This window comes from Numenius arquata, chromosome 10 (genome assembly GCF_964106895.1).
Source record: "Numenius arquata chromosome 10, bNumArq3.hap1.1, whole genome shotgun sequence".
In the NCBI taxonomy this organism is placed as follows: domain Eukaryota; kingdom Metazoa; phylum Chordata; class Aves; order Charadriiformes; family Scolopacidae; genus Numenius; species Numenius arquata.
Genome location: NC_133585.1, coordinates 14,097,700 through 14,241,878, shown reverse-complemented (window position 1 = coordinate 14,241,878; position 144,179 = coordinate 14,097,700). Strand labels below are relative to the sequence as shown.

At 39.0% G+C, this 144,179-nt stretch overlaps 1 protein-coding gene across 3 annotated transcripts; it reads left to right on the top strand.

Annotated features, from left to right (window-relative positions):
- Nucleotides 1–60,276: 60,276 nt before the first annotated feature.
- On the top strand, nt 60,277–129,099 carry CCSER2 (coiled-coil serine rich protein 2). Of its 3 annotated transcripts, XM_074154307.1 has the most exons (12): nt 60,326–60,362; nt 73,331–74,807; nt 75,713–75,912; nt 96,731–96,821; nt 100,020–100,182; nt 100,833–101,028; nt 107,454–107,537; nt 109,345–109,431; nt 111,016–111,114; nt 118,237–118,321; nt 122,926–122,965; nt 127,069–128,899. In XM_074154307.1, the coding sequence occupies exons 2-12, from the start codon at nt 73,370–73,372 to the stop codon at nt 127,130–127,132; spliced, it is 2,547 nt and encodes an 848-aa protein (XP_074010408.1). In that variant the 5' UTR covers nt 60,326–60,362; nt 73,331–73,369; the 3' UTR covers nt 127,133–128,899. The 3 variants fall into 3 exon arrangements, with proteins under 3 accessions (XP_074010409.1, XP_074010408.1, XP_074010410.1); XM_074154308.1 differs by lacking the exon at nt 122,926–122,965 and having other exon boundaries at nt 60,277–60,362; nt 127,069–129,099; XM_074154309.1 differs by lacking the exons at nt 60,326–60,362; nt 73,331–74,807; nt 75,713–75,912; nt 96,731–96,821; nt 122,926–122,965 and adding an exon at nt 99,127–99,269 and having other exon boundaries at nt 127,069–129,099.
- The last annotated feature ends 15,080 nt before the right edge of the window (nt 129,100–144,179 follow it).

Below are 144,179 nucleotides of genomic sequence, written 5' to 3'. Positions count from 1 at the left end.
TCCTCTTCCAGCACCCCTGGGTGAGCACAGGCCAGCACACAGCAATTTGTTTTGATATGGAGTTCTTGTGTAGGAACATCTTTGGTTTTGAATAGGCTTCACGGGCACTTATTTGTGTGTTGAGCAAAGTCCCCAGAGATGGTAGAAGAGAATGGAGGTAGGCAGGGGCAGGTCTTCAAGCACATGGAAGGCGGCCTTCACACCCCCATGGGCACCTCCAGACCAGTCCATTGCCCATTCTCTGCACTCCTCTGTCGTGGTCCTTCAGAATTCCAACACCTGGAGCACTGTGCCTGCCCCAGTCCGTTCCTCAGCCTACCTGTCTCTTGCTGCCCTCTGATTGTCTTCTACTCCTCTCTGTTCTTCACAGGGGATTTGTAAATGCGCACACCAGTGGGCAGGAATACAGGTCCTTGCAAAGTTGCAGAGGGCAAAATGACCAACACAGCTTTTTATCCCGAGGCAAGCCCAAGACGTCACAAAATAGTGAAAAAGTCCCTTAGGGAATCCTCTTAGCCAAAATACAGAGCTAGCTCGTTTTCCTTCCCACAGACCAAAAGTTTAGACTGGGGTGAATTTTCCACTTAGAAAATTTGATTATAAAAATTGTCTTGCTAAGTCTTCTCCTGATGTCTTGGCTAAGATGTTACATCCTCAAGAACCCACTGAAGGAAGCAGTCTGCCAGGCTGCTGAAAGCAGGGATTGCTGTACTAGAACAGCCTAATAACCACAGTGCTTTATCTTGTCTCTGGCACTGGTCTGCAGCAGGAATCTTAGCGGGAGGTGGAAAACCTTTGCTATAGCAGAGCAGCACACCTAAGACCAGTGATTAACAGCAGTGGCAGGAGCCAGCTAATGCTTCAGGGTCTCTAGGAAAATCACACTGTTGATTTTTTAAAAAAACATGACTGCTCTAAATTTACAAGTTATTTTATAGACTCATTAATTTTTCATGGGGGAAGGATAAATGGGCGGCTGCAGAGGAGCTCAGAATATGGGCTATTTACACTTAATTTATAAATTATGAAGTTGAAAGCTGACACTCTATGGTGCTTGGTATCATTTCATAATGAAATGGAACGAATCTCTCTGCCTCTACACAGGGTCTGACATAACATTAACATCTACGCTTCCAGGCAGTTCCTAACAGCGGTGGTTTCCTTTGCAATACTCTCAGCTCATTTTCCTTGTGCTCCGTCTTTCCTGTGGCAGATGTTTGAACCCCACATTTTGCAGATCACAGGTTATCCATTAAGTCCTGGCATGGTTTGGGGTAGAAACTGTGACCCTGTCCTGACTCCAGAACCATGTGGCTTCATCTCTTTCCCCAGGGAAAGGCTCTACCAAAATCACCCTACAAAGCTGCTGCAGCACAAGGGGGAACTAAGGAAAACTAAGACAGCTCCAATGGCACATTCATTCTGGAGGATTAAATGAGATATCTGGGGCAGGGATGACAGATATTGTCTTTTCAGTGTGCTTCTGCTGTATTAAAGTGACTCCTAGTCTTCATGGGCAAGTTCCTGGACTTACGAATGGCCCTCTGGAGAGCCCTATGACAAGAGAAGCGATTATGGCACTGCATAGGCAGGACTGCAGAGGATTTGGGGAAATTCCACCCTATATATGATGCTTACTGGGACTGGGTTTGCACTGAATCAGAGGCAAATATGTGCAAAGAAAGCACAGCCACAAGCTCACATAGGACTAGTTCAGTACTCGCCCTTCGCTGACACAGCTACTCACATGTTAGACTTGCTCTGTGTTAAAATACTGTTTCTGACATAAGATCAGCTCTGGTGTTGTCTGGCTTTTCAGATTTATTCCTGACACTGGCCTCATTTATTTTACTACTTGGCCAGTGGCCATTTCTTACTAAGTCTTGCCTGTAGATTTCAGATGAAATGAAATTTCACCACCTTGTTAGCACTCCCTATCACTGCAGAGCTTTCCAGGGAGCTACTCAGAGTAGGACTGCTTCAGCACAGAGTGCTCTGGGAAGCCTGTCCCATAAGTGATGACCTGCAATGGCAGCCCCTCAGTTTCTTACTTCCACGTCCAATTTTCTTTTGGGGGTTCTGGTAATGTAACGCCAAACCATTTCAGGCTGAAGTTTCCTCAAAGGTCTGAAGAACAGGTTGTCAAAGAGGAGCTGATCATCAGAAACCCTTGAGCTCTCCTTCTACACCTGTGAGTTCCTGTGAACTTAATTTAATGCCTTGTTCTTTACCTACATGGAATAGTTCTTGGCTTGGGTCAAACTTGATTCTAATTTGTGTCTGTCTATTATTAGGACTGATACTAAGAATAAGTAACCTAATGCTGTGATGTTGCCAGAGCCTTGGCATCTGTAAGTTCATCTGGATTGCACGTCAATTTATGTTTTTCATACTTTCCTTAAGCGATGATTAGAAATCGCTTGTTGCTGGATTTCACTAGCCCTAAACCAGGTTATCCATCAGCACGGCCTGCCTTGTGCAATAGGAAGCAAACCAGTTGGTTTTGACATTCCCTGCCCCAAACCTGTCACGCAGAGGGCTGTTCATGTTTGGGTGCTCTCTGTCCCCCAGGCTGCTGAGAACACATTTTTCTGGCTGTTGTTTTACACACAACTCGGAGAGTGAGAGGGGAGCAGGGGGCCGTGTCTGACCCTTCCACATAGGAAAAAAACACATTTTATTGCTCCGAAGACATGGGATTGGGACTGGGCCAAGGGTGGGACGTTCCTGTCACAGAAGGGGCCACACTAGAAGGAAGTCACGGTGCAAGTCAGCTGTAGGAGAAAGGCATCATTTCAAGCTATGGTGGGCCACAGGGTAAATAGCAGGCAACTGTTGAATTTGTGGAAGCAAAGAGGAGCAGAGCTTCAGGAGATGTTTAATCCTCCCAACAGACACCGTGTTTGGAGGAGTCATAAGGCAGGGTCAGGAAATGTCGCTTCCCAAAACTGACTCTGTGCTTCTCTTCAAATTCAATCAGGGGCAGAGCAATAGGGATGCTGCTCCAGCTGGTGGGGGCAGCGCGGGAGCGGTATCATTCCCTGCGGCATAGAGAGGAGCAGCGGGGAGGAGAGGAGCTGCCGTCTGAGGAGCAAAGGGAATGAGTTGGTGAACAGGGAGCCAGGAGATCAGGCAGAGGAGGGAGACGGAACAGTCACACCATTTTAGCTCCAGGTCATTGTCTCTAAAGGCTGGGCACTGACAGGTGGGGAATGCTGCTCTTCTATTTCCATTCTTACAGTGCAGGTTTATCAGATTTTCTTGTCTGGAGCAACATGCGTGAACGTGTGATCTGTTTTATTCATTTCCACAACCTGGCACTATGTAGGCCAAAGAATAAAAATGTGTCCCCCCTCACCTGGATCCTGGGGTGAGCTTGTCTGACATATAGTATCCCAGATTTGTATTTCTGATTTATGCTAATAAATTCCCTTGTCACAGGGGAATAGGAGAAGAATCAGAGAAGTGGAACTTTTAACGAAGAACAAGCTATTGCTGGGAAACCAAGTGTTGATAAATATCTACTCTGGGAGAATACCTTTCTAAGCAAAACTGCTCCCAGCACTATTGTCAGGGCAGATACGGTCAATTTCTAAAGGAATTAATCTCTTCATAATCCCCTCTGATGAACATCTTTATCATACTAGCTAAGTGATTGCACTGCAGGGGACTTCTGTTAATTGACTAAAAATGTTTCTTCACTGCAGTATGCACCTGACTTATTTATCTGATAGGGGGAAAAAAATCTGATAAAGCATCTTGGCTCAGAGAAAGATGCTAAAAGAGAGTTGGGGGAGAAAGGTGGGGAAAGAAAGTAGATTTTTTTCAAAGGATCTACTCAGAAATACAAAGAAGGTTGTCAGAAAAAAGCATTCAAAGGAATAATGTCTCTCTGCCATCATATTTCAACTACGAGACCGCAAGGAAATGAAATTCACCTTCGCACTCCAACTTGCCAATCTGATCCAGCCATAGAAGGAAGTTAAACTAGGGAATGCACATTGCACTCGTATGAAGATGTGAAATCTATCAGGCAACTAAGGAAAGTCACCGGTCTAAATGGTCAAGACAAATGAGACATTGTTTGGGCCAAGTTGGCTTTATTCCTGGGTTTCAGAAGCCCACACATGAGCTCTCTGAACTTTAGAGCAGATGACTAAGTTAGCTCCATTGTGGTCTTATGAACAGGCTGACAAAGTCTTTTCAAAGTTTTGTTGGTATTTTTTAAATATAAATGTCACACCTTTGCAGAGTAAACCCTTTTTTCCTTTCTTCACAACAACAGTAAAAGTGCTTGAGGGCCTCAATCTGCAAGCACTACTCATGAATTATTAACAAGGCTTCTCCTGCCAGTGAAGTTATGCACGGGGTGAGCGGTTACGAAGCTGAGCCTTTGGCCCAGAGAACCCATTCTGGCTTGGAAAGGTGCTAAGAATGTGCTTGTAATTGCACAGTTAAAAAAGCCCATTAAAAAATGATTAATGCCACAAACAGCATAGCTTAACCAGAGGTGGGCCCCTCATCTTTGAGATAGAAACCCCCCACAATTTCGTCATCTCTATATAGCTGCTTAATGCACACAAGAGGCTGACAAATCTGGCAGTCTGACCACATATTTTCCACTTATTAAAATGAAATGTGTGTGACCATTTCTCCAAGCTGCTTCGAGAGTATCTACCTACTAACTTTCCACATAAGAGATTTCCCTGAGATTTTCCACTTCCCAAAAAAACCCTTTTCCACGTTGGCAGCTCCCGCAGAGGGATCTGAGGCTGCAGCTACCTTCATTATTTGGAAAGCCTGAGGGACGTAAGTCCACGCTGCGTACCAGGGTGCAGTGGAGGGGTGCCAGGCCCGCGTGCTGGGTGATCACCGTGCTGCTCAGGGCGGCCCCACAGCAGAGGAGCAGGCTGAGCTTTTTCACAGAGGCTGAGCTCGACACCGGGGAGCGGCTTTGTTCTTGGCCAGAGATGCCTAAAAGCTACGCGGAGAGAGCACAGGTGCAGATTATATTAGTGCTCATAGAAAGAGATTGCTATGATACCTTGGTGAAAAACCTGCTCCCTCTGAGCTCCCCCACCGTAACCCATACTGCAAAGAGGGTTTTGGTGGCAATGTGTGGGCTCAGTTGTCTTAACTTACCTCCCTGACCGCCCCTGCTAGCTAATGGCCTCCATTCTGCTGACGCGTCCACACTCCTTCCAGCTAAACAGGGAGGAAAAACAGTGGAAGTTGGTAGGAAACAGTGTCAGAAGCGGCTCTTTCCTTGGAGGATAGGTTTTGCAAGACGTGTGGTTTGCAAGACATGCTAAGTGCTTTCTCCGAAAGTAGAGGATAAAACTCTTCTTCGTCCTGGAGGTACTCTGTAAAATCACCAACTCTGGCCAAGCTGCTGCGGATCCAGAGCTCAGCTCTTGTCAGGGTTTTTATCTGACGTAGTCCAAGCACTTGTAAGGGATGTGCCCCCTTTTTATTACACAAGCAACAAGATATATTAGCATTTAAATATGCAGATGCAAAGACTTCAAACTGTACATGCTTTAAGATCCTCCTCTAGAGGTCCTCTGTCTAATTAAAATTGTTTGGGCTTATTTTTTGTTGATGGTGTTTTATTGGATAAAAAGAGAAGTCTACTTTCTCCTAGATGCCCTTCCCAGGCTTTTCCTTCCACAAGCAACTGGGTATGAAAACTGGGATGGCATAAGATTAGCTGGTCAAAATGGAGGAAGACAAGTCACATCTGGCAGTATGTTGTTTACATTTCCTTTGAGACTTGTCTCTTACTCTTCCACTTTCTTATTCTCTCTCTGTGTTCCCACCCCAATTAATTTAATCTCATACCCATCACTGGGTGACTTTGCACTGAGCTGAGAGTGCTTTGGGCCACAGGAACACGCAGCCTTGGTCAGTCCTGACCATGACTCCCTGCAATGCCAGTTGTGAAGACGACACTTCCCCATGAAGAGTGGGGGTGCTGGGGTTTCCAGTTTTCTCCCTGTTTTTGATTTTGTTTCCACTATTAACTCAGTCTGTCATTCTGGGCAGGTGTGTGTCTTTGGTCTGCTCTTTCCATTGAGTGGGAAATAAGAGACTTTTGCCTTCTTACTAAACCCAGCGTTGAAAGATTAAAGAAAGTTTGAGAAATATTTGAGAACCCTGGCAAAACCACAAACTTTTCTAGGTGCCAGAAATTAAGAACAGCTAAATAACCATCTGGAAATAATAGCAATAGGTTCAGAGCAACATAAAAGCATAGCTTATAATATTCATAGCACGGTTGAAACTGCTTATATTTCCCCCATATTAAAATATCAATTTCTGAACCATACGTAGAGAAGTTAGGCTGCAATTTGACAGCTTGTGCTGTCCCTGAAAATTTTGCCATCAAACGTATCTTAAAAAGCCAATTGATGACTCCTGTGTGGCGACCTTACCTCTGTTTCTCTCTGTCAGTAATGGACAGCAGGCACCTGTGAGAGGTGGTAAATCTGCTTCTTAATTGTATTGTAATGTATATAGTTTCTGCAGCACAGATTAGGCCTCTGTCTTTGACCTTCAGAGTCCTGAGACAGCATGTTTCCCTGCTACTTCTGGCAGGAGGTAATACAATCAGACTCAGCTTTAACACTTTATATCAGCCCGTGACGGGACTTTTAAGACAGCCAGGCAATGATGAGGCCTTCACTGACAAGCCTTGGATGTAACACTGGCCTGAAGCAAGGAGAATTTTTTCTGGGGAGAAGACCCAAGCTCTGGTGGTTCTGGGTGCTCAGTAGGGTGAGCCCATATATATGATCCTCTGTATTTTACTGTGGGAACTGTCTTTGTATTTAGCATGCACTTAAAGAACTGTAACAGTAAGTAAAGACCGTGATCAGATCTATTCCCTTTGTCAGCTTGAATGATTTTTTTTTATTTTAAAAGCAAAATCAGTCTGCAACACACACGTTTCTTCAGTGACAACCCTTTTGCTTCTCCCATACCAATGGACAGAGCCGTTCCCAGCCCTGCGGTGTGGAATCTTTTAGTGAGGTTATTTGCGCCTAGGTCCTTCTCTGAGGTCCCAGCACAGCTCTACAAGCATTTTCTGTTTGGAGGAGTGGGACATACAGTGTGGTGATGGGAACACGAGTGGTGGGGGGCAATGTCAGATATGACACTTATCTCAAGCAGGTATTGCACCAGACATGGAGGTACTCCTTCTGGGGAAAAGTCCCTGTGAGACAGAGAGAGGTGTCCAGAGGGAAACCCTTTCTACGTGGGAAATCTTTAAACTGAAGCAGCTCTTTAAACTAAAGAGCTTAAAATAGAAGAACATATAGGCTCTATAGTAATAGAAAGCATATAGGCTTTTTGGACACTAGCAGTACTACTTGGTGACAAATTTGGTACTTGCTCCTCTAGCCTGTCATTCAAAAGATTTTAGTCTAGATTCTTGCCTCATCTGCTGTGTCTTTGTATTTTAGGATGAAGAGATTACCTCCTTGCAGAGCTGCCACTAACCAAAGGACAAAATACCAGACAGGATGACTCTTGTGCCTCTCTGTCACAGGTATGAGGAAAGAGGGAATCTTTACTACTGGAAATTTAATTTGTAATATGTGATCTACCCATCCAGCACCTTGCGGATTGAAGAACAGGTGTATTTATAATGCTGGAAAAGAGCCATGCGAGGGATGATAGATACATTATCATAATTGGAAATAAGAATAAATTTAGTAGAGAGAAATAATAATACTTCTAGGGATATCAGCTCCATCCAGGCATCCTTGAGAAAATACATAGTATGCAACATATAATTCAGCACTAAGGAGTTCAGGGAGGAATTCCTCATACTTGTGTCTCCAACCCCGGAGCCTTTGGGAAGCATGTTCTTTTCTCCACTGAGGGAAAAAATTCCTCTCTTTAGACAGGAATGAGAACTTGCACACTTAGTGACGCCACTTGTTTCACAGAGTGGACATAAATGAGAGCACAGGTTGCCTGTCTCCCTCATGAAATAGTCTTGAGAATTCAAATATGTGAGTATGCAGCTCCTCCTACACTTAAGTCAACTGTTTTCTGTTTGCAGATCATGACCCTCTTGTCCTTTCTGCATTGCTAAATGGAGCGGGGTGGGGTGAGGATCTAGCTGCGACCCGGAGCACCATGAGCGGTGCACTTTTGTGGGGAGTAACTACTGGGAAAAGTTCAGTTACTGATCTGATTTTCAGGAGAGAGCAGATTAAGTAGGAGGCAAGACTGTTTCCTTAAGACTGACATTTACAAGTAGATGGATGCATTCTGAACTGAATGATAATTAGTTAATCTACTGCTAGCTACAGTTTGTCTCAGGGCAGTATCAGTGTTATCTGAGATGGACTGGTAGACGGATCTGTACAGCACAGCTTGAAGTTGAGAGTCCATTTAGGCTTTCGTCATTTATTCTTGTTATTGATTCACTGTTACACCACGCTGCTGCCATTCAAAAGTCAGATGGTGCAAAAAAAAAAAAAAAAGTTCCTCAATTTCCTGACCTCTATTGGAGTCCTAAATTTCTTTGCTGTGTTTCCAAATAGGTCCTTGGCTCTTATGTCCTTTTTTCTGACCTCAGATAAGCAATCTGATCACAAGTAAGATCTCTGTTTTGGGCATGCTTGAGTGCACATTGCACTGTAAGTCTTAAATTCAGGCCTTGGGTTCCCAGTACTTTGTTCTCCCCCCTGCTTCTGAAGTGAGCAAGAGAGGAATGGCTGAGTGCTTCCTGGGGTTCATAGAGCTCCTGGTAAGGAGCGGAAAGGCATTCCTTTAGCTCAGGACAAGCTGATAGGCCTCTGGGCAGTTCTGGTAATAGATGGAGGTGCAGACAGTCAGATGGGTACTTGTCCTCAGTAGTAATAGCTGACAATAATGGCTGGGTGTGGTTTTTTTTAACACCATTCCATTTATTTTTTTATAATACCATGAAGAACTATGACAAAATAATCTCTCTAAAAGAATGCAAGTTAATAAAAGTATAAATCTGCAAGTGGAAGCATTGATCTACAAGGTGAATTACAGTATCATTAAAAAAATCAATATGTATTTGAAACTGCAAAATGCCAGTATTTTAGCAGCACTCCAACAAGCTAATAGCACTTTTCAAAGCTATTCGAATAGTATCCAGAGTATTCAAGTAGGAGAAAAAATGCCACTGTGTGAGGGGTTGAATTACTGGGCTCTGGTAATGGAATATGGAGCTTTTCAACTCTAGGTAACTTTGGGATCCACTAATGCGATTGAGAGTTATGACTGTCCTCTGTGCAATGGTGTAAGTCCTATTCTCCAGGTATACCTCTCATTATAATCAGGTTTGGGTACTTTTGACCAGGAGAGCATACAAAAGCCTCACCAGCAGAGTCAGAGGTTGTGCAGAACCTGCTGCCGCAGCAGGAATGGGAAAAGGCGCAGGAAGGTTATGCAAACTGGATGGAAACCTTTCTTACCCTGAGAGATCTGAAAGGATCACCTTGTATAAACAATTCAAACAGTTTCGAAAGTGATTTTTAAATACTGTGGCTAATGCAGTCTCATTGCATTGACTGACTAAAACCTAAGCAACCACACTGCTTACACTCTGCGTGGAGACGAAACCACTCTACAGAGCAGGTTCTTCCTGACACCACGGGAGAAGAATTGTCATTGTCTTGCTGCATCTGTTGACATTATATTTGTCACATCTTTATTTGCAGTGACTACTCTGTGGATGGACGCAGCACATCTATCTGCAGAGCTGTCAATCAATAACTTTCATCAATATTCACTTAAGTTTTAGAGAACAATCACACTGCACCAGGAGATAAGGACAACTCAGTGACAGCTTGGCGTGTTTTGCTATTATCTCTCTATCGGTGCTGTTCTGAGACACTCCAATGAGCTTCAGCCAGTACCATCTATATTGTAGGAAAACACACAAAGTGTCTGGATAGTTTACTTGTCTTTCTGCTGGATACCAAACCGTTACCTTCTGTAGAGAAACTAGTCCTTACCAGTCCCACCAATAGACCTTAATGTCCCTGACCGGCCTCACCTGGGGCTCCCTCCACCCACAGCCCCTGCCCATGGGGCCAGCACCTCTATTTAAACTCAGCCCTGGGCCTTCAGCTCTGGTCAGAGCTGTGTTGCAGAAGTGCTGGTCTCCAGCTCAGCTGTTCCTGTGCCTGGCTGTGGACCATGCTGCTCTAGACCTGTGGGCTGGCTTAGTCAAGGATCTTGCTTGCCACCATGAAGTTGTCTGATCTAGGCTGCTGTCTCCAGCTTTCCTTGCTCAGGTACTGTGGGATGGGGCTGGTAAAGCACCTGCCCTGCCAGCCCAGGTACTGTGCTTGCCTGCCTTCCTGGCCCTTGCTTCCTTGCCAGCTTCCTTGGTGCAGCTGGCCCTTGCTGCTTCCTGATCATAGCAGAAGTGCTAAAGGGACATCTGGGGCAACCTTTAGTGCTGAGAGTTATGTTTTTACAAACGAAAGCTCTGGAAATAAATTCTTCTCTATTAATAGAGTACAAATGTGAAGAAGGCATTAAATACTCAGATAACTCCCCCTGCTCTCAAACCTCTGCAAGCTGAGGATGTATGTAGCTGTTGGAACAACATGGATTCTGTCACCCGAGCAGTAACTGCTCTGTGATCTGTTAAGCAGTGCAAGTCCCTCATGCATTGGTGGACGAGGTGCTCGTGTTTGAAGAGGCAGCTTATGGGTGCTGCTTTCCCAGGAGACTGCCTGGAATTGAGATCCCCATGTCCCCATCTAGATACTAAGGTGAGCACATGCTGTTTGGGTTCCTGCACTCTGCAAGGCCGTTGCTGCAATGCCTCCAGGAAGTCTTGTGGAGCAGAACAAGGTTTGCAAATGCAGCATCCTTTGCACTTGCAGTCAACCAGGCATTATCCAGGAGAACGGCACACAACTTTAGATGTGTCACATCACAACTCTTGATGTGAAGAAGAGAAAGATGAGGCTCTGTAATGTATTCTGTGGCTGGGAGCTGCAACCCCATCTATTTCAGCAGTCGTGGTCAGCTTTTGATTTGACTTCTCTGAATGCTAAAGAGGAAACGGACTGTGCTTCTGTGGATTCATAGTTTCTTGCTGCTGGCTGCCTGTTATCTGGCAGGCTGCTGGATCCCAGTTTGATAGCTGAGGACAAATAGAGGAATTTAACAATTCTTTAGCTAAAGGAAGAAAACAAAAATCAAATATGTAGTTCAACCATCAGGACTACAGCTGTGCTGGGCTCTCTTCCAGCTCAGGCACAGAAAAGATGTCCACCTTTGAGTGCGTGTGGGTAGCTAGAGGCACCCATTTTGGATCTGCCTTTATAGCTAATTCCTGAAAGTCTTTCTGTTCAGCAGCATCCCTGTATGCGCTTCATGAGCCAGCCCGGCAGGTGTGTGCATGCTGCTTGTTTCCTCTGTCACCTAAAACTTGGCACAGATGCACAGTGAGTAGCGCGGCGAGAACTAATCTGGAGTCTGCTGCTTGGTCTTTGTGTGTTAGAGTTTCTTGTTGGGGCGGCAGGGGACATAAATAACAGGCAGAAGGGATGCAGACAAGGGCAATGACCTTGGCAGGCTGTTTTCCCAAAAGGCGCGGAGCCAGCCTCTGCTCTCAGAAACTCACCATTTCCAGGAGGATTGACAGTGAAAATCTAACAGCAAGGAAGAGTCCCACGTAGCAGATGCACTGCCTTGGTCATAGCAAAATAGCAGTTATTTTATACTCAACTTGCCAAATCACCTCAGCTGAAAGTAATTTTGCAGCAACTGTGCACAAACTCAGCAAGCAGTGGTCCTGCAGGTGAATTTGAATTACTTGATAAGCGCTCAACAAATCTCAGTCTGTTTTTTATTTTTTGGGAATCTTATTCCTAAATTGCTTTACTGTGTTGGTTATATGCTTCTTATTTTGGGTGTGTACTTTGTAATTGGGAGTGAAGGGCCAGAGTCCTGGCTCTTAAGTGAAGGCAGATGCCCTTTTTGGTTGGTGCCTTTGGAATTTTCTTGAAGTGGGATAGTGTTTCTGCAGGGAGCTATTCAGTGGTGTTTGGTGGAAGGGAGGAAAATACTGCCACATATCAGCTGTGGGTGTAATAACACCTCTGAATAGGGACTAGAACTCTTTAAGTTCATTTCTCCTCCCTTTTCCCCTCCAGGCTTGTTCAGACTGCTCCAGGATTTCTTCTATAAACTTATAGCTGGTTTTCTACAAAAGCCTTTTGAACAAGTGAATGTCATAGTCGCACATGAATATTTGCAATTCAAATGCCATGGGATGGTTATTCATATCAAAAGGGCTCGTGCATTCATCCCTCGTGAGAACTGACATCATGTGGCCTATTTGAATCATCCCAAACAATCAAATTGGCTTAATCAGTAAAAATTGCATAATTATCCAGCGTGGTTTGTAATTAAAGGATAACTGTTTGAAAGAAGCTCCTATGAAGACACTGGTGAGGAGTGTTGCAGAGGAAGGGCAATACAGGGTGGAAGTTCTGGGTCTTCTCTGCTGGGTGGAGGGCACAGTCTCCCCGACACTACCTGAGCCGCTGTGTGGAGGTAGGAGCATGCACCTAAAATCACAAATGTTTTATATGGTGTGCATCAGAGTTGGAATTCTGCTTCTTTTTAATCGCCTTATGCAACGTCACACATGCTAAAAATGATTAATTAGCTTCAACTGTTGTTACTTGTACTGGGTTTGTCCTGGATGGCTCGGGCTGGTTCCGTACACGCAGCTGTGCCATGGTGCTTCCCGAGGGAGCTTTCACTTCAAAACAAAGTACAGGCAGGAGGCATAAAGATGCCAAAAGAAGTATAACTTGGGATGGAGTAAGGAAAACAATCAGATGTTTTTTAGGTAATTATGCCAAAAAGCAGCTATGCTGCAGCCTTCCAACCCTGATGAATTTGAAATGTGGATGTGCAGTCAGGGTGCCCTGACTGCAGCCCTTCCCCTTCAGCCCTCCTGCCTGTGCAGGAGGGAAACATGCTGAGGAAGCTTAGAAACTGAAGTTGAAAGAGTCTCTCTGCCTTTTTTTTTTTTTTTTTTTTCCTTTTAAAGCAGTGAGTCCTCTTTTCAGTTAAGGATGAGCAAAAGGCTGCCAGAGCAGTTTAGCTTTTACAATCCTATTGACAGCACTTTGTTCAGTATCTGTTTTGGTCCTTCTGTGGCTCTTCTGGTATGTCTTGTCCTTTGGACAACCTTCCCTTCACTCAGTGTCTGACAGCACTGGCCAGTAATTTTTCTAGAACCAGCCTTTTGAAAGGTGAAGGGGAATAAAAGGAAAGACCTGTAGTTTTCCCCCTTCAGAGCCCGGTGGCCACCTAGCTCACCGCTGCTGAAAGCAATTAAATTGTGCATTACGTCTGTGCTTAGCTCTGAGCACTAATTCCCTTTCCCCACTGACATCATTACGCTCATTTACCAAAATCTTCTTAGGGCCCAGAGGTACCGGAGGGTGCAGAAGGGTGCCTGCTCCCTGCCAGCCCTCCTGAGCCCTGTGCAGGCAGTTATGCTGCTGGGGCTGATGCCAGGGGGTTAAAGAGCAGCATGTTGCTGATACAGGGAACCAGGGTCTGGGCTTGCTTTAATTATTGAGGCTGTAAGGGCAGGGATCGCTGGAGGGCACTTCAGGCTGGGAAGGCTGCTCTCGGACAGGGAGATGGGGGATTTTGGGAGGGAGCAGGGAGAGATCCATTTTGCTGGGTCAGTCCTGCCTGTGTTAGCCCTTCCTGTAGGATGGACAACAAAGCATTTCAAAGTGTCTCCTTCTGACTTCCCAGGGCAGCAGTGCTGCTGCTTTGGGGGGATGGGATACCCAAAGTCTGCCCAGCAGTGCACAGAAATGAGTATTGGCATGTCCTGCTTCATGGGAGTCTCCAGTCTCGCTTCTGTGAAGCTCCCTCTTAACTCTAGTTGGATGATGAGGACTAAGAGGTTGCAGGCACGGATAATGGGCAGAGGTTATTGTTAACGGTCACAGGGAAACAGCAAAGAATTTTCTTAGATGTTCCACTGGTAATGTCCTGTTTCTTTACCAAACACAAAGCTTCCCTGCTGTCCCAATTTTTTTATTTCACTTTATCAGCTTGGTTGCAGGCAGGGTACAGAGGGAGCAGTCTGAACCTTTTTGAATTACTTAGTCCTTCTAGTTAGAGATACACTGAAGAAATTCACAGAGCCCCTGGAATTGTCTTTTACCTGCTATTCCACCTTCCCTTCACTGGCAACTTACCACACAGACTGATTCTTGTGGGGCCTTTTCCTCCCTGTTTGGGGCTCATTGCAGCCCAAGGGCTGTTTCCATCTGTCTGCTCTGAGCAGGTCTCCAGGCTGGTTTTGGCTCCACCAAGACAAGCCAAAGTACAAGTGAGAGATGGGTTTCAGCAACCGATTTGATGAAATTCTCTCTCATTTGGGCCAGGCAAGGATCTGTGCCCTGTGCGATGCTGTGTCCCCAAGCCCATGTGCTAACTGGCAATTGCACTCCACCTGCCAGCCCTGTGCTCCTTGTTCTGTGCTCACGAATGAATCCGAGAAATACAGTATTCTCGTGGCAATCTGTGAGCTCAAAGGGATGTTCTGTGTCAGATGATCCCTTATGAATTATTTGGCTGGCACTAATGGGAACATAGCAGCCATGAATGGATAAATATGCCCTTTCCAGGAAAAATTTGGCTCCTTAATGGAGATGCAAGGGAAGTCATCCATCCTTCTTAATGTTTAAAATAAAAATTGCCTGCTTGTTAGCTGTGATTTATTGTTTTTGCTTGGGTCCTACAAATGGAATGGATTCAGGAGGTTAAGCCCAGATGAGCTCATGCTGTTCAGCTGGATGATATTAGGAGTTAATCCCCTTGCGTGGTTCTATGTTCTGTAATACCTCTCAAGCCTGATGATTGCAGCTGTATTTTAAAAGCTTTTTTTTTAAAGATAATCTGCTGGAAATGTGAAGCTGGTAGAAATAAATATTCTCTTATTTCCATAGAAAAGATACAGTATTTGTTTCCATATTTAAACTTTTCTTTGAACTGGCTTGCAAAACAAATTCAGGATTGATTACAGCCTTCCAGTGATGACTTGTAAATTCAAATCTATTCTAGAGATGGAACTGGTAATGTTTCCCACAACTGCTGCAAGTAATTAAAAGTCTCCTAAACAATTTTAATAACCTGCTTGTTTCCTGGCTACTAAATAGCTCTTTTGTTCCATGTGGTTTTTCTTTGCTTTGTGTTGCTGGCATTTAAAATGACTGGTTTGTGGGAGCCCATGGATTTAGGTGGTTTAACTGTAGCTTATCAACCAGGCAATTGTAGAGCCTTCTGGCTATAAGATAATTAAATATATGTATAACAAATCTATCCTGTAGACTGAAACTCCAAGTGTGTGCTTGGGTGACCTAAGGGTCCCAGCAGGGGTTATTTATTTGATTCTCATGCTAACAGAATGTTTTAGGGATTTGCTACTTATCTGAAATCCCTGTACCAGGTTTCTGAGCCATCTACCAAACAGCTGATCCACTCATCCAGGTTAACCTTCTTGTTTCCATCTGTGTCACAGGACGGAAAGTGGATCGCAAATAACAGACTTGCTCTCTTTGAAGAATTGTGGGAACACTGCAATGCCCTGAGTGTTTGCAACACGCCTCTGAGCTAAATATCAATTAAAGTAAGCTTACTCTTGAAAGAAAGCCAGAGTATTGCTAACTCCAGCTTTCTTTATTAAAAAGAAACTCTCACAAGTTTCGTTTAGAGCTTCTGTGTAAAAACAAAAAAAAAGAGAAAAAAGTCTATATGATGGCAGAGAAACACGATCTGAGTAAATAATAATAATTTGAAAATCAGAAAGCAGAGTAAAGGGTTCAGCATAGGTAAGCATGCCGGTCCTTTTAAGGTCTGAGTTTAAATGCAAAACTCTCTAGAACATTATGGTTTACATAGCTGGCCTCAGTCTGGTCCACCAGGGCCAACGGGAGCTAGTAAGAAGCTCTTACTCTTCTCTAATAGTATTTAGAGTATCAGCTGTTACTCTAAGCTCCTTGTGGGCATACACTCTGTGTGAAGAAATGAACTCTGCAGGCACACCGCAGGGGTGCTGTTTTCAAGATCTGTGTGATCTGTACGTCAATCCTGTAATTCTAAGGGCCTCACTTTTGCTTTAGGAATGCTTAGGCCAGAGCCAGGAATGAAGCAGAAAGTAACAGAATTGGTGTTTGGAAAGCAACTAAGTGATGAAGGAGAAATAGATGGCAGGAAGAAAAAGCACAGTATTCTTATGCCATTCATACTTTTCAACTGGTATATCTTTTTCATATGTTTCCTTGATTCCTTTCCCACTCTTCTTCTGCTCTCCTTTTCTGCTTCTCACCTGCTTAGGCTCAAATAATACATAGTGCTAGAAAACATTGGTCCTGCTTTTAATCTGCAGAAAAGTGTAGAAGAGATTAGAGTTTAAGCAACATCAGTTCTGGACTGGATTTTGTGTGACTAAAATAAACTAACAGTACACAGGTTTGGCCAAGAATATAATATTGGCTCTTCCACTGCTAGAGAAAAGTTGGTCTTAAAAGTTCATGAATCTCGCTCAACAGGGCCAAAAGGGCTAAACATGATACTTTGCCATGTTGTTTGATTGGAATAGTTCTCAAGGTCTAATCTTTCAGTTTGTCCTCTCTGGTGTAGGCTAAGAAGCTTCCTAGTTGAGGCTGAACTAAGACTTGAAAAATATTTTAGTTTTCCACTGTCCCTCTGAGTGACCTTGGTCAAATCTAATCTCAGTGCATCTGTTCAAGAGAAACAGTATGCCTCTCCCAGGAGTGGGAGAGGTAAGTTATTAATGTTTACAGTGTCTGAGTGTTTCAGAGGAATGAGAAGCTTACGAATACCTACAGAGATAGGCAAACTTCTAGAGCTGTAAATTGGAAATACCATCCTTATTGGTAGTGAATAGTGTGATAGTGAATAACTTGTGAATTGCTTTAAATAAGCATGGCTAAAGTCTGCTTAGATTTCATATAAAGCAACAGTAATATGAACTGTGAGCCTAAATTAGGCTGTGTGAAATGTTTGCTAGTAATGTTATCCATGCTAGCACCAGCCAGGCTTTTTCAGCAGACTCTTCTGTGGAGGACCTGCATGTCACCACTCTAGCAAGCAACTCACCAACTTGTTCTTCATATCTCATGCTATAGCTTACGTTGCCTCAAAGGTACCGTAAAAACTGGCTCAGTGAGATGAGGATCCAATCCACAAGCTTTAGGTTGCTATTCTGTGCTGGCAGGAGGGTTAACCGGAGTCTAGTTCACCAGCATTGTGCACCTAACTAACTAGCTGGCTGTATAAAAGCATCTAGGAAGTATGAAATGTGTAGCTGAAGGGTCCCTGCTGTTAAACTTGGAGCTCCAGGAGGTACTGCTGCCTGCTGAGCACTCAGCACATCAGCTCTTTATTTCAGGCTGTGACCATACTTAGAGAAGGATGGGGGAGTTCTCCAGAGATGCAACCTTCTGGAGGTATCTTCCCAATCCCTGGGCCTCAGGTAACATGCCTGCAAACATGCATTTAAGCATTGCAGTTAAGAGGAGTGAAAACGGAGAAGCACATCTGGAAAAGGAAGCAGAACCCTCTGTCTGCCCCATTCGTAGAAATGATGTCCTGTTATTTAACAGGAGAAGATTTTTCACTTTAAGATTTAGTGGAAAAATGCTTCCGCACACTGTGCCAGGGGAAGGTGCACATAATGAAGCTTTTTCAGCTCTTGCTGGCCACATCTGTGGTTTGTTATGTTCTGTGGTGTGGACTCTCCACTGCAATATTCCCAAGAGGGAAGGAATATATTTAGACAATGAAAGCGTTTTTGTAATACTGGAAACTTAGGTATATTTTTTGTATTTTTAAAAATGTGAGGAAGGAAGAGTAACTTCTTCACAGTGAGGGTGACAGAGCACTGGAACAGGCTGCCAAGGGAGGTTGTGGAGTCCCCTTCTTTGGAGATTTTCAAGACCCGCCTGGATGCAATCCTGAGTAACATGCTCTAACATGCTCTGGGCAATCCTGCTTCAGCAGGGGAGTTGGACTAGATGATCTTTATGGTCCCTTCCAACTCCAAAAATTCAGTGAAATTCAGTGAAGAGTGATACAAAGGTTCCAAGCTCTAAGTCTTATTTCAACCATCATGCATTTTTGGCTGCAGTAGTAGTTAAACAGTTTTTCAAAAGTCCTTCTATAAACTTGGGAGGATAATGGCTTCTTCAAAGGAAATCATGTTCCTCTAATTTGCTGAGCTTCAAGTACACCAGCAAAACAGTGGACAAAGGCATACTTTGCTTGTGATCTCAGAAAAAGCCCTGTTGCCAACATGACTCTTAAGAGCTTATTAAAGTACTAAGCTATTATGGATTAAAGCGATGTTGTGGTTTACACACAGGTTAAAAGACAAAGTGATGAAATGCTTCTTAGTTAAACTTCAGCACAAAGCTACATTAATTATGACGTACCTCAAGATTTTAAGACCCAGGTTAAATTACACAATATTCAAGGAACAGCGTTTTTGGGGACTAAGTGAGATGGAGATGGTGGGAACTCCAAAGAGCTTTTAGGTTTCAGTGCTTTCCAGTGGCAAATTAAATAGAGAATCAATAAATGCTATATAATGCCACTGGGAAGAATGAATGAATTAAAACCATCCAAGAGTACAGAAGAGTTGTTAACTGATGAATGAATGACTTGGGGAAAAGGCTTGGATGTTGCTGTGCATTGTTCGGCAAACTTTGTGTGACAGGTCAAAAAAAAGACCAAGTGACTAGCACATACAGGACAGAGGACAGGACGGAATGCATGCCAGACCATGTGAGTGCTCTTACCTGATGCCACGTTTGGTTCTCAACAGCCTGGGAGGTGCATTAGAAACCAAGGACTTAAGCTGGAAAGGAACTCCAGAAGCTCTCACAATGAACCTGTTATTGAAACAATTTTGGTCAAGAAGATGAACTATTGATAGGAAGAATATTTTTCTACCTCTCTCCTGCTTTTACTTTATTATAATCTGGTTTCTTGCCTGGCTACCCTGGAGTGCAGCACAGATGTGACTTGGGGCTGGCAATTGACCTGGGAAGTTTAAGTGACTGTGTCGCTACTAAACAGAGCTCTAGTAGCCCAGAGAAGGATGAGCACAGCTTCCCTGACAGAGCCCTGGCTGTATTTCGGCTGGACTCATGCGGGCCTGGCCTGTGGTGCTTGTTTGCTCCCCTGGTCCCCATTACCTGCCTGGGACAGAGCCACCCCAGAGGAGAGCCGGTGCGTGCCCCTGCTGAGCCAGGCTTCGTCGGGAGGTGCTCACCCCCTCGCATACACAGCAGCAGCAGAAAGATTGGGAACTGCTTGTCTGGGTGGACACTTCTCAAGCTGCCTTAACCTTATTCCTGCTGGCAGCCTTTCTAGGCACTTCCAGGTAGGTGATGCCCAGTATCTGCTTTCTGATTTTCCTTCTTTCCCGCTTTCTGATTTTCCTTCTTTCCCTGCCACTCTTGAAGATAAAATAGGAAAGATGAGGTACTTTTCACTGAGAGGTCCTTACCCTTCCAAATCCTGGCATAGACGTGCTGGGAGGGAAAACCAGAATCCTTCTGGTGGAAGATCATAAAAGATGCGGAAAGCTAACAATTACCTGTGGAGTTCAGAAAGTTTTCCATTGTCCAGGGACAAAGGGTTAAAAAAAAAATAGACCTCTGTAGCTGGCAAAGGCTGTGACGAGACCTCCACCTTGCTGCTCGCTGGAGCTTCTCCCCTGCTGCCAGAGACTTGTTTCAGGCATGTTGCTGGCTCTGGCAGCGCAGCTCAGGGGTCCCTGTGGGTCCTGGCAAAGGCATTGCCTTTTAAAGGTGCCACCTAAGAGTCCAGTTCACCAGTGGTTGCTTTGGACCTCGGCAATTGCTATGGTCAGGGCTTTGTTACAAAATGCCACTCTCGTGACTGTTTACAGCGGGGTTCACAAGATTACACATGGAACCAAAGCCAGATCTTTGGGGTTTTACCCTAATCATGAGGACATAATTAAAAACCCCTGTCTGACAGGGCTAGGCCATGGTGTAACACACTTGCCAGCAGCGCGCTTCTCTGATGTGGTTATGAAGATGCAGTAAGGAAGGCTGGTCTTTTTTTGTGTTAAAGCTCCCGATGACACTTTAGTCTTCTTTAGCTATCCCTGTGCCGATGTTTAACTCTTGGTGAAGGGTTTTGGCTTTGCTTTAATAAGCTGTAGACAAAAATGAACTGCACGTCACATCACCGAGCAGGCAGAGGTTTTTGGTGTCGTTCCACAGTGACAGTTTTCCCTGGGGTGTTTGGATTGCCCGCTGCACCCTGACCTGGGGCAGCCCAGTGAACGCACACACTTCAGACTTCTGCTTGGCTTTCACTATTTGACATGAGTGTCCAACAGCTTTGCTGCTTTTTGTGAGCCCGCAGAGCTTTTCCCTTGAAACGGGAAAGGAATGCAAGAGGAGAGCTCTGCCTTTACCTTCGCCCGTTTGTGCCGAGGATGGTATTTGAAGAGGAAAGCAGACACTCTTGCAGTGTGGGCTGCCAAGGCCAGCAGTGAGGTTGCACTGGAGCCCTGGATCAGGAGCTGAGCCTGATCAATGTGTTCCTCTGCTTGGTTTGTGACCCTCTCATGAATCAAGCCAGTCATCCTAGCAGTTTGTAGGGAGAAGTAAAGCCTAGGGTAGATGGATTAATACAAGCTGCAGGAAGGCTTTTTCCTGGGCTTGAAAAGCAGCAGTGAACTTTGAGCAGAGCACAGGCTAAGAGCAATTGCTCAGAGTTTACCTTGATTGAGTTTTTTTGATATGTTAAAAAGCCTGCAGGATTAGGGATAACGATTCGGTCTGCTCATAGGCAGCTACGTCACAGAGGTGACGGCTCCTGTCATCTGATGGCAAAACCTGGAGCAGGCGTGTACCTTGTTGAGCCTCTCTGTGTGCCAGCCAGGTGTGTCCCAAACCTGAGCATAGCCAAGGCACAGCCCCCTTCCCCGGGAAGGCAGTGTGCCTCCAAGAGAGCAGCCTGGGTTGCAAAGCCCTGTGCAAATCTGGGCAGAGCTCAGAGGTGCCCCCGTGCCCGAGAGCTAGCTCCAAAGGAAAGCCCTTCACAGGTCCCAGGGAGAGCCTGCAGGAGTGGTGAGGTGCTCCCTGCCTGCCTGCTCAGTGATTGCCCGTGTCTCCAGCTGTAGACAGCATGGTTCATGGCAGGAAACCTTCATCCGCAATAGCTACTGAAAAATTTCTCGCTTAAAGGTTTCACTGTAGATAGGGAGAAGAAGGGAAAAGATTAGGTTATGATGTGATTCACATACGTTCCTCCTTGAGTAGGAGGAAGAAGGAGCAGACAAATACCTAAGGCTTTCACCATGCCTTCCAGGTGACTAAGCAGCAGTTTTATTTTTAACAAAAGCTAATGCCAGGAAAGCGAATAGAGCTGATGATACATCTGAAAGCGGTTGTGTCACTTCCTGCATTGTGAAAATCCGCTTAGTCTTTGAGAGATGCATTGCATTGCATTATATTGATTTTTCTACTTCGGGTTGAGTGTGCTTGTTAGCTTTCTCCCCTGTGACAGATTAGGTCATCTCTGCTGAAGGTCACTGATGGTTTTTCAGCATCTTTTTCATTACGGGAGGTTGGGGTTTTGGCTTCCCTGTCTGTGCTTGATTTGGCCAGCAGATGGTACTAAATGAAAGGTTAATACTGAAAAAAAGCTTTCTTTTGCTGTCAGGCTTAGCTCAAAGTTGAGGATAAAAGCTACACCTCTGATAATCCAGAGGCCTATAACAGACAAAAAACCAATTAGAAATGCTTATATCCTCAAATTGCCTTTCTATGCAAAATTATTTTGTTTTAGGATTAAAACATTGGAATTTAAAACTTGTCAGTCATATAAATGACTGCCATTTTTATTCACTATGCAGTTAGCAGTATGTGTTCTTTCACATCCTTGATGGCATCTTTTGTAGAAATGAATAAATGCTAATAATTAAGCTTTTAGTAAAAAAAAAAAAGGCATAAAAGCAGTCATGAAGTGATTTCATTATTTAAAAAAAAAAAATTGCTTTAAAGAATGTATATCTAAAGATAGTGCTTGAAAGCATCAATATAAAGTGTTTATCCTCTAAGATTAACATGGAATTTTCACCCACTATTTTTATCCTCTTGCCACTTCACTTTCTCTTATGTCACAGCTAGTGTAATCCATCTCTCGTTGCCAGATGTTGTCTGTCCTGCACTGGGAGGAGCGTTAGACCACCTTACTCCACCTCTTTTCAGACAGGCTTGGATAAAGATCATGTTCTGCATCTGCTTGCTTATTGCTGCCTATTTCTGTAAGCCCTTGGCATGGCCTCACTGTGTTAGTCACTCTTTCAACATGCAGACACGCCAGAGGTCCCTGTCCTGGAGGAGATGCAGACTAATGCTGCTGAACTCCTGGAGCTGCAGAGAGGCTCTCCCCGCTCCCGTTACATGGAGCGTATCATACATTTGGGTCACTTGCTGGAGCAGGATGCAGTCCTTGCCAGCTTCTTCTAGCAGGGAAATCCCTCCCTATTCTGCTGGCCCAGATCTGAGGATAGCAGTATTGGCCAGTTGAGGTGATATTTATGAAGTTTGTTACAGTGGTTATGCACAGTGTCACTACTGGTGAACTTGTGTGGCTCCTGAGTTGTCATTGGAGTCCATGGGCTGCCCCTGAGAAGGGCCGGTGTGCTTCTGTGCCACCAGTACTGCGTCCCCTCTGAGCACCCTTGCTGGGCACGGCTGTTGCAGCTTGGATGGCGTCTGGAGCACTGATCGTGGGGGCTGAACACAAGGCTGCAGGCAACAAATCTGCCCATTTTGGCTCATTCTGTGACATCTCCGTGGATTTTAGTTTTTTCCCCCTCTGCAAAACAAGGATAATACTTTAATATTTCACTGCAAAGTTGTGACCTGGATTCATATTTTCAAGAAAATGTTATTGCTATTTTGTTAACTTCTCCAGTCCAACCTTGTGTTCCCATCTGGGAGGAACTACATGTGGAAAAGTGAAATACAGCTGCTAGCAGCAAAAACTACAGGACTTTCAGAATACATTGTTAGAAAAAATAGGTTAGGAAGAAATAACGGTGGCATTTTTCAGCTTGAATTCTAAAAAAATTTTACATTACATCTGGGAAATACTTTCTTCCATCCAGTGTTAGAATGATATTTTGTAGGTATATTTCATATATAAATGTATTTATCCTTTTTGTCTTCAAGTTTTGTACATATAATGCTATTATGAATAGTAAAACTGATAATCAAGCATTTATCAGGAAATGCAATTTAGGATTGAAATCAAATGTGACTGAAATGCGGAACTGAGGTTCAAAGCCCAGGTGGACTCTGTCACCTCTCCTATGACTTGCAATACCACTTCTCTATTGCATGTTATTTGTCAAACAGTATACTATCGATAGCGTATGGGGCATGTTAAATTATGAATGTGTGTATGCATCTGCAGAAATGTAGTACAGGGTGGGGGGAGGAACTACAAGCGTTGCATTTGCTGAGCCTCAAGTGCTCTGCACCTTTCGCCCTCTCAGCTGCAACTAAACGTGGAAAATTACAGTCCTTAAGGAATTTGTTTCAGAAAGTGATGCGGGAGTGAAAGAGGTGTTATAACGGAAGCTGGAACTCAACCTTGACAATGTGAAATGTGCATCTGCTAGCTGGTAACATAAAATGTGAAAGAATGCTCTTTAGAAACCTACACATGATCTCCACTTGCTTCTCCAATTTCTGCCTGCTTTCCCCTTTACTGCTGTGATGTGACTGCCGTCTGTCCTTGCTGTCTGGAGTCCCTTTCCTCCCAGCCTGGCCCTGGGGCTCTGTTGTTTTTTTTCTTTAGTAATTTTCCCCATGCTGCTAAAGCCTCTCAGACCCCACAGAGCTCATAACAAGCATACTCTCTTCATCCTTCTGGGCCACCCAGCTGCATTCTGCATCCATCCCTATGCTTTTCCTCCCCAAACCTGTCCTTTGCTTTCTGTGACACTGTCATGGTCCAGCCCTTTGTCTGCCCTTCAGCAGTGCCTGCTGGAAGATCTTTCTCTAATGGTCTGAGAGGCTGCTGGAAAGATCACAGGAGTTATGATCCCATTTTCTTCCTCCTCTACAGCTTGGCTGCAGGAAATCTTGCCTGCAAAGCCCCAGGTAACCACTGTCTTTATGTGCCCACTTCAGCATCCTTCCCCTTCTGTTATCCCCTCCCACCAAATGAAAGTCCTGGCCAGCTTTGATGGCACCATGTCAGCATCCACCTTAGCGCAGCTTTTGAGCTCTTTCTTTCTGACTGCTACAGGCATCACCACTGTCCTGCTGTGACTCACAGTGATATCCACTGTGTGGGTATCATCTAGACCTCTGCAAATGTCCGTATGTCCAAAAGGGGTCTATATTTCAAAAGCTGACCTTGAATGAAAGCTGTAAAGGATACAGTCCTTTCTTTCCATTCATGCTAAACCTCCTGCTCAGACTGTAACCCTTTCAAATCTCTTACTGTAGTATGGTCCTCTCCATCCTTAGGAAACCCTCCTGCATCCTCATGGCATAGCGAGCAAGGACTTTGTCTGGTTTTAAGTCTGTTTTGAGTTTCCCATCTTTCACCCCTCTCTGCTCCAGCACATGAGATGTTATTGATCTCTCCTTTGACTGCTTTCATGGTCTAGTGCCTCTGACCCCTTTGCAGTGAGATGTCAAACCTTGCTTCTGACTGGTCCACAACAACAACTTTCACCATCCCTTTGGCTGCAAAGGTCTCCTTATGGTTTTTGTTCAGTACAACAGATTTCTTAAATTCCTCTGGGCTTTCCATAACAAAGATTAGTAAAAATACTACTAAAAATGCCCATGGGAATCTCTTCCAAACTGTCCTCTGTCTCAACAACAAATGAAGAGGCTTAAGGGTTAGATGCTGCTGCTGGTGTGCTGAGATCGCTGCCTGTCACAATGAGCAATGGTGTTTTACTGGTTTTGTACTCCCGTGCTTACCTCTGTCACTTATGTCTTGTTTTGTACTAGATTTAAGCCTCTGGCAGATAGAAAGGCTTAATGTTTTTTGGCTGCATTATGCCTCCTTCTAGCTGATGGCTAGAAAACACAAGAGTAATGGACAAAATAAACCCCACTACTATTTATAAAATGAGCATCTGAACAAGAATAGAGCAGTTTAGCATATAAGCCTCTATAGCCATAACTGCCTTTGCTTGTTTGCAGCATAACCTCCCTGGAGTTACTGCATCGAGGTACCAAGAGGGAAGATGATCCACACCGCCTTGCATCACTGCCAGGGATAGAACAGCCCTGTGTTTGAGAGGTGGGTTAGCAAAGTGAAAAGTAAAAATGGAGTGCTTGCTTTAGAAAACAGCACCATTACGCTGCTTTCTGACTTTGAAAACAGAGATGTTTAGCTTGTGTATAAATCTGCTTACAGAGTTTGGGCCTTGAGCGACTGAGTGATATTTTTAACAGTACTGCTGTTGCGACATACCTCCTTAAGGACTTGTACTGTTTTCTAGAGTAACTCTTGAATTTCTTACTTTTATTTCCCTCTTTCAGAGGTTCCTCCAGAAATCTCTATACAACTCAAATCCTTACAAACCTGTTTTCCCTTGGTTATTTGTGCTAAGTGTTCACTACTGCTCTTGAATACTCAGCATGCTGAGCAGGTCAGATGGATTCTTCTAATTCCTAGATTTTTCAAAGCCTTACATAGCATTTAAGGCACATGATTCTCTCTAAAATCAGTAAGAGCTGTATGACTGAAATTCTGTGTAATGCTCTGACAGTGTAATGGTAGCTATCTTTTAATACTTCAATAATATTTTTCTGCCTTTGATTCTTGGGAGCAGATGCAGGTTAATTAAACTATAAATTGAGCTTGCAGTAGGTGACTATCATCATTATTTATTCAGAATTAATAAAGCTAGTGAAAATGACCACTTTCTCTATTGCGACAGAAATCGTGTGTGTATCTGTACATTCAGGGAAACAGCAATATAAACCCATCCACACAGTCTGCCATAAATCTTAACAGCTGTGCCATTTATTCTCACGTGCAGTATAATATGGCTACATAGGAAATAAAGATTCATTGTAAAACACTCTGAGGGCTGTGGTGTACGCCTGGTATGCCAGCAAAGTTCAGCTCGCAACACTAGAAGCTTTCATGTGCCAGGAGCACAGGACAAGAAGGGGATAATGGTATCTAGTCTAGTGCCACATAATCACAGACAGCCCCGTAACTGATCCTGCTACTCCAATCTCTTTTTTTCAGTTTGGACTAGACTTTACAGCTAGTCTGCTGTCTGAGGAGGTGGAGCTGAAGCATGAAGCAGTCTTGTCCTGCTCCCTTTTGAATCAATCAAAATAGTGGCAGAGACAGCAGTTAGTGAGTTTTGCCTCAGTTGTGATTTAAAAATCCTGAGCTAATGTGAAAAAAAAAAAAAGCAAATGGAGCTGCTTAGTGTGGTGAGGTCCATAGAGCAGCTATTCCATGCACTGCAAAACACTACGCTGTATCTTAAAGGGCTTTGTACTGGTAATTAGAGATCGTGACTGCAGTGCGTAAAGGCAGAGCACCAGCTCTACAGAGGTGCTCACGAGTGCCTGAAGGAGAGACTTCATCCATTAAAACTGGTTTGAGAATACAAACCCATTTAGCCAGCTGCCAAGGCCTCTAGTTACTTTCATTTCCCATCTGGAGAGGATTTGAAGCAGTGACATAAGGGTAAAAAGCTTGCTATCCTGTTACAAATCCCCTGAAACTTCTGTTTCACCAGCTCTCCTTACTGGTAAAGCTTTCTCTTTAACAGCTACCTCTCACATCCCATCTGGATGGGGAGCTCTTATAACCCTGGCCTTAAAATTCATGCGATTTTACAATTAAGCTACACTTCCAGACTATCAGTAACATTTGTAAAAATGCCTGGCTGTCTTCAACAACCAGGCAAGGATTAGCCTAGAGGCATCTTTTAGTCTAATTGGATAATTGCCCAAAACTGTAAAGGCGGCTAAGAATGTCCCCCTCCCACTATTTTTCATATTATTTGCATGTATTTGGGTAACATAATTAGCATAATGTACTAAGTAGCTGTTGATGCTAATTACAAGGCTGCATCTGGAAATACTTGCAACATCTATTTTTGCTATGATTTTTCAATTTGAGAAACACAATCAGTTTTTAGAGCAATAGATAATTCACCATTTTTCAGCTCTGAGAGGAGAATGTATGAACAAGCCCCTTAGGATTCTTCTATTAAAGGAAGCTTTCGCAGTTCACGCCTCAACTTTTGATTGCAAGACGTTGTTATATACTCCAAAATATCATTAATTCAGCAGAAAGTGGAAAGAAAGCCCCCCAAAACCGTATTTTCATTATTCTCACATAAAATTCCTCATCTTTGAATATATCTTTTGTATAATTAGAGTAACTTATTCCTACATTGAAGATGTGGTGTCAGGTGCACTGCAGACCCTGTCTTCTTAAAGTACTACTTGACACCCCTGTTCAAACACGCCATCAAATTCTATTACAGCATGCTGTTAAACAGCTCACTTCATTAGGAAGAAACAGCAATTACTCCACAATAATCGCTTCTACATTTTAGCTCTATCCTTTTCTGTACACCTCACTAGGAAACTCTCAAAAGCAATTCATACTATTGGGTATCCAATAAACTGTTTGAGTCTTATTTAACAAAGCCTGAAAAGCAATTTATGGAGACATAGGAGAGGACAGTGTAAATTATATTTAGGAAATGTTTTTCTTATGTCTAAAAGATTTTCTTTAATATAAATTAAAGGCAGGCAAACAATTCTAGACACTATCTATTTGTTTTGCAGCTGGAATATTTTTAGTAAGCAAGTATTAGCAGTAATGTTTTGCTCTTTACTTTGTTAGTGTAATGCTAAATGTTCTGTAAAACAATTTATGCTGGAGTTTTAGTTGCTTCCGAAATATCAAGGTTCCTTTCTGTCAAACCCTAAATCTGGCACTAACAGTTTATATGAGGCAGCAGTTGGGGGGGAATTCGGCTTCTGTAGAGAAAGCACCACTTTCTGTTGCAGGGATTCTTCAACCTACAGTTCACAGTTCCCTGCCTGGGGATCACATAGTGCTTAAATGTATATCAAATACAGTGTTTAGCAAGGGTCAGACAGTGGGTTGCTGACCTGCACTGTGGTTTTTGTGATACAGTCCTTTCGATGTACTGCCTCTGCTGATGGTTAGCAACATAAACCAGTTTTTGTTTGGTGCTTGGTATAACAGGGCTCTGTGCTAGGGAAGGCTGTGCCCTCTGTGCTGTTACAGTATGAACCTGGGGTGGGAGGGAGCTGGCTACACTTCCCTTACAGTGAGCATCGTTGCTGTGAAGCTGTCATGTTGGCCTGGATGCATTGAGAGACAGTGGAATTGCTTGTTTCGCCAGAGGCAGAAGACTCGCAAACTGCAGAAACGTGCCAGCCCACTGTGGAACACAAGTGGCTACTGGAGTAGAAGCCTGCCGCAGAGTGTGTATGGGAGACTTGGATATGCTCTTAAAACAACAAGAAAGCGTAAATATGGGAAAGTCTTGGCTGTAACAGTATCTTGTTGAAATATTTTTCTGGATGCTTAGGAAACAAGCGAAGTGTTCAGTTAAATAACTGTAATTTAAAAAAAGAAAAAATTACAGTCTGGACAACGTCCATACTGGGATAAGTTAGCAGGTCAGATCCCCTTAGCTCAGACCCCAGCAGAGACCTCAGGGACTCTCAGTGTATACACAAGAGGAAGATATAGCAGGTCTCCTGGTGATTTAACTTGTTGGTTTTGTGGTTAGAGGCGTTTCAATTAGGAAACAATTGCTTTTCCCTACAGGAACAGTTCGGGATTTTTACAGGGGTTAAAGCCCATAGGCCTGTATTTAGCTGAGAGATAAGAGTGAGCAGCTTCTATTTATGCCATGCAGCTGTTGAAATGAGCACATTGCTGGCTGGAGGCATCAGCACAGCTGCTTTAAGTAGCTTATTGAATCTGAAGCTTTGCTGTTTACTGCTGCCCTTTTATTCCTTTTCAAAACACAGACAGAAAAATCATGTTTGTTCTCACAGAGTAAATACCTGTTCCACTCCTTCTCTAGGAAAAAACTTGCTTGCTTCTGAAAAGCAATGCAGGAAGTCAAATAAAAACCATGTAGACTTATCTCAGTTTTCCAGAGCAACCACCATGCGTGCGGGGAGAGGTCAAGCCCTATTCTCAGCCTGCATCGCATCATTTTATACAGTACCCCATACCACGCTATATTTCTTCCCCAACACCAACCAGAACTGCTCACAGAAGACCCCTGGGCTCTGAGGGCCCCCGGTAAGAGCCAGAGCTGAGAGCAGACTGAGATGGTGCTGCAGCTGCGGTCAGTCTTCACACCGCCCAGCAGTGCCATTAGGAAGGGGTGCTTTTTCTCCTCTCAGGGGCAGTTAGCTTCCTTGCTGTCGACCACTCCATACGTTAGGGTTGCTTTTTTGTTTGTTTCTGTGGCTCGCTCTCATTGATCTAGCAGCGACTGGAGGATTTGGAAATAGCACAGAAACCACCCTGTGGGGGGAGGTATGCTGGAGCTGCAACTCAAGCACCGCAGTGCCTTGGCGAGGCAGGGTGGGAGATACAGGAGGGAGGGTGGAGGTCTGTATACATTGAACTACTGCTGTTCTTCACCCCCTCAGTGGATATAAGGAGCAGAGTAGATACTGAGATGCCCCAAGCAGGTTCCAGTTTGTACTGGCTGTGCAGAATCTGGATTACAACCAGGTTTGTGAAAACAACTTCAAAGCACACAAGTTTTACATGGCAACCTCTTCTCCCTGCTGCTTTTCCCATGTGGAGCCTGGAGAACTATGATCTTGCATGCTGTTTTCCTACAGTCTTTGATACATGTGCATAAAATGCTGTAGTGCTGGTTGGTGGCTCATAGGCACGTAAGAAAAAGGGAACAAAAGAGATTTCAATTGTATATAAAACTCAACAGAATAATTAAATCTCATGCTGCTGAGGCAATCTATAAATAAAATATGTAGGCTGTCACCTGTATTTTACATTTATTTTAAAATGTGAAATTATTAAGTAGAGCATATCAGTTTGTTAAATTATTTCATTATAGATATCTATGTACAATGTGAATTCCAATCAAAACATCTGGCTACTAAGGAGCCAGAAACAATGCAGTTCCTGTACGAGCTTGTGAAAAAAGTTAGCCTCTTAATTTTAGGTACAGGCCTGGAAACATTATAAAACTTAAATTGAATAGTATATAATGAGTAATTTTAATCACACTGTAACTTTATCTAAAATTAAGGAGCTATTTAAATAACTTTCCAGAGAAGAACACCCCATTCTTTTGTGAAAATAGGGTTTCTACAATAGCAATACTTTAATGAAAGCCCTTATTGAGAATGGAAATTAATTACTCAACTGCATAAAAGGACTTATGATGAAATTAATACAGTAGAAAATTTGTAATGTTAATTCAAATCTAAATTGACTATGGAAAAAAAAACTTCAAAGGAACTACTCCAATGGGAATCTTCCACTGACTTCAGGAGGCACGGGTAGGGCTTGTAATTATACCAAAGCTGTAAGAAATGACTGAAAAAAGACAAGCAATAAAGGAGTACATCAGTGTGTATGTCTCAATGAGTAGGTTCCCTGAAAGCAATGTGGAAATGGGCTCCAGATGTTGTTCTCTTTGTGCAGTGGTTGCATGGCCACCTTTACAAGTTTCCCAGCACAAGGGCTATGTGAGGCTGATGTGTTCGGCTCTCCACTCTGCCCCACAGCAGCTTCTGGCACAAGAAAGTGCTGTTAGTCATCCAGGGCGGGAAAAAGATTGACTGGAGGTCTGTACGCCAGCAGGTAGAGCTTCTATAAATTACAGACCTTAATAATGTCAGGGTAGTGTCAGATAAACCAGGAACCTGGCAAGCTGTTATGGGGCCACCTTGGCCTGACCCCGGGGCTTCCCCAGCTCCTGCAGGGCAAAATTGTCCATGCACCAGCCGTGAGTCCCGTGTGCCCATGGTGTAAAGTGTCTATGAAATGTAGCCCAGGTTCTGCCCCTGCTGTTGCAGGTGCAGTCTCTGTCTTGGGATATGCAGATTGTAACACTGCTTTGGCACTCTAATGTCATCCGTGTGCCGAGGATTTACACATCCTAGCATCCCTCTGCAGGTGAAGCCTGTGAGAGCGCCAGGTTATTGAAGCAATGTATCCGTTGTTGCTCAAGGCAAAAATCCTTGTCACTGAGGCGCTTGCAACTGGAATAGAAAGAAGTTACTCATCCAGAAGTCTCCAAAACCTGACACATCCCATCAGTACCCCAGCAAATACAGTAGAAAACCAACAGGAGTAGAACACTTCAACAGCTCCACAGGCTTCCCGTCTTTGTAAGGCAGCCTATAAAAATGCCCTACATCGGCTCCTGCTGTTTGAGATCCAGATGGTCATTTAAGACTGCACTAAAGACTGCCTGTGCGCAAGGAGAAAGGGCTTGGATGCAGTGGGAAGTGTTAATCTCCCATCTCTAGGTACTGCTGTGAATAGGCTTATGAGCTGGGAAGAAGCAGAGCTGGCTTAGGTAGATGTACACACCAACAGCAGTCGGTGGCATGGGGTACTTTAAAACTTTTTTACTCACCTAATTAAAATGATTATCCTGTTCATCTAGTATATCTGGGCTAGAACTTACATGATCTACTTCAGGCTGTTACACAACTTGAGATAGTTATAAAAGGAAGAAAATGGCTATTGTGAATAGAAAAAGCTCCTAAACTATAATTACAGCATCACTACTTAGATATGGCAATTTAGCTACAAATGTCATCGCAGCAATTGATAGCAGATGCACAGCATACTCTGTTGAACGTGCTGACTGCTGAAACTTGTTTTTCCTTTTCTCCTGGAATTTTTTCTCCCCTTCTATATAGGTTGGTTTTGGGTATTTACAAGCAGCTCCCATAAACTGTCATACAGCTGGGCAGAATCGACCCCAAAATGTATTCACCGTACTGTGTGCAGCCAGGCTTAAACTAATAAACAGTGCTATGAAGAAATAGGTTAGCTGCAGCATTAATCTGCTTTGTAGCCGAGGTTGGAGCAACACTAATGCTGTGAGCTCCACTAGCCCTTGAGAGCTGCACAGTGCCCTTGGGAAGCGATGTTTGAGAGGCTGAGTACCTTCCCAGGGTAACAGTATATTCAATATGCACCCAGCTCTCGGGGCTGCTAGGCAAGAACTGCCCTCCTCCCTCTTTCTTTGCATGGCCAGGAGGAAACTTCGGCAGCAACCCTGTGCTCTCCCTGAATGCGGTACCTCAGAAAGGACCCCCTCCCTGCCCCATAGTGTGATGAAGAAAGTAATACGTATAATATGCTGAAGTGGTGAGGATTAGGCTTCTAGCACAAGACAACTGTTTCTGTGCTGGCTTGGAAGCTGCCTGACTGCTTACAAATGGCTAAGACAAAAAAATAAACAACCCTTGCTGTTTGGCTGTGACATGCACGTTCAGCGCAGCTGGCCAGGTCCCTGGAGGATGGCTGTGTCCTTGCCCTTCTGCAGCCTGCCGTGTGAGTGCTCTATTTGAGGCCAAGGAGATTTTTAGATGACAGAGGAGAAAGGCTTTGAAGAAATGACTGTTATTACTGTTCTGATTGTTCTTATTACTGTCATAATTAGGATGACGGTAAGAGCTGAAAGCCTGAAAGATTAATCCATTGATAGAAGTTTAGGTAGCTGCTTGAATTTTCAAGCTATTTATATACAACAGGCAAAAGTCAGAGTGAAAAAGAGAAGCTGGTTTATGAATCTGATCGGGCAGGACTTGAGCTGAATGTACTCCAGCCGGCAGCTGGGAAAGCTGCCCTAGACTGAAAGGTGGCTGGGGAGGAAGGTTTGATTAATTTTCCAACAAGGTCCTGTAACTGTTGGCCCTTGCATTAAACATGAGGAAAATTCTGTAGAATTTGCAAGTTAAACTTGTATCTCACTCGCGTGGTAGATATTTTGGTTATTGCTGCAGAATTTGCTGGACGCCCTTACACAGGTCCATTGCAGTCTCATGAGCACATTAAAATATATTTTAGGCACCTATCTATGGTGCTCAGATACCAGGAAAATTCCTCTTGGATCCCTCTAGGTATGACTCCTCTTTTTGCAGTGTCATCCTGCGATGCATCATTCTGCTAAATCACTGCGGACGAATCAATTCCCTGGCCCATTCAATTAACCCATGTGGGTCTGATACCTAGCTCTTCTTTAGCACATGGAGGATTTTTTCCCCTGCGTGAAGGTAGAAGAGGAGTTTTCTGCTAGAGAGAAGATGTAATGCTTGCTTGTTAGAGCAAGCAGGTAACACCGCAGAGTTGGGTGGTGGGACTTGGCACATGGGACCAATCTTTCCAACAGCACATATGCAAATGCTGTTGTCTCATGAGAGTAAAAAGCACATCACTTCAGAAATGGGACCGATGAGATGTCGGCTGCTGCATCACCTGTGTTGACACCGTGTAAGCCCGCTGCTAAGTTGAGTGGTGTGTACTAGGCGTGCTCTAACAACCAGGATAAGAGAGATCAGGTCCTGGCCCAGTATCACTCGGTGTAAATTTTTCGCTGTTTGCCATCTTTTCACCCACGCTTCTCTGCCCCTGAGGGTGGGAGAACACTTTTGAACTCAGGTGTTCTGCAAAGAAAGGGTCTGCCCATCAGAGATTGTGTTGACACAGAAGAGAGCTATGTTTCCTACCAGTTGAGAATTTGGCTTTGTATACTTAAACTGTATTTTCACACACATAAGCAAACACTACCATAAATAATAGTTTAGCCCTTCAGTAAACAATCATTGCTGTGGCCCAGAAAGAAAAGTTTGTGCTCTGTTTGCACTGTAACGGGCAGCTATGTTAATTGAAAAGTGTGAAAAGACAGTCTTACTAGAGTTGACATTATGGGAAAGGTCAGGAATATTCCTGGAGCTGATGGGAGGGAAAAGCCTTTGCAGCAGAAGTGTGCTTGTCCCTGTTTGTCCCTGCTTATGCTGGAAGTGATTGCTAACACTGGCAGCTCCGTAGTATGGTAATAGTGCTTCCTTTCTCAGGCTATATATAGAACTCTCTGGAAATTAGTGGGGGAGGAACTGGGACAGGATTTCTTACTTTTGCAGGAAACTTTTCCTGATCTCATTTGTTACCTAAAACTTTGGTTTTGCGAGGAATTTCAGCAAGTGTTCGCAGGCCTATTCTACCACGTTTTAGTTTCACAGGTGCCTTTTGAAATTGTAGCTCAGTGGCTGTTTTAGATAGAACACTAGAGCAACTCCTGTTCCTGCCGTTCTAACACAGTGAGGACGACCCCGAAAGCTATTTCCCTTCTGCTTTGGCAGCTTCAAACAGTGTATCATGCAAATCCCTACCTCAAGACTGAATTGTAATCAGCCTGTTCAGATCCTGGTGGCAGAATATTTGTCGAAAGCAACCTGAAGCTTTTTCTCAAGAGTGACTAACTGAATTGGATTTACTCCATGCTGGCATTGCTGTCAAGCGTCCCACTGACGGAAAAGTGTTCAGTGATTAAAAGCTCCAAATCAGTAAAGGAATGCAAAGAATTTAATTAAATTATTACATCTACGTGTCTGCCAAAATGAAGCAAAAATATAACATAAGCATAGGTGCATTGCTATTGATAAACAAGACTAAATAATATGTGTAATAATTACTACAACAATGAAGGTGAAATAACTCATTAATATTTTTCCAAACTAAAATCTAGAGAAACCACACATTGCTGCAAAGCATTTATTTTAATTCTTGTTAAAGAAAAGTTATTCAAGACTTTACATATTTTGCTTAGTCCCAGGGAAAAAGAAACCAAATTAGAAGAAAATCAAGACATTCTAGAAAAATGTCTACTTAAGTACATTTTCTTTTCTAATATTATTTCTGTTACTGTAGCTATTGATATGAAGTTAAGATCTTGATTTTATTATTTTTTAAGAAGGTATTGATACCATGTGGTGTATCACTGCTCTCTGCTTGAATTTGTCCTAATTATGGTATCAAATAGTCAATATGAAAAAGATTTATGCCCTACACAAAGGTTTGACTTTATGTAGAAATATGAGAAGTAGAAACACATGGATGTACATTAAAATGAGATTTCCATTATATGTTTAACTGAGTTTAGGTCAAATTTTATTTTAAATCATACGACAATTTTTCTATGAACATGAATGTACTTCCTTAAAGCACATTTAATAGAACTGGGTTTTAATGTAGCTAATACTTAAACACAGATTCTTGTTATTAAAATCTCAGCGAACCCTATAAAAGAAAAAAAGCCAAAACATAACATTCAAGTCCCAGGCTAATCTGGCTGTTCAGTCATGTAAGAAGCAAACAGACATCACCAAGCCCTGGCCTGAAGTTGTATCATGGGATGTAATGTCATAATTAGATGTCACACGGTATTTTTCCATTTAACAGGCTCATCCTGGAGATGAGCACTGGCTCTGGGGATCAGTCAGTTCAGGTGATGGAGTAAGGTTGTCCCAAATACCATCTTTTGTATCCTAATACAGCTGCTGTGGGCCTGATCCAAATTCCACAGACACCGGTTCTGTCAGGAGTACTTTCGATAGCCTTTCCTGCTAACCCCCCCAAAACTGCTGAATGACCTCTAAAATCCTTTCTAGACCAGTTTTCTGTGAAGCTATAGATCCTTGCTTATGTTGCACAGACATGACTGCTTATGCTCGTTCATAAGGTCTGCACTCTTATGCCTCCTACATGCAGATGGAATGATGAAATACTTGCATTAAGGGACAATTACACCCATTTAATCCTTTCTTTAATCTATCAAAAACTTGCTAACAGAGTATGATATTTCAGGCCAAAAATCAGGCTAGCCTCTGATATGAGACCATGAAGCGAGAACTGATCTTTTTGGCCATTCTGTCTCCTTCTTTGGTACTGCCGGCAACCACCTTGTATAATCCTTCTCCTGAACCGACAAAGCTCCACAGATACACAGCACATAATCTTGCTTTACTGTCCAAGCTGGCAGTTATCTATTCTTTGTGCTAATTCCAGACTAGAAAGAAAATAGTATACCAAGCTGTTAGAAAGCAATCTGTTATTTTGATAATTAATACTAATGGGACACTTTGTGTTCCTGGTGCCATTTGGCTTGGGGGACCCAGGAGACCCTCCAGGCCAGCTGACAGTGGGTAGCTGGACAATACTGATCTAACATCCCTCCCTATAGAAATTCAACCCTGGTGCATCCCTTCTTTGAGAAGTTGGTGTGGAATCTGTCATTACAGGTTTCTAGTTGTTCTGCATCCATTTTATGATGACAAAATCCCTGGGGTTTGTTGCTGCGTATGTATTTTATTGGCAGATCACTGACTGGCGGTGGAGAAATCCAGAAACAAGCCTTTTGTTCTTCATGCTTCAGAAGCAAATTTCTAAATCTGGAAATTAAATTTGAGTTTCTTGCCAAAATCTAGCATTAAAAATTTGATCGGAAGATGTCTTGTGTGTCAGGCCAAATTTTCCTAAGCCTTTCCTTTGGGAAACAGTAGAGATACCTACAGTGGATCATGATGGACTTGAAAAGCTAGAAACATCTCTTTCCACTTTTAAACTGTACATAATATACACAAATGCATTTCAGCCAAAATAATGTAACAATCAATCTTCTCTCTCCACCACTGGTACCATTGCAGGCCAACTCAGAGCAGCCAATCTTGAGAGATCAAATCTTTCTGCCAGCATCACAGGCTGTGTGTCAAAGAACATCCTCGTGAGGAAAGAGAATATTCCCACAAAGGTCTTGCGGGGCTGATCAAAGCAGATTTTTTCTGCCACTGTTGATATGCACAACTAAGCAACTTCTGTGCAGCTCTGCTGCTCTGTTGTAACTCATCCGGACACCTGGGATCTGTTGTGAGTTAATGGATAAGGATTAGTATTTGCCAGCCTAACTTTTTCCAATCTATGATTCTTTTCCCCAGTTCAGGTTGCTTTTCTGCTGAACTATGGCTGCTGCACAGTTTAACAGTAAAATACTACTTATGGGCAAAAATTAAAAAGTGTCTGAAGGATGCGTACGCTTCCTTTGTCATCCTTTAGGCAGGCAAATGCAGGGCCAGTGGCTTGGGTAGAAGAAACATAACCATGGTCTCTGTATGTCCTAAAACTCTGCCATTGCTGCCTGCTGATAATCCTCAAGTTCAAAATACCGGGGGCAAGGAGACCTCCTCTGCACAGGGAGACTTACCTCCCAGCTGAATTCAGCCTCTTGCGCTGTAGTCAGCTCATGTATCACACACAATTGTTTCTAGCAATTTTGAATTGATTTTGTTAGTTCCTGAGCACTTTTTCCACACCTTGTCTTTACTAAAGTAACAGTCAGCTGGGCATGAAAGCAAGAAGAAAAGCATGAAGAGGAAAAAATGTAAGGCAATAAAGTATATTGAATGTGCACAATTATGGGGAAAAAAATAGCAAATCTATTCTCCTCCACAATGTAGACCTGTGAAAGCTGTGTTTAAACCTGATTTCATGTTAGTAATCTAACTGCTGTTGTCCTCTTTTTCTTGTGAAATGTTCCTGTCTATGGCAGAATGAGCTGGAATGAGCAGTTAAACCCTCTTTAAATAAGCAGCGGTTTCCAAATTGTTTTTGAGCTTAACACGTGGCACGTGGGCCTTCCACGGCTCTCCTGCATGGAAGGCATCTTTGGTAGGATAAAATGAACTATTGCACCGGTGTTCCAGGACATCAACAGATCTGTGAGGGCCCCGAATACCACTTTGTAGTAGCTGCCAGGATCACATCTGTTACCTGTTGAGGTGATGCTCAAATGCCTCTGATCTAAACCAGGTGTCAAAGTCAGCAGAATTCAATCTATAATGTATGAACTCCAACCGGAGCTTAAAATTTGGTGTTTAGATGGAATGTGTCTGTTCAGTGCCCTTTATCTCTGTCCTTCACAAAAGACCATCAATTCTCAGCTGAAAAACAGAGCCCGTGCTTTTGTATTTTGTGTTTGGCTCTGCAGACCGTCAAAGGTTCTCATGGGAATGACCTTACACACTCTTTGGTAATAAAATTCTGCAGAAAATGACAGTGCAACCCAGAATAACTGCTCAATTTGCATTGCAATACATGGAGCAGCACTTCCGATTCCTACCTTGTGTGCCATGCTGAATTCTTTTGATTCTGAGTGGTGAAATGGCTGAGTGTACGCACAGCAAGGCAGATGGGATTGATTCATTAGAGTTCAGTAGGTTATCATCACTGTAGGAATAGGTAATGACATATATTCTAATTAGAAAAAATACTCAGTGGTTAGGGTGAATTAAAGGCTAGAGCTGATTTGACCCCAATCAGTAAAAATGAGGATACAGTGCTTCATCATGCAGACAGCATCAACAGCATCAGGGTTCAAAAGCCATCTGTTCCTTCCACCCTTTGAAAGAGATGTCCTCAAGGGTGTTTCTAGGACTGTTGTGTTTCAAACTTTGGTCTTTGCATGGAAATAGGAGTGAGCTGGGCTTCTGGAGGGCAATCACTTTAATTCTTATTTAAGTCATTGTAACGTTTGGGAAAATTTTTAGCATGCTGGCAGAATTGGTGTCAAGATGTCACCTACCTACCGTCTGTGTCTGGCCTGAGACTTGTAGATTATACATTAAATATGAACTCCATCTCCTGGTCAGCCTTACTTTAGGGACATCCATGGGTTTGCAAATCATAGTACAAAGAGCTAACAAGCAATTGGGTTACCAGATGTTGTTTTTACTGTTTCTGAGATTCTTACATAGCTCAAATGAAACTAAAATTGAATTTTTCTCACTGAATGAAACATTAATAATAAAAGGTAGCCGAGCGTATTTCCCAGCACTATGATGGAATTCGGGTTGCTATCTAATAATTGTTACCTATGAGCTACATATTTTTATACTAAACCCACTCAAACATAGTGAAATTATCTGAGTAGGACACAGAATTTTGGATGTCTGCAAACATGGGGCAAGAAGCTCAAAATGGTCATGAATGTGCTAGCAGGAAACTTTAGCTAAGCGTTATTTTATATTCACTTGCAAGTAATAGAACTAACAGTTAATTCAGATGAATGCAGTAGTTTTCATTTCTCGAACTAATTGATTGTTTTGGGTGGGGTACAGACTTGAACAGGTATCAACATATCAGCTTTCCCTTCGATCTCGTACTTCTTGTCATTTTTGCAAGTTGATGGACTGGAAAAGTGTGTTTAAGCCACTTAAAAGGAGATGCTTAGGCTTTGGAGCATAATCTCAAGGCAATCAAAAAGCGAATGGAGGCTTTTCACGTCAACTACAGCTGATGCAGAGCAGGACAAGGCATGTCTAAAACAGCTGGAAAATAAGAGAAAGGGTTCACAACAGACCGGAGAAAACAGGGTATTTAAAGTTTTACTCATCTCTGTATTTAGTTCCTTCACAGCTTTCAGGGGAGAGTGTACTATTGACCCTCTAGTTCTACTAATCTTTTAGCAAAAAATAAAACAGCCTGGGGATTTTTCTGTCTCGCTGTGAGAGGACGTAAGATCAGGTACGTGATGATGAACTCTCACTAGGTATTCACAGCTTGAGTCCCGTAGGGGCCTGAAAAAATGAAAGTGAGTATTAAAGTGCATTACAGCTTTGCAGTAGCTTTTGCCAAGTTGAGCTTAGAGTATTTAACTTTCTTTTATTAAAATATGCAATTAGTAGTCAAGGTCTTAGAGATAATCATAGCCTTGGTGTTTAAAATATTTCACTTAGGGATGAAGTCCTTAATTTCTAATGGTAGCTATTTCAGGAAGAATATATATACAGAAGCCTGACTTAAGCTTACTGTAAATTATTTGATAAAGAAACCCTGCTTTCATATAAGCTGAAATAAGATTTTTTTTTAGGAATTTCTATGCTAGGCTGGAATATCAGGAAGCTCAAAAAAAAAAAAAAAATCAATCCTGCACCTACTTAGCTCAAAAAATGATGTTAATTCAATTAGTAAAAAGATGATTTTACCCGAGTAAATATAGCAGCCTAATTACCACCTATCCTGAAACCCCCCCACTTTCTCCCTCCCTTAATTATTTTAGCTCTTGTCATTCTTCCAGAGTCTTGGCATTCCAAGTAGCAGAAAACAAATCCCCTGCGACAGACTGCAGGAACTTTGTTCCCAGCAGCGATCCTTTTGCATAAACATATCTTTCCTCATGTGACTTGAGCCACCGAGGAAGCGAGACACACCTCCGGAAAGCTGCGTTGGTGCAGGAGGTTTGTCAGAACACGAGCGTTGCTTTGAAACAGAGCTCCAGCAGTGGGGGATTCCTAGCTTCTTACAGTGGTTGTGAACTGTAAAACTTTTAATTTAGAAATTCAGATCTTTTTGCTTTCAGCATAGCTTTGGATTTCTGGGTACCATGTTCGCATTGCAATTGTGCAGTGAGGGCTTATGCAAAATATAAGCACTGTATTCCAAATAAAATTAAAATTTCTAGTTACCTCTCTCCTGAAAGCTAATTTAAAAGGAGGTATATATTATTATCCATATCCCACTTGTGTTTGAATGGAAAAAATAAATCAGATAAGGAAGACTTTGTCATAAAGTCTAAATGGGGAAGAGAATTTCTTAAGTAATGTATCGTATGACTTTCCAAAATATTAAATATTACTAATAGACTTACTAATATTACTAATAGAATATGAATCTTTAGACTTTGTATGTTAGTAAAAGAATATAATATTTAAATTTGTTAAATATGACAACTTTGTAATTTTTGCTTTTTTATAGTTCAAGAAACATAACAGAAATACAAATAAGTAAAAATACAACCAAACCTCCATTAAAGAAGTGACAAGGTCCAAAATGCAAACTGAACAATATTTGCTTATTCTGTGCAAGAGAAACCTCCACTGGTACAACACTTGTGTGGCTTCGATGCCAAAAATAGGTGAATGACCTTGGAAAAAGCTTTCCATATGAAAACAGCTTTCTTTAGTTGATAAATATTGGCAAAAAAGTCTTATGACAACCACAGTTTTAAAATTTAATAGCATGTAACAATGCGTGATGTATCCAACTTCAAAGTACACTGTAAACACATTTTGGAAAGACACAGAGTTCTCCTTTCTTGGGATATTTTTTTCTTATTTAATTTTACACTGCAAAAATTTACTCCTAAAAGGATTAGCTAAAATGGAGTTTAGATTCCGTACCTCTTAGTTTTGTTCTCTAAATGAATGGACTGCTGATGCTTACCTCTTTTTGGAAGAGAGAGATCTCTCTTCCTCAGCCAATTATTTTTCACACCCTTGGGCCCTGCCCTGCCCAGGCAGCTCTACAGAAACTCTTAAGAACTTACAAACAGTTGCTAAAGTTGAATCTGGATCTCTTCCATTGCAGAAAAAAACATTAAATTGTACTGGTTCTATTTACTACAGCTGTACCCAAGGTCAAAATGCTCAAGAGAATGGATGTTTCAGTCACAGATGCAGTTTAAAAAAGATTTGAAATAATTAATACAATCTTATGTTTGGTAACTGTTTAAATTCCATTGGCTTACAATGATGTGGAGGACCGAAAGTCTGATGGGGCAACAGCAGGTTTCCCCTTGGCTTCCTTACTTCACTCCTGACTTCTAATGTGTTGAGTGTTTTAATGAAATAAAATTAAAAAGTCACTGCCTGCTCTGGCCTTCAAATGTTAAAATAAAAATGTCACAGTTTTGTATCTTTTTGTCTTGTCTGAAAGCAACTCAGACGATGCACTATTCATACGTGTCTAATATTCAGTACCAACAGAAGATGGGAATCAGGATTTTGGTGGTTTAGGGTTTACATCACATTTTACTTGTTATTGATTGGCACCTGAGTAATACTAATAAATAGGGCCTAAACACTGGGGAATTACTGTATGAACCACAAAACCTCGGTGAAATGGGACAAGAGATCTGTATTTCCAAGAGACGCTTTTAATGCTAAATGCTTCCATTTCTGGGCGAGCAGTTCGGTGGAGCTTGGTCTACGGCTTCTTGGGCGCAAAACACTTGCATGTTCCCGTCACTTCCATTAGTGCTATGGGTGTACTGGGGACTTCTGCAAGAGAAATCTGGTGGCTGAAGGTGATAATCCAGAACTGTAGAATGCTTCTGAAGATTTGACTGTGGCTTACTCAAGTTCATACAGCAACTTTATAGCAGAAACAGGATGCAAAATTCCAGACTCCAACTCTGTGGCCTGAACTCCAATGCACCACAGAGCGGGCCATTAAGTTTAATGTAAAAAAAATTTTTTTTTTCAGAGAAGAAATGCAACTAAACAGCAGTATTCTGTGTACTGCTTGACCATATCTTGTTAAAGGGGTATTACGTTGACACACCACCACCTTGTACCCAGGATAGTAATCACTGATAACTAGCGGTGAGTTTAATTCTGAATTCTGCTGTCTCTGCTCTGAGCTGAAGAATCAGACTTTTAGCCCTTCTTGAACTGCTTGGATTAGGGACTTGACAGGAGCCTGGTTGGTCTTTCTGTTCTGTTCTCGGGAGCATTAAAGTCACACATGAAACGGAACCACAGATTAATTAATGAGAGTAATCTTTACTGTCCTCTTTTCTGCTAGTCCTCCTTAAATGCTATTGTGAGAGCACAGAAACATTAATTTACAAAGTTTCGGGATCATTTTACGCAGAGCCTTTTGTCGTGGTTGGTTTTTGATCGTAAACTCCCGGTATAAACTCTTGGTATTCCAGCAAGATGGATTTGAATAAAGCCATTGGGAATGGGCTTTATTGGCAGTTAAATATGTGCTCATGCAATTTCTATGTATAAGAATTGGAAGGGAGGGCAGGAGCAAGACAGAGACAAAATTTCTGTTGATGTAAAAAAACAAGAGTGATTTAACAGCTTGTTGGATTAACAGAACAACAAAAGAGCTCAGTCTTGGAGGTTTTCTGATCAGATTAAAGTGTTTCCATGGTGGCAGGGAACTTTACAAACAGAATTCAATATCAGAAATTCTGTGGAAGAAGAATTCACTTACAGGAAATATCTGTTAAATCACAACTAATTAATCAAATAGGCCTTCAACAGCAGATGTCACTGAAGCCTTAAAATTTAAGAGAGGATTTCAGAAGGCAGAGGAACTGAAACAAGTGAGCCTTGGTGTTACTTTAACCTTGAATGTATTTAGTATCTACATTCCTTTTATTACTCTGAGAGTCTCTTCTCTACAAGATGCAACAAATTGATATTCTTTATTGCACTAATTATTGTTGTTACTGTTATACTTGATTCCAGCTTCACTAATTTATGTCTGTGTTTAATTTTTTTTTCCTTAAAATTGCCTTTCACATTGATAGCTCAACTTTATCAGCAATAATATGTGTAGGAGGTATTAGGATAAAGATTATTCACATTAGCCTTCAATCTTCAGCCGCTGATTAGACTTAGCCTATTCCACACAACCCTCAGAAAAGAATCTGTTGTTGTGGCCTTTTTAATATATTCACTTAACTACCACTATGGTGTTTTTCTCTTCAGAGATCCTAGTGACAAATGATGCTTAAAATGCTCTCAAAGAGATCAGGGAGAAATACTGCTTGTTTGGGGGCCTTGGGCCATCCCTATCGATGGCTGGCTCAGCTGTGAGTCTGTCTGGGTCTCCTCCCTCCCCCAGTGGGGGTCAGCCAGCGGCTGGGACTTTATTCCGCTGCTGTAGGCTGAAAGGCCTGTGGTTTGCAGTCCTGTGAGTGTATCACTGGGGCGGGCTGCCCCACTGACCTCAATCACTCCGGGACCTACATCTTCCCTTGTGAGACAGGGCTGAGGGAAAGGCTGTTGGCAGAGAACCCGGAGAAGGAGCGTCCTGAATAAAGATATTAGAGATTAGTCTTCACGTTGTGTTCGAGTGATATTAAGCCGCTAAGTTGTCCCACTTTTCATGTCTTTTTAATAATGCTGCTTAAAATTGAAGGAAGCTTAATATCTGTATTTGTATCAGCCCTGACTGGTACATCCCAAGGCAAGGGAGGCGTGCATAAGCCGAGGCAGATTGATTTTTCTGTGCTGGATTTTAACCTTTCCTTATATTCAGCCTGTTTCTTCACACTGTATTAACATAATACAAATACAATTCAATTTTGTAATGAGAAATTGACCCAGGCTCTCTGACTGCTCTAAAATAAAGTGAGCGGACAGTCGCAATCAATTATGGCCAGAATGGATAGGCCCAAAACATCCATATGGATGCAGTTATATCTGTTTATGTATCTTAGAAGCTTGCATTTTTAAACACCTTTTGCTTAGGGTGTCAGACACGGGGTTATCCAAGCTGAAACTTCATGGAGGAAGCTTAGGAGAATGAATCTATGACTTTTCATTTCATATCCTGTTGAGATGATTTGCATAAGAGAAATTAGATGATGGTACAAATGTCACACGCTTTCCTGTTAAAATGTGTAATGTGAAAAAGGCTAAATTTTCTCCATTGGTTTCATCTGCTTGTATTAAGCTGCTGAAAAGAAATCAGTAATGTTTCCCATGCTCTTCTGTATAGTTTGCTAATCCAAAATGTCTGAAAGCAGCATTATTCGTAACAGTAGTTCATTCCTGGCATCTAAATATAATCTGGAGCAAGGTCAGGCAAATACCTTACATTAAACCCCTAATCTTAAAGTGTCAGAATCGCAGTCTGTCCAATGAGATAGCAGTTCTAATCTGAGCCGATAGGTAAATATCTTGGATTTAGGTGGCGTGAAGAGGAAAGAAAAAAAAAAAAAAAGGGAGGCATATACCTCCATGGTTGGATGTGGCACAAAAAATCCCACGTCCTGTGACGCGTTTGCCATCATGTGGTTGAGCAGATCTTTCCTCCTCTCTCCCTCCTCTCATCGCCCCACATGGCAGGGTTGGCTCTGCCTTGGCTGATAATCACAGACACGTTGCTTTCTTGCCCAGTGCAACACAGGGAAGGCTGGGCTATGCTTGACTTGCACGGATGAATAATGGATACTGTGCTGAAGATGTTCAGGCTCAATCCCTATAAACTTTGTGAATCATTGAAAGCGTTAGTAACGCTCCTGCTTTATAATAAACATTCACAAAAGGACACTGTGATTCACCTTAGAAATTTCAGAGCTGTTCTGCCTTAGAGAGAAAATCTCGCTGCATTGAGTTGACAAGATTTGCTGGCACGCACACAGGCTGCATCTCAAACCTTTGGTTTTGGCTAAATGATTCCAAATAATGAAATCTGTAGCTCTGATTGCTTGGTGCTTGTAAACAACCTCAAGTTGAGAAGACTTCTAGTTCTTAGCTGTGCTCTCCAGGGACCACTGGGAATACTCCTAGACAGACTCCATAAAAACAAACAAGCAAAAAAATGTTTAGGATTATACTCTAATATTACAGTCACAGGTTCTATAAGGAGAGTGTCACCATCTCAATTTGTAGCTATTTGCTTAATTGCTTCAGCTCTAAATTGCTCCAAAGGAAGGAGCAGTCTTAGGCACAGAAATAAATGGGATGGTATACAGATCCTGAAAAACTGAAAAACTATTTAAATGCATCTGTGGAGTAAAAAACAAGTTATATAAAGAAGTCAGAGTCAATAAAGAGGCAGTAGGTCATAGTGACAATAGAATTACTGAGGGGAATAAAGACACATCACGAGCTATACTGTAGTCATTGTATAGGACAGCAATAGAAAAATAATACTATTTGAGTAACAGTACACAATGATAAGTAAAGATGGGAGCACAACGTATGTACCCACAGGAAGGGATGTGCAATCATATGTTTGGAGCTTTGTGACTAATGAATGCCTAGCCATTTAACTAGATAATTTTTCAAAGCCATTTTCATACGCGATGTATGTTAACTGGTGATAATGGTGACAGCTACTGAGGAAGGAGCACCTGAATACATTCTTTTGCCTTTGCTGGCATTCTGCATCTGTTTCAGGCAAGAGGCAATTTCAAGAAACTGTTGATGTTTTCCAAACCAACAAAACAAAACAGAGTATCAAATAAAATGCATACATTAAAATATATATTGATTACCGACCAAGTACATTTCAGAACTGAGTGGTGGTGTGTCCAGCTGCGACAGTTGTGCTATAAAGAAGGGTTGTACCAAATTGCTAATTGGCCAAGAGGAGAAGCTGCGGTGGCCAGGACAGCCAACAGGGTCTTTTATGTTTGTTTTGAGACTCGCCTCAGTTCCCAGCACTGCTGAGCACTTCTCCAGAGTGAGGATGCTTCGCCTGTCCTAAATTTAATCTAGTGGAAAAAATCTTTTAGATTATTGTGTCCTTTACTGACCCTCAGCTCTTACCAGTGGGTCTTGGTGCCAGTATCTTAATTTTTCATTTTATGCTGCTTGCTTTAACAATGTGTTCTTTGGCAGTCAGCCATGTCTACAGCACTCTACTATTAAAATGTCTGCTCTCTGCTGCAGCTGTCCATTTACTTTATGAACTGATCAGCCAGTAGAATGAAATTTAAGAGAATAGTAATAAGTCATAGTTGAGGGCACAAAGTATCAGCTGATTTGCTGTATGTAGGTCTGTCCTTCAGAGATTTTTGAACCTAACTTGTCATACTACATGTTTATTTTTTAATTAGCGCATAATGTGAAAAGAATGACTTGACATGCTGCACATAGTGGGTGAATAAAACCAATACTGCCCTTGTGGAAATACTCTCGGTACCAGGAGCACTGAGGAGTGACACAGTTGTCAAAGTGAACACGGCACATAACACTTTTCCTACTTAAATGTTATTACAGGTCTAGAGGGCAGGTTAATTTGAATTTGTAATGGCATTAGCTTTAACATTTAAATAGAGCAAAGATGATCAATTCTTAGGAGACACTCACTAGATTTTCTCTTGTAATCGCTGACGTCTTATTGGGCTGAATCAAACTGTAAGATGGATTTTTAAATGAGAGACATTTCATAAAATGTCCTATTTGCCTATAACAAAGGTTGTTGAAAGAGACAGTGGCGAGGGTGGCTTACCGAACTAATGAAAACAAAACCATCTACTGATACAACCCAAGGACTGGGTTGACATCATGTCTGGTAAACAAGGGAGGAATGGAACCAGAAATTAATGGATCATAATTGATGTGCTGGCAATTAGAACTAACTAGCAGGCAGGGTAATGGGGGGATGATTCTGCTCCTTATGTTTTTTGAAGTCATTAATGAGTGTGGGAAGTGGCTGTGGAGAAAGGCTGGGAGGATGGAAGGAATTCTTCTGTCATCTTTGCCATCTTTAGTATCCCTGGGATTTGGAGAAGCCCACCTGCTTAGCCCCACGCCCTCCTCAAAACCATATCATTATGGATCCAGGGATATACATTGATTAGATAAGTCAGAAAGAAGGAATCTCAAGATTGCGGTCTCATCTCCGCCGGCAAACAAAAGCTGGGAAGGCCTCTCTTTCCTTCTCTGCCTTATTTTTCTTCTCTCATCTTTTAAAAAATTAGCATTAGCAAGACACGACTTACTGGCTCAATAATTCCATAAACTGATGGCCTATAAAGCAGTTAAAAGCAATGACTGAAATGGCTCAGCGATGGTGTGTATTTGCCAGTGGGACCGAGTGCTTGAATCCACTCCTCTAGGAACAAGTTGGCAGGGTATTTATATAAATATATATATATAAAAATAGATGTAAAAAATCAAGGCAGGAGAATTAATTATAAAAATAAGCATAAAGCCAAAATATGGATTTAGTTTATATTATTAAAGTTAAATGCAAACAAGAAAGCACCAGACCTGTAATAATGATAATTTTTACCCTCAGTAAGAAAAGAAACATCTTTGTAGGCAGAAGATCTCCAGCATATTCCTTCCTTCTTATTCTTCCCCCCAGTTTATTTGTAAGCTGACCAATACAGAATTTACTATGATAATCAAAATACAGTCTCTGGCTGTTGACTGCATTTTGATATGGAAAGTTATTCTGACTTACATATATTTTTACAGAACTCAGTGTTGCAGTGCAAATGTAAAAACCACTCTCACTAATCCGTTTTTATTCCTTCTGTTTACTATACACATTGATGAACTTCTGGCGTTAACTTCATTCCCTATTGGCAGTGACCGAATACCTTCTAATATAGAGCTTTAAGCATGTTATTAGCTTTTGAATGAGTAAATTTCATGAGAAATTACATGCTTTACAAAGACAGAAGTAATAGATAATAGGATCTTTATCTCAAAGGAGTAGTAAAGGGAATATAGCGAGATTCAATTCACAGTCACCAACTGGGTCACATCTCAGTGAAGATGATGTATTATTTCTGACAGACAATATGGCCTGATGGCTATTAAAAGAGCAACAGAGTAAGTTTGATAGTCCTAGTCTAGCCCTCAGTGATCAAACTTCCAGTAAAAACTGGTATTCTCAGTGGTTATCAATATTTCTGTCTTGTGACCGCATCCTCTTTCGACATGGATCCTGAACTGTCTTTTCGTCTGAAGAGGATCCTTAGTTTAGAGGAGAGATATGCTGGCAGTGCAATATATGCATTTTCTGTTTTTAAGTTGTGTATAAACATAGGATTTGGGGTTTCTTAATATGGTACCTTTATGACCATAGCTTTCTAATTTTGTAAGAGGCCCAAATCATCCTCTGCTGAATTATTAATCATGGAAAGATCTGAAAAGATCTGTCAATATATTTGTACGTTGCTTTTCTTCCAAATCAACTTTGATTGTTAGAGTTGATGTTTGCTATCAGCTGTGGACCCCTTTGTAAGCTCATCTCAACATACTTTTGTGCAATAACTTGGTGAAGAAAGCAGGCAGCTGAGTGATTTTTATGATAGCTCTAACAGTAGTAAGAGATTAGGTCCTTTTTTCTTTTTAAAATAAAGACCTGTTGGGGCTGCAAGAAAAATGATAATGTCTTCCAATATGCCCTTAACCAAAATCCTAATGTTTAAAATTTATTTATGGCCCCACATTAATTTAAGGAACAATTCCGTGGATTCATTGTGCTTAAGCCAAAAGCTTATGAGGATGGTAAATGTCTGCATAGCCATCATGAACCTACAGAAAATAAGTGGGTGGAGTGCATTCATTTAAACTATATTTGAAATACTACCCAAGCCGATATTGAATTTGTGATGTGCAGCTGGAGAGAGAGGACAGAACTAGAAGTGCCACAGGACTGCAGAGCCTTGCTTAAGCTTTTTTTTTTTTAGAAAATCAGTAACCTTGGGTACTAATGCATTAAAATTGCCACGTAAGCATTTCTGCATTTAAAACAACAACAGACTTCCGTAACTCATGAAATGGCACCTATTCATTCAGCAACTAGTAAACTAAGAGAGATTCACATGTGCCTATAAACACTGATTTGTAAAACAGATCTAAGGACCATTATGTTTCTCTCCGATACATACATTTTAATTCATTCACTGAATATGCAAACTATATATTTAGCTAAGTACTTAAAATTGGCCTCAAGTGTAAAATTTTACAGACCATAATTGTGTCTCCCCAGTGATACTCTGTGTATGTAGCTGGCTGGGGGATGCCCCTCTATCAGCATCAGGAATTAAAAGCAGCATGAAGTGAGTGCCTAGCAGGGGCTTCCACCACTCTAGGGGAAAACAGCAGGCCTTTTTTTTTTTATTACTTCTTTCTTCAGATATTTCATGAGACTTGATCTCCTACTAACTGTGTTGCCTTCTCCTTCTGATTTGGAAAACCTTTTTCTGTCTCACTTTCTATTTTTCTGTTTCCCCTTCCTTCTAATCTCTTATTCCCCCCATCTTTTCCCATCTTTGGACCACTCGAGGTCACCTGCATCTAGGGAAATAATGCTTAATATTCTTATCTGCAGCTGCTTCTATGGTTTCAAAAAGCAAAAGACTTCAGAACGCTGGGACTATAAGAGAAGCCCAACTCCAGGGAAAACTATGGCACATTTCTCTCGGCTGGAGTCTGCAATACTGCTCACGATTTAGGTGCATTAGCAGCACATGATACTGTTTTCTAAGTATTGAAATATGTCAGCTTACATGCCCACTGTCACACTACCTCTGCCAGGATGAAGGAAACAGTTATTTATGTAGGTGATTATACCTGTAAAGAATCCTGTCCTAAAGAAAATTAAGATAGAAACTTCTTTCCCACCTAATTTCTCTCTTGTGAAGTATTTTGGAATCAGTGACAGAATTTCAGTTGCTGAATTTTCACATTAATGAGGGCTGTCATCTTTGAAGATTTTCACAGGACTGATAAGGTATCTCTTTTTTAATGAAAATGCCTCCAAACTCCTTTTCCCTCTGGGTACCACAGTGTGTCTTGAGCTAATTATGATTTGAAATTCTGACTCCAAAAGGAGAACTTTTTTCCTTAAGTGCTTTCTGATGAGCACAAAGAAAATTATATTCCATGCAAAGGTGTGTAACATTGTATGTCATAGCAGCGGGATCTGGAGTCTTAGTAGGAATTAAATACTATAAACACACACCAACACGTGTCACTGCATGCACTGGAGAAGCCATAGTTCAGGTAGCACCATTCTCACTTTAGTAAGTGCATTATTCAGAAGAACATTCCCTTTCACCAAGCTCCCCTTTGCCCATAGATACCGAATTCAAAGCCAGCAGCTGTCATTATATTACTGATTGAATTCTCTAAAATATTTATCCTCGCTTTTACTTACAATTTAGAGAGTCATGTTTCCAGAGTATCATACTGTTCTTGAAAAAGGATTGCAGTGGATTATAAAAATCTAGCATAGAAAAACCCCCACAGACATCTAAAAAATGCTTGCAATCAAATAAAAGTTTAAAATTATATTAAAGGCTGGAAGCCAGACATTCCCTAAAAGCTCATCCACCTATGCATTCTTTGTAGGTTTCCCATTTTTTGAGTGTTTATCTAATCATACTTTCATTATGTCTGTTATTGCAGTTTGAGTTAGTTCTGCACTTTAACTGCATTCTCAGTAAAGAGAATATCCTTCAGCTTGTGTCATCGTCTTCTTCTGCACCTCTGAGAATCTCTGAATCTCTGTTCAGACCCTTTGTTTTTAACCATGAACATTTAGGTGAATATCAACAAATATTTCTTAATTTACTTGCAGTTATTACTGTTAAAGCTTTCTTACACTCAGTATATTGGAATTTATGTTCTTTCTCAACACCAGTTTGGTACAGGATGGAGCTTCATACAGGTTATTGCATGGTTCAGTCCTAAAGCTACTGATCTGACAGCGAGGAATGGTGGATCTAGTGGCAAAGCTAGTGACTTTGCTCTTGCCAGTTTAATCCTGCCACCTTTCTGAACACCAGTTTATTTAAAATTAATTAGAAGAAGCCTTAACTCTATTAAAACATATTCTGAGGATACATTTGTGTTTGCAGAGCACCAGGAGTTCCTTGATTTGAAAGGATCCAGAGCGCAAAATATTTCTCATAGCTACCTTTATAGTGAGACTATAAGACAGAGCAGCAGTTTTACTTATAATTTTGCATATAACTTTTTGTCTGCCAGCATTTTCTATTTCCCAATGTAGAGTGAAGACATATTTTTAGCCATTAAAATGCCAGTCATGTTCTTTAGAATTTGTCCTTGAGCCTTGTGACAACCATCTAAAGCATATCCATTATTGTTTACTACAAGCATTTCTAAAATAGTTCACTCTCTTTCAAACCTGCTGCTATCTGCAGTTAGAAATCATTAACTCGGAGAACAACACCTTCAACATCTCCTGGTTTAAAAGTACAGCAGAACCTTGCTAAGTGCCTAACTAGATAGAGTAGCGATTGAATCTCTGGTGCCAGTATTTCAGGAAACTGTCAGAATCTCTGGGGATAATGTCTTCAGAAGTCCGTGAATCAGAGCCAGGCACCAGATTATAGGAATAAAATTTCTGTTCTGTCTTTGTGAGAATCCAGCTTTCTTGCTTGACAGAAAAGCAAGTACTTAACACTCACCGCAACTGCACTACGTCTGACTTACAGTTTCCGGAAAGACTCAGGGTTGAGGAAGGACCTTGGAGACCCTGTGTACGTTTTACCTCTAACAGCCCAGGGGCGCTATTTAGGAATCATCTAATTATCCACTTCCATTCTCCATTCTTCCATTCTCTAGGCATTCTCCATGCCTAGAACAACTTTATATATATATGCACACAAACACACACACATATACATACACACACATATATTAGGGTATATGTAAAAGTTACATTTTATATCTTTGTTTTTATATACACATGCATATATAAGCACTGCTTTCCTAAGTAACTAGAGCTTATAAAAAAGGAGGGAGGAAGTAGAAAAATGAAAAAAATTCCTTATAAAACACTTTCTGAGATAATATTTCATAATTTTCCCAAGCAGCTATGATTTTGAGCCTATAGTGTTACTGTTCTCGATGTTCCTGTGGAGGTCTGAAACATTCAGTTAATTATTGAGCTACTGGGTAGAACGGTCACATACATGATTTCAGATAAGGTCAGCTCTTCTCTCAGTGCACGCGTTACTGCCATGTGCACAAAAAGAAGAAAAGCAATTGCATCTTTTAATCAGCATCTTTGAGCTCTCTGTTTTCCATTGCCATTTAATACTGAAAATGTAATCTAATCACTGAAAAATGGAATTTCAGCTTTCATTTTTTATCTTCTGATGCTTTCACGTGTTCAGACAAGAAAGATTAGGGTCAAATACATAGATGGAATAAACTCTTTAAAGTCCTGAACTGTATTTTACAAGTGCTGTTTGCTACTGGAGCAGTCTGCTTGTATTTTAATTTAAGTCTCTAAGTTAATTGAAACTAATTATTTGCATATGAAAAAATAACACGATTGAAGTAGTATTCATGGAAACAATATAACTTTGAGTTAATTCCTTTCTGCAGGCTGCTCCAGCTGAGTCAAGACTCAGAAAATGTGTGATTCCTCTTACAGAGATCCTCTGTGGGATGAGATAAATGAGAATGAATTAATGTTTCATCTGAGCAAGTGGGGAGTATCCCCTGTGCTGGATTCTGGTAAACCGGAACCCTGCACGACGTACAGCTGCTCTGTGGGCTGCTCAGCCAAGGACTGTCCTGTGGTGCCCAGCCAGCAGGGACATCTGAGCTGGCTGGAGATGCACCAAGCCTGGGGAGGTGGGATGTGGTCTGCATCTATCAGGAGAGAGTCTGAGCTGCTCTCGCACCTCTCCAGGAGCTTCGGTGGCCTCACCGTTTCAGGTTGCTGTGGCCAAAATCTCTGCGAAGTTCAGCTACAGTGCAGGATCTCTTAGTTTTCTTTTCTGTGATTTCTGTTATCTGTTTGCACTGCTAAGTAGATAATTAAATTGATCAGAGGACATATTTTAATCATTAATGCCTCCTTACAGTGTGCATAAGCATCTCATTGAATACTTCCAGTTGTTATACTCTTTTTCATGTAATTCCCTAGTCAAAGGGAATTTTCCCTTAGGAAGGAAGGTGGGATTAATCTATAATTGTCTCTCAAGTTTCTTAAATAGTGTCTTGCCATATTACAGAGTATCTGTCATTGGTAAAAACAGTATGTAAAGAAACAAAATTATTAGATCATAAAGGTAATTTTGTACACTCCTTAAACTTTCGAAAGCAAAATAATAAGTGTTACAATGAAACAGATGAGGAGGTAATACAAGACTTCTATTTTAAAAGTGTTTTGTTGGAACACCATATAATCAATCCATTGTTAGGACTGGTAAAATTATTGGCAATCCTAGCAGGGAGGGTAACACTGAGTCTGCCCAGAGCCAGACTGGTGTATCTCAGCTGTCTTGTCAGTCCAAGGAACACACTCATCACTGGGGGTCTAAACAAACAATGGCACTCTCTATATTGCACTTAATTGTGTGCTAACAGTGCATGGAAATCTTTGGTCACCGCACCATCCACCATCTAAATATTTTTTGAACAAGACTCAAAAGGATCGTGTGTAGTTCTTCGCTTCCAGCTGCGGAGTGATGGTGACAGTCTTCCCTGTGGCTGAATGCTGAACATGAATGCTGAGCTTTGAGCAGTCAAATGAAAACAAACACATAAATGTGACACTCTTACTGCATGTATTCTTTTCCTATATGTTTTCTTTCCTTTTACATTTTATTTCTTAATATGTATAGCTCTATTGCTACATTGTCCACTGCACAGTGTGCCGATTGTACACAGATTACTACTTCTGCAAATCTCAGAATTAAAAACTATGATGATATTGTAAAATGGAGGACACTGGCTATACAAACAAAAAAGGCCGCATTTCATCTTTATTAAACATTCTAAGGATTATAGTCTTTGAAACGTTATTAAATAACAAAATTAGCAGAAATACAAATTATCCACACCAATCAGTTTAGGATTAGCATTCATGTAAAACAGGATTGTTTGTAATAATATTTACATAAAGATAAGCCGTAGGATGCCAAATATATTTTAATGTTTTTACTCAATTCTGATGAGATTTCACTGAACTCCAGTCAACTCTTCTCATGCTGTTAAATTTGAAGGCCATTATTAGAAACATAAGTCTGTTATTTTTCCTGTTGTGTAACTGACTGATGACTTCACAGATTAGATTAAAAAAACCCCAACCCAAACACACTAGATAAATTTCCACAACAGTGTCACTAGAAGGCAGCTATTTTTTGAGTTCTGAGATTATCAGTCAACCTTTCGGTTATAAAATAGAGTAAAAATGTTTATCCGGCCTGATTTAGAATAATTTAAAGTTATACAAAAGGAGATAATTTCCATACTTGTAAATCAAGCTGAAATAACAGTTTTAATTTATGTTTCAGAATCCTCAAAAATCCCACTGACTTAATGGAAATGTTAGGCATTTATATTCCTTTGGGCATTCAGTCTGTGTGAATACAAATAAAGAAGAAACTGTATCAGACTTCAGTGAAATACATACTAATTTGTTTTAACAGTTAGGTACTGAGGAGCACATGTTTACAATCAAATGAAAGACCGCCTTTTTGGATTTTAGAAATGTACAATATGATTTTAATCACTGTTTAGAAACGCTTTTCTGTGTTCGCAAAGGTAAGATATATTGTAGGGATACAGCCATTGAAGGTGTGCTGAGAAAAATTGTCAGTATTTTACAAATACCACGAATTACTGACTGCTTGAGTATTTTAACTAGTCCAAGCAGGTCTAAATTATTTAGACTAATGTGCTGTTTTGAAGCATCAGGGCTGGTTGGACCTTAGGAGAAAGGGCAATGGCAGCAGCAAGGTGTAAAGATTGCCTGAGGCAGGTTTTAACGGCAGATTTCAATGAACTGGTCCAGGCTACTTCTACCACAGCACTGCCAGAGTAAAGAAAGGATAAGGGCAAGCACGTGATCTTCATCTGTGGGAGCTTAAGTTCATTTGTCACACCTGCCTTAAGAGAGAGCGACAGCAAGCAAAGCTTTCTGCCCACTTGTTCATTTACATGAGAAATGGTAAAAATAAGAGAGTAATCTAGGCCTGTGTAACTTTAGTGTTTTTCACAGAGTGAATGGCCAGTGTAATGCATTCTGAGCATCTCTGAACCCCGGCAGTGCTAGCCACAGAGCAACGCATCATGGAGTTTTACAAAAGAGAAATCCTGGACTGATATCTAGGTATTTTTTAAGCAATGTTTAGAAGAACAGCTTGACTTAAGACCAAAAAAACATTTCTGAAAGAAGGGTAAGAAGGGTCAGTTCACTTGCCAAAACCATAAATACAGCAACACTGTCTTTGCACATCCAGGGTACACGTTTGAGCCAATTATTGAAATCATAAAGCAGCTGCTTTGGTTTTTGTAATGAACAGTTCTTTGTTTAAATATTATTCTCTTTAAACAGTATCTAAAAAAAAAGTGGTAGATATCACTAATGCCTGGAAAGATGTCAAATGCTCAAGTCCTTAATCTGGATTCTTTTTCAAGTAATTAAGAAAAATACAGGACTTAGTCTTAAATGTGACTCGGTTATCATGTATGAGTTTGATCTCATGTCTGTGCTTTCCCATACATTCACAAAAGGAGATGCAGTGATGGGAACCACTGTAAAGACCTCAGCTTTCACCAAACAGAATTTCCTATTCATTATTTTATTCTTGTACAATTATTTATTGCAGAATGGTACAAAGTTTTGTTGCCTGTGGACACCATGCATGGAAATAATAAATATACGCAGATATGAGCACAGCCATGTAAGTATTTTACTATGTGACATAAGCCCATTGCTTTCCTTCTTTGTTATCTCAGCAAGCAAGTTAATCAACTTGTTAATACTTGGTTTAGCACATATTTTTAAGGTAGTACAAAAATGAAGTTACTTTTATAGTTTAAAAAGTACACGAAGTTGATAATTAAATAGGTAATTCTGGAGAGAGTGAATCTCCAGTGTCAAACTAAAACATGTACTCCTTAATGAAAGAACGATTTTTAGAGACACAGATTAAGAAAACAGATGACAGATCATATTTTGATACCTGTTAATGAATAAATTTTACAGAATGAGACATTTTGAAATGAAGAATTTCAACCCATAACCATCCAACAGCATGCACACTGTCATATATTTCATCAGAAGTCCAGCTATACCCCAAGAAGATACACTCTCTAATTCTAACCTCTGGTTTCCTTTTTTTGAATGTTTGTAAAAGTAAAATGCCCACAATGAATAAATTATTACTTATATGTGGAAAAAAATGGGCTGCATAGCCGTTTTGAACTAGAAACAATGCAAACAGATAAACCAGGTTTATGTATCAGATAATACAATATCAGAGTATCAGTGGAAAGTATCTGAATACAGTAACAGAATGTGGATGCATGAGATAAAAATGAAATTATTATGAACACGTTAGCAGCAGTCACAGCATATGAGCTATGTAGCAAGGATTTTTTTGTGGACATCAAGGCAAAGATAATTTTTATGAAGTCACGTGAGAAAGGGGATTGTCCTTGCTTTGAGTCTGGCTTTAACACTAGCAGAACATGCTAACACATGCTCTAACATGCTCTGGGCAATCCTGCTTCAGCAGGGGAGTTGGACTAGATGATCTTTATGGTCCCTTCCAACTCTAAAAATTCAGTGAAATTCAGAATAACTCAGCTTCACTGTAATGCAGGGGATAGGAAATATCAAGTTCAGATTTTGTAGAGCGTAGAACAAAGAGAGGACAAATTTGAACAATCCTTCTTTCATTTTGACTAGAGTGAGGGAAAAGCATGAACTTCCAGTTTGCAGAAATACATGAAATGGAAACCAATCCAAAGTTAAAAGAACAAACAGGGTTTCCCTTGAAGCTGGTTTATGATACAGATACTGACTGGAAAATATTCTTATTTACAATAATCAAAAAGGTTCATACTGTATGGCCGGTAGCTTACGCCTTTCTCATTACCATTAACTATCAGCAAGTCAGTTGAAACTAAGGAAGCCAGCAAGGTTATGGCTGGACACTCTCAAAACACCTATTCAACTATGACTATGAAAACTAGGCCTCCCAAACGCTCCCTGCACTGAAGCTGCTCATACTTCACTGAATCCGGGGGAAAGCGTGTCCTTGGCTCAGGGAGCCTCTGGCCTGCAAACTGCTGGGGGCTGGGAGAATATTTGTGTGAACACTGCCATCTGCTCATCCGGCTCTTACGCTCTTCTCTGGGTAGTCAGTGTTATCCATTGCTGTCTCTCTTGTTTTTGGAGGCCGCACAATGCCAGGCCAGTGAGCCAAGTGGATAAAACAAGCTTCTAGTCCATCTCCCAGTGTAATATAAAGTCCATTTAAATCAATGTAGAATAAAATCAATGGAATAAAGAGTCCTCAACCTGAAGGCGTATCAAATATTGAACTGATAAGGAAAGATACCGCACTTGATCATAGCTAGATCTCAGTTTGTAGTCTGTCAGTAGGAGTGTTAAAACTATCTTTTGAGTTAAGTAGTCAGAAGCTGGAGTTGTGTATGGAATGGTTCCCTTTTTTGAAGTTCTTTTTCAAAAACCATGAATTCTGCTTAAAGACTGCATCTTAATCTTGAGGCTACAGAAGTATTGTGGAAATCCGTTAAATGTCTGAACAGATAGTGGAGGCTTTCAAATCTCTCCCTAAAAGATCTCTAGGTTGTTTTCTTCCTTTCCATGTGTAGTTTACTTTCAGAGTTTTGTTTCATAGTCATTTTTGGATAATAAAAGTATGAGCCGGAGTTAAAAAAGGTGATTATCCTACCACCTCCAGGTCAGTACAGGCAGCTTATGTGCCTCCCTTCTATTGGTGCAAGCATTCCTACTCCTCTGATCCAGCCGAAAAGTGTGATGACAGGCAACAATTTGTCCCTTGATCTCCTTCACTGTGCATTTGGGTACCTGCCTAAGAGATGCACCATGGAAGCTCCACAGTGGCTTTGTGAGCTGATGCTTAATGTATTGGTGCTGAAGAAATACCTGCCAGTGCCTGCAGAGAGGCAGTGGGAAATTGGAGACTCTCTCAGTGAGTCTGTAATATCATTTCACCCTCACAGTGAGCCTGTAATATAATTTCTTTTACTTTTGGGAAGAAATGGAGAAGAAAGTTAGCTGGAGGACATTTCAGTGGGAACAGTGAAGTCGTTCTGATGAACAAAGTAGGAAAAAATCAAATCTATGTTAATGCTTAAGTTGATGTTTATATTAATGCTCAGAAGCTGAGAATGACTGAAAGACAGGATGACTGTGGTTAAAGCAGTGACGCCTGACTCAGGAAATCTGAGTTCATTTCCTGACTTCGCTATCTCTTTAGCTTTGCACAAGCGATTTAATCTCTGCTTGCCTTTTTTTTTTTTTTTTTTTTTTCCTTGCTGTACCACAGGGGAATAATTATGCTTCAGACTGCTCTAAGAATAAATGCATTAATGTATCTGGTACATTTAAGTCCAGGCAAAAAGACGCACAAAAGCTTCAGTTGTTGTTCCTTAGTTTTAAAAAGAGGCCTTTCTGCTATCTATGGGGCAAATGTACTGGAGTCTTCATGCCCTGTGCCTAGAAAGGTGAGGAGGCTCTTGCAGTGCCTGGGCTGCCATCTCTACGCAGGTCTCACACCCTGGCAATGCACCCAACTTCTAGTCAAGAAGTTGCGGCAAATGATGCTTATCAATTACAGGGCGTTTTTTCTAAATATGTGAACATAGCTTGAAGCTACCTCATGGCTTTCTACCTCCGGTGAGGCAAGCAGGCAAATGTTTAGAAATATCGGCAGTCAAAACTTTTGAGGAAAATAAAACTTTGAAAATCTGAGGTTGAAGCACAGCAATTCTAAGACAGCATCTACATGAAGATACCAAACCATGGGAGATGAAGAAACACAAGCCCCAACCAGGCAGCACAGGCAGATGGGCAAAGCACTGGCGTATAAATACTGAGTCAGTGAAACAATCCTGAACCCTCACGTAACCACAGGCAAATAACTTCCTGATCCTCGCAGAAGTTTTTGATTCTCAGCGAGTGCCTTCTGATTAACTGCACAGGGAGAAAATTTGAGGAAATTAGACCCACAAGTTCTTCCGCAAGCACCAGCACAAAGCCTGCTCTCCTGTGGGTTTGCACCTCACTGCTGACTGTAAGACTTCTTCCAGGCTTTTCATACAGCTGAGACATTTGTGAAGCCTCTTTCCCTGTGAGTACCCTCCCTGTCCCAGAGCCAGGACGCTCACAGGCCTATTCCGTTAACACTTTTAACTCCTAGATTTTTATTTGCATTGGTCAACAGACTCACTAGGGCAGACTGGAAATGTCCCCAGCGGGCCCGCAGGCCTCATGGCATGGAGCGCCCAGCGTGACACACTGCCGAGGCGGCCTGGCAGCCGGCAGGCGCGGCTGAGCCGCCATGTCGTTAGCGGAGCGGGCCCAGGGGAGGCGGGATTGTGAAGAGGCCGGGCATCCGCCATGACGCCCTGCTCACTACCCGCCGCCGCCTCAGAACAGCCGTTGGGCGGGAGAGGCAGCCACGCGCGCACGGCGCCTAACGGCCGACAGGGTGAGGCGGGGCCCAACGACCAGGGCGCGCGCGCCGGCAGCGCGGCGCTGACGTCAGGGTGAGGCGAGGGGCGCCGCCCCTCCCACCGCGGGGCCGGGCCGGGCGGGCCGGGCCGGGCGGGGCGGGGCGGGGTGGGGCGGGTGGTACCTGAGGGCGCAGAGCGGCGCGGCCCTGCCCGAGGAGGGGACGGCGCCGGCCCGCGCCCGGCCTGGCGGTGAGTGCGGCAGCGGGGAGGGGGCGTGTGCCGCCCCGCCATCGCCTCGCTCCCCTTCTGCTCTCTGGGGGGGGGGGGGCTCCTCGCCGGTGGGGAGGGGCGAGCGGCTGTTGCCCCCCGCCGGGACTGGGGGATGCCGCAGCGTGGCAGGCCGCGGGAGGCTGGGGAAGGGCGGCGGAGGGCCGCGCGGGTGGGGCAGGCTCTTGCCTGTCCCTGCCGGGCGCAGCCTTCACCTTTGGAACGGCCTGAATGTCAGCCCAGGCTCCCGCTGCGCCGCCGGCCCCGCCGCAGGGGCGGCCTCCGGGGCGCTGGCAGCGGGTCCGGCTCGGCTGGCGGTGTCCGCGGCTCAGTGCGCTGCGCTGCTCCCGGGGGTTAAAGGCGCTGTGGCACGGCGGGCCTGTCGCTGTGTGCCGCCCGCCGTTCCTGCTTTGCGGTGCTTTATGCGTCTTTTAATTCTCGGTTTGATGAGTCGTACCTGCAGGTGTATTAGGAAACAGCTGCTGAAGGCCCTGGGCGCAAAGATCTCTTTGTAGACCCAAAAAGGGGAAGAGGTGAAAGTACCCAGTACGTGGTTGTTGAAAGACAGCAGTTTAAAAATAAATAAAAATGTTGCTGGAATATCTACTTTAGCTATAATCTCTTCAGATTTCTCTTGTAACAACGAGGAAATGTTATGTGCGTTATGATGATTTTGCTGTAATGACACTCAGACTTTGCTTTCGTCATCTAGAGCCCGCTGTTAACATCGTGTTCTGTCAAATGTACTTTGACACACAATGAAACGTAGGCAACTTCAGCCTTTAACTTTGTGTTGAAGGAAGTCGAACTGTTTATCTTCAGTTAAAGAAAGCAAAACTGAATGGGAACTTTATGCTGTAGCAGAGCATTAGTGTCCAGGTCAGACAACAAACCAAGGTAAGGATTGTAGATCTGGTACTCCATCTGGTACGTACTATAAAGATGTTTACCACTTTTGAGAAGAATTGGTTCAGCTTGTACCATTGGTACTTCATATTTGTAGCAGGTTTGTTCCTGGTGTTTGTGGATTTTGAGCCTTGATTTGTTGCAGAATACAATTTTTCATTATGAAGGTATTAAAATTGAAATGAAGTTGGATCTAAGGTCTCGTTTTGCTATGTTCTTTGTATGTTCTATGTAATTGAGAGCCACTTAAAATATTCTCTGAAACTTTAAAGATATCTCTTGGAGTTTTCAAAAATGCGAAACTCTTCATTGTATTAGTTTCAGGCAGTAAATATTTACATTTTTTGTTGCTACTGAATGAAATTTGGTAGATATTTTCTCATGCATATAACAATCACATAACTCTAAATTTTGTGGGTCCATTTTGAATGTTATGCCTCCAAGCTAAAGAGGCTAACAAATGGAACATTAGTAATAACCAGCTACCTAAATGTTAACCAGGGAGCTACATGAATATACAACTTGCAGTAGAAAAAATATTTTGAAAGTCAAAGTTTAATCTTTGCTCGCAGTTAGTACTTTTCAGTATAGAAATCCCAATGTTTGGGCTCCAAAAACTGCTGAGTGTTGTCTTGTAATTGTAAAGCTGTTTAAACAGTGGGAATGTTTCATGTTTAGAATATTTCTATATTTATGTTTTTAACCACTGTACCACCTTGTGTTTTTGAACTGAAGTAACAACGTATATGAATATAGAAAAAACGAATAATAATGATCTCAATTAACATGATGATCTAATTTAATGTATTGTTATACTAATGAGTAATCCTGTTTAATGGTACTGTTCATGTAAAAGCTTGCTGGAGTAAAACCTATTACTTTTGAACCTGATCATCCTTTAAGAGGGGTTGGTTATTTGGAATAAACCAGTTACAAAGAAGTGTTGTTTAGATAAAAAACCATCATACCATCAGTCTTCAGATGAACATTGTTTGCCTAAAATTGTTAAAAAGTGCGGATCCCTAAAAATTGAAGAGATGGAGGAATAAAAGGTAGCCAGTTGCATCACTTTAACCACTATTTGGAAGGTAAACAGCAGCACCATTTTCTTAATTATAAGCTTTCAGACAGGGTTAAATTCTGTGCCAACAGGGATACTAAGAAGATCAAAATACTAATGGCGCTTTTGATAATTAGGTTTAAAATCCTGTATTGTGTTTCAATTGGAGCAATAAAAAAAGCTTATGTAAATCTCTGGATACCTGAACACATGTATGTTACAATAAAATCCCAACAGCATTAAAATAATTATTCCAAAGATGAAGTTCAGCTAGTCAGTGTAGGTCTTCGCATTTCTTCGTACCTCTGGGACACATACTCTAGCTCACTCTTAAACTTCTATCAAATAGGTGCTTTTGGAAGACATTCTGAGAGTATTGTTTCCTCCTTGATCAAAAGTAGCATGATTTGCAGGGATCTGGACTTTGCTCGCTAGCTATTCTCTTCTTCTCTAACGGGAGGATTCAGCTGAAGCAGTTCTGCTGATAATATCCTATAGTAAGTGAAGCAAGAAAATCTTCTCAGGGTGTGGGATGCTTATTCCTGGTCACGTGGGGAACTGGTGTCACAAGTTCTCAGTAAAATGCCTTTTTCACTGCAGATTGGGATTTTCATGAGCACTTAGTCTGCAATGAGTTGAGGTAGTCTTCTGCAGAGTGCATTTTAATGGCTTTGATTGAAGCAGAAGCATGGTTAATGTTGGCAAGGTTCTCACTGCAAGGAGGCTTGGCTTCTTAGCCAGCTGAAAATGGCTGATAACGTTTTACTTTTATGTGGTGGTTGAACAAGTTATAGATCTGGAATAACCCTTAAATTGCAAACAATTTCTGAATTTATTCCCTGAAGCAAAAGAACTCTTATGCTTTTAGCCTAATTAGCCCAGATGGCTTGTGACACACACAGCACAAGTTAAGTGGCGCATCACAGGAGAATTGAATATCCTGGGTTCTCTTGACTCAATAATATCATGTTGACTTTGAGCTGGAGATTCAAGGGTCTCTTCTAGATAGGTGTGGAGATTCTCACTATAATGTGAACTTGTAGGATACTTCAACTCATGTTCTTTTTGTGAATCATATTAAAGATAGGATTTATTGAAATGCATTTTGCTGGTTTTATATGATGAAATTATTAGATAAACTTGTTAATCAGTATTTTTGATGACTTGGAGGAAGCTATGGCTTTTAACTAACCTTCATCTTAGTAAGGCAAACTTGCATAGGTCGGCAAGTTAGTGATACTGATACCTGCTACTAAGAGCTCGGCAAGGCCTACTGCTCTTAGTAGCAGGAGACTTGGGGAAAGGAGTAGAATCTTTCATCTTTCATAGCATTGTCCATCAGTAAACAGTGTTTTTTTAAAAAATCCTAATCCTTTTCTGTGTAAATGTCATGAAAGCTCTCTGAAATAGTAGTTTATAAAAATAACACTTTAGCATGATTAAATTTGAGATCTCGATTAAACAAAACAAATGATATATATCAACTTCCTTTAAATTCAAGTAAAATGTGAGCATAGATGACTATCTCTGTGTAATTTTGTAAGCTAGTGTGGAAGAAACTGATCATATGGGCAAACTGTCACTAGTAACTGAAGTTACATGTCAGTTTCTTTGAGAATCCTTTTTTATAATTGCAAATGTAGGAAGATAACTGCCTGTGTCTTCTGCACTGTAGAAAACTGACCTTCATAGGTACACTCAGCTATAACTGTTTATGTTCATGTATCAAAAAATCAGTAAGAAAATATAAACCACACTTTAAATACATAGAGAAGGCTGCCAGTCTGTGGTTAAAAACACATTGGTATTTGTTATGCTGTGGGAAACTTGCAAAGTTGTTTGGTACTGGAGTATTTTTAGAGCATTTAGTTTTGAGATTGGAAACCGATTTATAACCATTGAGTCATAGACTGTAAGCTGTAAGTGCCTAGCACTAGTGAAATGAAATTCAATAGCAAGAACGTGGCACTTTGAAGATGCTGTTCAAAAATAAGCAAGTTTCAACTGAAAGCTATAAGATGACAGTACGTGGCTGCAGTATTTTTGGTTAAGGGAGAATGTTGAAGAGAACTCAAACTTCACTTCAAAGAATACAAGTAATCCAGTATCTTCTTGAAAGCACAGGGATATGAAACAAACTGATCGATATAACTGATATGTTTGGTAGCAAGGAGAGCAGAAATCAGTGGCCAATTCTTGCAATGTAGGGAGGGTGCAAGACTATGAAGTAATCTTTAAAAGAATTATAAGGAGGGCTCTGGAACTCCTTGCTTAAGGCAGTTGTGGATGGAAAAAGTTTGGGGGCTCAAGAACAGGTTGGACAAGACAGTGGAGTAGAGATCTGTGGAGGATTCATAAACAAACTGCATGAAATTCAATAAATCCTATGGATTGGGAGTAGTTGAAGGTTGAGTAAGTCACGTTCTATGCTTGCCTTGTTCATCCTCTTCCCAGTGTGTTAAGGCTACCACAGGAGACAATGTGACTTTTTATTCATCCACTTTAAAATAAGATTGACTGCTGAAGCTGTATGGCTGAGCTGAGGAATTGAATCTGGACAGTTGAATCATCATGATCCAAACTCAGAGAAATACTATGATTTGTATAATACTTCAAGCTCATCCAGGGTTCATTTGCTCTATTTCATGAGAGAAGTGTTAAAGATTTCCTTTGTCATTCCTTTTTCTAGTTTGTTTGTTTGGTGTTTTTTTTAATCCAGCAGTGACTGTTTTAGTGTGTGGTTGTTTTTTTTTTTTTAAATCTATAGCAATGGTTTGACATGTACTTGACTCATGGTTGTGATCTTCTGACAAAAACTATGTTAAAATAGTGTTGGCAACATGTAGGAAAGAATTTCCCAGAACTGTTTTCTTCTGTCTTTCTACTGCTGCTTCTTGTCTAGTCTTGCTTCATTATCAGCTGTGAACCTCTTCAGGCTTACTGAAGGTATCTCGGTACCAGTGAGTCTATGAATTACATGCAGTCTCTTTTCATTATCTCTGCTTGTCATTCAGGTTAATCTGTAACTAGAATTCTTATTCAGGCAGCAGTAGAAAGAATGAGCATATATGGAGGGGAAAAAATAATTTTACGTATTGGTGATAAGCACAGCCTTGTGGCAGGTTTAAACTGATGGGAATTGTTAATCTTAATATACCTACGTAAACAAACTGTTCAGCAATGGTCCATACATGTAGTATTGTTTCTGCCATTGGTCATTATATAATCGATACAAAAATATATTGAACAGTATCTGTTTGTTACCACCGCAAGAGGGTTTTAGCTCAAGACAGCTCAGTATTCTTACATGAAGAAGGTGCATCAGATGAATAAACAAACTATAGGAGTACGAGGGACAAGGTGACAGTCTAAAAAGTGGTATTTCCATTTATAATCAGTTGTATTCGAAGATTCACTTGGCTTCCAGCCTGTTCTTATCAGCAAGAAAGTCCTGCTCCAGGTAGTGTGTATTACTCAAGTAGCAGAAAATGGTAACTGGAAGCTGACTCTTTAGTTCGTTACTAAATCAGTGGTGGAGTAAGCCGTTCTATAGACAAGTGGTGTGTTTGAATCATTTAGTGACAGTGGATAGTTCTGAGGGAAAAGGGAGGCTATTCTATTTTCGGTGAAATGTTTGCCAGACAACAGCAGGTAATTCCTACTTGTTTGCAGGATGACATTGCTTTTATGTCTGAATGTGGAGACAGATTAATCTGTTTTGTAAGAATAAATTGAGAAAGATTGAAATTACTAACTTGAAATGCTGTTGCTGAAGGAATAATACCATCAGCAAAAGCAGAGGTCTGTTTATGCGATCAGTTGCTTTGATGCTGATATTATCACTAAAGTTTTGGAAGGAGAGATTGAGACCCTCCATTTCACTTCTAGAAAGCTTGGATTCTACACTGTAAGGCAGACTGGCAGTGTATGTCTCTTCTTTAGTTTGGTTTTCCCCTTTCTGATTATTATCCTTGCAAATTTGGTAACAATTTAAACTGAATAATGTCATCAAAGAATTGAAGCAAATAAAGGCTCTTTGTATCTCTCCACTAGCAAAGATTTTGAGAACAATACATCTTTTGCCGTTTAAGAGCTGTTAAGCTCCCTACTGAAGAAGCTTGATCTACATGACTTGCTTGGTAAGGTTGAATCTGTTGAATTGGTGCTGTTACCAGAAAGCTGTTCCTTGTGTAACATAAATGAAGTAATCCACACAATTTAATTCCTTCTAGCAGAAGTGTTTCTGCATTGGAGCCAAGTCAGTCATGATTATGTCAGTTGTTTTTGCTTCTGATTTATTACAATGTATCCCATCCACCTCTTACAGGGCTTTGAAAGCTGTTCTTGGGGTCAGCATGCCTAATGTAGAGTGTAAGCTGTGCTTTGTGTTCTTTGGATTTCCAGTGAAAGCCTTGCTATATTCTGCATCTTGTGGTTTGAGGAGTTGGTTTTGCAGAAGGTGCATGGTGTTTGTATCTGCAGGTACAGAGTTGACATTGCTAGTTCAGATTTAACAAGGTACGACTCTGCTATATTAGGATGAGTGATTGGAACAGTGCACAAAAGCAAACTTAGGGAAAACCACGTTGTCAGTGTCTGAGCCACCTTTAGCTCTTACTAAAGGCATTTTCCAGAATTTTGGCAAAGTCGGAATAGACCTATGTTTCATCTCTGCTGAGGTGAGAAGAGTAGACCTTTTGAAGAAGGGAATTGATGACTTCCTCCAAGAGGGTCCATCAGATGATTGGCAGCGTCAGAGAGGAGTTTGGCAATGCTTTGCGATGCTTTATTCCAATTGCTGATCTCGGTCCCTAAGAACTGTTAGGCTGTCAGCACTAATGCAGAAAAGAGTAACTGTCATTGCGTTTCATGTCTCATTTATGAATGAACTATAACAACCTATATTAGCATTTAAGAGAAATGTGAAAGTGTGCTGTTTCTAGTCTATTTCTTCCTCTTTGCAGGCCCTGATATTTTCTTCTATTGGAGTAATATATCCAAGCCCTCAAGTATCTTCCATCTTCTTTTCTTTGTCCTGAAGCTGCTCTCATGCTGCAGCTGGCTAAGCATCTATACCTTGACTGCTTTCTGCCTTATTAGTCATGTAAGAATACCAAAAATCAGGGCAAATGTGCCTATTTGAGAAACCTTAGGAAAGGTCTTACTTGTAGGTCGGTCTTGTAAAATTTGCATGACATTTTTTTCAATAAAAATCTTAAAGGTTTTGTGTTACCTCAGATCCTGTTTTGTTTCAACCTTTGGAAAGGTTTTAAGTAAGAAATTGGGGTTTAAAATGTGTAGTCTCTTTTTTATTATTATGCAAAGCACAAGTGGGCAAACTCTTACAGAGCATACATTTCTGGGCAGATAGCACTTAGCCCTGTTTTTCTTCCTTGAGGTGCCTGATACTCAATGCATTAATGGCAGAGTGTGGCCCTAAGGGATATGAATGGAGTTTTTGATTCTGGAAGTATTGTGGTAGCTTTCTTACACAAAATAGAGCTGCGTTTCCTTATTTCTTTTTCTTCAGTAAGTGCTTGTGTCCTTTAGCCTTACAAAGCATTAAGAAACCTTATTCTGATGAATAACAATAATGCTTTTAAAGATTGCAAGGAATGTAATATCTTTTTGCAGTATTGACTAAAGATACTGTTCAGTGTTAGGAGTACAGAAGCCCAAATCTCTACCTGATGTCTGACTTTTTCTTTCCTTATCTCTATTCATTATCATGCTCTGCTTATATTCCTTGACCTAGTGCATTCTGATCAACAGTAAATAAAATACAGCATAACAGCAGCTTGGATAACTGGCTTGCTTGGTGTTTGATAGATCAAACTTTACAAGCGGGTGGAACATCAGCATACCTAAATGTGAGGGAGGAAGAATACAAGATTTACCTCTAAGCTCTCGGGGATCTGGGAGCAGAATCTCACAACTTCAAGCACAGAAGAACAAAACGATTTTTGAGAAATGGAACAATAAGCATTAAGTGTCTTGGAATTTCTTACTATACTTTCTGACTGTGGTACCTCCAAAAGGCAGACTGTCAAGGATGCTAGTATTTATCGCTATGCAGTTTGGACATAGGAAAGGGAGAGGCTCTAAAACTCATGGATGCCCTCATAAAGCACTGGGAAGTGATTCAAGAACAGAGGTGTTTTGGAGACTGAAGATAGGAGAAGAAAGGAAGGCTTGGAGGGTTTTACTGCAGAGCTGATAAATCTTACTGGATCTCAGAGCTGAGAGAAGGTGGCTTTTTTGACTGAACTGGAGCCAGTCTGTGCACGGTAAATGACACAAAAGCATATGTGACAGTTGTAAATACTCAGAAATTCAATCTTGGAGCCATCCAAGAATCCAGAATTTTTAGTTCTATTCTGATTCCATTTAATTCATACAACATGTACAAATTCCTTAGGATTCATCATCTTTAATTCCTCAGGGTTTGTCCTGCTCAGAGCAGGTGTTTGCTAGCTAGATCTCCTACCACTTTCTTTCACTCTGTTAAGCTCCCATGGTCCTCTTAAAGCTGAAAATTGACTTGCAGCCATGCTACCCATCTTGCAGTGTTCCTAAGTACTTGCTAAAGAAGCCTTTTGCTGCATCTGTTGCATCTGTTGTTGGCCTCCCTGTTTTTTCTCTTATGTCATTCAATACCTCTCTACGCTGGTGGAAATAAGATATTTTCACGTAACTGCCCGAATGCATTTTTAATTACATTTTTAAAGAAAAATAGTTCTTACATTATGCTTAAGTTTTACAAAGGAAGATCTGCATTCTTTGTGTCCTGAATGGAAAAAGAAATAAATAACTAAAAGTTGTGGTGTTAAAGCCCAGAGGTGTACAGAGGTTGGTTTTTTTTTTTTATAGGTGATGTGTGGTGGACAGCGTTGAAATACACCTGCACTTAAATTTAAAAAGGCCATGTGGTATATCTAGATTCAGCAGAGGATAATTGCAATTAAACTACAATCTTTTTTTTTTTTTTTTTTTCAAATTGGCAAGCTTTTGGTGTTTTGTGTGGAGGGCATTTCAGTTATCATGAAAACCAGTGGGAATTTAGGAGCAGCTGTCTTGAAGCATGTCCTAGCACCTTGAAGAGCTGGTCTGGTAGACAGCAAAATGACAACGAGCAAGCAGTGTGCTCTTGTGGCTGGGAAGGCCAACGGAATCCTGGGCTGCATAGGGAAGAGCGTGGCTAGTAGGTCGAGGGAAGTCATTCTCCCCCTCTACTCTGCACTGGTGAGGCCACAACTGGAATACTGCATCCAGTTCTGGGCTCCCCAGTTCAAGAGGGACAGGGAACTACTGGAAAGAGTCCAGTGAAGGGCAACGAGGATGATTCAAGGATTGGAGCATCTCCCTTATGAAGAAAGGCTGACAGAGCTGGGACTCTTTAGCCTGGAGAAGAGAAGGCTGAGGGGAGACCTTATCAATGCTTATAAGTATCTCAAGGGTGGGTTGAAGGAGGAGGGAGCCAGACTCTTTTCAGTGGTTGCCAGTGAGAGGACGAGGGGTAACAGGCACAAGTTGGAACATAGCAGGTTCCACTCAAATACGAGAAAAAACTTCTTCACAGTGAGGGTGACAGAGCCCTGGAACAAGCTGCCCAGGGAGGTTGTGGAGTCCCCTTCTCTGGAGACTTTCAAGACCCGCCTGGATGCAGTCCTGAGTAACATGCTCTGACATGCTCTAGGCAATCCTGCTTCAGCAGGGGAGTTGGACTAGATGATCTTTATGGTTCCTTTCAACTCTAAAAATTCAGTGAAATTCAGTACTTCAGGTCTGTAAGTTTGAATTCCTTTTCCCTGGATCATTATGTAAGACTAGGCTCTTTATAATTAGCTTAATTCCTGATTAGGCTTGTGTGCACTAGATAATGTATTTCCCAAGGCAAAGCATATAAGACTTGTTTGCTCAAATGTCTGTTTTAAAAAAATCTATAGATTGCTGAAGTCTAAAAATAGTTCGAATTTCTTTATAATACAGCAGAATACGACTTGAATTGTATTGAACCTGAGTTTTTTGGGATGCAGAAATCATATTGTAACTTGCAGGTATTGTGCTTCTTGATAAAGGGATTTAATTGTTAGTGTAGTGTAATTTCTGGTAGTAACTATATATCAAGATTGAGGATGTTTAAGAAAACTTAATAAGAAAACTTTCCATTTTCTGGGAAAAGTAATATGTACCAGACATGATACTGGTAAGTTTTGTTTTTGTTTGTGGTGTGTTTTTTTTTTTTTGGTGGCATTGTATTTCAGTGAAACAAATACAATCTAGAATTGAAAAGGTGACACAGTAGTTACAGTTGCTAAAACACAAGTATTGCATGTCTTTTAATTATCTCAAGTGTTTTAAGGAATCAGTACAGTTTTCTTGAAGATAATGTTTTGTCTTTCCCTAATTAAGGATAAATGAGCAAGCACCCTTCCTAGAGAACTGAAAGGTCTTCTTTTCAAGTTTAATTTGCAGCACTTGGAGGAGGATTAAAGTAATCTAATTAAATGGCCTCATTTAAATTTTGCAGTCACCTAAGAGATGATAGACAGATGTGAAATGGGAATTATCCATAAAGCACGAAAGTTAAATTAGAACCTTTTTAATTTAACTTTTTTAATTTGGAAGATTTCTTTATGAGACTTGAGCCTTTTTGTTGAGAGTTAGGATATCTTTTGATAGATCTGCAGTACGATGCTTGCTGTGAATGAATTCATCATGATGTTAAAGGCCATTTTTATGCATGGAGTTTTTTTTGAAGTGTATGTTACTGCCTTTATATATTTGACATAAAGGTATTATCTTTGATATAAAGCATAATGATTTCTTCCATGTGTAAGATACGCAGTATGCAATAAGCAAGTTTCTTTTGTATGGGTACAGATACATGAATGAGATGCTGTGAATGCTTTTCTTAGTCAATGATGTTGGTCGTAGTGTTTTTGAGGTAAGTCTAACATTAGACACCTAAATCCACATACAGGCACGTATCATAAACGATGAGTTAAATATTTTGCTGTTGCTGGTGGGAAATACTTTTGTGCCTCTTTGTACGCCTAGGTGAGGGTTATGTCTCAGTGTGCAAGAATTCACTCATATTTGAAAACTCTGGATTTGTGCATTTCTAGATGGAAATGTGCTCTACCAGCTGTAGGATGTGGATTCTGTTATTTTCACTACCTCAGGAGCCCCTAAAAAGCCATGTCTCTGAGTATGTTTCTCTTTGTATCTTTTTAATGTAGATCTACTTCCAGAAGTACAGCTGTGGGGCATCCTATTCATTTACAAAATCCTAAGGGTACTTCAATTTGCATGAATTTAATGCCACTTTGATTTTATCTTAAGTGTTTCTTAGTGAGGTCTTGCAGCTTGGGGAGTGACTCACTTTAAGGTAACACTTGCTGTGGTTACACAAGGTATTTTCTGTACCTTGAGTAAGTATAGTGTTACTTGCTGTGTGATGATTCTCATCATGGTTGCTGTGGCTTAAAAAAATTCATGGATTTTTTCAGCCCAGCCAGCTGTGTGTAGGTCTGCGAAAGAGAAACGTGGCTAACAGTTTCAGGGAATAACATATAAATGACCGAAATTCTGGGTCTTTACACCATTGTAAGACCAGCGGGTGGAACTGACGAAAATATAAAATTCAGGCTAGCAAAAGCAAGATATCCATTTACATCTGTCTTGAAAAAAATAAAAATGTGATCTTGCAAATACAGAATATAATAAGAGTAAAACTTGTCTTAAGATGCAACATTGAAACTTGGAGACTTATCAAGGCCTCATTATCTGAATTACAAGTCTTTAATAATAGCATTTAGATGAGTTGTTTGTATTGTATAGCCTGGCAAAACAACAGACTAAACGCTGTACAAAAGAGTGATACAGGCATGGTCAGTTGTCCAGATACTAGGATGGGTATGTAGGTGAGTGTGGAAGAAACAAAAAGCAGTATATCAAAACAAGGAGATTGGAATTCTTAAGGCAAGCATTTTTTTAGGCAAAGATATGTCTGTAAAGCAGGTATAGCTTTAGAAAGTGTGATATAAAATTGAACAAAATTACATAAGTTGACATACAACAAATCTTCATTAAGGACTGTAGTGGAGTTCCTGTATTCCAAATCGGGTGGATGGGAATGAAATTCAAGATAAAAGGGAATGTATGAATGCTATAATTACGTTTGTATCTTATACTTTTGTAGCTAGGGTTATGTCTTCATGTATCACTGCACAGAAGTAAACTTTTGAATTCACTTACTGACCTTATGCAACTGTTGCCCTGCACTTTGTCTTGTACCTAAGTAAGATGACAACCAAAATAAACTACAGTTTCCATACAAAGAGGAAAAAGTTGCTAGGAATGTTCAGCTTGAATTGGGGATGTTGATAAGATATGGGAAAAACAAAAAAAGCTGTGGTGAAAGTGGATGACGAGTGATTATTTTATATCTCATAACATAGACATCGGGGAAAGCAGAAAAAAAATATTTAAAAAAAATTAGCTTTTAGTCAGATTTTACTTTGTAGTTCTTCAAGTTTTACATTGCTAACCACCAGTTTGTGCCATGGTCTATTTGTGGGATTTTTTAAATACAAAGTCTTAAGTGTGTAACTTAATAATTGTAACATGGTTGAAAAATTGAGTTTGCTCAAATAAGACGTATGGGGGGAAAAAACCCCAACTCCTCCTTAAGCTTATTTTATAGATTTCAAAAGGAACAAGATTAAAAAAAAAAAAAAAGGCAGTTTATGTAATGAAAGTTGGGAGAGGGAGGTGGTTGTGACCTGAGTAGCGTATTACTGCCAAATAGCTGCTAGTGACAGGTATTTCTCTGGTTCCAAAATTTGTATGGGTTACTTTGTATCACCATGGTATAGGTAGGCATGGGAATGCAGTAAACACAGATGCAAATGTATGTGAAATTATGTTGTTTAATGTGTGGTTCAGGTCTAATATTCTTCTTTTCTTTTCCTTTCCTTAGATTCAAGCACCCTTTAAGGACCAATGTGCCCAATAGCTCATGGAAGAAAAAAATCAAGTCAGGACATCCTTGGTTTCCAGGCTACCGAAATATGGAACAAAAACTTTAGGAAGCGTTTTGCAACCAATGCCAAATGGGACGGCTGTTAGTTTAGCAGGGAATAATGGTGGCAAAAATTTCGGCAAGCACAATGGCACTGTTCGTATGTCTTCCTTTTCTTTCAACTGGAAAAAATCAAATAAATATCAACTTCATGATCAAAATGGGAGAGAAACTGACTCTAAACATAACTGTAATGAAAAATTAATTGATTCTGAGAAGTTTTCTCAATCTCAAGGAGCATTGGGTAATGATGAGCTCAGGGTGAATTTGAACAATACTGCTTCAGTTACATCAAAAGCAGGAAAGCAAACCAATATGTTTGTATCTTCTACTGAGGAATTAAACCCAAAGTCTTTGCCTGGACTCTCTAGTTCAGCAAAATTTGCCAAAGGTACCCTGTCAGGAAGGACCTCATATTCTGGACTCAGTGCTCCAAAATCACATTTAAATGGATTTTATGGAAATAGGCCTGTGGTAGGTTTGCAGAGACCTAGAGCTAATTCCAGTGCCACAAGGACAAGTTCGGGAGAAAGCCTGGCTCAATCTGCAGACAATACCAAGGCTTTTTCCTGTGAAAAAATGGTAAGGTCACAAAGTTTTTCACATTCCATTCAGAATTCTTTCCTTCCCACCGCATCTTTAACCAGGTCACATTCCTTTAATAAAGCTGTGGATCTTACAAGGCCTTATCATAGTCAAAATCTAGCTGCCAGGACATCTCAGAGGTCGACTTTGTTGTCAAGAAATGCACGTCAGTTGGATGTACCCAATGGAAATGAACCTATGAAGTATGGATTTACCAGGGCCTACTCTGGTGTGTCAGCTCCTTCTTCAAAGAAGCCCCCACTGTCAAATGGATCTGGGTCAGCACCTTCTTTTGGATACAGACTAAGTCGACCTTCTCTACTGAAGCCTACCAGGCAGCGATTTGCTGGAAATATCATTGTGGATGGCAGCAAAAGTACAACTACTGACATATGCGTTGTGGAGAACTCTGAAATTTCAACAAATATTAGAAGAGCAATTGAGAAAAACAGTGTTATAGAGAGCAATGCTCAAAGAACAGAATCTGATGAGGGCCTACATGAAAGTATGGAAAAACATGGGTCAAAAGTCATGTGTATGAGCGATGATGGAGATGAAATATCTATTTCTTCTTTGTCATCCTCTGAAAAAAATGATTTGAGTGAAGACTTCAGTGATGATTTCATAGATATAGAAGATCCAAACAGAACTATACAAATACAGCAAAAGGAGAGCAACCTTCAAGAGTTAGAGCATGGGAGCATAATGTCCATCGAGCCGTTCACTTCTCTCAAGGAAAGTGGAGGATCTTGCTGTAATGCTGATGACTGGCTTGATATAAACGTGTCCGGTAAATACTTTGTTATGTTCTGTCTGAAATTTTAGGTACTAAATCAAGATTCTGTGACTGTGAGTTTTTGTATAACTGCCCATTACTTGTGAATTCTTTCAGAATGGAACTTGGCTCTATGCTGGCTCGTGTATTTTCTTACAGTGCTTTTTCAGCATGATAGTTATCTTTCCCAAGCATGACTATGAAGAGCTCTTTTTCTTCAGGATAGGAAAGAATGATACCTCCTTTAACCGCGTTTACTGTATGGTTGTGGGATTCCTCATATCCTTGCTTTGCTATTAATTTCTCTAGGGTGGTGATCTTTTAAGAGAATTTCTTCACCCCTCCCTTGCCTTCTGTAGGCATAGAACAGCTGTAACCGCTTCTGTGTAGTCAGAGTAAGTGTAGGGTATGTAATTAAATCAGTTAAATTATAAATAGGAAAGTCACTTTATGGAGGCGGCTAGGGGTGATTTTCCATATCTGGGCTATATTAATTATTTAAAAATTAGTGGAAGAGACAGAATATGTTTTTTATTAAGTCTCTGATGGGCTTCTTGTAGTACATGTTTGTTTTGAGAGAAGTTGCAGTTGAAAGCTTGGATCCAAGGATCTACTTTTGGACCCACCTTCTAATATGTTAAAAAGATACGGAATTCTAGAAAGTAGCTTTCATAATGGGTGAATTAGTGCAGTGTAAAACGCTAGCAAAGTTGTACTTTGGAAGGATACTTAGTTGAAGCTACCAAACCAGCTTGAGCTTTTTTCTCCTCTAGGCTGAGTGAACAATACTGTTGAATGCTTTCAGATATTTCTGTTACAGTACAGTTTCAGAAAAGTTAAAGCACCAATAATATGCCTCTTAACTCTTGGAATATTTGATTGATTTTGGAATCTTAACTATTCCTGTTTTCTTTAAGCAGCGGATGACAACAGTGAAAGCACAAAGCATACTGCAGAGAATGTGGTTTCTCCAGAGGTGAATTACAGAGCTGGGTCCTCTTTTGAGCTTTCTCCATCTGACAGCTCTGATGGCACGTATATGTGGGATGAAGAAGGGCTGGAACCTATTGGAAGTGTCCATCCATGTGGAAGTTATGAATCTTCAGAAATGAACAGCATAGTATGTATTTGTATGCATAACTTGCATAACAACTGTTTTGAGTTTATTGCTTATTAACTATATTTTAAAACCAGAATTAATTTATTTTTTACTTCATAATTGTTTTCGTTTTTCCTCTGTAGTTGATTGCTTTTTGAAGCTCCTTGTTTAGGAACTGCTGACCTTGGTTAAGCTTTTACATACTTCTTTTTTTTCCGTGTTCTCAAGTTAGAACAGAACAGGTCCTTCCTTATGCAGTCTCATGGTGGTGCTCACAAAAAATAAAAGAATTAATTTCTGCAAATGATAGGTTAAGTATTGCCTACCAATCTCTAAACGTAGGATTGAAAAAGTAACAAAATAGCGATTGCCTATCTGACTTCTTCCATCATTTTATTTTTATACTGTATAATAAGTCCTTTTTGAACTGAATTTTATTTTGATGTTTGTTTGTTTAACCATAGAATCTTTAAGGTAAATACCTGACTGTAGTGCACTATAGGAGGACTCTTGTATGTCTCAAATGCACTACACAAGGTACATAACAACCTTTTTCGTAATTGCTGAACTTGTAACTGATTTGCAAGAAACATCATTCAGTCTAAAGAATGGATGGAAAGTTGTTTCAGTGCTGTGATCCTCAGCTGAGGTCAGGGAGCTAACCTTGGGATTTTGGTGGGCATGAGGAAAACATTATCTGTCTGTCCTTCAGGACTTTTCACTGTTCATACCCTTTCATCTGAACAGACTCTTGAATTAAGCAACTCGGATTTCATTAACGTGGTACTAACAATCAGAACTTCTAACAAAGAATTTCGTATTGTCAGTTGTGCTTCACGTGTTTCAGCCCTGTTAGATACTAAATAGGCAGTGGTGACACAGTAATGTAGATACCAGTTTTGGACTTGGACAGGGTTTGTGGCAACTACTCCGACTTTGATTTCTAATTTTAGTTGAGTTGTCTGCTGCAGCCCTGGAGTAGAACAGCAGAGATTTCTCCTGAAAACTGGGCATAGCTATGTAATTATATTTTTATGTCTAGCTACATATAAATTCCTGATATATTTTTGGCTGCTTGTGGTATTGTTTGCTTTCTGCCTTAAATTATGATGTTGGGATGTAGTGCTTAAGAGTTCGGGAACAGTTATTAACTTTTCATGGTAATTGTGGCCAGCTTGGAAAAGCAGTTTGAGACTTTTCCAGTATGAGCCGTCTAGCTTTATTGCTATCTATAGGGGACAAAAATGTTTGATGTAGACCACTGCAAAAACAAACAGTCTTTTTCCCAGACGCATGCACATGCTGGGGGAAGAAGGGGAAGTTTTAAAAATTTTTCCTTGGTAAATTTTAAATATAGATATTTTTGATACATACAGTGTAATTTATTGAACAAATGAAAGACATTACTTTCCTATGATTTTGGACTATGTATCTAGGTTTTTGATACATGTGACCTCCATGCATTAATTTGTGTATGTGTATGAATTGATAATCAATCAATGTTCTGATTGATGGAAGCTGTCGTAAGCCTTATGGAGCAGAGGCACATTGGAAGCTTTTGATATTTTTGTTCACTATTTTGGTTTATTTCTTCCTTTATTGAAAGTAAACAGCTTTTAGAGGGTGCTTAAAAATGGGAGTATGATGTTATGTTTTGAGGAAATGGAGAAAGGGAGGAGGTTTTAAGACTTCCTGTTGAATCTAGAGAGTTGTGGGTTTTCCACCCATTTTGATTTTATCCTATTACTGCTGTTCCAGAATTGCAGTGCTTCATGTACTGTGAATTTTTATCTTAAATGAGAGAAACATCAGTAATAGATCTTTTATTTTTACAAGGCAGAAATGTATTTTCAGTCAGCTTGTTTTTTGAGGGGAAATTGTAGCTGCGAAATGTTTGTTGAACTGGTGTTTTTTTGTTTGGTGTTTTCCCCCCCCCCCCATGCTTGTTGTTTTTGTTAGAAAGCATGATATATTTCGTTTCTTTAGCCTATAGATTAAACACTGATCACTTTTAATCTGAAGATGCAGAAGAATTTCTGATACAGTTTTTCATTATTTCTGAAGAATTATATTCTTGGATAGGTTAATGTAGGCTTTTGTTCCATGTTTTTCCTTTTCTCTGCAGGCAATGAGTTTAAAGGCAGGTTAAAAAAAAATAGAACTGAAGGCATTGAGAATAATGACTGTGATTAGTCAGCGCATCAGGTGTTTTGATTGTTGGGAGATACGTGGATCAAATTATGTGGCTTCTATCCTGTAGCGTTGCGAAGGTAAAAGCAGTTAATATCTGTGTGTCAAAATCCATTGATAAGAGTCAGATTTAGGAATTTCGAGTGCTTGAGCTAATGCCACCCTGACTGCCCCTTGGAATTAATATTTCCAGGGAAATTTCCAAAGCAGATAGTTGGTTCTGGAGTTTCTGTGGCATCAGACTGGGGTGAGTAGAAACAATGTAGCTGAATAACAGTTCTGGTAATTAGATGGTGAGTAATTTGTAGAGTGTAGTGCAAAATTCGCCTTTTTTTTTAATTTCCATCCTGCTGTTGTAGTGTTAGTCTCTTAAACTGTATCATCCTTAGTGTCAATAACAAATACTAAATGCTTTTTGTAAACTTTTCGGTAGATGGCGGTCCAGTCCTTATTGGGTACTCTTGGATTAGAAGTGTTTTGACCATCTTTGAAAATGCAGCTTTTGCAGAGGGGATTTTAACTAGGCTTCTGGAATGGCAACCAGAATAGGAAGACAACAGGAGGAGCTTGCTGGCTACTCAGTCTTTTTATTTCTCGTCTGGGAGAAGAGAAACTGTGAAATCTTTGCTGTTCTCAGTAGAGCTTGGTTTTAAGGACAGGGTTGGGGGGGGAAATAAAACAAATTTGGCCTCTTTTAGGACAGTCCTTTTGCTCTTCACTAACTGAGCCAACAGCTATGGAGAAAATGTACAACCCATTGTTGGAGGTTTAAAAGTTATACAAATCTAAATAACCTCTCATACGACAATGCCATGGGGACTTACAGCTGAGTAGGACATGCATGGGTTTTTTGAGACCTTGTCAGGATGAAAATGTTTTTATTCTCTAAACGTAAAAGAGAAAATAACTTATTCCTGCTCTTGTTTCATTTCTAGTTTTGAAGGCTTAACACTGGTTAACATTATAAGAATTGAACTCCTTTCAACTTTTTAAGCATTCATTTCATTGGTATTCCTTCCTTTTTTCAGCAACTGCTGAGCACCAAATCAGTGATGCTGTTTCTGCTCAATTCTGTGGGAGAAGACTGATGCTTAGCAGAGCAGTTGTGATGGCTCTGTAAATTAGCAACATAGACAATATCTGTCAATATGTATTCTCACTTAACGTTTAGCTGTACTGTTTGCTAATATCCTGTGTTTCAGCAACCTACTTTAACACCTAGTTGCTCTACTGTTTTGTGGTAGAAAGCTGCTCAACAACGTGAGGTACAACTTCTGCTGTGTTTTGTTTGTGGGGATTTTTTTGTTTGGTTTGGGGTTTTTTGTTGTTTGGTTTTGGTTGTTTGGTTTTTTTAATACAGGCTTCCTCAATTCTATTGCGAGCCAACTTTGGGTCAGGGACCAAGTTAATGGTTATAATTAAAATGTCTCTTTGTTTCACTGCCACCGAGTAAGTACTTATATGAAGCTTAGATTACAATTATTTAAAAACAAAAAGCCTTGCAAATAAAACTAAGAGTTAGATTACAGATAGAAACAAAAAAAAAAAACCACAAAAAAACCCCCAAAACCAACCAACAGCAAAAACCCACCAACAAAAATCCCAGTAGACCTTAATATGGATCTACACATTTGCTGTGTCTCTAGGTTTGAATTGTGCTCATGATTGTAATATAACTCTCTTCACTAAAAAAACTTTACAATTTACACAGCCAAGCTGAAACCAAGATTTTAAAGAGGTTTTAGTTCCTATAGATGATTTCTGTTTCATTGGAGGTGGAGACTGTATTAGTATTCCGTGTGCTTGTGTCTATTCAGTTAGCAGCTGAGAGGGTTGGCGTTCCCTCAGCAGAAGTCTGGTGGTTACACATCTGAAGGACTGAATGTCTGACTTCTACAATGGTCTTTAAAATAGCTGCTTAGGACTGAAGTCATTTTACTTCAGAGTGCAGGAAACAAATAGTTTTTTTTTTCCTGTTCCTTGGAATGAGAGCTTGGACTATAGTATAGTATATCAACCTTGCTACACTTTTGCTTTCATTAATTTTTGTCGGGGAATGCTGTTCAACATATATATAAGCAGTGTAGTGTAAAACATGCATCCTAACTGGAGTCTCATCAATCCTTTGATTAATGATGTAACCTTTGCTTTGCTGTAGCAAGGTTTGAGCTGTTTTGTTTTCTCCTGTACATTGTATTAAGTAGACACATGAGAAACATAAGCTTTAAAGTGTTTGTTCAGAGTGAAGCTTTGAATATTTTTGGAAAGTCAAAGTCCTTATTTACATTAAGAATGGGATAGATAATACAGTTGTTATTGCAGGTACTGTTCTGCTTTTTTAAAGGTGCTATGATATTCTAGTGCATAATAGTCTGCCAAGAAGTAAAAATTCAAACTGAAAATATTCCACTGGCTTTGACTTCTTTCTTTAATACTCTCTAGAGAGCAAGTTGTTGTGGTGTGTTTGGTTTTTTAGATTGTGCTTTTTTTTTTTTTCTTTTAAAGCAATTTCTTTTGGGCAAATAGGTTTAGACAGGAAACTTCTATGAGTGTTCACTGTATTATTAGGTCAGATCAAGGCCCTGTCCTAGAAAAAGACAAAATGAATCCTCTGACCCCTTTACTGTAGACTGTAGTAACAATATAAATGTTTGTGCTATGTTAATTTTTACTAAAGTAAATAAAGCCAGTATTTTGGGTATATATAGAGTGAGCATCAATGTAATTTTAAGGATATAGGATTACAGAATAATAATTGAAATCTGGCTTGAAGAGACAGATGGGTTTTAGCTGCTTTGGGAATTTAATTGCTCTTGGGATGAAATCTGGATCTCATTGGAATGAATCTGTTTTGTCATTTATTGAGGTGTGGCCAGAATTTTAGCCGGAAAGTGAAATTTTTGTCGTCTTCCTAGGTAATTTTTGAAATATCATAAATTCTTTTTTTGTTATATATTTTTTTTTTTATTTCCCTTTGTGATTGAAACTTGGGAAAGAGCAATTCTGAATTAGTTTTTGAGACTAGGCAGAATGTTTTCTGGTTCGAGAGGTACAGGTACAGTGAAGTATGCTGAAATGTGCTCTGCTTCTTAGACAAAGAGAAAATAAGCCTGCTAAAATAGCATTGTTTAGTTCAATCACTAATTACTTACAGTAATTTAGTTATTTACAAGTAATTTAATGTTAATTACCTTAATTTCGTAAATAATTTACTTCTCAAAATGATTTTACAGTAAGCTTAAATGAGTAATTTATTATATGCATTCAGACTTGTAATGAGTATGTTTCTAATACATTTACTTCTGTAGAGTGAAATGTTTTAGGTATTGTCTTCTACCTGTCTTCCTTTCTTTATTTGTACATTCTCTTCCACAGGTTAATGCCAAAGCCGTAGTTCTTTTTCTATGAGAAGCTGGGCTTTTTAAATTTTGGAGTATTTTGTTACAGCTGTAATAAAAACCCGAGTGCAAGTAAGCTTAAAATAATGTAAAAGTATGGAATAGAACAATTATTCAGATATATAAGATTGCTTTTAAAGTAGTATTTGGGAGACCTTTATGAAGTGTGAATCCCTTAGAGGTTACCATTTGAGATAAGGTATCTCTTGCCTAGTGTGGGGTTTTTTGATGGAACTAAGTAATACTATGACAGAAGTGCTGTAATTACTTTGGAAACAATACAGTGCTAATTTCAAACAAGTAAATATTGAGTCTCCATACTGTGCTAGCAGCACTGTATAGCCGTTGGAAACATTTTCGGCACAAAATCTTTCTAAATTAAAAGCAATGTTTACAGACTGGAACACAATTTAAGTGGCATACTGAAATGAGTTGCATTCTTACGAAATTTTTCTTCAGTAGTGATTGACTTATTGAGGCATTCAGTGCAGAGTATTCAGAAGGTCTTGTGCTTCTTTTTCATTCATTTAACAGGGTGTAGTGAAACTAAGTATGTATCTTTTCTTGACACAGACATTTCTTTTTTTGCTATATCTCTAAAAAGAGCATCCTTGAAATGAACCTTTCAGGTGCAAGCTAGTTACAAGAAGCATACATAAAAAGCAGTTTCCATCTAATAAGCTAGTTGAAATTTTATTCTTTTTTCTGCTTTTCATGTTGCAAGTGAAGTGTCTTAAGATTTTAAGACCGTGAAGGTAAAAGTAAAAAAAGTTAAACTGCTTTGATATAAAATTTGCCTTTTCATAAGAAAGAATATATATACATATGATTTTATTATTGAGACAAAGATGTTTAAATTTATTTAGTTTTTCATGGTATCTTTATGTAAGCCATTACTTGAAACCTCAAGATTTCTAACATCTAAGGCTTTTTTCTCCACATTCTTTTATTTGCTTTTCTGTCTGCAAGTTCATATTAAGGTTCTCCATTAGCGAAGATGTTCAGGTCAGGAAAGACTTGCATGCCATTTCAGCTCTGTCTGTTCTTGCCAATAAGGAACAGAATCAATTGAATATTTTTGTTCACTGATGGATTGAGTGTACTTGCTAGTAGTATAGAAAATAGCTCAATGATCTATGAGTAAAAAGATCCCAATTGCTCATCTGCCACTCTTTGTAACCTTGAGTGAGTCTTACGGAGTCTTATTTGTCACTTCTTAGAATGATGGATGAATTAAAAATGAATAGTAATACTCGGTGTTATCATCAGTATTTATTACTTTGATATATTTGTCCCTTGTGCTCAAATTTAGATACTTCAAGAGGAAGGATTTCTTATGATTTATTCCCAGGGTATCACAGCTCTGATTTAAGCAGTGCAGAAAAGTGCTGACATGACTTTTTCCCAGACCCTGTCCCATTCCTCTCTCACAAATGTGGAGTCTTTCTTCAAAGCATGTCTTCCTTTATTATTTTCACACGTTCTGTGTTCTCTATGCTTTTGTTTGGCTGATTGATGTGCAATAGAGGAAGTGTAGTTGAGCTGGCTTTCTGCTTTAATGGAAGGAAACAATGGGTAAAGTTAGAATATCAAAAATGTGAAAAGCAAATGCCATGACGCTTTGTTAGCTATTAGCAGTGGTGTTGATTGAAATTTATAATTTGCAGCCAATTCAGAGTTCATTTCAGAACAATATTTCCTGATCTTTTCCGTAAGAAAGTATGTGCCTCTATTCTTCAAAGGTTAAATGAGTAAGTTTTCATATATGTGAGTACGTGGGAGTTGCCTGTTACGTTTCTGAAGCAGCACTGCTTTTCTGGATTGTATTCCATAAGCCTGACTTTCATTGGCAGTTCTGTTTTCATCCAAGCTGAATAAGATTTTCTGAAATGGATTAAAAATCTTTGTCTCAAATCTTAATGTGGTTCAGCAGAGAACAATAAAGATCTTTCTCAAACCAGAGGACATGATTAAAAAAAAAAACACACTTGTATATTTTTGACAGTCTGTACTCAGATTAACACTGTTGATGACTAATTGCATTGCCTCCTTTGTTATAACGTGTCTTTTGGCCAACAAAAGGTTACGTTAATATAGAGAATTAATTGCATTGTGAGCGCCTGCGATACTTCTTCAAAGTAGTTTATGTACTTCAATTGGGCACTTCCTTAAGAAAGGTCTGAATTTGTTCTGTGCCTGAAACCAAAGGATGGTTTCCCCTCTGTCAGTGCCATTCTGACTTGAATTAATTATGACATTAATAAAGACACAATTTTAATTTGTGGTGTTTTTTTTTTTTATTTATTTCTTTGTTAGAGAAGTTGGTATGCTGACAACTAATTGCAGACTTGCTACATGAATCTAGATGCTCAGTACTTTAGTGCAGAGGTGAGGCTGAATGGAAGGAGAAGGCGTTATTCCTGTGGTATAACAATACTTAATTAAGCATAATGACCCTAATCTTGAGGAATCTTTTCATGCCTATATTAATTTTGACTTTGAGGTAGCTGGTCCTTCTTTGGCACCTGAAGATGCTGCCTAACAAGCCTGTGAGACCCCAGACATTTTAGTCTTTCTTGCTGCTGCTCAGTTTATCTGGTCAGTGTTGCAACATAACTGGACCACAGAGGAGGAAACTAGGCAATCTTGATAGCTTTGTGAATAGATAGTAGAATTCATTAGTATGTCAGAGTAATGACATTCTGTGTGAGAATGCAGTACTAGTGTAGGGGGACGTGATTTTATCTACTTATGAACTAGAAAGTATTCAAACAAATCAATGATAAAAGCACTTCAGAAATAACCTCATGCAGATATGTAGATCTGTATGGGCAATAATTGAAATTCTCAGTGGCATATCTGTCTGATCGGATGGGGGTGCACTGTAGAAGATGAAAAATATGTGAATCTCCTAGGGAGTGACTAAGAGCAAACCCAAAGGGTCTTGGATACTTGGCAATTTGTGTTGTACCTCCTTATATATTTCCCTCTGTATCCAGCATACTGGAGACCGTTTTTATGGACCAAGCTGTAGAGCATGTAGCATTGCTAATGTGGAATAGCAGCATGGAATTCTGTATTTTCTGCTTCTGTTCAGAGAATTTTCATTTGTTGCATTCATCACCAAAGGAATCCTGTCCTGCAGGAGAGAGTGAATAATTCATTTGTCCTTCACACTCCTTTGCCTGATAGCCTGATGTTTGGGTTTGTAGGCTAATATTTTTCTCAGCAAGAGACACTGGAGTAGCTCAGGAAGCCTTCTGTGGGATTTTTAGCTTCTACTAATGCATTCTAGAAAATGGCAAACACCATGTCTGAATTTTACTTGTGATATAAAAGGATTTTTTTTTTTTGGAAATACATTATCTTGGTAAGCTGCCATTTCTGCTTAGGATCTCCAGGTCAAAGAGCTTTGTCTTACTCTCTTTTTTCTAAAATGTATAAAGTGGCTCAAACTTCCTACTCAGAAATACAGTGATTCTGGGATTGGAATCCAATACAGATGTCAGCCTTGAGAAGTGTTTTTCATTGGCATGCATCTGTGTGCCACTTAACTGAAGCTGATGTTGCTGGTAACCTCTGCTTAAGCTGATAAGGTGGTGTCAGAGTTCCATGCACTTTTGTCCCCATGTCTTCATGCTGTGTTCCAGAATCTGGCAGAAATGATGCTGGCTCACTTGAATTGTACTGTTCTAACTTCATAGCTTTCATTAGGTCAATATAATATTTCTCCAATATTACAAGTGTAGAAGTCTCTAGCATTTCTTTTTCATATTCTTAGTTTCTAAAAAAATTTAGTTATGCCTAAAGATGTGTATTTGGAAAATCATTAGATTGCGTGTTTCTGATTTCAAAGCCTCAAAAGTCAGTGTTGCCTTTTTGCATTTAGTCTCCGCTATGAATATATATTATTTGTGGACATACTAAATTCGTGGGAGAGTATCCTTGATTAACACTTCCGCAGTTAAGTTTTTAGTAGAAAACTGTGCAACTGCTATGTAAAACTCAATCTGTATTACTATTTGTCTTAATACAGAACTAAGAGTACAAACTTACTTCACTATATTCTGTTAGCGTGGTTCCTCAGCCGTGCTTTCAGCGGAGTTTGCTGGCAGACAGTTTTCTGCTCATGGCAGAGAAAGGAAATGTCATTGAAGTAGAGACGATGGTTTCAGAGGTGCTGCCTTCAGAGTGAAAATAGCCACTGTCTACCCTCCCACCACTGCTCTAGTCTTCAGGTTCAGAGCTTAACTCTTACAGCAATGGGAGGTAGTGAGAAACTGAACTACTCTAATGAAATAGCTTCTGCCTGTGTCTTGTGTGATGTACGTGTCCCTGCTGTCAAATATTATTAAGAGGTTATATGACTATATTACAGTGCACAAACCTCTTGTGATGTTGGTTTGAGAGGCATGACATTTTGTGAACAAGCTTTTGTGGCAAATTACCTTTTTTCCTTTGGGATGGGAAAGCATATATGTCTTTGAGAGCTGCTTGATTCAGAACTGACACAGTAAATCTTCTCATGCTCTTTTGGCTGGTCAAATCAAGTAAGGCAACTTCACTTGTACTCCTTTGTTTCATTTGTGGTAGCCATTAGTGGTAGCTTTGAATTTGTGTGGCAGAGAGAGGGAGAGAGAGTAGCAGCTGGTGTGGTGCTGGTTGAAATCTGAAAATAAATACTGGTAGAAATTGGCACTTTAATTTCATAAGCTTGTAAATTACTTTTCCTGCATGAGTTGGTAACTGCATACCCAGCGTTCCTTTTCAGATTTTTTTTTTTTTTTCTTCTACCAAGTAACATGGCTCTTCAATGGCAGGACTTCAGAATTACTCTAGTTTATTTCAGCTAATGGTATTGCTGAGTTTTCAAGTCTCACATGTTTTTTCCCTTACTCCTAGGAAATCTTCAAACCATAGTGATCAGGTAAACGTGTGCCCAAAGAGAACAGTAGTCTTAAAGTTGGAGTATTTTTTGAAGTTATCAGTATAAACAAGAAAAGCAATTTAAAAAAATATGTAAAAGAAATTGAGACATACATTTAACTGGGTTTCTGAACATTTTACAGATAACTTCATTAAAAACACCTAGATTGGCACACAGTTTCTTCTTACATTGCTTTTTTTACCTAAAATTTTGTCCTAATAAGTTATAGGAACATTGGTGTTTGAATTTTTTTCCAAATTATTTTTCTGTTGTGAAGCATCAGAAATTTAGGGCAGGGGCAGTGTTTTATACAAGCTGGGTCCATTGTTTTTGTAATATGCACAGCTTTGGTCTCTCTGGATTAAACATGTACACCCAATTTAAGTCTTACTGTCCCCACTGCTCTAAATATGGGTGCACTTTACCTTCTTTTCAAGAGCAGTTAACATGGCATTTGAGGCATATTGATATGAACTGCAATCTGATACCACCATGTAACTCTAAGTGTCATCCTCTTTGAGATGGAAATTTAACAAAGCATCTTTTTTCCACATTCAAGGTGGTTCAGTGTAAACAGCAATTCAGTGTTTTTGTGTTCTTGGTTCACACTGCTGAAATGTATCAGGAGCAAGTAAGTGACAGGACGATTCCTGTTGTTAGCAGTTCATTTAGAAGTTGGTCAAAATAGAATTACTCAAAACTAGCTGGGAGGTATTTGAGGATTGTTTTGTTTTCAGTTAGAAGTATATTATGCTGACTGTGTAAGAATAGAACACGTTAATGCTGTGCAACAAGTCCTGTTCAGATTACACCAAAAATCTAGCTAGGGTAAAATTAAAACTTTTTATGCGGGGGAAACTTAATTGGTCTCCTGGTAGCAGCCCCTGGCCATGGTATTCCTCTGAATTTTGAGGTTATGGTTTGGTTTCTTTCTCAACTGGGAGTTATTTGAAGCCTCCCTATTTTTCTTTAAGCTGAACCTCACACTGTTAATACAAGTGCAAGTCAGTGGAGTAAGAATCATTCATAATTTATTTTTGCCAGTTAAGAGTACCCATATAATTTCATACTGCTTTATAGTGTAAAACACTCCATTATGTGTAGGCAGACTAACTGTGAACTTCTCATACCAGTAAACTTTTCTGAAAACAGGCTGGAAGCAATGATTAGGAGGGACTGCTTTTCCTCAGCCTCTGCTACTCCTGTTATTATTTAGGCTTACTGCTAATGGCTTTCTACTATTGTCCTCTCCAGTAAATCAGAAACTTTCTACTTAAAAGCATCTGCCTACTTGGAAAAAAAAAACCACAACATTCTTAAGTTTTTCTGGAATTCTGCAGGAAGATGGGCAGAATGCTTCCCCTCCCATTCAGTTTCTTTTTTGTTGGTTCATTAACAGAGGCTAGATGGCAGTCGAGGAACGCTTTTTGTGGCTGTGGGATTTAGCTTGTGCTGCGTGTTTAGAAAGTGCTGTTGCTTATGGATTGATGTCTCAACAGAATGGTTAACATGTTTGGTTTTCTTCTTCCTCTTCCTTCATCATGCTATTGAATTTCAGATTTCTTACACAGAAGCATAGCTGCTTCTTGAGATATGGTGGGTGATAACTTAATAATTATTTCCTATCTACTTTCAATAAACCTAGTTGGAACATACAATACCTCTCAAAATATTTTCAAGAATAATGAATCTTTATTTAAGACTGTTATAACTAATAATTAAACATAAAATGTCTTGGATTTTCAGAACAAAGTTCTTGTTGCATTTGTTGTCACGGCAACCATCCTTTACTGAGCATGAACAAAATGATGACATACTTATTTGGTTGTTGGGCTTAATTATCTTTAATGTGACTTGCAATGTACAGTGTTTAAAATAGCTGCCTTCCTATTCTGTTTTTGGTACCCCGCAGAGTTCTATCCGTTCTCTTCCCTGTGTGGTTTCCTCTGGTCTTACACCGTTTGCAGCAGGGTTTTTCTCTTCAGCCCTGTAGTTCAGCATGTGCCTTCCTGGCTGCCCACTGTCTTCTCAAAGTGAAAGAAGTCTTTCTCTTATGTCTCCATTTTCTGCCTTCACTTAAGTTCTGTTCAGTTCTTATTTAACACTGACTTTTTGGAGACTTGTATTGAATTCCTATTTATTTATCTCTTCTTTATCTGGGATGTTGTTAAATGCTGAAAATAACATTGAAAAAGACCCTGGAAGTCTCTTTCTCTTCTTTGCTGTCAGCCTTGGATTGTATTCGAGTTACTTTTGCAGTTATCCTGTAGTTGCCCTCCAAATGACTGATTTACTAGGTCTATTCAGTATTTGTTTTTAAAAGTTACTTCCTTTTTTCATTCTTCAAGTACCTGAAATGATACTTTGCCAATTTCTGTGTTATCCTCAGACTTTTCACTTGACTTGTTTGGACAGATTCATCCTTAGTTCTCTCCCTTTACTAATGCTTATCTTCTACTTGTTGAACTTTTTTGAGGTCTTTTTTCCATCCTTTTTTTCCTCTCAATACCTTTTTGGTTTTTTATGGAAAATCAAAAATCTTTAATTTTTAGCATCTTGCCAGAAGAGATGCAGCATATGTAACTGCGTAGAAAATGAATGTGAAAATGTCTGTGGAATTTCATGCATCTAAAGCTGCTAGTTTTTCTGAGCATAAAGCATATCTAGATTTTATTTGCAAAAGGATGTTTGAAAAAAGAAACAGTGATGCTTTTACAGCATAAGACTTGTAAAACACTTTGACGCTACAGAGATATTAATTGCTTTCAGATGCAAAATAGTATAGTTTCTTCCCATTTCAGCTATTAAAGCATAGAGAATCTTAGAAACACAGCATGTATTGTTGTTCTTCCAAACTTATGCCAACTCACTGCGATGATCCCTACTTTCAGTCAGGTGAATGAACTTGTGTAGACAATAAAAGGCATTCTGTTTTGAAAGTACAACCACATGTTGATTGTAGTGTTCAAGTGTCATACCAGAAGCATCCAGCTGGGAGATCTTAACAACTGCAAAGACAGGACTACTAATGAGAAAATAGTAGTATGTTTCACCTGGGATACTCTGATGCCTTAACACTTTTTTCATGTTAGCTACAGATCACACAAGGAGAATAAATCTGAATAACTAATATAAGAGTTTAAAAGAGTGTTCTTTAACTTTAGATTTCTTTGTAGGTATTTCTGCCATACTGGCAGGATTATTGATTTTTTTTTTTTTTTTTAAATACGTGGATACATTGTTGTATATAATGAAAATGTAATCTGAGAAAAACAGTGTTAGAACTGAAAGAAGTCTAGTGTATATTTTTATATATGAGGAAGGGAAAACTTTACACAGTTTTCTACTGATGTTTTTTATCAACAAGAATTCAAATTGTGGAGGAATGATTGCAAAGGCTTTAGTTGTCCTTCTCCCTTAGGTTTTTGGAGTATTTGCCCTTCTGACGTGTCACAGCTACACCTTCCAGTTTAGACAAAGGTTCAGTTTGACAGTAGGTATTTTTTTGATGTTCTAAGGAGATGTACCCAGGTTTCTCCTCACAAAAGTAATTTGAAAGCTGTTATTTTGTGATGTTTTTCAGTTGTCCAGCAGTGGCATCCTATGAATTAACTTCTATTTGAGGTTTATGTAATCTTTGTGCTCTTTCTAATACTTTTTCCCAGTAAATCCTAGAAGTTCAGTATCTAGAAGCTGTCCTCCTATTCAGCCCTGTCTTTGCTGCTGCTTATAGCCATAGAACTTTACTAGGCAGTTGGGTTGCTGAGATGTGTGTCAAGGCTGTATTGTAATGTTTTTTGTAACTTTAGAACTTCTAAAGTAGAAGAAGCTTTGCTTACTCTGTAATTCTTAAGCCTGATGGACTTTAGGAAGTTTTTGACAAAAGGTACAATGTGTGTTCACCATCTTATCAACATTTTTATGAATGATCTCAAAAAGAGCTTTGCCTTTTTGTTGTTAAGTGATAGGATGGGGGAATTCTCAAAGTGAGTTTGTTGCAATAAAAAAAATACAGCTAGTGGTACAATATACTCCCATAGTCCTGTTCTAAAGGGTCCTCTTGTGCATTAGAAGGGTATGCTGGATTGTGCTTTTGGTACAAGGGTACGAGGTTCTGTCCTTTTGATGCTGCAAGCATAAAGGTTCATGCTGCTGGGTGAATCAACTGAATAACTGGCTTGAAACTATCAAGCACGTCTTAACAGCCTTAACTATTGGACTAGAAATTGAGCTTTCTATCCCATTGTCAACCCCTGTGTCCTCTGTTTCAAGAGGGGTTTTTTTTTATTATTATTCCCCCCAAGAGAAGTTACTTTGATTACTCTTTTATCCTGTGTGGTATTAGGCTAAATAAGCGTTGGTAAATTTGTAGTAATACATTCATTGCCATAGCATCAGACCCATGTTAAACATGTTAAATCGTGGCTTCGTTGTCATGCTAACATAGACACCAAAGGTTTTATTTAAATAGAGTCTCTTTTGGAAGTAGAAAAAGAATAAAGGTGAGATTTGACCAGGATGTTTGACTTTTTCTTCCTATTTTTTTTGTGTGGAATGTCACAAGAACATGTGTCTGCTTTAAATGATTTAGTGACTTTGACAACTGCTTTTCTAAGTCTACAGATAAGTATGTTGTAATAGAGCGATACTAGTTTTTCTGAGGCTTATTTGTTTTCATGTAAGATTGTATGTTTAAAATGTTTTTTTCTCATAGTAATTATCCAAAAGACCTCTAAAAGTAATTATGGTATCTTAGAGGTTCTGATGGAATTTTTATTATTATTTTTAGGATGGATTAAATGTCATTCTTTAAGCCACTGCTTAAATTGTTCTAATATGTTAAATACTTTCTCAGTAGCTTCTAAGTTTGTTATCCATGCCCAGATTTGGCCCAAGCTAGGCTTTCAGCTTCAGAGAACTGTCAGAGAAATCTAAATGTCAAGCTTTCTTCCAGTTTGTGTCCATGAGATCTTTTCAACATAAAAACTGAAGAATAAGCTTTACACGGACAAATTACTTTGCTTCATCTTTCAACAATTTCTGAGAAACTGTTTACTCTCTTACTGAAAACCTGAAATCAGCTTCAGGTAGATACAGAAAAATTGAGCCTAAAATTTGGCCATAAAGACTAATGACGTTCAAAGTAAACACCTTCAAGTAATGGTAGTCATAAACTAGCCTTGATTTCATTGTGGTCATTAGAGTGCTCTTCTCTTCTCCCTGGTATCCAGTGATAAGACACATGGGAATGGTTCCCCTGTGTCAGGGGAGGTTCAGACTGGACATAAGGAAGCATTTCTTTACTGGTCACGCACTGGAACGGGTTTCCTAGGGAGGTGGTTGATGCCCCAAGCCTGTCAGTGTTTGAGAGGCGTTTGGACAATGCCCTTAATAACCTGCTTTAACTTTTGGTCACGCCTGAATTGGTCAGGCAGTTGGACTAGATGATTATTGTAGGTCCCTTCTAACTAAGGTACTCTATTCTGTACCGATACTTGCTGTAATACATTTTCATCAAGAGAAATACAGCATGGTACTGTAAGAATGACTAACTACACGTCTGAAGTCTGATTCTAACCTACTGATTGTACGTTTTTACAAAGAGATTAAAGTATAACTAAATAATGGAATGTGCTATAATGTACTGTCATTCAACAAAGTGACCTGTTATTACTGCCATGTTCTTTAAGTAAACAACTTTGGAAATATATGCTATAAATAGCCTAGCATTTACCTTTCATAATATCCCACCGGTTTTAACAGTAAAGTTTTTACTAAATTAATTACCTTAATGTCAGATAAAGTTTCTATAAATGCATTGTCAGTAACCTGGGAAAATATTATGTCAATACTAACATCAAAGCTAGGCATGCCAGAAAGTTATTTACATACTGATGCTGTAGATGACGTGATCTTTTACTGCCAAACTTTGAGTTTGTAGGTGTGCTTTATATAGTTTCATTTTTCTCCCCAAAGTGATGATATCCATCCTTTAATATTATTTTTCTTGATACTTTTACGGAGTTGTAATCTTTTGTATTAAATGATAGTGCATTGCTCATGTGGTCTTTTTTGAGCAAGAAAGTAAAAGATCAAAGAAACTGTGCATATAGGCTTAAAAGAATCAAAATGTAGAGCAAATTAAACTGAATAAATTTGTATGTGTGTTTGATTCAGGTAATCACTATGGAATACTTAAAGTGCATGTGAGCATTTACTTTTTCCACTGACTTCAGAAGTACATGATTATTATTAGAAGCAAGACCTAACTTACTAAATGTGTAACAAAAATAATTAGTTATTTTCCTTTAACAGCCTGCTTTCTAAAAGTAGAACAAATGAATGAGTCTGAGATCTTGAACTGTGGGAGAAGGTAAAACATTGCTGCTAATATTCACCAGCAGCTCATGACTACCTCAGTGCAATTGCTTTCCAAGCAAGACAGCATACTTTGGCACGGGTACTGAACTGGTAGTTTGAGCTCAGGTTCTTCTCGGTTCTCTGAACGCTCTCCAAAATGATTTGGTTGAGGGTTGCTTATCTGGAATATTTCTGTGCTAAACCCAGTGCCTGACTTCTGCCTTTTTTTTTTTTTTTAATTCCAGTGTAATATACATTGTGTCATAAGCTTTCACTGGTCTAAATCTTTTGCGTTTCATAGGGAGGAAACGAAACTTCGACCTCTATCCTTCTTCTAATTTGGGCACATTGTAATTTATTTTGATTTGCATTATATACTTAGCTCAAGAAATGGAAAAGCTGACAGTCAAGCCTCTTCCCTAGGTCCAGCTGTTAAGCTAAATTGAACTTAAGTTGGTGGACTGAAAAATACTGCTCTTCAGTGGAAGCTTATGATGTATATAGCATGAGGAATTTTTAGAAATTGATCTCTTTTAAAAAGAATATTTTGCTACTCCAGTTCATTATGATGGACATGAATTTATATTGAACTTGTTCAGCTTCAGCAACAGTAGGTGCTGTATGGTACCCCAGTCTTCAAAGCATTGATCTTAAGAACTTAATATTTTTACATTTCTTGAGAAAGAAATTATGAACTTTATGCATCCAACAAATCAGGCAAAAAACCCAAGCTGTTGTAGGCGAGCTGTAAGTGTATGCTTGATTAACCTTTGGTAAGACATAGCACCTGAGGGCAATCACTACAGAAAGAATTTGTAGAACATTGAAGTAAACTTGCTAAACGTGGTGTAACCATTTGTCGGCCTTACCCTTGCCTTTGTTTTTAGTCTTTTCCCATCTACTTACGCAACGTGAGTGTTCCCTGCTGTTGGGCTTCTCAGTTTATTCAGTTCTTATACCAGTAGTCCTAGATCATCTGTTTCTCACCTAATGCTTTTCCTGTAGTATTGCATCAAGAGAACAAAGCACTACTGCCTGTGTTCAGCTGAAAAGCTTTCTGGAGGGAGAGCTTGGGGACAGCATTTTAGTTTGACTTAATATCGTTCTAGGTTGTACCACCTTGAAAATCTAGTGCTAAATCAGCCTTGTGAACTTACGTGCCCCTTTTAATATGCATTATTCTTTTTAGCTATACAAATAAAATAGGATTCTTCTCTTACTGTAACTTTTAATAATTGCTGAAACATAATATTCTGTAGGGTTGTAGTTGATGCACCTTCAAAGAACTTTATTTCCTGTTCTCATTGAGTTTGTTGCCCAGAATCATTTCATCATGATGATGTCTGTTAAGTACACATTATTAACAGTGTTACTGGCATGTACTGTGTAATGAGCTTCAGTTCATTATACAGTAGTAAGAGTAACAATGGAGGTCAGTAAATATAGGTTCTATATGGACTAATGCAACGATGGAACCTGAGCTTTATCTTACAGGTATTTCAAGATGACATTGCTGGCATCTACTTTGATATTATGTTTCCCAAGTAGATAGCACTGGGAAATCCTCAAAGTGAACTCTCACATGGCCCAGCTATTACAAAGGCTTCATATTCAGAGTTGTGTTTTCTAGCATGGAGTTGCGTCAGCATGGTGCAGGAATGTATAATTAGGGAAACGTAATAAATATGCTGTTGACAGAAAAGTATGTTGGGCATCCCAAATGGTGACCTTCTCTGACAATATCATTAGACTTCTGAAGTTCTGATACAAAGATAGTGAAGTGGCTTATCTAGGTTTCTTAGTTAGCACTCTGACATACTACATTTTTATATTGTGCTTTTTTAATGCTTTTGCACAGCAGTGACAATTGTTTTCAACTTCCTTATGTATTTGTGGCCACTGTTTGTAATACATTTTTCGTGCTCATTATGTTTCTTGCAGTAGAATAAAATAAGGCTTTTTCATACTAATTTGGAAGATCAAAGCATGGCATAGAAACAATTTATCAACTAACAAACCAAAGCTGGCTCACAAACACACCTACATTTTGCAGAGTTGTTTAAAAAATACATGTTATTTAAAAATCTTATAGTTCCTGGAAAAATGTAAATTAATAGAAACAAAACAAAGTAAATATATACAAGCAGTTTCGTCCTCCCAAATGTTAAATCCACATTTCCTTTAAATGGCTTCCATTTCTCTGTGAAGTTGGTTGTTATTATTATACACAATGCCCTGATATGTAGGTTTTTCTGTTTTTTTTTTTTTTTTTTTTTCCCTGGAAATACTTAGAATACTATATGTAAACAAAATAATTCAGGTAGGAGTTGGAAATATAACAAAAACAGGTGGTTCTGCCTCGAGTATTCAATCTTTCCTTTATATGGCTTGTGTTTTGGAAAGTGCATATTAACTGTTTTCATCTTATACTCTCCCTCCTAAGTCAATAAATAACTTCCCCTGCAGAAATGTAGTGTTTAATGTTCTGTTTCCAAAAAAAAAAACAACAAACAACCTTAAAATATACTTAGCTCTTCATGCTTTGTAATAAAATACAGTGAACGCTAAAGGAAGACTGCTAAAGAACAGTTGAAGCAAGTTTAGCTAAATGCCTAATAATGTTCTTCCTCTTCACTTACACATCTCTGATAAAGCAAATGGTGGCCAGCGAAGGGATAGCTTTCCAATTGAATATTGTTTTGCACTGTATTCATAGTCTGTATGCAAGTATTCACTTGAGTATTTAATGATCACTTTATCCAGTAAGAAATAATTAGTAAAACACTTATTTTACTTAGTACTTGGTAAATTTTTCAGTATTGGTCTCGTGAATCATCTTTAGGTGTAGCTGTGAAACTGAAGAAAAATCTGCATTTCTGCTCATAGAAAAGGGGCAGATGTGAAGTGCCAGAGTCTGATCTTGGTCCCTAAAGCTATGGCTTCTATTTGTGGGATATGGGAAAGCAGAGCTCACGAGTTAGAGCTGTATGACCATTAACGGTTTCCTTAGACCTACTTTATGTCATGACGACTTGGTATTAATAAATTTAGCTTTCTTTGAATAATGAAGTAAAACGAAGTCTGGGTTCTCAGATCAAGTACTACATTTTGTTGCCTGATGTGGCTTTTCAGTAGCATGGTGCTAGCAGCATGTGACTGCTTGGGAAGCTGAATGTTCTACAGCCTTTACCTCTTGAGATTTTCCTGCTGTTGGTGTTCTTAAAGGAAGAGGGGTCAGTTTCTGTCTTTTTAACACTGACTTGATTTGCCCACATTACAGTCCTTTTGCTTTAATATATCTGACTGAATATATCTATAATACGTGTAATTCCATTTAGTGCTAACACTTTATTACATTTTTCTTAGTGCTATTAGTATACTCATACAACATGACATGTTTCCCTCTAGAAACAGCTTTGTATGAACCACCATCTTAAAGGCAAAAGGCAGCAGAGCTTAGCGGTGATAGTAGTATGTTCTCTTTTGTTGCACCAAAAAGTCAATATAGCACACATTCCCTCCTCTTCCTTTCAATGATATTGCAATAGTACGATGTGAGAGCTAAGATAAGGTGATCTAACATCATCTCTTCACAAAGCTGTCTTTGAATTCTAAGTGAGCAAAGGGATGTAGTTTTAAAATGCTTCCAACTGGGGACAAGGCAGGATATTAATGAAAATTAAAATTTTGGGAGTATTCCATAGGAGTCATGCAGAAAAATGTTTAAATCTATCTTTGTTTCATCTAGCACTGTTATTGTATTGTGTTACTAGAGGCGTGATGATTGTTGTTTGAATAGATGGTCTCAAGTAAGGTTGATCTTGGCCTCTAAAGAGAGGAGGCTGCTGATAACGGTGGATGTGTACAGTGTAGATGTAACAAAGCTTTGAAATAAACTTTTCATGACAGTAGGGTAAAAGAAATATTATGAGAGCAGCTATATCTCACACTTTCTTTCTTGCAGGATATCTTGAATAATCTCGACTCGTGTGATCTTGAAGATGATGATCTCATGCTTGATGTGGACCTGCCTGAGGACCCACCTCATGACAAAGGTTAGTAATTCAGCCAAGCAGTCTTATTGTGCAACTGCAGTATGGGCTTAAGAGATTTGAGTTGCACTGTTTTGATTTCTGCTTTAATAAGCCAATGCACTCTTCAAATTGTTTTTTCTTTAAGTAACAACTCCTCCTTTTCTAAAATATTGGAAGTGTGATTTTTCTGTTCCCTCAAATACAAATCTTGCATTTGAAGTATTCTAAAGCTAGAAATTTACTGCCTCTTGTAAAAAAAATGCAGCCTTGTTGTGCACTGTTTGTTTCCTTAAATTATTTTAGTAGAATAAGTTTCAAACTTTTTAGTCCTTCAGGTCCATGCTTCAACTATATTGGAAAATCTTGAAACAGCATTTTTCAGCTTTGGTGAATGATGATGTAATTTGTTTTGAGATACTGTCATTTTGTAGAAGAAAAATTATCTCCTAATATACAGTTCAGGGTAACACAAGCCTTAAGGTTTAAGATGTGTTTTTTCAAGATGTCTTTTATGCACTCTTGTTGCCAGTGAGGATGCTGGGAAACTTTTCACAGGGAGGATAGTAGTACATAGATGCCACTAAAATAACACGAATCCAGACTAAAATGAACCAGGTAAGCCAAATCATTACCACACTTTCTCACATCTCAGCCTGGAAAAGTTTGAGGCATTTGGTCATTCCTGGGCAACTCATAAGAATTTTCACTGTCATGTGAATATGGATATTAGCTTTAGCTTCAAAAATTAGCTTCAATGAAGGCTAACTTTATCTTCATATGAACAGAAACATTGAATGTGGAGCTCTGTAATGCCCTACCCTGTACAAACAGGCACAGAAAGAAAAAAGGCTTTCCTTATTTTGTGTACTGTTCAGCTGCCTGCTGAAGGAAATTCAGTTTTTTGAGAGTACTTTTGAATTCTTTGGGTGAAGACTCCTGCATGTACATTAGATGTGAAGCCAAATAAACAGTGAATAAATACATAGTCTTCCATCTACCACAGTGGTGGCATGTGATGTTTAATAGTGTGCACATATGAAGTGCAGTACTTAATCTTTTCAATCTCAGAATAAGTTTTCCAAAGTACTTGTGTGAAATGTGCTTATTGACAATAGTGCTAGTATTCAACATTTCAGCCCAGATAGGTGTACAATTTTTGTTCCTTACTTTTTTGAATTTTCCAGAATGGATGACAATCCAAACCTGGAGGATATTCTTTCAAAAAGGGTAATTCTAATTCTGTTGGGGAAAAAACTAAGAAACAATTTTAAAGGGTAGATCAATTTCTCATAACTTTCCTTGTTTATAAAACATGCACTGCATCTGCATCAGTAACTCCATCTCAAATTATTAATTTAAAAACTGTTAAAAATACATGTGTTTTAAAGGTGTTTGCCACAAAATCATAAATAGTTTGACATTTAATCTAGACAAAAATGAAATAAGATTTTTAATTCACTGCTTTCTTAAATGAATCAATATAATAAACGTGAAGCTACTTGCACTTATACTGCTAAGTATCAATAATGTTTGTGTAGCTGGAATATGTTTTGCGACTACAACAATCTGCTGTGTAAGCTGCTGATTCAGAGAGAGAAACTTACTGTTTGAGATCAATATTAGCTAATTACTATTATTTTTGGTATTTTTTAAAGTTGGGTTTCCATATAAAATTAATGTGGTATAAACTGAGTATCTGTGCTATAATCACTTCTTATCTTGAAATCACTGAATTTTTAGGAAAGAGGGCCTGAGAAGAAGAATTCAAAAGCTACCTCCAGGCTTTCCCTGAAGTAAACACGACTACCTGAAAAAGCAAAATTTTTTCGTTGTGACTATCCATGTGTCTTTACTCAGTGTCTCAATTTCATTTTCCAAAGCTGAAAATCATCATAATGAAATCACTTATCAATTTATCGAGAACTTATTTTGAATAGACCCACTTGAATTTTCATGTGTTACGAGCTGTAGAAGGATCCCTCTAAAGGAAAATAAACCTTCTGTTACTTCAGGTGAACAAGTTTATTTTCTTAAATTTTTGTTATTGAACTAGGTGATAAAAACTGAATTGTAGATATCAGTATTTGTTAAAATATTTAACAGTACTTTTTGCCAACACTTGTTTTTGTAATTATATGTGGCTTCACTGATGTCAGCCTCTTAAGACTTTCCAGGTCGACAGAAACTCTCCTTGTTTCACTTTGGAGTCTGGGATGCCGCTTGGACACTATTTATAGAAACAGTTCTAGCTCAACAAGTATGCAGTGAGTGAGGATGGCAGTTTTAAATCACAGGGTAAAACTGGGCTCACTTCCCAACAACACGCAGGCTGGGAACTAAGCAGGAAGGAAGGCCTGTTTATGAGCGTCTTATGCGCAACTATGTAGGCAGCTGAATAAAACAATGTTCTCTTGTGTAGAGATATTCTCCTAGCAAAGGACTGACAATGTGAGGAAAAAAACTCCTGGGGTAAGTGAAGGAGAAAGTGTGATGGCAGAATAGCAGTTTATGACTTTTTTTTCTGTGTCTGCACGGATAGCAGTTGTTTTGGCTTTGTTTCTAGTGGTTTACAAGCTGTTGCCAAATATAGCTTTTGTTCCCTTAAGAAGTTTGTGGAATCTGCTTTGCTTTGCAAAAGCTAGTGTTTTAAAGAGATTATTTTGTTTGCTTGTTTTTAATCATGCTTGTTGTCCAGGTAAATAAAGATTAAATGTGTGTCAAGTTTAAAAACAAACGAGATGAACAGGATGAGATAGATATTTACAGTAAGTAATGAAACTGTTCTGTTTTGGAATGAAGTACTGGCATTTTCTAAAATGTCGTCTTTGTGTGTTTAAACTTTTTCTAAAGGCCTGAAGATACTCTCAGTAAGACAGGAAAATGTTACTTTTGAGTTTTTCTTCCCCGTAGCTCTACCTTCTCCAAATGATGTTCTACTTAAACCGGAAGTGCTGTTAAAGCTGAATTCTGTAGTTTCTGTTACAGGTTACTTTTATTCTTGTAACAAGTTTATATGCTAGGAAAAATGTGACACCATAACAGAAATCTGCTTCACAGTTCTAAAATGTATACTTCTTTGGATCAATTAAAAAAAAAAAAAAAAAAAAAAAATCCCACTGATTTTACTCTGCATCTGTTACCAGCACATAGTAAATATTTTATTTACAAGGTCTTATGAACAAATTTTGTAATTTTTTTTTTACTTTATGCTCTCTGTAGAGGAATGTGAAAATATGAGCCGTTATGATAGACAAGACAGAAATGCTAGGCAACATCAGGAAGGATTCTGGAAAAGAGCACCACAGCAGCGATGGAATACACAGGATCACTATCATCTTGGCCATACTGATCACTATATCCATGGTAAAAATGATTTGAACAGGTAAAAGACTTGTCTCTCTTCTCCCAAACAATTAAAATACTGTGATGAGAAGTCTTTTCCGGCACTAAAAGGTCTCAAGTGATACTGAGTACAAGAGATTTTCAGAATAGTTCTATAATTAGCATAACTGAGTGGGAGCACCACTGAGATTTAAAATAATTTCTTCTCAAAACTTGTTTCTGTCACGATTTTTAGTCCAAATATTTGTGCTTGCGTTTATATGATATTGTAGATACTTGACTAAATTACTGTATGTGTTCCAAGGAAAAACATTGCACTGCCTTAATACTTGCATTTTGTAAGTTTGGACAGCTTTTTACGTATTAATTTGTTTTTTAAATTAAGTGTAATCCTCTAGTTCTTGTAGGCTGGTTTGAATGACAGTTTATAGAAATCCTGGTGAGAGAACTGATTTTAGGGTACTGTAGTGGTTAGTCTGCAAGAGATTTATGCAAGCAAGAAGGAAAGTCCAGCATTTAAGTGAAATAGTATTGACATTTTCTGATTTAGTTATTTTTTGCTGTATGCCATAGTATATGAATATAGCCCATGTTACACAACACTTTCTTTTTACTAAATGCTCTCTAGCTCTAGTTTGTCATCACTGTGTGGGTTTTTTTTTTTTCATTTGTTCATCCTTTTTTTTTTAGGGGATCAAACTACCTAGAATCTCCTGTTGGTCACTTTGAAAGCTATGGAGCACCGAATTTTTACCAGACTCCCAGACAACTTGTGGGCTTATCGGAGAATACTGTGATGCTTGATGAAATGACCCTTCGGCACATGGTCCAAGACTGCACAGCTGTAAAAACTCAGTTATTGAAACTGAAGAGGTTACTGCACCAGGTGAGCTGTTTAAATGGAAAAAAGCAGTGAAGTATATTGGAGAGTGAGCCTAGATGGGCTAATGTTCTCTTTGGCCTTATTAGGTTATTGTCACTGCCTTTATACATTGAATTATAGTGTACAAGAAAGCATGCACTTTTTATTGCTCTTTTGTGCTTTTTCTGCCTTTTTATCACTTTACTGTCTGCAAAAAATATTTAATATTTTTATTCTGCTTCTCTGAGGAAATAATGGTACAATAAAAAAACAAAACAAAAAACAATAGATATGAAGAGAAGCTTTTATTTAGTAAGACCCTAAAAAGCTGGAACTAAAAAAAAAAAATTAAAAAATATTAAAATCCCATAGATCAAACTTGCATTCAGCACATCAATGCTAATAGCTTTTTCTTAAGGCTTTTTCCTTACTGTTTTCATTTTTTCTGTGTGTTTTGACAAGAAGCTTAGCAAATCCTACTGGGTCGTCTCTGTTGGAAGTGCTCAAATTGAACCTTTTTAGTATGTAATCACTGAATTGTCATAAAGCTTTTAAGGAGCTTTTTTTATTTCACCTCAAAACTTGGCAAATTGTGGGAATTGGTAAACTCCGGATGAGTCGGCAGAAGCATGGTATTTCAGATACAAAATTTCCTTTGATACTTCAAAAAAAAAAAGTTCATGAGACTTTTCTATGGAGACATATACAGATTAGCATTCAAAAGTATCTGTGTGATGTTCTCTTTAATACTAGATTTACTGCTGTTCTTTTCTAACATGATAATGTAATGGAAATAAGTTTGTGGCCTAAAAGTAAGACACCAAAACAAAACACAGCAAAACAGAAAGCAAATCAGCCTTGGGGCTAATTCAAGGGTATGACTGTGCCTTTTAGAAATGAAAGCATTTGCTGCCTATGGTAACTGAGAATACTGGAGATGTTTTGCCACTGACAAAATCAGAAATACAATTCTAAGAAAAATAATGTCATGTCAGAGAGGGAAGGTGTGTTCTTAGAACCCAACGTCTGAGTAGTGTGCTGTGTAAACTGTGCCTCCCAACAGCCTCAGGCATGCAATAAGTACATGAGATAGCAGGGAACTTCTTATCCAGACCTTTTAATGCCTTTAACACATGGCCAATTAAACAACTAGATAGATGATCTGTGTATGTGTAGTTCGTAGCCAAATAGTGTGTGGCCCTGCAGAATATTGTATTTTAAATCTTAATCTAGTTTATAATAGACTTTTATAAAAGTTACAGAACACAAACCTAGTCTCAAGTAGCTCATATAGTTGTGGTTGTTTTTTTTTTTATTTAAAAAAAACTTAAACTCACAGAAGAAACAGTTACTCCTAGTATGTATGTTTTTAAGAGTTTGCTGCTTCTCTTGCAAAAGGCTTGATCTTCTCTCCCTCCCTGTAATAGCGATTTTTGTAAAAGCAAGTATTATTTTTCCCTTCAAACTTTATTGAACATACTTCTCTATATTTTCCTGACATAACCACCCCCCGTTTTGATTTGCTGTTTCCAAAACTTATCACTGGATTTTTGAATGTGTATTCTACTTTCTTGTGTGTATTCCAGCTTTGTAATCAAACAATATGAATAGTAATGTAAAAGTAAATTAACCTGCTACAGAGGGGAAAGCTTTAGACTTTTACTACCTTTATTTGCTAAACAATTAGAGTAAAACTTGTATGAAACATTTTTTCATTTCTTTTAAGTGTTAAACTTTTCCTGAAAATATTGAGCTTTATACTAACAGAAATGAAAAAAAAAAAAAAAAAAATCCCACCCAGACTTGATCTCAGTCTGGGTCATATAACAGGCCTTTTCTTAGAAAATGTAAAGAAGCAAGATACAAAGTCAGCTCCTTTCAAACACTAGCTTTAGTAAAGGAAGCAGAAGTTCTTGTATATTTGCTTCAGCTACATTATACATTTAAATGTATAAACGTTCCCTTTTTCCAGTTATGACTTTTAGCAATATTATTTCATTTGGATAGGTAGAAATAGGGCTATAGTCAGGTCTTAGGCATGAGGTCTCACAGGAGCAGTTATAGTAACATAGTAAGATATGGTAATTAAATTCAATTTTATACAATTATCTAATCAACTGTAGCGTGGCTTACTGTAGAGCATAGCATGTAATGAATGTATACCTAGCAGATTCCTATGGAGACTTAATGTGCTATACTGGATTCATTGCTGTGACTGTAGCTCATGTAACCGTATATATATTAGCTTGAATATTACTAGCAGCATAGCTGCAGCAACACACGTTTGGTGTTGTGTTCTCCGTTCTGCTTGAGGGGGGGAAAAAAAAAGTAGCTATTTGAGTAGTCTTGCCTTCTCTGAACTCTGTGTGATCAGGGTAAGGATACTGGCAGTACATGTCTGCTGCCTCCTCACATACCATGGTCTTGATGGATCTTCAGACAGTGGAATCAGGAACAGGAGTCTATCTTATGCAGAGGTTTTTTTTGATTTTCACTGTAGCAAGTATAACATTCTCTGATTTTGCTAGTAATATACTATCTTATATGGAGTGAAAAATGTACATTCTTCTTGTACTAAACGCAGTTGTAATTATTTACAGGGAGATGTTGAACTACTGGTGAATGTTCTCAGTTAATGCTTAACTGGAGCACTAACTTTCTATTGTAAGAAGAATATGCTTTAGAAGTCTAACTCTAGTAATAATTGACATCTAAATGCTAATTCCTCTTAAACATTGACTAAGGTATTTCATTTACATGCGTAATAGTAAATAAGTTTTCTTCTGATCTTAAAAACTTCTTCCTTCTTCCTCCTCCTTAATTAATTTCTTGCTGCTGCTCTAAACTTGCTAGGTTGAGGCTACAAAGCTAATGTGTAGGAACATCCTTATTTAAATAAGAATTATACTATTTCTGGTGCCCTGGAGCCTTTGATCTAGGCAAGGATTGACCATCCTCTGTATTAACTCTTTCTCAAGACTGGCACAGCAATGATTCAAAACCACCCTGTCTTATCTCAAATAAGCACTTACTTTTAAGGAGGGCTGAAACACGAAGCGGTTCGCAGAACTGAGGTCTGTGAAGCCCTTATCTATGGGGGAGGCAAGTTTTATTAAAAATTTTTCTTTTCAACTTACCTTTCGTGAATGGAAAAGATTCTATTTTTCAAGCAGGAATCTTCTTTGTAACTTATCAGATATGACTAGGCCATCTGTATGAAGAGGTATGAATGAGAAAAAGTCTATAGTGCAAAATTGTTAAATGCACCAAAACATTTTTGCTGAGGCTTTAGATTAGTCAATTGCTTGTGTACTTTTGAAGTACGTATTCTTTGTGTTCTTTTCATTCTGCATCTGGTACGATCTGTAAGAGAGATTTATCTTTGTTATAAGAAGCCTGAAGACAAGGAAGAAATAGATTTAATTAATGAAACAAAGATTTCTTTGTCATGTTTTAAGTTGTATAAATTGCACTTACAGTTGTTACTTCTTTAGCCACAAAATGCTTCACCTCAGTGATTTAACTGTGCTTGAAAGAAATATAACCAAAGAAATAAAAAAACAAAATTAGCCAGTTCTATTTGCTATTAAGTTTAAACAGTTGATTAGCTGCTGGACTGTCATTATAACAGGCTTTGACAGTGTGTAGTGGAAACTGTATGACACTCATTTGTAGCGATATTTGAATGAAACTACACTCAAGATGTGAAGTACTCAGCAGGTAAATAGCACCCTCTACCTGATGGACACTTAATGACTTTTCTGTTTCCATCTTTATACAAGTGCTGTGAGACTATTCAAATCAGTAACTTGTACCAAAGAAACTTTGAATTGGGAATCAAAGGCTAGACCTTGATAAAACTTTAATAAACTTTCATAAACTTTAGAAACGTTTGTTCAGCATTTTTCAACTTCTTCATGAACTGGAGATGCTGGAATGTTGAAAGAATTCTCAAGATGAAATTATTAGTATGCCATTAGTTCTTTTAAAATCCTACATATTAAAAGACAGCTTATGCTGTCAGGGAACTGCAAGATAATTGCTGAAAATGCATTTGCTTCTAATGGTTTAATTTTTATGATAGGATTTAAAATGTGTTAGCATAATAAAACCAACTATTGTCTTTAAGCTTTGAGATCGGTATCTTGGCACAAATGAGACTGGCCCAACTGCTCCAGAGACGTGATTTTATTATAATAAATAATGTTTTCTACTATTGTAGAAATGTTAGTCAGATAAAAACCAAGAGCTAGCAACTTTTTGTATTGCCTATTGCAATGTAATGATAAGCTTTATAAAGTTTATTGTAATTTTACCTAAAGGTTAAAATTGTATGTTCTCTCCAGGTTTCCAGAATTTGATACTGTAGCATATGACTCCTGGGCTACCATAAATAGCATGTGGATATAGAGTACCATCTGTTTTGCTAATTCTATTGTCTTTTTGCTAATTCTAATCCCTTTTTTGTTGCTTTTTTTTTTGTTATTCATGAATAGCCTTATTTTGCTGATTTTTCTCCTTCCTCCATCTCATTTTAGCAATATATTGAGCAAGAAAAAGCAAAACAAGAAAAGGTTGATACGTTAATCCTAGCATATGTTTATAATGGGATGCGTTAAGTTCCCACTGACTCTGTTAGAACGTAATATCTTTTTTTGGTTGCACAATGTGTTCACTATATGTATTAAGACAATTAAGACAGTGGTAAGGGAATTGATGCAAATTAACTTAGTTCTTGCTTTCCTAGTGAATATTAATCAGGTATGGCATAGGGCTGGACTACTTGATACATGTGATATTCTAACTTTCTTTGCAATTAGATCATAATCCGCTGTTGTAGAATGTTGTATTGCTTCACTTATATGCATTTTAGTGAAAGTAAAAGGTATACCAGAGATATCGGTGATAGAACTTTTAAAAGCCACGCAGGATACTTTGCTTGTAATAGCTTGTCTTGTTTTCTGTTTTTCCATTCCCATGATTACTCCTTCATATTTATAACTGTGACCGTCTGATGTGCCATGTCTTGTGAAAGTATATATTTGTATAGTTGTTTAAAACAACAAATGTTGATGAAATCTGTTAATTGCTGCTCATTTCCTCTAGCATTTCAGAAATGTTTTGGATTAAATAGCTCTTGCTTCTTTATTATATTATTGTGCAAAGTATTTCAAAACACTGTATTAGAACTTGGTCATAATGCAGACTGTAAACTGCTGCTTCCTCAGCCTTCCACTTGCTGGCCATCTGCCCAGAAGGGACAGCAACTGCTTGTGAATTGAGTACAACTGCGTGTTGGACAGTGTAAGCTTAGGTATCTGCTATGTTAAGGAGTGAGCAGTCTTGAAATCTGACTGCTCTCACAAGTAATAGTCACTTAAAAAAAAAAGCTAAGTGTTTAAAAAAAAACAAAACAAACCAGCAACAAAACCAAAGGGAAAAAAAAAACAACCAAAAAAAAAAGCACCAACAAAACAGCACCACAAAACTGCAAGGTATAAAATTACATCTAGGTAATGGAAATTACATTTAACTGGTATGGTAAAAGTAGTTTGGAACTGTGGTAATTAGTATTTTTATCTTTAAGTTTGATGATGATTGTGCGCATTTTGGCTGCAAGTAATCAGTGACTCTAGGAAGAAGCAAAAATTGAATTGTTAAAAGTTCATCAGCCTTTTTGCATCTGGACAATCTCCTTGATGTTTCACTGCAATTTAGTTAATGTATAATAATTATTTCTTATGGATTAAAACCCAAAAAAAGATACCTCATGGACATAAAGAACATAAATAGGTCTGTTGTGGGTTTTTTAATTGATCTTTAGCATATTTGAGCTCTGGTTCTACTCTAGTGGTTTTGGGGAATTGCTGGCTCAGCCATAGTGGTTTTAGATAGGTTTTGAGACATCCTGCCATTACATTCTGCAAATGCAGTCTTAGGCACTGAGGTCATTGCTAAAGAAACTCATCCCTAAGAACCCTAAAAAATATAGGGGAACTACTGTAAAGTAGATTAATTTATTTTTTTCTTTAAGAAGGTAATGGATGGAGGAGATGAACAGAAAGGGGAGTAAGGAAGGAATATTATCATAAGATTCTATGATTCTATATTTTTTCAACAAGGGAACAGGGGTTATGGTTTTCTGTAGCCATAAAATAACTGTGTTGCAATTGTACTGGGGATTTGTGTCACACTGAGATTGGACACATCATGGCACAAACCTGAGAACGTATCACAAGAACACAGGGTTGAGTGCCACAGGTTTAGAGTGTTGCACATAATGGCTGTGTGAGGTTTTGTCACGAGAGGCAAATTCACAGTGAGAGAGGTCAGACAATGTAACAGGTTTGGCAGAAAGGTGATGTGACTCCATCCTTGAAAGCTAGGTTGCAAGGGAATTGTTTCAGCAAGTAGTTTGAGCTTTTGTTCTTGTTTTTGTTCTCTTATAGAATGATGAAAATGTGTCGCTCCAGGACGTGTCGCTCTCGGTTCCATCAAGTCCAGAACCACAAGAACCTGAGTCAACTTTTAAGGTGAGTAACACTGATTTACTCTAAGAGATACAAACCTGTTTGTGGTTAAAAACACAAACCCAAAACTTCTTTGTCACTGTGAAGTAGTGCTTCTTGCTGCTTTCATCTATTGAAACGCAAACCTAGCAAATGTTTATGTACTTTATCTTTTCAGTTTTGTTAAAATGGAAAGGTTTATTTGGCCTTTTAAAAACCATACTTACAAATGCTAGCATGGTTTAAATAATTAAAATAACTTTGTCTTTAGGTATTTGTAGCAGTCATATGGGAATTAACAGCTGTAGAATAACTTCTTTCAGAAATTTTCTGCCTGCTTAATAAGTCTTAGAATTTGAAAAGACAATTTTTGCTTTGAAGTATAATCATACCATACTTACTCAATTACGTGCTCTGTTTCATTACATTTATTGTTCACTTTAAAATATCTTTCATCTAAAGTAAGTTTTCCCTGAAATAATGTAGCTATTGCAGACGTAACTGAAAAACATGAACCTTACAAAGTCAAAGATGTTATTGTTTTAGAATGGGTATTAAAGGCAGAAGCAACCACAATGGATATTCCAAAAAGGATCATCCTTTATGATCACAAACTTGTAATGTTGTGCTTTCTACAGTGGTAAGGTTTTATAGCATTGCTTGAAGCTCTTCTTGTAAAATCAGTACAGAAAGATCTCTATTCCTGCACTTAAGGGTGGGGAACCATACTTGCTGAATATATAATGAAATTATAAATACTTCTTGAAAAGGAAGAACACTTACAATCTTTTTTCTGTTTGAAGATTGTCTGTCCAAACCCTGGTTTCAGGGTTTAAGAGGTTTGCCAAAGCTGTAAAACAATATGTATCATCCTTTAGCAGCACTGGTTTCTGCAGTGTTAACATTTATGCCTTCTTTTCTCTTTAATTGTTGTCTGATGTATTTGTTGTGCTTGTCCTTCTACAGTCACTTCTCTCAAAATCTCAGAATCTTAGTCTTAATTCCTAGAGGAAAAAGCATTGCTTTTTAACTTCATAACAAAGTTCTAGGTTTAACTGACGTTTTGAATTGTCCCTTCTTTAATTGATATCGGCATATGGTTTGAAAAATTGCAAAACAAATCAGTCCAGGTGTTGTCCTAAAGCAATAACTAATAACATCTTCAGTGAAACTGAAATAGTAGATGTATGCTATTAAATGGAAATACGCCCCTTAATTTATGGCCTAGCTGTAACAGCAGTTACAAAATACATTAAAATTACCTTGTGATGAAGAATTATTTTTAAAAAAAGTCACTCTTGCATATTTACCAATTTTTTTGGTCTTCAGTTTTTAGTAGGATTTATTCAAATCAGTCGTGCTGTTTGGTTTCAGTAAATGTAGTTATGCTTATGTTTCTAAATGATTTTTTTCTTGTTTGTATCATTTTATGTTAATGAGTTTTAAATAGCAGTTCACTTACCCAACAACAAGAAATGCTGAAGCTTAAAGAGGAGTATAGGTAGTATTTGATGGCTAAGGATGTTCCTCTGTATTAAATCAGTTGCTTGTACAACAGATTAATTATTGCATCAAATATGCAGTTGATTTACTTACATACCCTGAAAATTTAGTGGGTCAGCTCAGCTGTCTCTTAGAGACTTCTAGTTGAGTTTCTTCACTCTTTAGTTTGTGTGTCTGTGGCCCATCTTGCCATGTGAATAAGAGACAGAAAGCGTGTGCTACTGCCAGTTCTCCATGAACATCTGATGTAATCTGTCCTGTAGAGGTCTTGATTTATATTATGTAGCCCTTTATAGAATGGTGGGAAATAAGAGGTTTTCTGTTACAGATGGATGATCTGCTGAATGAGATCAGGCAGCTTAAAGATGAACTCAAGAAAAAGGATGAAACAATCAACCAATTAGAGCATCAACTTGTAAGTATAACGCTAAATGTTTAACAAAATCCGAAGTGTGCACTGCAGAATGTAACTTCAATAGGTAATTCTTATGAATGCTTTAAGAGGGCTAGACGTCTTAGGGTTTTTTTCCTACAGTTTCATTATAACAAATGTAGATTTGGGTTCTTATTAGACCCACCTGACTGATGGGTCTGTAAAGGTTCACTTAGCAGACCGAGTCTATGTGTTCTAGTGTGTTTGCAGCTCTACACCTGGTATCTTTAATTCTGTAGGCCGGTTGTGATTTGTATGTCTAGTACTAAGCAGGGATGTTTATATGATTGTTAAATATATTTCATTTCCAAAACAAACACTTTGAACCTAATTCTAGAAGCTGTTCAAAAATAACAATGAGCAAAGATGAGGCACTTTATGCTTAAAGTATTTTTAGAATTAACAAGTATTTGGCTTATCATTCTGCTTGAAGCTTTTTTTGTTGTTTTTTTCCCTCCTCCTTTCTCCTGCTGTCCACTAGTTTAATAAAGAATTCCACCATAGAATTTAAAGCTGAGCAAGGTAGCATTTAAAGTTGATTCTTTTTAAAAAAAAAACAAACAAACAACAAACAAACAAAACCCCAAAATCAAAGCATGTTGAATAGTAAGATTAAATTGGCCAAATGAATAAAAGTTATGGTGGCACTTTCACCATAAATCAGGTTTGAGTAGACACATAAGTCTTCAGACAAAAGTTACATACGCCTTTTTGCTTTTGCTCTTGTTCTAAGTTAACTTTAGATTTTGCCATGCATATCTCTGCATTTGGCTCTGGTAAACTTACCTGTTGTGACAATTCTTGTAAAATAGCCCAGCGTCTTCAAGCCACAGCAAGGTCTTAAAGGTAGGATAATTGACGTGCTGAGAGGTGCACACCATATTTATTTATCATGGCTGGAGACAGTCTTTTGTGACTATAATCTCTAATGGAATGTTCAGGATGTGCTTTTGTACATACTTGCACTGAAACTGATGTGTGGTCTTCATCCTCTCCCTGTCTAGCATGTGATCCTTCCCTCTAAAACAAAAATGAGAGGTTAAGATTTGGCTTTCTGCTCTGATTCTTAAACAGAATTCCAGATCACAGCATAACGAAGCAAATTGTCTTGTCTGTTAGTATTTTGCAATAAGTGTTGGTTTTTCATTCTTACTGTCAGCCTTCAAAGATTTCTTCAAGGAAATCTATTCTTCCTTGCTAGGTTGTGTACCTAATTACTGTAGTAACTGAAAACTTAGTTGCAGCTATGAAACTCTACTGTAAAGATGGCTAAAATTTATATTTGTTATCATTGAAAGTTAAAGAATGAGGTGCTTCAGAAATTTAAGTGAATCAAAAAATGTTTCCAAAGGTTAACATTTATTATAGATTATTTCTAAACATACTTTGAGAAAAGAAGCAGTTGTGCAGCACAGTAAATGCTAGTTTCTACAACTTAATTGTATTGTGCTATGGTGTCAGGTAACACGTGATATTTGAACGCTGAGCCTTGACTGTGCTTTTTGAGAAGCTTAGCTATTTTCTAACAAATTCTCCTTTCTTTTTCTCTTTTTTGGGGTGATTAAGACCACTAGATGTAACTGCCAGAAAGACACTCAGAAACCTACAGGGACAAAGTGCACATATGCTGATAAATTTACACAAACCTCCTGGAGGAGGAGTTCTGTGAGTAAAACGTGCCAGTCCTTGGTTATAATTTTCTGCATCTCGTTCCCCAGTTCTGTTACTTTTGCTGTCGGACAAGTTGGCCTTTTTTTAAGAGATTCTGTGTTGTATGCGAGTGGTATCCTTCCTACTGTGCATTCCTTACATTCTTTTGCAACCCTCTTATTTAAACATTTTTAAGAAGCATTTATTTTAAAATAAGTACTTAAATTTTAGAAATCTCCTCTTAAAATAATCACCCTTTGCACTATTTAAACTACAGTCAGTCCAAGCTGTATATCTAGTCATACATAACATATTTTCCTATATCCTGACTTTAAAGTAATAGGTATCTGTGTTTGGTTTTTTTCCTGGTTAAAGTGTCATTGTTGATATTCTCACATTTATTGAGAAACGCAACAGTATATTCTAAATTTCAGTCCATAAATGTAGAAACAAAAGTTAATAGTTTCTAATAAAATTGAAAAAATAATCTAATTTTATCATGTATTTGAAGAACTTGGCTCATTCGAAAAATTATTGGGTGAAAATCACTTTGACAAAGGACATCTTCATTCTCATATGTTGTTGCATGGACCGCGTTTGCTTCCATTATATAAAACTTACATTCTTCATGGAACACTAATAGAATATTTAAGATAGGGGAGGGACAACACATTTGATATTATATAATAATAAGGAATTACCTTTGAATGATAGGACTTTTGTTAGCCACCAGCAAATAGTCTTTGGATCTTGAAGCTACTACTCCAGCTAGGGAATCCAAAGAGATTTCTTTAAAAGGTTTAAAATGGGTTAGATTTTTTTGTTTCTTTGTTTACCCTGCCTTGATGTAAGACTGTGGTAAAGATTAATCACCCTAGCTTTTGTTCTAAAATTACTCTTTTAAATGTATAGTGCTAGGATAGGAATAACCACCACACTGCATGTTCACCAGCTGCTAGCAAACAGCTTTATCCTGTTGAGACCATGCTTTCTAACCATCTTCTGGCTGATAAGAATCCAATATAAAAAAGATCATAACCTTAGGTAGCTTTTAGTTTGTTCCGACACCTCTGTTCCAGAAAGTATGTGTGATTTCTTTATCATTAACAAATGTTTATCCCATTTGTTTCTTTTTTCCTGTTACTCTGGAGCTTTTGAGCTCTTGTATTGTTTCTTTTTCATAAGTTTTAATTTCCTATCTGTGATGTTCATTTGATGTTTTCCTGCATTCATTAGTGGCTGTTGTTGCTTCCACGTTCCTTTTTTTTTCCCTATCATTTTCCACATAAATTCAGAAACAAATTAGTAACTACTGAAAGTCAGTTGCTAACTACAGAAGCTTTAGCTTGAGCAACCTGTGTTATTAATTGATAAGACAAAGATATTAGAGAAGATGGGGTATGTGAGTTGGTGTCTCAGGTAAAAGTAGTCATTTAGCTCAATGGTCTCTTTTGGTCAGGTTGAAGTATATTTCTTCTAAGTTATTCAGTAGTTCTGTTCAAAAAGACACTTTCTTTTGTCATGAGGAAATTCGGGTTAAGAGAATATAATTAAAAAAAAAAAAAAGGACCTCTACTGTATTCATGGTTGAGTGGATGTATTTGTGTGGATATTTGTATACACATACATATGGATAATACACATACGTATGTGTGTAGGCCTATGCTCTTTAGAGGCACGCTATAAACACCTCATTTTTATCTTTACATGTAAAGTTTCTCATGAAAAATTATATAGGAATTAGGAATATTCATGAAATATTGACAAATTTTCAGAACAGACTGCTTTTCAAGAACTTTTATTTGTAAAGGATAGCTGAAAAGTTTTGTGCAGAAAGGTTTTGAATGTCTTCTTTGCATATTTGTAAGTTACATGGAGGCTTTCTGTAAACAAACAGCAGTTGATATGAGCTCCTTCATGTGGGATTTCTTAAAGGGGGACAATAGTCTTGCTGTTGTAGCTGAGTTCCAGTTCTAATAATCAGACCTCAACTTCACGATTTAATAGTTCTTCTGCTAACATGCATTTGTATGCTTCCTTGCATGGCTTAATAGAAGTGTAAATGTAAAAGAAGCCTTGGCGTGAAATTATTGTTGATCTGGAACCCGATGGCATGAAATATTACTTGCAATAGAAAGGGGAGACAATTGGCTCTATTTTCTTGAGGCAGGAGTGCGATAACAACCCTAAAACCTTGAAGAAGGTATTGAACATGAAATTACCTGAAGAAATTAATGTTGATGGACAAAGCTTACATAGAAGAAAAATGCAAGCATCCATTGCCAGAATTGTCTCACAGGCTTTGCAGCATTGTTTCTGTAATACTAAATACTGAATTTCTTTAAGATTTTGAGGGTGAAGGGGTTAGATGACAAGTTTATCTTGACACATGATTTGGTTTTTCGAACTGGAAAGGTTGTTTGCAGATGCTGAGAAGTAAAAGACAAGCAAGTGAACTACAAAGCCTGAATATGGATGACAATGTCTGTAAAGGATTCTGGCCCCTGAGGTCCAGTTCCTCAGCATAACACAACTCCTCCTAGTTCATGGGTGCTGTTCCATGCCCTGCAACAGTAGGTAGCGTACAGTAAAAGATGATTTTTTTTTTTTCTCCTTGGTATTGGAATAGTACGCAGTGATGAGATTAATTTGCTTCCGAATTGTGTGTACAAATTCATTCTCGTCTCTGGTAAAATGACAAGAAAAAAATCCGTTCACCTGGGAGCACATTCTTGCATGTTCTTGTTCTTTGCTACATCTGTTCTTTACTTCTACGCTGAGAGATATTCTTTGCCTTCCATTTGGGTATTGTTCCAGTTTGTCATCCCAAAGCCTTTCACATCAATTGTTTTGATGAACCTTCATAATACTTTGCTGGTTTTGTTTACTGTTGTCTTTGAGTAATCCCCTTCTGCCTTGGCCTCGAAGTTTCTATATGCTTTGACCCTGCAACTATGAATGTATACTTCCAGGTTTTGAAGCCGAGTCGCTCTATTAGTGTTTATTTTCACCAGGTTTCTCTTGTTGTCCAGTACTCTGTTGTTCACTTGCTGATCCATTATAATATATGTTCTTGGTGAGAAAGTACCATGGCTGGCTAGGTAGTCATGTTGTGCATGTCTCTTGCTCTGTTACAGTGACAGCGCATAACGTGTAGGCACATGCACAGAAGAGAGGTCCTTTAAACCTTTCACTGGCAATCCTTGTTGGTTTAGTGTAATCCAGCACATAAGACTCTTTTTGGTTTGGGTTTTATTGATGTGAATACTTTCAAAAAGACTAGTGCATGTCAGAACTGCTCATTCATAATCTCTTTCTGGCTGCTAGGCTAGAAGAGGAGACTGCTGCTAAAACCTTTTGTTTGCATTGATACTTGAAGTATGTGATTCTAGGTTTGCTCATGATGTGGAGCTCTGAGTTTGTATGAGACAATGGGCAATGCTAGGTGGGACACAGCAACAATCATCTCTTCTTGGAAGTGCTCAAAGGCTCCAGCTGTATGGATAAAAATGGATCTTTCCTCTATCTGTTTCTACAGCAGAAAAGACTTTTTAAAGCAGTAGCTGTTTTGGATATTAATGTATACTTGGGAAAACAGCTGGAATATTTGACTGTTGGCCTAAAACTACTGTGCAGTAATAGTTTAGAAATACTTCTTGTCCTTTTCTGGCAGAAGCAAGTGTTCACATGATTGTTTATTCTAAGGTTGAGGTCTCTTCGTAGCAATAGAAAATTCTGGCCTTAATATCCTCATAGTAGCCTTCTTAAAAAAAAAAAAAAAAGGGAAAACAAACAAACCCATCCAACCAGGTTTTCCAGTGCAGTTAGGGTCAGAACTTCATAAAGCGTGTAGCAGCAATTGCAGAAATTCATCAGGATCTCTGAAGAACATTCATTATTTTGTTCTGGTTTGTAGGCTGCTTTATTTCAGCTGCTCATATTTTTCCACTCCTGAGTCTCCTGTTTTGCCTGTAGTCTCCTTTGCTTTGCCTAAAATTCTGAATCACTTCTCTTCTGGGATGCTTTTCTATTTCACAATTCCAGTATCTGGGAAATGAGAGAGGAATGGGATTTAAGTTTAGTGGCTAGATGTACATAGCAGCCTGGGGGAGGAACTGTTCTGACTGTTGTCTAACATCAAAGTGCAAGTGGAAAGACTTGCATCAGACTAGGCATCAGAACCCAGAAGAATCCCATCAAATGTTTGGGTTTTTTTAATAGAAGCTGAGGTAAGTCTTTTTCTTATCTTTAAATTCTGGCATTGCTTGCTTATGACTTAGACTATAGATCAAGCATAAAATAAATTGTGAGTCAGGGTTTTCTTTCCTGTATTTAGTGGGAAACTGCTATGTTTTCTGTGTATTCTGTACCATAATCTGAGGAGATGTGCTTATTAGTGTGTGTTTCTTTTTTCCTGTTTGGATTTCTTGGGAACCTCAGTGTACATTTGACTAATAGAAGGGGATGGATGCGAGTTGTTGTTTAAAGGAGAAAGCTTTGGAAATTTGCTGGACTTCTGTAAAATACTATGAAAAGACAAGTCACCTTTTCATAAGCCAGGCTTATTTGCAGATATTTATCTCTTAATATGCTATATGTATCGGATTGGTACAACCTTTATCGCTTGTGAAATCAGAGTAATTCATAATACCTATCTTGAATTCCCAGTGCTGTATTTCCTGGTCCTTACTTGGTTCAATTGATGTTAATTTTAGTTACCTTATTTGATGTACAATTAAACAATGCTTGTTATGATTTCTTTATAAATAAGAAATGCAACACTTATTTGACATTTGCCTGTGTGCAGCAGTGTAAACTCTCAAGGCTGCTACCAGAGGAAGAGCTAGTTCTTCTCAAACTATAGAATGTTCTCCAGCATTTGGGAGAAGGGGGCTGAACCGTGCCTGCAGAGCGGTTCAGAATAGCAGGCAAAACACTGTAGGAAGTTACTTGCAATTTCTTCATTTACCCTGTCAGAGTAACGATTAAATACCATGAAGAATCATTGAGAAGACTGTACTTAGTGCTGTGCTTTGAAGTGCTAATATGGATGCTTAAAAAATTTCTGGAATATATCAAGACATCTAAATATGTGTCTTTCCTTTTACAATAGTATCATATCCATTATGTAGCTCAGGTGGCTTGTACTTGTCTTAATCTCTCTTTTTAGAGAGAGGAAGGGAGAGGGTATAAAGTTTTCACCTCCCTTCTCAATTTAATGCATTACAAATTTCAAAGAAGTCTGGGAAAAGCCCATTGTCAACTCAAACAAGTCTCTACAAGATGAGACCTGTGCCTGATGATACTGTGCTTTTTACTGTCTGGAAATGCAGATATGTTTAGGAAACTGAAAGAATTTTGTTGTTGTTGTACACAATTTAGGATGAAATGTGAACAAGCCTGAAAAATGAAGTGTTCTTTTGTACAGCACTGTGAAAATCCAAAGCTTTTGTTAATGTCTCCTCAATCATTGATTGATTGATCTTGTTCCCAGGAATATTTCTGTATTTAATATCTACTCAGCTGATGCAACGTACTATATTATTTTGTCAGATTGCTTGACTAAAGCTAGTACTACTTTCACGCAACAATCTACAAATTGCATTGACGTTAATGGCTACTGATGGAAGACTGTAAGAACATGTTAGATAATCAATATTTCCATCTAGAGATAATCAGATTAAAGAACTTCTTTCATTTTTTTCCTTGGATTTTTGCCCCAATAATTCTTTTATCTCAACTTCTGAAGAAGAATAAAGAAGTATTGTCAGTTCTTCTTTATTTCCTGTTCTAGTTTTAAAATGTCCTGGCTAGAAAATTCGAGGACTTGACTAAATGCACGTGTTAAGTTACACGTTAGCAGTACTGAAACTTGGAATAATGGTGGATAAAGTCTAACTAGATCAGGATAACTGGAAGGTCAGGGAAGAGTTTAAAATTCTGCTAGGATAAATAAAAGCAAAATATTTCTTTACAGAAATAGCGTGATGCTTAACATTATTCTAGAAGAAGCGTGGAAACAAAATACAACTTTATTGTTTGCCCAGGCCTGGCATTATGATCTGAGCACATATGCCAGCAGAGAAACTAGAGAGAAGGGGCAAACTGTGTTCCTGTTTTCTTTGATAGAGGTGTTTGTTTAGGTATCTTATGCCTGCTGTCTGAAAGAGTAGCTACAACTGGTTGCTGTTGGTACTGGTAGCCAGGAGGTACTGGCAGCCAGTTAGGCAGGAGGCAATGGCAGTCCTTACTGGTAGGACTAATACTCCAGAACTCATAAAAGCAGAAGTTTTCAGCTGCTAAATGGTGAAGGGGTTGTAAACAGTTAAAAACCTGTCTTGCTGAAATAGGAAATCAAGAATATGTGATTTAAGAGGGCAGTGCCTCTGCCCCCTTTTTTCTTTTAAAGGTAAGGGTGTGGAAAAAATGATAGAGGACCTAAAATTACTTTCTTGTTTTGAGAATGCAGCAACCACAATGTGTGACTTCTGTGGTGATCTAGAACATCTGACAGGCAAACCCTGCATGGCTTCGATGTGCACAGTTCTCTGGTCCTGGAATGAAAGGCTTAACCTCCCAAGAGCAAAGTGCAAGGAAAACAGTTACACACCTCTCCTCTTTCACATTTAATAACACTATCAAAATATGAGTGAAGTGGACTCTAAAGCACCAGGATATGCTAGAAAATCTGTTTCTATGCATTAGGCATTTTTTGTTGCAAACTAAGGCTGGTTGGTTTCCAGTAGATTAGTATTAAGAAACTTACTGCTCAGTGAGACATTTTAAAAACATTTTTGAAAGCTGTAAAACCGCAATTTTTAGCATGTATTTTTAACATGAAAAGCTCCGCTCCTATACTTTTCCCATAAAAACATCTTTAACAGAAATGTTTGCATATATATTGAATAAAAATGGAAGTGTATTGTAAGGTTTCTGACTAGTTTTAGGGCATCATAATGTCATTTTTCCTCTGGCTTTAGTAGCATGTAGTGTTTGCTTTTACAAAGTAGAACAACCGGGAAATATAATGATACCTTTCTGGGGGAAAAAGAAAAAGAATGGTGTGGCTTTTTGGTGTCTTGTTTTTCCCTGTTCTCTTTTTTTATTATACTTCTCCCCCTCTCTCTTTCTGCACAGGGTGGGTATTCTGCTCCCTCCTTCTCTCCCTGGCAGGGCTCATTCCAGGGCATCCCTCGGACTGTTCCACCGCACCGCAGACAGAGTGAGTCTGTACCTCTCACTCATCTCCCTCACCGTGTTCCAGTAGAAGCTTCCCCTTTGCACGCACTGTTCATCTCGTAGTATCCTCCTTTCTCAGGCAGATTTACAGGCATCCACGATAGTCTGTGGCTAACCAAAGTGCTTCCTTCAGCCAACGTATAAGCAGCTACAACTTACAGCTTTATAATAGTTATTAAACGCTGATTTACTTCAGCAGTTCTTCAGGCAAACCTGAGTAGGCCCTTGTTTCCAGTCTTGTCTTAACATAAATCTTGCTTGCTGCATTTTCCCTTCTTTTTTCATGGCTGTAATATACTATCCTATTTGTGTATGTGTTCTGTTTGCTCATAAGTCTGCACGCGTGCATATGTGGTTGTATTTACTCAAATACGTTGTGGATGTACATAATGTTGGTGAGAGAGTGTCATTTTCATTGCCCCTCACGAGAAGTTTACTTAACTTTTCAGAATGGCTTCCCTGAAACTAATTTTTTTTCTTTCATCTTGGTTATTTGTTGTAAAAAGGCTTCTAATACATTGAAGTGGCTGTTGCAAAACTTGCATGACTTGTTAACATTCCTTATGTGCTAGCTACAATGTGGGCTGGTATAAGATGCATTTGTTCTCTTGGCTTGGATCTGCAAAACAAAAGACAATTGCTGATTTTAAAACTGTATGCTTACGTAGACATAGAGAAATGGTAAGTCTTATTTTGTGCTTTGGTATTGCATTATAAACAGATAATTGTTCAAAGAAATATAACTAGTTCATAAAGCTAAAGTTATATTTTTGAAGTGTACTGTAATTTGAGAATTACAGTGTGTTTGACTGCCTAGCAAAGCCCAAGAGTGTATTTGGACAAGAAATAAAGCAAAAAGTAAAATTACGGAAACAAAGTAAGATTTCCAGGGCCAATGGAGATCTGAAGAGTAAGCTGCACCTTGAAAACTAAGCTTACTTGTATTTCTGATTACAATAATCCTAACTTATTTCCATTACAAGAAAAAAAAAATCTTGTGAAGTATTTTATAAATTGTGTTTCAAATACTCTCTTGACGTTTCTGTGACAATGTTTGTCTAATCGACTCATCAGGAATGCATAGCCTGTTTCATAGGCTTTTCTCTATGCAATGGAGGGATGTGCTTCATTTTCCTGTGGTGTTTGATGTGGGACTCTGTGTGTATGCGTGTAATGAATGTAGAACCTCTGAAGCCGATCATTGCATCGTCTGTTTCTGGGTAGAGGGCCAGCAGTAGCACAGCCTGGCTGTTTTGCTGTCCTGTCAGCAGAGAATCTGAGTTCAAAAAGTTCAGGTTTAGACCTGAGGAGCATATAGATGTCACATCTTTGGACGCCAGCTGATCAGAGTCAGAATGGGAGGATGGTGTCTGAGCTGCCAGCTGTGAGCCTCTGGTGTCATTCACATTGACTGCTTGACTGAAGAATAAAACTTTGCTAATCTCTTACCAGTTCTTTGAGCCCTCACCTCATTCTTCCACTAACACCAGCAGCTTCTTATTCAGGGATTCCATAGTGAATTTCCATTACTAAAGTAGGTTGGATTTTTTTGTTTAAATCTTATACATTACGTTCTATGAAGTACTGGTAAAGTAAAAAAAGTAGATGAAAACTGGTCCTTGACTAATTAGCCTAAACTAAAATTAACCTATTGCTTAGGAAAATAAATGTTTCCTATAACTGAGTGCTTCTAGCCTTTTTCTTTAAGTCTTAGGTTTGATCAAAAGATAAATACTGAGAATAAAAAATATAGTATAAATTAGGATGTTTCTTGGACACTTTGACGCTCTTACAAAATCACTGATTTATCACTGTGTAAACGGTCCCATAAAGTAGAACATTACTGGAATTATCACTGGCATCTTCTTTCCCCATGTTACCTCTTCCCTTGGTTGATTGGTTTTAGGTCTGCTGGTGTTTGATCTAGTATGGAAAGCCAAATGTGGGGTTTCAAGGGAAGTGGTGAGCTGGGTTTCACTGCTAACAATAACAAGTAGCCTTAAAGTCAATGTTGGTGTTCTTTTGCAATAATATAGAGAAGGTGATGGGAACATAAAGTAGTGTCAGTTTTTGTTTGGCTGTGTCTTCTGTCTGGAGCTCTTGGCATTCAAGCATTTCTTCTCTGACTTCTGGATATCATCCGCTCTTGTGAATACTGCAGGTTTTTTCACTATGTTGTTGATAGGTGATGGATACATAGATAATTTACAAGCACCGTATATTATGAGAATATAAATCTATAAACTGATCATATTTAGTTGTTTATATACTGTAATATAATTTTACTGCTGCTGTACAGGACAGATAATATATCTCTGCTACGCAACATTACAATACTATCATATTCTTACAGTTCTTCTCCATTAGCACTAGTTACACTGTTAGCATACCTACTGCTTAACTTGCCCTATGAACTCACCATATCACTGCACTTTGTTAACACACTTTAGAATTGGATGTATGTTTTGCACTTTTAATGAGAATAATTTTTTAATACTTTCATATTTATTAACTACATGTTTCAACAGCCATGGAAACAATTCAATATTTTGTATTTCGTAAACACTTTCATAATAGTACATTGATTTTTGTCATCTTGTGAACAAAATTGTATGGTTTTTATTCCTGTAACTCCTGTATGTGTCTTGAACTCAACTTTTATATCATGGTCCGTTATTTTTCTTTTGGCTATAGGATATAATTTGATGACATAGCAAACTTTCTTAAAAATTCTGTATTTGTGTTCTGGAGCTTTAATGAACTCATAACTCTAGAAACATGGCATTTAGAATACACATTGTCAATGAAGCAATTATGAACTCTTGTAATACAAGAACATTATACTACTTTCTCTCTAGGCCCCTAGCCCTAAGTGCCTCTCCACACAGAAACGCAGGTGAAAACTGTTTTGTTGCTCAGGCATTGCAGTTGTTTACATCTCTGCTTACTGTGCACTTCATGGAAAAAGCAAATAGACTTTCTGTATGTAAGCATTACAAATAGAGGTAATGTAAGCAATTCTAGTAGGTGACACGTAGCTTTTTATCACTAGCAAGAAATCTGCTGTATGCACATTGGCTATAAATCAGGTCCAGGCTTTGCTTTTTCATGCCTTTTTTTTTTTTTTTCTTTTGCACAGTGGTGCATTGCTTACCACTATGAAATGTTTCCAAACCTTTATTGACTGATTCAGGTTCTTTGTAGGGTGTACAAAGTGTTGGTGTTAGCAGAACAAAGTCGCTTCAAAATATTATTTTGGAAATTCTTTGACTCGGGTTAAGAGAGTGACAAATGATTAAAAATGTCCTGGAATCATTACATTGCTGTTCTTTGTATGTGTTAATTTTTGCTCTGAGAAATGAGTGTTCAGCTATATGAAGAAATACCTTTTAAGAAGAACTCCCTTATCCCAAGTTGGGTAGTTGCAGCTTGGACTACAAGAGAAACTTCTCTTGTACCTACCTAAGTATATATTTGCAAGCAAAACTTAATTTCACATGTGCCCATATTTGTCTGTTTGTTACACATGTATCTGTATCAATGGATGAAGTGCCTGCCTTGATGTATTTATATATTACTTTCAGTAATTTTTCTATGAGAAAGTATTTTTCTTCAAGTTGGAGTTTCTGTACAGACTGTGCAGAAAAAACAGTGCTGTGCCATATTACCAATTATTTTACTACCCCAATGCTGTGGTGAATGGTGGTTTAAAAAATAAAAAACCCTAGGGTTGGCTTTTTTCATTATTTGAAGTCATACTCCATACTGTGGAATCCTATTCTACAATATTGCAATATGGCTATTTCAACATATATATAATATAGCTAGCTAAAAGGGAGGGAAAAAAATAAAACCAAAATGAAGGTATCGGCAAATAGATCAAAGGTGTGAAATCTTGATGTTTTCCAGAGGTAGAAAATGAGAGCTTTCCACTGTGGCCTTTCAGCAAGGCTGTCTCCAAATGAACGCCTGTGGAATGACAGCTTATCCTCTGCCAAGGCAGTGAGATAATGGTTGTCAAAACTGATCAGAAAATGAAAACCTTATGTATCAGGGTGTCCCTTCCCCCCCCGTCCCCCTCCAAAAAGAAACCGTGATAGTTTGGAGTCTCTTCAAGCTCGTGAGCAAGTTGCTGGGAAGATGGGTTATGAAACAGTATGGGCAACATGGTTAAAATAGGTAACGCAGTGTGTTTTATGACGTTGTTCATCTAACATGTATGGGCATGGATGCAAATATTTTTCATGTATGGTGCTGTAATCATACACACAAATTGTAACTACAGCTCTAAACGGTATTTGAAGTTTAAGAGTTTAACTGTGTTAAAAGACTTGAAGTTAGAAGGGCAAAGGTATTCTGTGCAGGTCTTGCTATAAATATTATTTGTACTGCGTTACTTAAACACTATTGCTACCTCTGTTTCTGGAAGGTGGATTAAAAATGAATGGGGGACACGGTAATTGCAATTTAAATGGTAAAAAGTTGCAGTTCTGTCATGGCAATTGCTCATTGTTTTGTCTTAGTCCTCTGACATCATTGTCCTTGTCTTTTTCTTGTCTCTGCTTTCCCATTAATGCCATTGGCAAGGAGTTGAGAAGTTAGTCCATTACTTCTGTGATAAAGCGTGGTACAGTACAACTTCAGATTTCTTCCCATCTCCCCCTCACGCGTGTTGACTCTTGTTTTTTTTGCCCTATGCATGATGCATGTCTATCGGAGAAATGCATGCAGTTCTTGGATTTCTCATTGCTTCACTTCCCTTGTTCGTCAAAATACTGCAGGGAGAAAATATCTTCATTTCTATCTACATGAGTATTATAGAGGTGATCAAGATGGGCATTGAGGTTAGAGATAGAAAAGAACCAAAGCAAAACTGAAGGGAATTTTAAAGTAGTGATACTGCAATGACTATTACTGTCATGACCACATTGGCTTAACTTTTTTATCAGTATAACATACTTGTCTCAGTCTTCCAACACAAAGCTAATGCAGTCTCAATGGTTCAGTAACTGTGTACTAGTCGTAATCCTCGTTGTGGATATGTTGTCATTTTTCTCTGGATGATGTAACAGCCAGATTTACTTGAGAGAAACAAGATAAAATCTCTTAAGCTAATGTGGCAGGGACTGTGAGTTAGTAATTTTGAGGGCACCAATACATGCAAGTGTTTGAAGTTCTTGGGCTCTTGCTGGTACAGAAAAGTCTGTTGTGCAAAAAGGAGCATGTGCACACAGCGTTTGTCTAACGTACATTCGTTTTGGGGAGGACTAATTCTGTAGAGTTACATTGTATTAGAGATGTTTTAGAGTCTAACTTTATATTTTAGGAGCATCCCTAAAAGGAATGCAGGTGTTTGTCCACCTGAATATTTTGTTTATAGGACAAAAATAGAAGTCTGGTTAGCATGACATTCTACACCAAGTTATGGTCTGTCCCGCCATCGGGAGTGCACTCAAAGCAATGCAGATGACAAAGTTTTAAAAATAGATTTCTTGAAATAAATTAATCTTCCTAGAAGGTGGAAGGTTTCTTTATCTTTCTATTCCCCTTCCTTCTTGTGATGGAATTAGCCAAATACTGGTCCTTCTGCTGGCTGTTTTTTTTGACGAATAATGTGGTCATAATTTATTAAGACTTCCCTAGTAAATGGAAAGCTTGTGTGTAAGGCAAAGATGTGAGCTGTGGATGAAAATAATGCAGTTTTCAGTGTTGGAAGCCTTGTGAACTGTTACTTGCAGATTTTGGAAGTGGGTTTTTTTCTGCTTTCAGTATCATCTTGAAGGTTAATGCATGTAGCAATTTGAAGGGATTAAAATTATAATTGGACAGGCTATAACTAAGTAGAAATACAAAATTAGAAAACAGTACAGTATTTAAAGCAACGTAGCAAAGATGATGCCGTAGCTTTAGTGTCCTCAGAATTCTGAACATGCAGCTGTTTTCTACTTTTGATTTGCTAACTTTCTGGATATTAAAACTGCTTAGAAGTTTTTAGGTTATGAAGGATAATCAGGAAAGCTTTTTAAAGTGGTTTTATATGTAAAAATGCAAAATTCTCCAAATGGTAAAGCTCTGATATTACCTAGTTTTTGTCAAAAGAACTTGAAATAGTGTTATTAAAAGCTTGCTTCTTAGCTGTATTTCAGATGTTTCTGTGTTTAACTCAACTTTCCATACAAATTTGGTTTCTTCTGTAGCTTACAAATTCTTCATTTTGCTGATTAGTCAAACTAGGGTTATTTGGTATAAAGTTAGGATTTGTAATGCTTAGATTAGATATTTATCTGCATTTTTGAAGACTGGCATTTAGAAACTCTTTCTAGGTGAGGGGAAAAATTTTTCTGACAATTTTTACATCTTAGAATTTGACACAATACTGTGTGCTGTAAGCATACTAACTTTTGACTTCAGTTAGGATTAGAAAATCTGAACTATTTGTTGGAGGATTTGTATGGTAATCAGGTATACATTGCTTTGGTTTCTACACTCATTTTTTGCAGTTTTGTTTTTGCAGGTGAGGTCTCAAATCAATAAAACATTTTGGCTAACATCTGTCTGTCAGCTCCTAAGCTTGAAGGATAATGACTTCTGTAACCCATTACATAAACACTGAAAAATGACAAAAATATTGAGAGCATTCTCTTTTTTTAAGCTGTAACTCTCTTAATATATTGAATTATTAATTATGTTTAGTACTTCCTTCCCGTAGGATTGCTTGGTTAAGAAGGATTCACAAAGTTAAGCTAATTTTGGTCATGTAAGGAAAAATGTTTTAATACTTATTTGACACCATTTTGAAGGCTTTTTTCTGTTTGTTTTTTAATCCTCCACCCCCTTTCCAAAACAGATGTATTCAGACTGCTCAACACATTTGCACTTACTTGTCTATCACTTGCTGGTGTCACTGGTCCAGCTTAGATGTTGCCTTTACTTACAGGTAAAATCAGTATATTCTAAAGGGAAAAATGGCTAGTAAATCAAAATTAGGTTGAGAAACCTTGATGTTTCTCTCATTACCATTAATTTTTTTTTTTTTTTTTCTCAATGAGGAGTTTTGAGGATTCAGTTTTCAGTCATAATCCTGCCAGGGAAAAGATGGAAAGCTTAAAGAATCCTGAGACATGCTGTTGTCCTGGAAATATAGCAGGACTTTGGCATGCACAGCTATCACTGCATTCTTCCTGCTGGTTCTTAGAAGAACGGAAAAGACCAGAAGAATAATTCACTTTATCATTTAGAAGCTGTGAATAAGTCAAGAGCGTGACTGAAGTGACATTTTAGTCAAATCCCTTGAAGACAAACATTGCTTCTTTTTTACTGACTATTATTTCACTAGTAAACAAATATTATAAGCCTGTTTACTCTGTACATGCAATCTGTCAGCTGGTAAGAATTCAAGTAGTTAGGGATAAGACTAACTTGTAGTAGTTCGGTTCCCCTCCTTTATAAAGACAATGAGAAAATCATCTAAACCTGAAATATTCTAAAACTATAGTTCAAATTTTTATAGGTTTTGGGTCTTGCCATGAATTACAGGATTCATATTAATTCTTCCAAAGTCTGTGTACAAGTTGCAGGTCTAGGATGTGTTTGAGAAGCTAGCGCATACCTTAATCTTTGAAGTCTTTTCACAGGGAAGAGCAAAGAGAAAATAGAAATGACTGAGAAGAGGTACTGCCAGTTATCTCGTCTGATACATGTATGATCAGATAATATCTTCTCATAAAATGTAAAATCTTCATTGAATTATCTTTATTCCCTGGTTATCAGCGTATATGATCTCCAGTATTTGATAGTAGATGATCTGTAGCTTCATGTGTACTCTCTTGTACTGCTTTGTTGAACAAGGACTAGGGGTAACGGTTTTAAGTTGGAAGAGGGGAGATTTAGATTAGATACCAGAAAGAAATTCTTTACTGTGAGGGTGGTGAGGCACTGGCACAGGTTGCCCAGGAAGTTGTGGATGCCCCATCCCTGGAAGTGTTTAAGGCCGGGCTGGATGGGACTTTGAGCAGCCTAGTCTAGTGGGAGGTGTCCCTGCCCATGGCAGGGGGGTTGGAACTCGATAGTCTTTAAGGTCCCTTCCAACCCAAAACATCCTATGATTCTATGGCTTCTTTATCAGCCCCTTTGAAATCCATTGAAGATAAACACGGTTACCTAAATCTAGTCACTAACCTTATTACAACATACCTGTATCAAATGTTCTGACCTCAGTAAGGCAAGGAAAATGCACTGTAAATTTATGTGGTCCATTAAACTCATTTCCTGCCTGTATAGTATTATAACATTGATAAAAGGTTTGGAATAGTTAACTTCAGTATGCAGGGGATAGAAATTAGAAGATGGATACAGTTCGGTAGCTGTTGCATTTGTTTATTGAGCACTTGAATCAGAACTGATCAGTACTCATGTGCCGTTCTTATGCTGTCCTGCAGATTTAGGTGAAACCATCAACTCTGCCTTTTTCATTTTTCTTTTTTAAGCTAATTGGTTTCTTTCTTGTCTTTATGTTGATGTGCATTTCAGTGCTGGTATAATTTTTTCCGATTAAGTTATAAGTTACATTTGTACACGTTCCATGAACCATCCTATTTTGTCAAAGTTTTGATTTTAAAAAAAATAGATATACAGCCCTTTTCAAGCATCCAGTCTGCACACACTGGATTCAGAATGTTATCTGGTATTTTCTTTGCTTAATATATTCTTGTATTCTTTTCTCTTTAACAGCCTCAAGTACTACAGCCTTCCAGCAGCCTTCCCAGTTCCACAGACCTCGCCCAGGGAAAACTAATAAAAATACCACATATCGAGGCCCACAGTGAATATCCTAAACATGGTCTGCATGAAAATAGCAATCATCAGAATCAAAATGCTGCAAATGTCTCTCTCATAAATAGCCTGAATGATGTAAACTCTTTAATGAGCATGAAAGATGGCAATGCATCATATCTGGAAAATTTGAAAAATAAAAATACTGAAGACCCTGGAAAGGTGACTAGTAATAAAGAAAGTACATTACTGTCTAGTTCCTGTTTTCAGACCTCTACACAAGCTGATGATAGAGAGGTGCAGACTGAATTAGCTGTGAAAGGTCAACCCTCATTCACGAACCAGGCTTCTCGGCCAAAGACTTTAAGAATCGCAAAGCCCCCGAATGCTTTAGTGCCTCCTACAATGGCCGTTCTCGCACGATCTGCAAATCATTCCGCTGCTTCCAAGGAACGTGACCTTCTACCGTCAAGTAGTTTGACTCAGCTACAGCCAACATCTGGTCAGGATAACCTAAAGGGTAAACAGAGTCAGAAAGTGTCTAAACTTCGCCCACCAACTATGTCCTTTGTTAAGTGTAAGCAAATGAGCAGTCAGAAATCCACACCAGTATCTGCAGAGCCTCAAAACACCTCTTTGAAGACTAACATCCCAAAGCCACCGGTACAGAGAAAGGAAAACATGCAAACACAGAATACCGGTTTGCATTCTGGGGATAGTTTGCCCTCTAGTCGGAATTCCCGCCTCCCTAAACCAAAGACACATTGAGAACGTACCTACATCTCACTGAGTGATGCCATAATTTAAACCACATCGATGTGCTGACTGCCTTTGGGGCTGCTCTATCTACAGCCTGCAAATCCTGAGTGAATATTAAAAATAGCATCTCTCTTCAGTATTTGCGTACTCCATTCTGTTATGTTCTGAGGCTCATGTTATGAGCTGCGCAGCTTCTCTTGAGAGTGTTTTATTAATCGTAGGTCTGTATTAAAGATTGTATTGCCCAGTGATCTTAGTAATTAAGCAAATACTGAAGTCTGTGGTTACCACGAACACCAGAATGCTGCACTGTGTATTTCAGGATGCCAGAAATCATTTCTTACCTCTGTTTGAGTTACTAGACAATGAAATTACTATTCAGTTTAACTTCTTGGTTCTGAGTACTCGTTAGGTTAGAGTGGTGGAAAATTAGACTTACTAGCAGATGTTTTATTGGCCATAATTTTGACTCTGTATTCCAGAGGCCTATGCAAAAATCCTTGTATTTATCATTAAGACTGACATATTTAATGTTATTTAATCTGATGGGTTGGGTGGGTTGTGTTGTTTTGTTTTACTGTAAGCTGAAGTTGCTCTGTTCTTTATTTATCCCATTTTCACTGTTCACAGACAATAAGCAGATTTCACAGGGTGAATCGAATCTTCTCTCTTAAACATCATCATTTGTTAAGATTGTGGTATGTTTTTATTGTGTTGAATTGACACATTACCATGTAGATTCTTGAAACGCAGTGCTAAGGATACTTGTGCAAAACCTTCCAATACAGGCTCTTATGAATTGGTAAGTAGGGAGCCTCTGGGAATAAGGGGTCCATAACACCTATGTCGACGTTGCACAACATGCATTTTAATTAATAGTTTTTAGATTTTATTGTGCTACTTGTATTTATTGATTTCTGTTTAATATTGAAAGACTCTGAAGTACCTGACTTGAAATTTTGCACAAACTTTGACGTATGTGTAAGGATTTGAAACTATTTTACAGAATAAAACTTGTATTAAAAAGCAGCTATTTTAAAAAAAAAAAAAAAAAAAAAGAATTAATTAACCCCACTTATTTGCTTTGAGCAATCCTATTATGTCCTAATCCAGAGCTGGTACTCTTAAGAGTTTTTCAGAGATATGTATTTTGGTTTTGGGTTTTTTGTAAAATTTTTTTGGTGTAATTTCTAAAGAAGTGCATGATAACTGGGAAGGAGCTTTTTGGGGAAATAAAGCAAAAAAAAAAACACAAAACAAAACCAAAACATTTTTCTGCTCTCTAGGAGAAGTATTTTTTCTGAAAGTGGTCTGGAAACATAGGCCCATCATGGTGCAACTATGGGACCATGACACATGTGCTGTGAGCTAAACATATGCATATCCAGTGAAGCTTTCCAGAAACTTAATGTTATGTCCCATCTCCAGTTCTTCCCTTCTTTCCCATCACTGTCTCTTGGATCTTACTACTTGGGGGTTTTTTTTCTGTTCTTGAATTGGTTTTAAAATCATCAGCAGAAGGCTGTTATAATTACTTCACTCAAAATCTGTTCCTGAGCAGCATATAATGTTGGTAAAATGAAATGTAGTTAGAGTTTGTTCTAGGCTTTGGCTGTGGGACATTGATATATTACAGTCTTTTCTTTGAGAGAATTAAAGTGAATAGGTATAGACATTTCATAAATAAGTTCAATAATCAACTTTTGTAATTTAGACCCTTTACTAGGGGTATCCTGATGGATACCTTGGATGGGAGAAGGAAAAGAAATATAATCGTCTCACCTGAATTTTTCAGTACATAAATTATGTCCAAGAAGGTTTTTGGATTTGTCACACTAAATTCTTTCAACTGACAATGAAGTGGAAAAATGAAAAGCTTAGGGGGAAAATGGGTAGGGGGGAGGTTCTATTTCAGAACTGCTTATATCAATCTGAAATAGGAGACCTGCAGGACTTCCTGTTAACTGGGGCAAAGACAATGTGAACCAGAAGTAACAAGGGTAACATTAGTTGTTACAGTTGATACAGGATCAAAATAACTACAGTTCGAGATCGCTGTAACAATTATTCTCCAGGAAAAGTTCATTCTTTCCTTGCAAAGCATTGAATTAAATGGCCTTCAGTGTAAGCATTTACTTTTGATAAGAAAATAAAACTGACTTTTTATATTCCCCAAAACTAGCTCCTGGCAGCTAACTGTGTTTCTCAAGAGTTTAAAAACTGCTGAGGGAACGATCAGATCCCTAGTTTGTTTTCTGGTCCATATGGATTTCTATGGAAGGTGTTTGTTTTTTTTTTTAAATTTACGTTCCTTGAAGAGGAGCTGATTTTATTTTTAGTTGTATAATTTTCTGTAAAAATATTATTTTCACTTAATGCTATTGACAGAGATATTTCACCATGAGTTCTATTGCTTCTTATTCTGAAGGTATCACCAGCCTGATTTAGTGATATTAAAATTTTTATGTTTACATTTAAAAATATAGATATCTATCTATCTGCACCTTTGCTGAAAATTAAGGAACTGAAGCAAAGAGATGATCAGTGTTTTCATTAAAAAAAAAAAAATCTTAATTATTTTTTTTTCTGGAAGAACAAAAATCTATTTATTCTGTGACTTTTTTTTTTCCTGTGTAAAGGATCATAAGTAGATTATATTCTTTGTTACAGCATTTCCCCATTTTGTTCTGACAGATTAGTGAGACATTCAGCTGGAAACAGCAGGATTTGATCATGGATGAGACAGATGCTAACCTGAATTGTATTTGTATTCAGCTGCTAACCTCGCATCCCTCTAAAGACAGTTACATCTCTTGGCTCTTCAGATTTTACCAGGGAAGGCTCTGTTGCATGTATAGCAAGTCCCGAGTAGGAGCAAAGCCCGTCAGTCGATGGGCAACCCGAAGAGAGGTAACGAAGTGAAGCTTGAAGCTTCGCTTCAGTGAAGGACAGAGGTTGGGGGGAGATGGATAAGAGGGCACTGTGTAGAGCTTGTCAAATGGGATTAAGTAAGTATTTTCAGGTAATGTATCTACCTTATGGAAGGTGTAGGTATATCATCAGTACTGGTGCAGATTATCCTAAATACATAAATTAAAGATTTGATATCTTCAGGGGTTTTTTTAGGTTTCTCATACTGGTTTATTGCCATTTTTTTTTGTTTTTGATTTCTTGTTCTTTTGTGCAATATTCACAAAAGTATTAAACTACTGTTCAGTATGTGTGTACAGAGGCAATTATGTGTTTTAACAAGTGAATAAACACAAAAGAAAAAAGAGAATTGCACTTTAAATGAGCTTTATTGCTTCGAGTTGTGCCTAAAATAATCTAGATGCCTCCTGCTGTGTGTAGCTTTTGTTTCAAACCGATTTCCCTGCTAGCGTTGCTGTTTCCAAGGTATCTTCACATCACTTTCACAGAATCAATATGCACTCTAGCATGTTTAAAAATATCCATATAGTGTACTGAGTTTTTGTTGTGCAATGACTTTAACTGTGGAATTTTAACACTGATGATGCAGCCAGATTATTACTTTCCCCTTCCCTGAAGCTTGCACTTCTACTTCCAATCAAAGCCAATGACAAGACTTCCCTAGGATTAGCATAGCCCTTAAAGAATAATGTTCCCAGCATATGTTTTTGAGAAAAGAGGTGCAATATTATCTCCTAGACTTCCTAGAAATAATCAGAAAGGCCCTGAAAATCCAAAACAGCCCTGCATTTTTCATACAGTTACAAAAAAGTGGGTTCCTCAACTTTACATCTCATGGCAGTGAGACTAGACATAGCAACTAGACTGCATCATAGGTCAGTAAAATTCATTTCATTCTTGATCTAAATGCTGATTTGTTGTAATGATGCTAGAAAACTGAATACCATTTGTGTGATTTACTTTGCATGTCACAACCATATGCACATCCTAAAGTGTCATACTCTGTAGGTTGCATGTTGGGGGGGAAGTATTTCTGGTTTTGCACAGCACATAATCCTCTTAATATGGACATTTTCTTGCCATACAGATGGAAATCAGTTCTTGAATTGGGCTTCTGTAACTATTCCTTATCTCATTATAGTGGCTTTCTCTGAGCAGAGTGGATTTAATACGTGATCCTGGCGGTAGGTCTCAGTATAGTAATCTTACAACTATGCTATCAAGGAAATTCAGTCACTGTTGTGGTAAAGCTGCTCACTGCCTACTTAATTGTAAAAGCACCACAATAAAAACAGTATAATTCCCGTGTCAGTGAAATCTTAAATTCAATACTAGCTAAAACAAGAGGTACCCTTACTATCTGCTTTGTTGTTTTTGTTTTTTAACCCAGGCCGGAGTAAATACTGTATATTGGAATTTGCTTGTAAAGTTGATTTAAAAACCTGTATGTAAAAATTTTCTTCAATGTTGCTCTAGTGAATAAAAATAAAAGTCATAATTCTAATAAGTATCTATTTCTCCTGAGTGTTCACTTCATGTATGATTTTTTTCAGTAATTGACTGCAGAATTATAGGACTGTAGACAGGGAATTAGGAAGGAGGGGAAGATGATGCTTATGCTTGCTTCCATTATTCTTATGGAATTGTTTTTCTCCAACAGACTTACAGGCTTTTAGCATGAGACTTCTTAATTAAAGAAAAAAGAGAAAGAAAAAGAGACATAGAAAAGCTAAACGTTTTAATGTATCATTTCCAGATGAACAACGACTGATGTGGTTAGTTTTTAAAGGTATGTTATTTCACCTCTAATGCACAGTTGAGGAGAGAAGAGTATTTCATACTTCTTTTATGTAACTAGTTGAAATTATTCTCATAAGAGATTTCTTTGAGAAAGTAATTCCCTCAAGTCCAAATCAGTACAATGTATGCATACATGTAAACATTCATAAAAAGTTCCCAATTGTGTATCAGTATTTTGCCCATTTTTGAGTGGTTTATTATTCTTGAGAAAAAAGGAGATCTGCTCCACTAATTTCATCTGACCTGTTTCAGTAGACCACATTTGAAGTTTCAATCAAAATTTGGGGCTTGGTAAAGGCAGAATCCTGTAGTTTTGAAGACAGAACATTTAAAAAATACTGCAGACAGATGCTTGTAATCCTGAAACTAAGGTTTTATATTGAGCTTCAAGATGATCTTTGAAGACTTCCACATGTTTTGGGTGTGGGGGAACTCCTGCATTCAGGGTTTCTGAATTCAAACACGTGTTTTAGGTGCCCTCCTCAGCTGAAGCCCCAAAAGGTAGTTACATGCTGTGGATCCTCCTGCCTTGCAGTTCTGCTGGCTAAGAGTGCTCTTTGCTTGATGGACAAGTCTGTGTTACAGTGATCTCTAATCCTATTGCTGTGATCATCAGATGTTGAACAGCTGATTCAATGGCTCTGTAAATAGTGTTCTTAGAAGCTGTTAAGTCATAGCTTCCCTGTCTTCTCTGCCCTCTCCCATCCAGAGGCAAAGGCCTTGTGGCAGCGATGAGCAATGTTCTGCTGGCTGGACTGAGAGTGATGTTCTCCTGACACTGGAAGAGATCAGCTTTACTGTCTTTGGGCGGAATATTACATGTGAGGAGAAAGTGTTAGATGAGGAGAAACTTCTGACATTTCCCTTTTGCAACCCACAATCAACACCCTTGACACCTTTCCTTCTACAGGAATAGTTTGTTTTTATGAGCACCACTGAATGCAGCTGAATTAGAGTAGTTAATGATGGTGCATGTGTAACAACCAGATTTGTGTGGTTTCTTCTTCCCCTAGGTTGTGAATATCAGCTGCTGTTTCAAATGAGAATTGGCTTTTAGCAGAGGACATTGAACAGAAATGCCACAGCTCTAAAAATGAGTTATTCAAGTATTTAATGCTGATCAGTCAGTCTGAAAGGTAAGAGGGGGATTTTCTGTTAGGAGTTTTTATGTGAAACTCCAGGCAGTAGGAGTCCTCAGGTCTAGTACAATACTAGTACTAGTTCTGTCTGCTTGCTCCAAGTCCTCACTGAATATAGTGGGGGTTCTTCACATGAAACTAAAGGCAGAAGTAATTGCCTTATGTAACAGACCAGAAACTATGCTTTGGAATAACTAAATTAAAAATCATTCTTAAAGCAGAACAAAATCTGAAAACTTCAAAGCTGTTTAAATAATAAAATGCTTCCCTCCATCATAGCCTGTGAAAATCACTTCAATTGTTGAAAGCCTTTCATGACAGAGTTTGGTTTTTAAAGCCTATTCCAATGCCAGCCTCTGAAATAGCCCAGGCTGGCAGGCATTTAAAAACAGTTGTGGAGACAGTATACTCCAAAAGTTGCTTTACTTTTTTCAGAAAATTCCATAGAAATGCAGCAATTTTGGAGAAACATTTAGATTTCAATTGAGCTTCACATTCTGATAGAGTGTGGTTCTCCTAATACCTCTCCAATCAAAACAATTGTTTAGATTTTATTCTGAGGAGACGTGATACATGATTATCTTGGGTGCTACAGTTAGAAAGAGAGACGCCCTTGAAAACCAGCCTGTGTAAATTCCCTAATTTCCTTCTGATCATCAGTGTAGATCAGCTTTTGTGCACACTCAGTGGTAAGTCTAGGGATGGTAAATACCACTATTTTAGCTATATCAGAAGAGTATGCATATAAAACATAAGAGCCTTTAAAGACTTGGATCACCTAGTCTGATAGATTTCAGTGCATAGTAATATAAAGGTCCAGCAATTTCTACAATTCTTTACTCTGTTTTAAATGCTACTCGGTTTGACAAACTGCACTAATTATCCCATGCTACATTTAATCTCTGTGCCTTACTTTCCTCATATATAAAATTAGAATAATACTAGTGTTAGCAAAGTCAAGACTTGAAAGATTCTATGCTGACAGCGTGATAAAAACTCCCCGAGGAAACGTATTCTCCCTTATTTTCTTATTTTCTTGAGTATTATATTAATCTCCCTGTATCTGCCTGCTTAGGAGTTTTCAAAAGCCTGAGCTGTATACAAAGCTCAAATTTAAAATAAAACTAAAATAAAAATTCTTAAAGTAATTCCTTGCAAGGCAAGTTGTGTGCACCTTATTTGGAACTATTTTACTATGAGATCCAGCGAATTTCTATCTTATTAGGGCTCCACAGCAGTTATTTGCAGGAATTCATTTAAGCATAAACGAGAGGGAATAGTTTCTCTCTGTGAGTTACATGCAGCAGAGTGGGCCAATTCTCTGAAGCCCTGTGAGGAAGTTCTCATGGGAATATGTATCCCAAACAGTACACTGGTAGTGTCACGGTGCATTAGGAACCTGTGTTCCCATCTTCCTGGAGGATCCCAAAGGTGTGCATTAAGTTGATACAAAAAGTTGTGAGTTTGTGGGATACTTTTTTTTTAAATTCCACTCACCTTTGGCAAAGTGAGTTGATCAACCAACTTCTGTGTTGTTCAGACTACTACAGGTAACTCTCGGAGTCCAGTCCTGGTTTATAAACCTTCTCGAGTTCTGCTCTGTAATTTCGGTGGGTTGTTGCTGTGTTATTTGTTTTTGTACTCTGGTAGCAACCTAGAAGCCCCCAGTCGCAGGTGCGAGCTGTTTGTGTGAGATTTTGTATCGAACAGTAGTAGCGAAGCATTTATTGCTGCAAGATACGCAGCAGAAGGTTGTCAAGCTGAGTTGATCCTGCCAGGATCTGAACTTATGTTTCTAGAAAGTCTATGGTGTTCAAACCATATGCTTATAAACTCTTGCAGATCTGGTATTACCGTGCAGGGAAGCTTAATGATACACAAGCTCTCTACTACTAATACTCCTGTGCGTTTTATGCTGGTGTTCAATTTCTTACTTGAAAAGAGTTAGTGAAGGTCTATGTGTGTGCATTGTATTAACGGCTGTTGAAAGCTTAGTGTGTGGCATTTCTGGGACATGCAGGGTACTGAAAAAATACCATGTATTTGTATTTTGTATTTACATATGCAAAATGTGTATTTCCTTTAAAATATGCTTCTAATGATACTTTTTTTGAGTTGCTTTGAGGGTGTTAATTTTCTCAAGGGATTATCTTTGACAGTTGTTATTCTGTTATTAATATTGTCTGATTTTATACAAATGTATTTCTTTTAAAGGAGAAATAGGGTCATGGAGGTTATTTTCACACTGCAGTGTTACATCTCTTAAACCGCTGACGCAGAACGCTGCATCACCTGTGTATGTATGTCTTCTAGAGTCTTACCCTGGAATGTGACTAGCGTTGGTACAAACTAAACAAAGAAGTCCGAGGAGAGGTGATAGATATATACTAAGGGTCACAGGATAAGTGTTATAGAAGGGCTTCTCAGCTGTCCCTGTAAGTAAGGGCTTGGGTCGTTACATTGTGCTAACTGCTCTAAACTGAGTACCGGTTGCACAGGCCTTAGCAAATGTGTTTTAGTCAGTGTCTGTAGGGTAAATAACAAGGTCTAATAGTATGCACTTTGTTGGTAAAGAACTTAAAGCTCTACTGACAGGAAAGGACAAGAATTAAGTGTTACTATTTTAATTGTAAATGCCTAGAAAGTGGGTGGATAAGAGCAAGCAAGATGATATGCTTTGTCTAGGAAAAATGGAAAAAATACTCCCATCTACTCCCTTTTCTTCTTCAGATCAGCTTAAAAGAGAACTCATATTTTCATCTGTTTCGACCGCGAAAACTGTTCTTGCCCTTCCTCCACCCTATTTTAACGCAGACAGAAGGCTGGACGTTTGCTCCTGTGAACAGCAGAGGGCAGTGCAATGCAAGCAGCCGAAAGACTGCACCTTTATAACCATATAGTTTCTGTATATGCAATTTCTCTATATGTCAAAACACCTTCCTAGGCATAGGTGGGGCTATGTCTTTTTGAGTAGCATACAGAACATTCGTCTCCTCACCCTGTCCTGTTTGCTTTGATGGGCCAGCCTCAAAATAAGCAATACTAATTTATTATTTGCAGTGAGCAGGAGCAACGTTGTTCTGTTAAAAGAAGCAATCACCTGTTTGGAGGTGGAGGAAGTAAACCAGGCGTTGATAACCTCAACTGAAGCATCTGTCTAACTTGAACTTGAATAATTTCGTTGTTTTCCCTGCTTGGTCTCTGTGACAGGCTTGTCTTGTTTCAGCTGGCTGTATTTATCATTCAGCTCACTGACTGCTCAGGTTGGAAATCCACAAGGGATACAGGAGATAAAGACTAAACGTGCAAATGTGTTTGCAACTCCAAGCCCTTGTAGAAATCTCCAACTGCTCTTTCGGTGCACAAACATACCCTGCAGAGAAAATCCTGCCTGCCTGGGAAGAGGTGTTCCCTTCACTACACCGCAACCATTTGCTGTGCTGGTGGTCACTTCTGGAAAATTACTCAGGGAGAATGCATGTATCTTTCCTGTCTAATTGTGCATCAATTTTATGGTATATAGCATAGATTAAATAATCAAAAACCACTAGTGCTATTGGGTTCCCAGTTTTCAATGCACTTTAAATGAGCCTTATTTCACTCCTCAAGTTACTTGAATTTAGTATCCAGTAGCTAACGCTCCCTCCTCAGACCTTCAGTAACAGGAAGCTATCACTTGTTTCTGTACCGTGTTTCATTTCCCAGCAGTCTTGCCTGTCTGTTGATCTGTTAGGATCTGCACTTCGATATGTGGAGGTTATAGCAGTGAGCAGCCCTGCAGCAGCCATCCATTTTGCAGAAGAGGATTTTTTTGCAGACGAACATGTTTGAGAATGTGGTTTAATTTGCTTACCGCTGAGAATGCACTGAAACCCTGTAAGAATATTCAATGTGGAGCAAACTTGGGGACAGAGCTTAATTACTTGGATTTTATTTCTATGAAACATGAGGCCCGTTGTGATCATATTAATTTAAAGATAACATTTCTACAAGTAGAGCGAATATGAATTAAGGTTAGAAGAATTTATGAATTACATGTTACTGCCCTGAATTAGGAGAGATACAAGCAAGCAATTTTTCAGGGAATTAAATTAGTGATGCATTAGACCTGGGGCTTTACATTGGGACTTGCTTGCTTGCGTGACTTGTAGCTCAGGGAAACCTTGAACTCAACAATTTTTTCTAGCAGGTCTGTCCCAGTAAACAAGGAAAATATTCTTAATGACGCTTAAACTGCAACTGTTTGAAAATTTCCCTTTGAACCTTCAAATAAATTGAGTCCATGTTAGTTGGTCACCACATTCTCATACAACTTTTGCTTTTTAGCGCTTATTCAGAAAATTTTTCCTGGTCTCTCTTCTCTGAAAAACTGGTATTCTGATAGCAAACAAATCACTCTTAAATGACAATTTATGTAAATTTTAACAGTAAGCAATCAGGGCTTTACACCTTGGGTGTAAGCTCTGTAGAAATACAACACGGTAATTGGCAGATGGTTTCTATTGCTAGGTCTGTGTGATGTTCTCAGGATAGTAGTGCTTTGCACTACTACTGAAGAATAATTCATATTTTCAGACTGAATCCAGCAGAGGGAGTTTTTTGGTCTCTTTTAAAAGCAATGACAGCTTTTTCTCCTATGTTCCATGGATGCTATAATATGAGTTATTGTTGGTACGCACCACATAAGCACGAAGAGCAAGAAGGTAGTGCTGTATGATGCCATTCTAAAAGGTTTGCCAGTAACTGTTGCAGGCCAGAAGGAAGCTGCATTACTGAAGCCCTATGAGAAAGCTGTAACATCAAATCTTGTAATGCCTCTTAGAGGAAGTACCGGCCATGCAGTCAGCATGTTTGCCGTGCAGACTTGCCTGAGACTGCAGTAACTTCAAGACCAGAAACAGAGTAACTATGTAAACAACTTTGCCTGTCCCATCTAAGTCATGAGGCATGGTGGCTGAAAAAATAAATCAGCTCAGGTTGGTGCTGCTTTAGGCACCTGTTAACCACATCATGTTCCAGCATATCTGTGCCTCTTGTTTCTATTTCCCTTTTCTGCCCTTGTAAAATGAGTCACACACAACAGGGCAGAGCTCACAAAGGCAATTCTTTTTGAACTTCTAAAAGAAGCATGCTGATGTAGGAGGTATGTAGCTAAGATGGAACATCACTATATGTATGTATTTTCTAACAAAAAAAGAAAATGGGCAGTGGAAGATTAATTTTAATATCTTCTGTCTTGCCAGCTGTATGATACTTAAAGTGATACAGGTTCAAGGTCTGGAAGAAATGGTTCATTTCTATCTACTGAAGTATTTTGATCCCCTTTCCAGAAGTTTGTCTCTTCTCCTCTGACGTCTCCAGTTCCACTACGGACTGCATCTGCCCTGTCCAATTTGGGAGGACAGAGGAGGGAAACAGCTGGCATTCTGCAGCTCTGCAGACATGACCATACCAGTTTTATCCTTTGTCTGTTTTTCCCCCCCAGGATGTTTTCATGCATGGACACAGACTCTTGCCTGCCTTGCATCTCCACAGTTCCTCTAGCTGTTTACATATGTGGATTCCTTTTATTTGTAATTAAATATAAGTGTGTCAGCCCAGTAACTTAAGTTATTATGAGTCTTTTCCCTTTCTCTCTTTTTTAAAACTGTCTGCAGACAATTAACTTAGCCCAACTTTTGATCATCATTTTACCCGCTTTACCTGTCAGTCCTAGATTACATTTGGTCTTGGCATGTATTTGTTTGACTATTGGTAACTATTTCCTTGTTCCTCTCTTCCGTAGTGACCCATGAGCATTACTGAGTACTACAGAGGATGCAAGCTTTTCAACAGCAGAGTGCAGACTTGACAATGAATTAACCTCTTACTAGTGGAACCAAGGAAATAACTTTTCAGTCCAAGTCTGCTCTTCAGAGATGTTTCCTTACTGTCTAAAGGCATATTGTCAGTCTCTGTGCCATCAAAGGTATGGGAATAATTAATTCTCCTCAGCTTTGGGGTTTGTTTTTTTTTTATGGAGAAATGAAGCAAACACTGTCTGAATTCATTTTGAGTCAGCTACTTATAAGTCTCTTTAAAGCTTCAGCTTTGATAAGGATTCCACCTCTGTTTTCTTCCTTTAATCTGCTCCATTAAAACATGCATGATCTCTCATCACACCTTTGGCACTTGCCGGTGTTCTGACTAGCTGCAGCAGAGCCTGCTCCTGTGGTGGGGAACCTGAGTTAGCTCTGCTGGAAATGCACAGCCCTGAATCCAATAGCAGCTGGCCCAGCTTTTTTTTAATTTTCTTTTTTTTTAGAAGGTAACAGCCATGGGTCAAACAGACCATTTCCAAGAATGGACCATTTATTCAGACATGTTTTGGTTGTTTGGTTGGCTTCCTTGGGCTCTTCAGCTGTTTTGAGTTTTTTTTTCTGCAGAAAGATAAGGTACCTCCCTACCATGATGGAATGTATGTGGAAATCTCTGGCTGTTTGCCAAGGTGTTGTGTGTCCTGCAGACTTTCTTATTTGCCTGTTCAGCAGCTGTTAAGTTTAGGTTGGATGCACACTAGTGCTTTCGCATTCCGGTGATTGCAACGACCACCTGTCATTATTGACCTGATGAATCTTGTGATGCTGAATGTGACCAGCGGTACCAGTGCCAGGGATTACAGGAAACTCACTCCCACAACCCAGCAGTCTCTCTTAAAATGTTATGCTTCTGTGGCTCCTGTGGCCATTTTGCATGTGCTCCGTTGGCCATTTGAGACAGCTGCTTCGGGACAGCTGGACAGTACACTGGGGGGGTTCTGAGGGCGAGAGTGAGGGGTCTTGGTGCTCTCAAGAGAAGGGAGGGAGGTGGGGAAGAAAAGATAAAGAGCTACCTGCACTGTGGAAAGGGCTGTAAACAAACAGCTGCTTGTGGTCCTGGGGATTCCTGGAAGAGCACTGCAAGGCCATGGTGCATGATGCTTTGTGCAGAGGTTTGTAAGCTAAAACATACAGCTGAAGCACCTGGTGTTGAACCAGGCTAGGACAACCAGATTCTTGGAAAGGATTTGCAGTATGTGTTACTGTACATGGGTGTGATTCGTGCCAGGTTTGAAAGATACAAAAGGTTTCTTGGCACTTTTAAATGGTTGTTACTTCCCCCTCTAAATAATAGGAATGAAAAAAAAGAAGTTGCTTAGTTCTGGTGCTTCAGATGCTCTATGGAAGCTAGTTCAGTTTCCTTTTACTTTTAACAGCATTGATCATTCAGGTGACATTTGTATTTATTTCGCCACCAGCTAAATAGGACCTTGTGGACTCTCAAAGAGCTTACCAACGTGAGTGCCCTGATTAGATGTTACTTTTCCCTGTTTGGGTGCCAGCACTGTCTGAGCCAAGCAGACTGCCGAATGTCAGACTTGGTGGTAGACTTGGAGCTGTTGCTGGTGTATCTCTGGGGATGGGGACAAAATTCTGACCCAGCATCAGCCACCTGTGCTTTAGTGGATTTAATTCTGCAAACAAGTGATCTGGTGTATGCAATATAGCTGATGTTTGGTCTCCTAAACTAGACAGTGGAATGATTCCTGCCTTATGTGAGCATTCAAAGGACTTTCATTCTTTATTTGTGTATAAATGTTCTCATGCTGTGTTATTTGCTCATGCAATGGCTTCATTTTAATCTCCTTTCCACAAGATTCTGCCACAGAAAAACAAATGCATCTTATTTCTCAGCTACAGTGAACTTGTACCTTACTGTCTGATAGCTAATTACCAAGTTGTGGCTGTTAGACTTAAGGATGCAATCACTTTCAGGTAGTTTCATGGGCTGCTGTACCAAATACTTTGCTAAAACTCCAAAAGGTGTTATTTTTGACAATGCTGGTGATATTATGGATGAACATCAAAGATAATTTATGCATCTTTTGTAAACACTATCTCTTACTAATCTCTTCCTGCTTCTGGCTGAATTAGAGTTGTCCACTGAGATTCCTGCTTCAGCTGGTGCTCCTTTAGGGTCTGATAAGTGTGAGGCTCCTCAGCTACTGCTCATTATTATTAATTAAGGAGTGGCTCTGTTCTTGGCAACCTGAGGCACAGCTTCATGAATCAAATGCTAACTGTGCTGAGATGATCAATGAGGAGAGGGGTCTGTTTTTTTGTAAACCAGAACCAATGGTTTATAATATAGTGACTTTTGGGTTATTTTATTTGTAAGTTAATTGCTATATGATCAGCCATAAAAGACGGTCCAGGAAGATCCACTTTTTTTTGACAACTTTTGCCCTATGATTGTCCTTCACTTCCCATATGAATGATTGGGAGACAGATGTGAGATTTTAAATTGGTTTTTAATTCTCCTCAGCTCTGGGAGGTGGTGACTGAACAGATCTCCCAATTTATTTATTGATCTCTGTTCGCAGCTCCAAATTATTCTTTTAGCAGCCTTTATTGCTGGTTCTTCTCCACCCTTGTGCAGAAGGCTAATATTAATTTTTTTTTTTTTTTTTTTTTTAAAGAATTAATAGAAAACAGTAAGTAAAACAGCAACTAAGAGTTTTGAGCTGGTGCTCGGCTGGGTTCCCTTCTGTCTTTTCCAAAAGCCATGCTCAGGAATGAGCACAGCTTGTATGAAGAAGCCAAGGGCTAGTCACTTCTGGAGCAGGGAACTGAAGGATCAGATCATAAATTCAGGCTGACTAAGTGTTTGCTGAAGTTCCTCTACCAGACGGTCTTAATATCCTTCCTGATAGACTGTAGTGGCTTCTGTACATGCTGTTTATCGTGTTGCAATTTGAGACCCATAAAGCTGCTACCTGAAGCTCATTTTGAACGTTTGCAGAGCAATATTTTCTCAACAGAAATGCAGCTGGGCTGGATGCACTGCTCAGAGGGGCTGAGCAGTGCTGGCTTGATTTTTCAATCCATATTATTCCCTGCCTTTTGTTTGGGGGTTGTTATTGCTGGTTGTTCTTGCAGACTGCAGGATGTGCAAGAGCATGCTTTAAAGATGAAAATGAAATTACTTGCATTCTTTCTGGTTTCTGGATGCATTGCTACATTTGATATGGACTGAGTTGGTTCCCCCTCTCCACTATTTAGCAGTTTTATAGGCTGTGTGTTGAGTCAGTTGGACCCACCAGGGCTACTAATTCTACCTCCGGGCTCTGGGTCCAATCTCCTATAGCAAAATGGCTACTGGCCTGGAGATGTCATGGGTTTCTGTCTGCCACCCTCCCGAGTATAACCTGTTTCAGGGTGCTGAGCTGCCATCAGTGTCTCTGTTCTTGCCCAAGTCCACTTTAGACACCAGTTGTGGGTGTATTTCAGGAGGAAAAAAGCATGGTCTTGGAAGTCAGGCTTGTGCATGAGTCATTTTGAGTGTTTTGAACATTGTACCCTAACTTTGGGGGAGTTATAAGGAGAGAATCTGAGAAGCGGAGGAGAGAGAATCATTGCCCATGCAGAAGATGGCAAAGATTTTCTTTGCCATGAACAGGGCTCTAGTTGTGTGAGTGACCAGCTGTGCCTACCTCTTGCTTGAATGCGAAGAGGAAAAGGCAGACAGGAGATCTTCTCCCCACTTCCGCCAGTAGTTGCTGTCCTGGGTTGAGCACAGCAGGAGATGCTGCTGTGTTGGTGAACAGAATTTTGTGAGAGTGAGCAGCTCCTGCTGCACTGAGCCAAGCTGGGTCACTGTTGGTGTGAGCTTGGTAATTAAATCTTGGAGGAGCAGCTAAGTTGTTTCCACCCCTCGCATGCATGTAGTAATTAAAAGACCTTGTAATTAATGGAGACTGGGGAGGGAAATCAACTGGAACCTGTCAATTTGAGCTCTGTTTTGATGGTGAAGATTTACACAGCAAAGCAGCTAGTTTCCTTTTACAGCTCCTGTAGGTCAGAGCTTTACATGACACTATGAATAGCCAGTGAGGCTTTGCAGCTGTTAGACATACTCTCTCTGTCTAACCAGGGAGGAAAAATCTGAACTCATTAAGTATGTTACGTGATCCTAGATCTTTCATTTTATCTGTATCTGAGATTGCCAGCCAAGTGACATAAGAACCTATGCATTGGTGGAGGGGAGGGAGGGCATCCTAAACTTAAATACATGTATATATTTCCTTGGCAATGAGAAAGCGCCTACTAAAATAATAATTAAAATAAACCCTGTAACTTCCTCCCCTCATTGTTAAGACTGCAATGCAGAGCACTCAGAATTAGAAAGCTGTTGCTGTGTAATCTGCTACGTGATCTCACACAATTTTTTTTCTCTGGTGTGGAGGCACTGCACGGCTGGTCTCACTGAACACGATTCAGCACTTCTCTAATACTGAGAGTTCAGGTCTCACTTACACTTTTCAGCCCCTGTGCAGAATATGAAATTACTGGCTGCCTCCTGGGCTTTGTGTGGAGCTTGTTGCCAGGGTGTCATCTTGGAACATATCTGGGGAGCTTCAGA

Excerpts from the sequence above, each read along its gene's own strand:
- CCSER2 (XM_074154307.1), top strand. The coding sequence starts at position 73,370 with ATGGAAGAAAAAAATCAAGTCAGGACATCCTTGGTTTCCAGGCTACCG. Across the intron at positions 75,913-96,730 it reads CTTCAGAAATGAACAGCATA|GATATCTTGAATAATCTCGA; the intron begins GTATGTATTTGT and ends TCTTTCTTGCAG. Across the intron at positions 100,183-100,832 it reads GGTAAAAATGATTTGAACAG|GGGATCAAACTACCTAGAAT; the intron begins GTAAAAGACTTG and ends TTTTTTTTTTAG.